This window comes from Erithacus rubecula (genome assembly GCF_903797595.1).
Source record: "Erithacus rubecula genome assembly, chromosome: Z".
NCBI classification, from domain to species: Eukaryota; Metazoa; Chordata; class Aves; order Passeriformes; family Muscicapidae; genus Erithacus; species Erithacus rubecula.
This window is the reverse complement of record NC_136661.1, coordinates 17,902,075-18,023,970: the sequence shown is the minus strand read 5'-3', so window position 1 is coordinate 18,023,970 and position 121,896 is coordinate 17,902,075. Positions and strand designations below refer to the sequence as shown.

At 37.7% G+C, this 121,896-nt stretch overlaps 1 protein-coding gene and 1 long non-coding RNA gene across 2 annotated transcripts in view; one reads left to right on the top strand and one right to left on the bottom strand.

Moving 5' to 3' along the window:
* Positions 1-6,827: 6,827 nt before the first annotated feature.
* Positions 6,828-42,728, bottom strand: LOC306814584. Its single transcript, XR_013777213.1, has 3 exons — positions 42,648-42,728; positions 8,425-8,555; positions 6,828-6,912 (listed from the first exon to the last, which is right to left on the bottom strand). It is a non-coding gene; the product is annotated as an uncharacterized lncRNA (long non-coding RNA).
* A 75,515-nt stretch (positions 42,729-118,243) lies between these two features.
* ISL1 (ISL LIM homeobox 1) overlaps positions 118,244-121,896 on the top strand; it is an 11,449-nt gene continuing 7,796 nt past the window's right edge. The window contains exons 1-3 of the mRNA XM_079330402.1: positions 118,244-118,326; positions 118,512-118,620; positions 119,508-119,697. Coding sequence (XP_079186528.1) covers positions 118,593-118,620; positions 119,508-119,697 — 218 coding nt within the window. The 5' untranslated portion in view covers positions 118,244-118,326; positions 118,512-118,592. The remainder of the gene's footprint in view (positions 118,327-118,511; positions 118,621-119,507; positions 119,698-121,896) is intronic.

Sequence of the window (121,896 nt, the reverse complement as noted above, 5' to 3'; positions counted from 1 at the left end):
TGTATGCTTCTGATCTTTAAATCTCTGCTTATCACTTCCCTATATTGCTTCTTTTCTTCTTCCTCTCTGTCCTTGAGCAATCAGGTCAATAGCTACAGCCAAACTTGGCAGCTGTTAGAGCAAGATGTCAAATGTTGAAATATATATTCTTCCTGCAATGGCATCATGGCCTGTGGCTACTCCTTTGTGTGGATTCACTGCCAGCAGTGTGGCTGTGTTCAGTGCTGCTGCTTGCGGGTGCAGAACTGCCTGTAGGGTTATATCAAAGTCATACTGCTATGTAGCTGACTCTGTGGCTTTCAGTCCTTAGATGGCATCATTTTCTGGCACTGATTTAGCTGCATGATATTTTCTTGCATCCATTTTTATACTGTGTGCCAAGCCAACTCACAACCCTCTCAACTTACCTCCACGAATTAGTCTTGCATTATTAAATTCCCTTCTACTACAGAAAATGTTATAAAACCTGAAATGATATAAACAAAGCTAGGACAACAAAGAAGCTCATTCTTTAAAGCTCATTTTAAGAAAATGGATATATGTACTACTCTCTTCAGACATATATCCATTTCTTTTATTCAAGCATTTTTGTCTTTGAAGTACAATTAAACAGCCAATATTGCTTGCTTTAGTCATGCATAAATGACTTATCCATCCCGATTTCTGAACTAAGGTGCACCAAGTCTAATATTCATTTGTTAAACTTCTAGAGCAAAACTATGTTTAACAGACCATAAATACCTCCAGAAGCTATTAATCATTATTGGCAATAATCTTCATTGAAATTTTAACTAAAATCCACCGTATTTTTTCATATAACTTAAAAAATTATCACATTAGTTTCCTTCAAAATATTTCAGCAAAGATGTAAATACTAACAGGCCAACAGTTTGTTTGAATTGTGTTCAGAAAAATTTTTCTTTGGAAATGTCTTTGTGCCTGGCATCTATTTGCTGTCTGAAAACTTCAAAGAGTTCGGTCAGAGGTTCAGAAGAAAAGCAGCCACACGGTGCAGACTGCTGTAGCTGGGGCACTTGAAGTACCCTAGAAAAAGAAGGTGACACTTCTAAAGTAGGGGAAAAAAAGGCAGGGAATCAGTTAGTGTGACCAAAGGTGTTTATTTGTTGGTGTCGTGCTTGTGAGACATGCATGAACGTAAATACAGTAATAGGCCCAAAAAATAATTTTTACAAACATATATTGTCTTTATGTTCTGACGCCAGAGTTTGTTGCTTATCAAGACAAAAGTTTTAAGGACCTTTTTGTTTTAATGAAGCAACATTTTCCTCTTTAAGGAACACTTGAAAAATCTAATTTGAGGATCTATTAACAATGGGACATACAGCTAATGCCATAGACCGTACACAGACAGAAAATGACATGTAGATAAGGTCTACATTGGGCATTATAAACAACTCTATTGGTGCCAGTGCTGAAGCTTCTTTTCAGAAAAATACATCTCCATGGAAATTAACATTAGAGAGGAATGTGTAAATGAAATAATGGTCTGAAAGTTTAAGCATGGAGAGAGGTGAACTAGTGAGCTGGTTAGCATACTTCAGTCCTCCTATAAAAATTTCTTTAAAATTAATTTCTTGGAAAAAAATGCCTGCATGCCAAGTAGTTCTCAGGCATGAAACTGTTGGTCACCTCAGGAAAATTTGTTATAACATAGGAATTGGACGCATGAATGCAGATTATAAATCCAAACACTGTTGCACAACTTTTAGATGAAATTTCTGTGGACAAACCCTTTCTTCAACATCAGTTTTGAAATTACAGTTCTGAAAACAAAATCTCTCTGAAGATATCTGTTCACTTGGGAAAGAAGTTTTCATAAACTGGACAGGGAAAGTGCAGCCAGCAGCACTCTTCCTTCCCACTGAGCAGGTGTCTGTCTTCTGGGTACACCAGGCAGACAGAGAGGGGTTTAGCTTTGCATTCTCTTGCCCCTTATTTTGTCTATATCTCTTAAAGGCCACAAACTACAAGGGAAAATTATTGTATTTGGAAAATCTTCATTTTTGTGCACAGACATTACAAGGAAATATCATAGTCAGAAAGCCAAATCAGAAAAAAGAAAGATTGTCAAGTTTGCTTCTAGTTTGGTAAAATTCATAGCTCAGTATGTAGAACATTTTTTTTATTATTCAGTCATTTTTACCCATTTCAATGAGAAGCTTTGATTCAGAAAGTTGGTTTATATTCTGCCCTACTCTAATAAATTCTGTCATGTATTCTGTGAATCCTGGTGTATGTACTCCACAATGCATCACAAAACCAGTGCATGTACTTTTTATTAATTATTTATACATGTATTGGGTTCTGCTCTGAACTATCAGCATTTTTGCTATGGGCAATTTCATTCAGTCAAAATTTGGCCCACTGTTCCTTTGTTCTTTTATAGGTCTGTGTGTATCTGTATGCTGAACTTGATTTATACACCCAATTAATAGGGGCAACAAAGAAAAACAAATGTCCGACAAATTTACTATTAATATATTCATTTAACATCTACATGAACTTTAAAACTGCTGAAACCAACTAATTTTCAAATAAAATGCAAAATATGCCAGAGAACTATTTTTTCCTCTTCTAGAAGCAAAAAATAGCATGGGCATTTTTATATGTCATCTCAGAATGGGATCTGACCTAGATTTAAACTCTTATCTCCAGAGATGAAAGATCTCTACATTAATCTACTGTTGCTTGAACATGTGGCTTTACATATATCAAGAGGGGGGCAGCTCATGAAGTTGAACTTCAGCTGCTTATCTTTTGTTCTTCACTAGAGCAGGGCAGTGAAATGATCCCTCTCCGTTCTCGTCCCCTCCCCCAAAACAGGAAAAGAAAAGAAAGAAGCTTTAATCCTCTCTGGTACAAATTTCCCTAATATTCAATAATCACTCCCTGTCTCCTTCCCTGTGGGAGACGTCTGGTAGCATCTGTGCCAGCATATGTCAGACATCTCTGAGTGGGTCACTACCTCATTTTGTCACCGACTCCTCTATCACCTAGAGAGACAGCAGCATCCCTCCACAACACAGTACTCCACAAGACACAGCACTGTCATGTCTCTCTCAATAAACTTGGTTCAGTACACTTTAGCCCATTCTCTGTACACTTTAACCCACTGACAGTGGTTAACCCACTCTTAGCTGAATGCTTTTCATAGTGGCATTAATATGAGTGAAAGGAGCATTATCATGTGTATTGCTTTAAAATGAGCCCTCTGATGCTAATTTCAGACCTGTACCTGAGAGGACAGGAAGGAAAAAAATAGGTCCTTATAGGTCACTTAATATGCTTTAAATGCTTTGAATAATACATATGTAATTTGCAAATAGGTGATATTTCAAATCTCACTTGTGATTCATTTCTATGGCAATAGATTTTATTAATGGCTGTGATAAAGTCTGCTTTTTCTTTCCTTAATTCAAGAAAATGAGACTGAAACATCTGGCTGCATTAGCTCTCAGAAGTTGTCTGTGAATCGCTTTTCTTTTTCAGTTTGTGGTGCAATGATGTATTGTAGGACTGTTTTCAGCAGAGGTGCCATTTCTGAAGTGTGTACTGAGCTTTTTCCAAGCTAAAGACTCCTACATCTGCTCCACGTTTCAGTCCAGCCTCTAATTTTTTCTATAATCATGGCTGATCCTCAGAAAGTTTCCAAGATAAATTTCTGGAGTCCAATAAAAAATAACACATAAACACATTTTTTAAGCCTCATAATTGTCAATCTCTTACTAGGATTAATTTCTCATTATTTCTGATATTTAATTGAGGCAGGATAGAAAAACCTTAAGCATGTTGTCAGATAATATGGTATAACAGAATGGCTTTTTTTCCAGCTGATTTCCTTTTCAAAGTCAAGTGCCTGTTAAACTTTTATGAAAGTCACTTTAATTTTCTGTGTGTTTAAATCTAACTCAAACAAAACTAAATAACTTTTAAAGTGTTATCCTCCAGGTTTAGATCCTGATTCAAAGTGATGTGAAACAAATAGGTGTATCTTGATCCTCAACTTTTTAATTAGCACTGAGCTAATTTAAAATTTTGCTTCTCACACTAGTCAGAAAATATATCATATAACTGAATAACGAATTCAGCAATCAGTTCAGCTTTGTCACACATAATATTGGAAAGGCTTTCTCTAGGCTGGTTTATCTAGAACTGTAATATTATCTAAAATGGGGGTTTCAAGACCTTGAAATATAATTTCCTAATTAGAAAAATGAAACTAAATACACCTTCCCTGAAACCATACCATATGTTGCTAAAGTTCCATCCGCTTCATATATCATCAATCCCTCTGCACAAGAGTCAGCCCTTCACTGTCATTTGAGCAAATTATCTGGCAGATAAAGAAATGGCAATCTAGAGAACTCAGCTCTTTTTTATATGATGATGCAGTATGAAAATGCCTATCAATTTTTTTGAATCATAAAAACTCCTCTGATTTATTCACAGACATGATAATTGTCAAGATATTTTTGAATATATGTTTCTGAATATATTTTTGAACATATATGTTTATTCCTATTCGGTATAAACATAATTGATCATTATTATAATAAGGGGGGCATTGTAACACTTTCTTCCTCTCTGAAATCTTCAGATTACTAAATCTATATTAGGGGACTAGAAATGACAATTTCATGCATTATTTTTTAACAAAATCATTCCTACAAGATGGGAAAAAGTGGAATGGAAAGATTGCCCTTGGGTACTTTCGTGTGAGTTCTGATTTATAGGAGGATAGTTGTGGACAGAATATGGCCCCAAGTGTTTTAAATATATAACCCTTGTTAAGATTCGGAAACTGAAGTAGAGCTGAGCTCATGGGTGCCAGACTACTGCTGATTTTAGAAACCTGTGACAATAGGGGTTAATGCTGGAAAACCTGATAGACCTGTACGTGTAGTAGCAGCATGAACAGTGCTGCTGTAATTGCATTTTCTTTCTTTCCTGTTAGATAGAGAATAATCAATATCCAAGGAGAAGCTGAATAAGAAATTTTCAATGATTTGTAGTGCTGTTCAACATGGATATGACTTTTTTGACTCTTAAGTCAATTGTCTTCCTCAAAATTATTTCTAAACTATTTTCTAAACTGGGCATTAAAATTTGCCTGAGAAGGTATTGTCAGGCAAATGATATTTCATAGTGTTTTCAGGAGCATGTTTGAATAATCATGCTGAATTTCTTTTTGCTACTGAGTACCTTAATAAAGAATCAATACTGCAGCAGGCCTCAGAGGAGTGAATCTCCACATGGCCTTTTTCTTGGTTCAGCTGACACTGAGAATATCATGTAAAGATGTGCACAGGCATTGTCAGCCGACTTGTCCTGCTACTGATTAGACCTAGGGACATATTTGATTACAGAATAAATGGGCAACTTGCTTTTGCCACCCTTTCTCAATATAATTTGCCATTTTGCTACACTGTAAAATGTGATTGGCAAGTTACTGGGGTTTTACATTTGGAAGATAAAGTATGAGGTGAAGTTAAATAAAAAATCAGAGAATAATGAAATGCCAGAGAATAATATCCTCTTATCTTTACAATTGTAGAGAACTGTGGTTACAGTCATGTTTGATGAGAAGAGGCTTTGAGGGAAGACATGTTCTGACTCTTGTCATAAATAGATTGGAATTGCCCTCTATGTAAACATAATAAAGATTTTCTTTATGTCTGTGACCAACCCTTGTGTAAGTCCACACAAGCTCCTCAGTTAGAGAACTTGAGGATAAATTATCCAAAACTAATTTATACAGTTTTAGCTGTACCTTGTATATTTTAATTTTGCAAGCCTTAAATTGAATATTTTTCTACACATATTGGTATTTATAGACTAAGAGAGTGGTGTGATCTAAAAGACTAATCTGATAGCAGATGGTGGAGTATCAGTATATGAAATAAAATAGAAAAAACTTTTCATTCTACTAATTAGAATATCCTCCTTCTTTTCCCATGATTTGACATACAGTAGAACATAGGTCAGAACAGGGAGAACAATTTGTGAAGAGTATCTCCCCAACATGGAGATGAAATGAATAATTTCATAGAACTTTTCTATGTTGAATTTCAGAATTGTGTAAATGCTCATGTAGGAGTATATAAGCCTGCATGCACCAAAAAATACACTCAGATACACTATTGAATTTTCCATTAGTAGCAGATCACATAGTATTACAAGTTTACAGAAGAGAGAATATTTTTCATCTGTTAGAAAATTCTGTATAGTAAGCACTTTATTTTTTGTCTCATCTTGAAGTGCTTTCTTCAAAAATCATACCAGTTTCCACATATATAGAAAAAAATATTACTGATTTCCATATTAAATTTCTGTTAGAAACAGCAATATTCTCTTAGTCACAAATATATTTTCATGATGTATCTTGGTCTTCCCAACTATTTATTCTTTACTTAAAGCGTAAATCAGCTTATAAAAATGTATTTCGTTTAGATGTTAAAGAAAGGGATGACTGTCATGACATGCCTGTGGTTGTAGATTTCTATACAGTATCTATGTAATATGCTTCATTTTCAAGATGTTACTTTAGAACTACATTGTTCACTAAGTAACTGCAAATAGCTGAAAGGTAGAAAATAAAGAACATTCTCATTCCTCACAAGTTTTTTGCTGAATAACATGCTAACTGAAGAAATACATTAAGAGTTAATTTGAGTATCTGCAAACAATAAGGTTTCTCTTTTACTCCCTGAAGAAAATTGTTTTTAAAGTTGCCACTGTCATCATATATGCCAGAAAAGTTTAGAATTTAATTTCCCATGCACTTCCCATGCACCTTCTTTTTCCCAAAGAAAAATTTTGCGTCTTTTGATTTGTAGTTGAAGTCCAAAGAGGCAGAGTAACCACTCACTCTGTTCACTTAAGAATTGAGACCTGGAAGGGAAATTTTGCAAAAGAAAGAGAGAAAGAGAAAGAGAGAGAGAAAGAGAGAAAGAAAGAGAGAGAGAAAGAGAGAAAGACAGAAAAAGAGAAAGAAAGAGAGACAGAGAGAAAGAGAGAGGAAGGAAGGAAGGAAGGATTCCAGGAAGGAAGGAAGGAAGGATTCCAGGAAGGAAGGAAGGATTCCAGGAAGGAAGGAAGGAAGTATTCCAGGAAGGAAGGAAGGATTCCAGGAAGGAAGGAAGGAAGGGAGGAAGGATTCCAGGAAGGAAGGAAGGAAGGATTCCAGGAAGGAAGGATTCCAGGAAGGAAGGATTCCAGGAAGGATTCCAGGAAGGAAGGATTCCTGGAAGGAAGGAAGGATTCCAGGAAGGAAGGATTCCAGGAAGGAAGGAAGGATTCCAGGAAGGAAGGATTCCAGGAAGGAAGGAAGGATTCCAGGGAGGATTCCAGGAAGGATTCCAGGAAGGAAGGAAGGATTCCAGGATTCCAGGATTCCAGGATTCCAGGATTCCAGGAAGGAAGGAAGGAAGGAAGGAAGGAAGGAAGGAAGGAAGGAAGGAAGGAAGGAAGGAAGGAAGGATCTGTTAATTTAGTGCATAACTTTCAAAAGGAGACCAGTACTTACACAAAAATAAAAGTTTTTATATCATCTTAGTGCTATAAAATTTGTCATAATATTGGACAACTGCATTTCTATCACGTAAGTGAAAATTTATCAAAAAATGTAATGAAAATATGGAAGTCAGAGTATATAAACACTTGGAACCAAATGTCATTTGAATGACATATAAGGGGGTATCTTCCCACTGAATCTGTAAGAAGGGGCTAAATTCACCTGAATTGAGAGCTGGATGATGCTCACACGCACTGCATGCAAGCAGGAGTCACACTGTTGGCTGGCCTGGAGGCAGTGACAGGCGGCTGTGCTGCAATGAAGGCTTCTGCCGGTGCTGGCCACCTCCAGGAATCCACTGCTGGGCCATTTCCCATCCCACAGCCCACTGCTGCTCACATCCTCAGCCTGTCTCAGCCTCAGCTCAGCTCCCACTCCAGCCAGAGGCTAGCTGCTGCTTCTCCCCCTCCCAGCAGACATTCGGGGCAGCCTCCAGTGCCACATCCCCTCTAAAGCATCGGAAAGGCAGAGCCCCGCTGCTCCCGTGGCAGGCTCAGCAGAGTCCACACCACCTGCACGCTTCCTGCTGTGCCTCAAACTCTGCCTGTGGTAACTACAGCACACGGCAACACTCTGTCCCATAAAGGGCCGTAAATCTCTGCAAGGTCTGGGGATTCAGCTAAGAGTAATTAAAAAGATATGTCCATGTGCAGAAGGTTCAGCTATAGAAGTTTGAGGTCTGGCTTGATTTTAAGACTGTTTGAAAGCTGAAATTTGAGTGGAAGATCCCCAACACTAGGATGAAGCCATTTTTGATTGCCTGTAAATTCCAACCATGAAACAATAAGGCTTTCAGCTTAGCAAATACTGAAAATTTACATGCTACTCACCAGCTTGGAAATGCATTACATTTTTCTCATTAAGGCCGTGCTGTTTTGTCAGAGGTGGTTTTCCATTTCTGTTGTCACTCTTAAAACTTCTTGGCAATGCTATACTGGACTCAAGATGATCCATCTGAGAACTGAGTAAGAGCAGACCTTGTTTCAAAATAAGTACTTCCAATAAATATTGATCTACCCTAAAACTCTCACAATAAGATAAAGATACTTTAAAGAAGCCATATAACTCAGCAAAGAAAGAGAGCTTCTTCCATGCAAAGTCAGTGAATCCAGAGATTATGGAAATTCTTTTCCAGCCAAGTTTGTGGCATTACATTCTCATGTGCCTCACAGTTCTTCTCTGTACAAGTGTATAAATACATGGGTGTTCCTATACAGTTCTGGGTGTTACATACTTTTTTCTTCCTCATTATCATGTCTTTGCTTATATATTTTCACCTAGGCCACTTTAATTTCTCCATTTGGGAAAGAAAGAGGTTTCTCAGGAAATTTCAGTTTTGTTCAAAATGCAGAAGAGTGACAAGAATGTTTTATTTGCTTGTTTTCAGCAAGTGATAGCAAGTTTATTCTCATGTTCAGTTTCTACTTGGGTGCACGCAGAACCTCCATGCAAAATGAAAGGTAATATCCAACAATAAATGCCATACTAACTCTGAGTATGCATCTTGTAATGGTACATCATAATCCAGGATCATAACCTGGCTAGCAGAAACACCCAGAAGATTGGAAAATGCTCAACAAAAGTTGTCACTAATGCTTACCTTCGGAATAATTTTTGTTTTCTCAGATATGAAACAGCACAAAACAACACAACGACTAATTCTGCAAACTTACCACACAAGATCTTTCTGGTTAAATGGCTCGATATGACACAGCTTCACTTCAGTGTTATTGACAAAACAGTGCATTCATCAATAAATATGTCATCTCCTGTGCCCTGTGATTCTACTTTGCCTGTAAACATTCAGTCTCCTGGATGAACATACCTACTGAGGGACTGCATTAATGTTCTACATTCAGAAGATAATCATTAATCATAGCCTGTAAACTTTGTTTAGAAATACACAGTCTCTTAAGGGTAATACTAAGTGAAGTTTAAAAGTGAGGTTGATGGATATCATTAAATCATACGCATTGAAATTATATTGCCATTATTTCTTTAATATCTTTATTTATAATTAATGTCAAAAATACAAGCCAGAGAAGTCACCAGTTTTTCGACCAGATCTTCCCAGTCAGAAAAACCCCCAAATGTGAAGATAGTGGAGGGGCAAAATACTTGTAATAATACACTGGGAATGTTTTTCTTGTTTTTCTTCAATTGCACACAGGCTCTGCAGTGGGACATGAGGCTCTAATATTTCATCAAATTTCTTAGTTGGGAGAAGTAGGTTTGAAGACAGAAGCTGAGAAATGAGAGGTTTGCAATCTAAAGTAGTCTTATCAAGGTTAGAGTTTTATGGGAGGTACTTAAAATACAGAGGTGGCAGAGTGACCAAGCAAAGCTTAAGCTTAAACTGGACCTTATATTTCATATGCAAATTTCAGATAATTCCTGGTTTTGGTTGGAACTCATGGATGGCAGAACAGAGGATTTCAGAACTTCATTCTTCCAATCAGTAACTCCAATTACATAATATAAGTCACTGTCAAATCCAGAACTATATCTTCTTCATTTCTATGTTAGTAAGTTATATTTATATGTGGGAAATCATGCACATAGTGAAATGTATGTGGATTAAAATTAGTTTTCAAAAACGCATGATTCTTACGTAGCTCATTTACATCAATTTAAGGCATGTACATCACTTTCTTATAAAAAAAACTGACTTTGATAAATATCTCAGATTTGCCTTAGATTTTGAAAAACACACAGACTATAATTTTGATAATTTTAGGAGGGTAGTTGTCTAATATATGGAATTTTATCCCTTAGTTATATGAATATATTTGCAAACATAAAAAGATAGAAGAAAGAGAAAGGGAGAGAGGGACAGAGAAAGGGAGAGAGGAACAGAGAAAGAGACAACATATCTTACTCTCTTAATCAACATGTAGAAACTTGCCACTACACAGTACTAAGTCAGCATAAGTCTGACCTTGTCTCTGATGTCAAAATTTGTCCCATCATTTTTCATAGCAAATGATTGGATTGACTAATGCACTTGTTTCTGGGACAACACTTTTATTTCTTTTGAAAGTATTCTTAATGGTGATGGAAGATGACATTGAAGCTTTATAGATTAATTTGAACTTCCTGGAAAAGGTGAATAAGAGCTGATCAGGAACATTTAAAAAAATTATGTTGTCCAAGTCAAAGACAATGGGTGAAAAATGTATTTTACCTTGCAAAAAAATTTTATTTTTGATATGACTGATTTGATGTCTAAATAACTAGCAATTAGTAAAATCAAAGGTTCCCTGTACAAAAAGAAGAAGATTGAGTTACAAAAAACGGGAGACCATAATTATCTGCTAATATTTCCAGACTTAAAAATCTATCTGATGATTTAAAGAAGACATATTTTGATACACGTTTTAATTGGAGACAATTTTAAGACGCCCAAACTGCTACGCCATTATGTTTTGAAAGTCTGATTTTTCTGTACTTTAAGACTCCTTTTCCTTCTTAAAAAATATTGCAGTTTCAAAATGTGCATTGTCTAAGACTCTGAAAGAGTCTTAGAACAAAAGCCAACGAGGCACTTCTCTCAGAATTTCATTGCTAATCAGATGATAGTAATGAAGGACACAAGGGACTCAGTCATGATGCTATTTACACGTTTTCACAGGTAGATTAAAGATGTAAAGAGTGTCTTTTTGACAAGTTACTAATATCTGTATATTAGTATATTGAGCATAAGTATAGCTTGCAGTAGAAAACCAGCTGCCTCAGAGTTACATCTCCTCAGATTATGCAACATGGTGGAAAGTACAGAAAGGCTGGGGAAGACAATCTTGGCATTGTTAGGCTAAATAGAGACGCAAGAAGCGAGCAATCACCATCTCATTCCCTTCAGACCTCAGAAAGCAAGCTGGTGCTATTGTTGGCATTGTGGTGGCCAAGCAGTGCTGGGAAAGCCATTCCACACCTTGGTCATTAGTGGTGCCACTGGCAGGAAGAATAGGGAATTGTGCATGAGCTGTACAAAGCATGATGAAGAAGCTGCATACATGGGCTTATACAGACACTGGGGATGTGGGCAGGTGTGTGGCAAAGCAGGAAAGCAGATGAGCTGGGAAGGGGTTTACTCTTTGTGGCATTTCCTTCAATGTTCATTTTGGGTGAGGAAAGTACTGACCACCCTCTTTTCAAAATGCGATTAGTTAGCTGTTACAGAGCAAGACAGAATTTTGAATCTGTATTTCTATTTTACCTCAAACTTCTCTTTTGTTTTCCCTTTTGTGACAAAAGGCCTTGTTTTGTTTAGTAATAATGACTCATATAGAGTAGCTTCATAACTTCTTTTTTGAGGAGGATTTGAAAATAAAAGACTGGTATGATTTTGGAAGTAAAATTGCCAGGAACTACATGGGATAAAGGAAGCAATATCAATAAAAAGAGATGAAAGAAAGCAGAAAAATTTTCATCTGGGATAGAAGCACAGGCCTGAGTCTGGGAGTGAAGAGAAAGAGTTTTCTGTGCTGACATCCTCCAGAATTGAACCGAAACTTAGCCTACAGCAAATCTTGTCAAAAAACTGACTTTGTAAGAGGCATTTGTTATTTTACCATTTCCAGCAATTGCCTTAGGGTAATTTGAGCATTTCATCTTCTGGAAAAATAGATAACATGATATAATATATATTTATTAGCAGACAAACACTGTAAATTGTTGATATTTCCACATATCAGTTGTTAAAAATGAAACAACAAGGCAGTCTTGTCTTACATTTGACAGTTTCAGTTCCTGGCACACTAAGCTCTTGTTTGATAAGCTACATTCATTCCATATTTGTGTAATACCCTGGAAGAAATTAGGTTGCAATGAAGTCCATTTTTGTCACTGCATGTAGCAATGAATATCACACCCAGCAGGGTACAGTGGCACCTGGCTGTCCAGACCCAGTGTAGCACAAAGCCATCTGGGGGTAATTACAACAAGGTATTCTTTAAAGACCAGATGGGACCAAGGAACAGAAGCCCCTACCCCTCCCAGTCATTTACAACATAATTCCTTTCAATGATATACTTAATCCTCCCACCAGCTACGCTTTTCAGCTTGCTGTTGTCACTGTTCCTTTATGTTAATTCACTTGAGAGACACAGAAAGGGAGAGAGAGCGGAGAGCAGAGAGCGAGCCACCGGTGCCTCAAGGGGCTAAAAGAAATTATTCATCCTTAAATTGTTTCCACTACACCAAGTACAGTAACAGTTGTTTTGTTGTTTTTTTTTTTTAAGAGGGCTGAAATTATCCTAAAGAAGGTCAATGCTATAGCCCTGTGCAACACCAGCTGAGTTTTATTCAGCCACCTGTTAGCTAGGAGTGTTCTGCACATGCTCATGATGCATTTAAACAGTTTAAAGGGTCTTTTTATTGACTGGCAGCCTCCCTATATTCAGAGTGCTCAAGACATGGCCCTGCTTTGTGATCATACGTGGCACACAGGACTTAATTCAATTATGTTGTAAGCCTATCCAGTTTGTATCAGTGGCCTTTCACTTTTGTGTCATTTGTCTTGTATCTTGTAAAGAGTTGGGTGGATTTTTTTTGTGGGGGAGGGGTTTGTTTTGTTTTGTTTTGGGATTTTTTTAGGAAAAGGCATGCACTAGAAGAAAATTGCCTTTATTTCATGATTCAGATTTGCACTGCAGATGTACAGGCTACACTTTAAGAAAAACACAAAAAAAGTATTTTTATTAATACAAAAGTAGCAAAACAAAAGAAGCTTTCTACAAGTTTAAAATCAAAGATATACACATACATTTAATTTTGACAGAAGGTCAGGCAGACAGCCCAGACATATTTTAAACAAGAAACAAATAGAAAGATGAGTGAAAAGAGAAAAATAAGTAAATATATTTAATAGTATTAAAAGTACAAACCATGAAGGCCTGGATATTGCTATTCTTTCTTTAGAAGTAGTTTTTTTGTTTTAAAGAAACTGTACATCAATATGAGTAAGTTTGAATGTATTTCAGCCTTGATTATATTGCTGTATAGCCCCTGAATTTGTGATCAATGCGTGAGTGAACTGCAAATTTAAAATTTAAAAAAAAAAAAGGTGTTTTTGAAATTATACTGCAAGCTGTTGCTAATATCTAGTAAATGTGTATGAATTATGAAAATGAGATAACAAGGTGTCTTTTGATCTGGAGTTACCTAGGTGAGGTGCTCTGAAGTTCAATGCAATGCTACCATCTCCTTTGCTTTCAGTCACTGTTCCACAGCTCTGACCAAACATTTAAGAAAGTATCACTCCTGGCTTTTCAACAAATCACTAACCTTAAGGTGTCCTTAAGAATATTTAAAATAGATTCAAATGCATAATAGTCTATCTCTTATGGAAGAAGCTGCAAAGGTCCAAGCTTTCTGAATACAGAGACCACAAATGCAAACTGAAATAATATTGACAATATAGTTCCAAGAAGCATGGTACAGGCAGAAGGGAGATTGAACTTTTTTAAAAATTTGATTTACAAAGACTAGATTAGTTTTTTTGCTGGAAGCTGAGATCAATAAAAATATAATGTGCTATGGTGAAATGTACCCTTTACCTTTCTATAACACCTTCAAACATTGTTGGTGTGAAATCACAGTTATAAAATCCTATCTCTGCTCAGTGTGTGTGTGTGGATTCCATCACAGTAATAGATAAACATATCTTTGTTAGACTGGGATAAATATTCATTGATATCTCTTCCCTCTCCTTTTTCCAGAGAACAAAAGTCAGAGAAAGGGCAGTAGTGCCAAGTTACTTACTAGTCTGCATGGCAAATAGGTATCAGTTGCTGATGTATCAGCCTCAGCACTGAAACACCCTGACCATGAAAGACCTTCATAATATCTTCCCTCCAGTCATTAAAAGATCTTGCCATGACTGTGAACAATTTATATCTTGAATCTGATACTTTTCTGAGTAACATTTTCCACAAATGGATTTTTGTTTTGGTCATTTTCTCTCATCAGTCTTAAAGATTTGACGAAGACTTTGAGAAGATTACTGAAAAGCTTAACTGAGCTAGGAAGAGGGATAAATAGTCTGGAGAATAACAGTTGGGATGTTTGGATAGCATGTGAATACCACAGACATAGACTGCTTAACAGCATTCTAGTTACTCATCAAATAATATAACCTTTATTATGGAAAAGAGCTCCTAAAGGAAGAGCTGGAATATTTAATTTTCAACGAAGAATGAAGAGATAATTACTAGGAAAGGACTACAAAAAGTATTTAAAATCTAGTTTTACATGTGTGAAAGTTCACATAAGTCTCAGCACTAGAATTAAGTTGGCCCTTCCTCTTCAAAGGTGACTGTCATGAAGTTTTCAGATTCTGATTTCAGCCTCCCCACAAAGAAAGCATATATATTCCCTTTATAAATTCTTAAATCATATAAGGTATGATTTGTAATCAAAAGTGGGTAATCAAACTGTACAGAAAATAATTTCACATTATTCAAACATCAATACTTGAGGCTTTAACCCAGATCTTCAAGGAAGACAGTGAAAAATAAGGACTGTGCTGATAACTTCCCATCCTGTTTCCATTCTACCATATTGCTTCTCAAATTATGGGTGACTGATTAGGGTATTACAGGCATTTATGCATATAATTCCCAGCAATAACTTTGAACCAGACAATTCATGCATATATTTTTTTCACATAAAAATCACATGTTCTTGATCACAGCGAACTCCTAAATCTCACAAATGCTTACTTTCTAACAAATTGCAAACAATTACAATACACATTATGTCAAAAGATAGATATGAAGGATGGACTAATGCAAAAAGCTTCTATCATATTCCCAATCCCTAAACACTCACAGAAATTACTTGTGCTTATTTACTTAGATGTAAAGATGTGCCAATTGATTTAATTCAAATAAGACTTATACATGAATCTTATCTAGTCTACAGCACAACTCAATCCACTTTAAAATGCAAATTATTCCAGTGTAATCACTCAATATTCCATCTACCCTGACATTCACTTCCTTCTTTTTCACATTTTGATTGTTTCAGTTTAGTTTCCTATGATCTTAGACTTGCCAGGAAGTGCCTTTGTAAAGCACAGGGTGGGTGAAAGTCTTTAAATAATATGGCATCTGGAACTTACACTGTTGTGATACTAGGAAATCATGTGCAGTCTTAGATATGCTGCCCTGGCATCATAGTGTGCTAGAAAGCCCCTTTTTTACACATCATAGAAAAACTCATAAAATAATAAAATGAAAAAACAAGAGAGTCCAGAACTATTGATAAAGAAAGTTTGGTTCCATGCAGAAACCACAGCTCTCTATCTTTTGTATTTAATGAACTTGTACCTAAATAATATCCCTGAATATGACTTTACAAAAATGTTTTACCCTCTTGGTATTGACAAAGAGCTTTCCTCTCCTTTATTTTGGGAAGATAAGCAGCTGGAAGAGGATGTTTATCCCTGTTCCTCCACCATCCCTTCCTCCTCTTGTAAGGTAGCGGTGGTTGTTTCTCAACCCTACAAAGTAATGAAATGAAAATTTGTTCATGAATTCCACCTAGTATGTAGCCCTGTCATGGAAGACCACCAAATTTGACAGGGATGGTTTGCCATCAGTAAAGCCATGTTGGTTGTCAACAATCACCTCTTTGTTTTCTATGTGCCTTAGTGTAGTTTCCAGAAGAATCTGTTCCATGATTTTTCCTGGCACAGAGGAGAGGCTGCAGTTCCTTCAGTCCTCTGCATTCCCCTTTTTAAAAATAGTGGCTATATATCCCTTTTTGTCACCAAGGACTTCACCTAACTGCCATGGTTTTAAAAAAAATGATGGAGAGTGGCTTAGCAGCTTAATTTACCAGCTCCCTCAAGATCCACACATGAACCTTATAAATTCCCACAGATTTGTGCACATTCCTTAGACCATCTTGGCCCTATTCTTCTCCTGCAGTGGGCTTAGGGTCTTCATTCTCCCAGGCTCTGCTTTTGCCTTTCTTGACTTGCCTGACATAGCTGGAGTACTCCTTGTCTGAGGCACAAAAGATGCTGAGGGCCTCAGTCTTTTCTTTGCTTGCAGGGCCACCAGGTCTCTGATTTCCTTCTGGAGAGGGTAGCATTTTCCAGATATTTATCTCTGCTTCTAACACCTATAGAAACTTTTTGTGATATCCTCTGTATCTCTGGCCAGACTCAATTTTAACTGAGAATGAGACGCATGAAAGAAAATAAGTCGATTAAAGTGCGAAGTTATTGGGAAATAATATATAAAAATAAACAAATAAATGAAATTATTTTTAAATACAAAACCAGTTATCAGTGGTCAGGAAGACAAGACTTTGGATAGGCATTCTGTGCAAATACAAAGATACATGCTTTCTGGTATTTTGTTATTGGAGCTTCTTACTGCTGCTGTTTCCTGATGCTCACTTGCTCCTCTGCTGAGGATATCAGCTACAGCTGCTGCAGAATCTATAAGCTCTCTCTTAGCAGGTAGGTACTTAGGACTAAAGAAAGAAGAGGATAAACAAGTAGAAGGGTTGTACACAAGAACAGGCAACTGCAGGAGGATACTGATCAGGGCAGCTCTGGGGGCTGCCCCCTGCTGAAATGCATCACTACACTGGGCAGTCTGAAGTCATCACAGAAGACACACATAGTCTCTGTTAATATGAAGTGACTCTGACTGCTGTCCATATGAATGTTTGCACATCTAAAAAGTCAAATATATCAAATAGATATTCTAATCACAATATTATATAGGAAGTAAAGAGAAAAGTGGCTGTAAGCTCGTTTCCACATGGTTCTTTGCAGAAATATTTTGTGTGGGTTCATCTTGCTAGACTGGGGGATATATCCCTAGTTTAATATGGAGAAAATTGTTTTTATTTTCAGTGATTAGACTTGCCAGTTTAGGAAATGTCAGAATACCTCAATATCTCTTGCTTGTTTGCTTTTTTTTTTTTTCCCAGGCTTTTTTTAGACAGTAGAAATATCTAGGTTTGAAGATGTTAAGCCCAGTATAAAGAAATTATTTTATTATGGTAACTATTCAGATATTAAGATGTCATAAATATATGTCATAAAGATATGTCATAATGTCATAAAGAGAAACTGAGTAAACAGCAGTTTTTTACATAGTTAGATTTAACCTGAAGCTAAAATCAAAACTTGTTCATCTTGGTAGAAGGAAAAACATTAAATGGGAAAACCAGGAAAAAGTAAGTCAATAGGTTTTTCATTGATTAAGACCTTTTTTTAACATTGTCTAGTGCACTGAATTCCTGGTGCCTTAGTATTCATTCTTCTTGGTTAGATAGATCCTGGTCTTGGTGAATCCATCCACATTTTTAGCTGACTTAGTAGTTAAACTCAATTAAAATTCTAGAAAAGAGAGGTGGTTTTCAAGAACAAAATAAAAAGTAATGAAATTATACCCAACTTCTGAATATTTTTATGAAGATTTAAAAAAACCTTATTTCTGTACATCTCATTGGTGCTATAAATTCTGCTGGAAGTCAAAAAACTTTAGTATTTGATTTCATAATAATGTCTTTCAGTTTCAAATTGAGGTTTTTCTATGAAAAATATATGTGTAAAAAAATTAGGGATTGCCAGGAATTGCAATAAATTAATTTCATAAATGTTTCCCCAAAAGCCTATTGCATATATATTTTAACCTTTTTTTTTAAATTCTTTTTTACAGTTCCAGAACTCAGATGTGACTTAATGCATAGTATTCATAAACTGATGTGTCAAACATGCACATCTTCACTTGGAAAAAATGAGCAAATATCAAAGTTCTTGATGAGTAACTAGTCCATTGTTTTAGATAGTTGTTAATTCAGATGAAAATCTAATATGGAGTATAAGTATGTCTAATGATGATAAGGAAAAATCTACAGTCTACTAATTATATCATTAATAAAATGGGATTTAAGGAAAGTGCAGGGTTCCCTTTGGATATTGATCAAATTTATTTAAAAAGTTAAGTAAATTTTTTCTTAAACTACTAGGTGAACATTCATATGACTGTTGTAGAACAACATTAAAGGAAATAGATTGTTTCTTAAGAAATGCTGAAGGATGCTATTCATGTAATATATAATCCATCAGAAGAAACACTACATATTAAGAAAGGGATTTGTAATGACTGGCTTTACCTTCATGAATAATGTTGCCAGTAGAATTTCAGTCTTCTCCTGTAGCCCATGACTTCTCTTGTGTGATGTCTTGTCCTGTATCAGAACTTTGCTCTTATCTCAGAAGACAAAGAGAGTAGTTCACTGCTAAGAACAGTATCAAGTACCTGGCGTAGGAAGAGGACAGCAATTTCAGTAAATTAAACAGTCCCAGAAAACGTTTTCAGATACTAGAAAATTAGTCCTTAACAGTGCTGAATCACTGGATAGTCATTGGTTTCATTTGTTCTGTGATTAATGTTTTAAATATTATTTCATTGAATGTACAACACGAGGATCCAAAAGGACTTTATTTTGTGTATTTAAGCTCTTGACTGTGTGCTGTCCCTTAAACAGAGTACTTTGTACTCCATTCAGTGAGAAGATTCTTTCAGAAGAAAAGAAAGTATCTCTTCTCTATTGAGATCTCCAGCTATCTATTACAACTAGAAATAATTTTCAGAGCCCTAGTAGCCTAGGTAGAAAAAATCTACCTCCCTTCACTGCTATCAGGGAAAATCGTGCTTACAGCAACCTGTATGCAGATTTGAATGAAAACCAACAAAATATATTGGAATTGTGCAAATGTTTCAAAGTAAGGAGGATGACACTTGAACTAAATGGATACTTAGGGAAAAGAGAACATGTGCAAGAATAATTATATAGTTAAAAGCTTGGATTAGGGCTTGGTGTTTCACTATTAAAAAAAAAAGAAAAAAACCCCCAACAGAATAGAACAGAAAAAAATGCTGACTTGTAAAAATATAAGCTACTACCTAATAATAATAAATATCATCTTGGCAAGGGCTGTATCTATGAGCCTTCTACAGCAGTAAATCTTTGGAAAAATGTGAGGACCAGAGAAGCAAAGCACTCACTCCATGGACAACAGACACAGACACTCTGGGAGTGGGAATAGAGGCAGATAGAGAAAAGACAATAGAAAATAAGGTTATAAGTGTATTGACAGCTTTCCTGATTTTTGTGAGTTAGACAGTAAGCAGAATTAATAAAAAAAAAAAATTAAAAAAGGGAAAAATTGAAAAATTGCACAAGAAAACCTGAGAAAACCCTCATTTTTTTACTACACCTGAATTTAAATTGCTTATAGTGGTTGTGTTCTGAAATGAAAACCTTGCCGTTGAGGGAACAGCTATCAAAATATCAAAAAAAGTGGTAGCCACCCCAGTTTTTGCTGTGGCCATGGTTATGGTTTTCTGGTGGGTTCTCAAGGCCTTATATTTCCCCACATTGATGATATTGATACAACAATCCGCAGTCTGCCTCCCTCTGTTCCCCTCTCAGCTGGTGCAGAATCACCACAGGTGCATGGAAATAAAATAGTCAGGCTTTTCTCTGTTTTTCAAAGTCTTTTGTGGGATATCATTGCTGCTAAGGGGCTCCAGGAGCTGCTTGTAGGAGTCACCTCATGCTCAAGCAGCCATGACCATGGCTTGGTATCTCTGCCTTCTGCACCATCCTGCTTGCCCTGGAGCTGTGGGATTTTTTCCATGAGTAACATCTGTAACTCAAATTCCACTGTTTCCACATAAGTTTAAGTCAGACTCCATAGGGCAATTTTGCCTTTGAATCAATTCAAATGAGACCAAAACTGACACCACAATATATTGTTACTCTGAAAGGACCTGCCAAGGGGAAAAAGAATTGTCACTGACAAAAATAACTCAAGGCAAAAGTTTCCCTTAAATTTTATGAGCTCTTTGTGAAATCACACTGTTTTCTTTCAGAGTGTTGAAAGCAATTAAATGCCATAACCTCTAGCAGCCAAAATTTACATTTCCTGGTCTATTTAAACTACTCAATTCATTAACTTTCCTCTAACGTGTTCCTACATACCAAACAGTAGGCCTGATTTTTCAAGCCCTTTTTATAATCAATACTCTGTTTTCATATTTATTTCCATATAAAATAATGGTAAGATCATCCCCTTTAGTTTCTGGTATCACTGATGTGCTGGAAGCAAATTAATTTTGCCTCCCTGCTAATCTGGAACAGTGTGTTACTGTGTGCAGGCATCTCTACAAACCTCCCAAGGTGATCTGTTTGCTCACATTTCTTTTAATTGCTTATTCATCAGTTTATTAGAGAAGCTGCTACGAGATAGCTCATGAGAGCCTGGCCGTGTTTCTGAGCTCTGTGACACAGAGACAGGGAGCTGGCATTTGAGGAGCTGCCCTGCACCCTGCAATGAGAGCATGGCATCCCCCCGACCAACACACACTGCTTTTTGTCTGAGGTTTGAGAGAGTCCCTGAGCTCCCTCCTGCCTCATGCAGGTCGCTTGTGTTTTGTCCTCTGATTCTCTTACAGCACCAAGCATCTTTGTGTTTTATCAATTGTGGGTTGCAATTCAGAAAAACATGTGGACCAATATGTACAAATAAATACAATACCATCAAAGGCCTTAGGAACCAGCTCTTCAAAGAGCAGAGCAGGCCCTTTTCAACTTCAATGGCAATATAAGATGTTCTGAACTTCCCAAACAATTCCAGAGATTAATCTGTTCTTTTCATTGACTTCAGCTAAAGAATGAATTTACCTCTATTTACCAAATCCTCTATTTACCAAAATTAGGCTTTCTTTAGTTGTTGGCATGGGTCTTTACTGGAAATCTACTACTAATGTTTATGTAGGTATAATAAGAATGTGGATTTGCTTTACTGTTTTTTACATGACACAAATCCTTTCTTGGGCATCCCCGACTCTCTTTATACTTCATTTGGAAATAGATGAAAATTCCTCTTTCAAGTAGTTAGAAAATGAATTAAAATAAGATTTTAAATGACACTGTTTATGGAATCCCTTAATACTTGGCAAGGAGAGAACGCAAAATGTTCCTTTAAGTGATAAATGTCTAAATCTTTTTTTGTCTTCAGAAAAAAATGTTTTTTGGTATGTATCTTACCATACAATTTTTCAATTGCTGTTGGATTGGTTTTTATTTTTGTTTCAAGTACCTGCCCCATAAATTTTTAAGTGCACATTGCCTAAAAGGAAAAAAAAAAGAAAAGTGCAATCTGGGTGCTAGGACATTAGAAAGAAGCAATAAATTATTGCTGTAATGACATGCTAATTAAAATTTTGCTTGTAACTCACATAAGTGTTTGAAGCCCAGCAAATTTCTCTTTTCATTTGTGAAGTGTGAAGGTAAATTGCCCAGTGACAGTGGGACATCACTAACAAGTACAAATTGAATAACATGCTATCTTGCTCTATTAGTCCTGACTACCATGTCTGAATTAGATATTCAGCACACTCCCCATTGTAGGCCTGATTGATAAATGCTAAGGAGAATTTGTCAAAACAACAGGGGATACACCCAGTGGGACATCAATATGCTCCATTTAGTCACCCACCCGGCACTTCCTACCCAGGATTGTCACATAAAATTAAGACTAGCCGCTAACCAGCCATCAAGCTTGCAGCAGACACTAGGCAGCCTGTGTTCTGTATGCATATTAGTCACATGCTTAACAATTTGGGCTGTCATGACTGAAGCATGCAGTGACCTCTGGAGCAGAGGTTGAATTTTGCAGCTACACTGAGACATCATGCTCAGCTGTTCAAGATTTTAGGCCATTTCCTGCCTGATCTGTGCACAGATGCACTGCCCTAAGCTATAATCTGTGGCCTAGTCCAAATGACAAATGGCACAGCATAGATTATTGCATTATATATTAAGTACTACAAGTCTGTAAATTATAAGTAAACTACTGTTCAGCCTGAATGTCTCCTCCAGCCTTTAGAATACTTTCCTTCATAAAGCCTCTCATGTGCAGTACAAATAAATATTTGGAAAACAAAGACATCACATTTTAAAGGTTGAAATAGACTGTTTTCCCTGCAATTAGTTGCTTGAATATGAAAGAGTTTTGTTCCAGCTGCAATTCAGTTAGTCAAAGCTGGACTTGCTACTCTTCTATTCCTCCTCTTTTCACTGAGAATTATTAGCTAATTAAGATTTTCTGTGGGCTCTATATGTTGAACAATTTTTGACAGATAAATGCTTGTGGCCAGCCACTTTACATAGTTCTTTCAGTATGGATTAAACATTCAATATTCAATGCTAATAAAAATTAATAAGAAAAATAAACATCATCAGTTCTGGGGGAACTAATTTGTCTTTCTATTATATTTAGTCTCTGTTTATGTACTGAAGTTCTTGTTTATAAGTGGAACAGCTGTAAAGAGTATAAAAAATAAAGCTGGAATGAGAGGCATTCACCCTGTTTCTTTTTACTGAGCTGCAATATTTCATTTTTCTAAACTGGGTTTTTGTTAGAATATGGTTGTGATTTTCCTGTGTGTATTTAAATCTCCAATACACCAGTTATGCAATGTCAACAATCAATTCTTCATGTTAGGATGGAAAGAAGAAACAAGAAAGAGAAAGAGAAAGAGAAAGAGAAAGAGAAAGAGAAAGAGAAAGAGAAAGAGAAAGAGAAAGAGAAAGAGAAAGAGAAAGAGAAAGAGAAAGAGAAAGAGAAAGAGAAAGAGAAAGAGAAAGAGAAAGAGAAAGAGAAAGAGAAAGAGAGAGAAGGAGAGAAAGAGAGAGAGAAAGGAAGAAAGGAAGAAAAGGAGAAAGGCAGTAAGGGAGGGAGGGAGGAAGGGAGGAAGGAAGGAAGGATTCCAGGAAGGAAGGATTCCAGGAAGGAAGGAAGGAAGGAAGGATTCCAGGAAGGAAGGATTCCAGGAAGGAAGGAAGGATTCCAGGAAGGAAGGAAGGATTCCAGGAAGAAAGGAAGGAAGGATTCCAGGAAGGAAGGAAGGAAGGATTCCAGGAAGGAAGGAAGGATTCCAGGATTCCAGGATTCCAGGAAGGAAGGAAGGAAGGAAGGAAGGAAGGAAAGAAGGAAGGAAAATTTTTCTCTTGTTGCCCAGCTGTTGCGACTGAACTGAATATGAGCTTCCAAGAGACTTTGACAACTTTACTTTGTATTATATATGAAAATTTAAAAGTTTTATTACCTCCCTTCCATCCTAATTACTGTTTTCACATGTGAAAAAAATGCTAATGCATCTTCTTGGTGTTTAGACTAATGCTTTATATCTACATTATGATGACATTGTAGTTTGGAAGATAAAAATGGTCCCAAGTAAAGTGAATTTTGTTGTGTCTTCTAGGTTAACCTTATTCTCCCTCTAAAACCACATTTGGTATGGATATGGAATGCACCTCCTTACCCTTAATAAGTAGGTGGAATCAAGACCCTTGAGCTTGGTGACTGGTAAGCATCTTGTTTCTTTATCTCATTGTAATAGCTTTCAAGTCAGTCAATCTCCATGACATAATGTGCATTGTTGTGAATTAACTGGCAACTTATCATCCTAATGTCTGTCTTCATGCCATTTCGAAAGTATTTGGTTTGAATGGAAATCATGTCTAAAAAAGTTTGGATTGTTTTTATTTTTAGTGCCAAATAATGTAAAACATTTTAACAGATCTTCTAGAACATTCACTGAGTTATGTGTTGTTTAACTTTGGATCATTTTGACTTTTTGATTGTCTTGTGGCAGAAGACACCAAGGTGATAAACACTCATTTAATCCATTTCTCAAGGACTACAGCATGCAAAAATAATATACGCCAAAATATATCAATTAGACAAATGCCCTTAGAACAAATTCACTTTTATATCATTATTAAAGGAAAAATAAAATTTAGAATATATATACAAAATATCCACAAAATATATAAAAATTACTCATTTTATCTAGCATGGAACTAAGAATGTGGACAGCATTTTGTATCACCTGCCTATTGGACAGCTTTCCTTTCTTTGGACACCAATTTTTCAGGATTGAAAATCAGTGGGTATTTAGCTCAGATATTGCCTTTTCCTGGTGTGATTAGACACTGAATTGGGAGGAGCTGTCAAATCCCTCAAGAGCAGAGAATCCCTGCAGAGAGACCTTAATAAGCTAGACAGACAGGCAATCACCAACCATATGAACTTTAACAAGGGCTGGTGCCAGATTCTGCAGCTGGGATGGGACAGCCCTGGATGGACAGACAGACTGGGGAATGAGAGGCTGGAGAGCTGTGCCATGGAAAGGGCCCTGGGTTCTGGTCCATGGCAAGTTGAACATGAGCCAGCAGTGCCCTGGCAGCCAGGAGGGCCAAGAGTGTCCTGGGGGCATCAGGGACAGCATCAGCAGCCAGGCAAGGGAGGGGATTGTCCTGCTGTGCTCTGAGCTGGGGCAGCCTCACCTCCTGGGGTGCAGTTTGGGTGCCACAGTATAATAAAGTTATTAAACTATCAGAGAGCATCCAAAGGAAGAACATGAGAATTGTGGAGGGCCCTGAGGAGAAGCTGAGTGAGAGCAGTTGAAGTCATTTGGTCTGTTCAGTCTGGAGGAGGCTGAGACTCATTGCAGTTGGCAGGGGAAGCAGAGGTGCAGGAACTGATCACTGCTCTGTGGTGACAACGACAGGACACATGGCAATGGCCTGAAGTTGTGTCAGGGCAGGTTTAAGTTGGATGTTATAAAAAACTTCTTCCCCCAAAGGGTAGCTGGGCACTGGAACATCCCTCCCCAGGATAGTGGTTACAGCACCAAGCCTGGCAAAGTTCAAGAAGGATTTGGGCAATATTCTCATGCATATGGTGTGACTCGAGATTTCCTGTGTTGCACAGGAATTGCATTCAATGATCTTGATGAATCCCTTCCAACTCAGCAGATTCTATGATTTCATGATAACAAAAAATTTTGCAAGATTTCGCTTTCTCTTTTGGTGAACTTAAAGTGGAAGATGAGTAAGAGAACTGATTTTAGTGCAGATGTGGCAACTAGAACTAGGAAAGAAATGCAAAAAGGTAGTGTAAATCTAAAGTATTTAATTCCAGTGGAGTTCCCTGAGATTTACAATATTGTAAGAAAGAAAATTACCTTGCCTTGTCAGAAAGTGCCTTTTCTGTTTGTTTTTTACCGAGAATATTTTATTAGAAGACATACTGATCCCAAAGCATACACCAGTCCTTTTGACAATCAGCTATATTCCAGTCAAGTTGCTTGTTTTTGCCTTTAAAGAGCAAAGTTTTGGCCTGCACCCTCTGATAAACCTACAATTCTAATGCTATCTAATCTAAGTGAATTAGCAAGTGAATTCTCCAGTGATATCAGACACTGTACAATGGAGGTAGTGGCTGATAACCTCTCAAGCTAGTATTTAGCAAATGAACTGAAAAGCCTTACACAGACTGTGAAAATGAGATTTGTAAAACTTCTGAAATCTATTTAAGAATAAATCAAGTTACAGTCACATGCCAACAGACTCTCTAGTTAAAACTCATTTACAAATTAGTGACAGACCCATGTACATATTACCAAAAATGAAGTTCTACTGTCTTCCACAAAGATTCCACGGGAAAAAAAAATGGGATCTGAAATAGTGGTCGAATTTTTTTCTTTTTTTTTTCTTTTTTTTTTTTTTTTTTTTTTTCTGGAATACATAAGAACCTGCTTATATTTGTTGGTGCAAAGGTAAAGAAAATGTGTAGGAAGCAACTGACCTCAGCTAGATGCTATAAATGGGTGAAAGAGCTTCTGAAGCAAAGGCAGAAAAACGTGAAAAGTCATCACGAAAAAAAGAATGATCAGGATTTTTTTCTGGAAAATGAGAATTGGGAATATAAAAGGAAGTGTATATGTACAGTCTTTCCTAGAAGGATCTAGTTCAGCAAACTGTCTGCATTACTTCAACTCACATGAACAGTATATTTACAATCAACGAATAAGGTCTGAATCACAGTTATAAATAAAGTTTGTAGCGTAGGCAATAATTGAAAGAGAATACTCCTGGTCTCTGGTTCTGGCTCTTGAGTATTAGGGGGAAATCATACTAAAAGGAGATTTTCTACTGAACCTGAAATTAATATTCTCCTACGGTAATGATGTAAAAATATGGGACATGAGCTCTGTACCCAGCATTACACATATGTGTGTGTGTGCAATAAGTCATGTATCTAAAAGTATCATCTGCAATGAACAAAGTGTGTTACCTTTTTTAAGAACTGTACATAGGCATTAAAATGGGAACTGGTGGCTCATGATGATATAAAGCTGAAATTTAAGACAATGAGACTATTTCCAGACTCAGAGGTAAAAGGATACCTCTAAAACATATTAAGAAAGTGATGCAACTGCTCACTAAAAAATAACCCAAATATAAAACAAAAGGTTGTGCTATGAAAGTGAAATCCTTACAGTGGGGAAACAGACAAGCTTATTTTTAATTGTTTATCATCTTTGTGCATGAAATATGATAGGAATTAAACATTTCTGTCTGTTTGTTTGTTGTAATTGACACTTTGAATGAAATGGACTTCTGTATGAAAGCAAAGCTCTAAAAACTGGCTTACTGATCTACCTGCACAAAAAATAAAACAAAAAATTTTCCAAGTCCTTCTGGGAAAAGTTACTGAAGCTGTTTCCCCCCCATGGGAAGGCCAAAGCTGGTCCATCCTAATGGCAGCTCCTCTGAAAAGAGCAGCCTGCTCACATTGCCTGGGGCAACCCACAGATGATGGATAGTGTAACAGATGAGCGTTCTCCTCATCCCTCTCCTAATCTCACTCCACTAGTTATCACCAGTACCATCAGTGCCAGTAGCCCAGGCTACTGCCCCGACCCTGAGAGCTCCTCCTGGGGTTTGTCCCTGTGCCTGTGCAGCCTGTGCTGGTTCCCCTGCCAGCACCAGCACGGAGCCTGGCTCTGAGCCCTGGCTCTGGGGTTGACCCACATCTGCCTGCAGGGTGCATTTGTTTGCAGGGTGGCAGGAAGGTCGTAGCAGATGATGTGGCATGAAACATGTTATAAATAAGTGATGAATAATATGCCAATATTACTCTGTGTTTGCCACTTCCCACTTACACTATAAACTATGGTGATTGTAGAAGTCCAGCATCAAAATTTAGGAAATGCAAAAAAACTAAAGCAGCTCTGCAATCTGCACAAAAGCTTGTATATGATACCAGTGTCCATTGAAGAAGCAGACAGTTTTCATAAAACACAATGTTAGGCCAGATCTGGTGTGGGCATGAAGCCCTGCCTATAGTGTCAGAATTATCCCCACCATCTGGCACATTGTGTCATTTAGTGTTCACCATACAGCTGGTTCAGAATGGGGCTCCCTCTTAGGTTTCTCTTTAATAATCAGGATTTGGCAGGAAGTATCCACAGACATTTATGAATAATTGTTCAAAATCATTTTAAAGTGAAATGATTAAACATCTTTTCTCAAAGGAGAGGGAAACTGAGACAGAAAAATGTTAATGTCTCATAGTATAATTTTGCTGTATCTAGTATAAAAGAATTAAGGTCTGTACTTTCAGAAAGTTTCATATTTTTTGTCACATAAGTGTTTCCATCTCAACAATGACAAGATATTAAGTAGTGAGTTTGTGTAAGATGTAGTTAATACAGTTCATCGTCACATCAGAAGTGGTAATGTAGTCACATATACCAAATATACCCCTTTAAAAATATTATTGTTAGTCTAAGTGTTTTGAAAGTAGATGTTACTTTATTTATAGATTAGAAAATGGATAAAGATTTTGGCTGGTTTGCACACATGGATCCCTTCTGAAGACCACAAGAATTGTGTCCTTTCAGAATTAAATAAATGAAGAACTCTATGTTGCAAGCAGAGGTAAAGTCACGGATCTGCTCGTGACTTTCTCAGTGCACATATAGACAAAATTTGAGACACTGATATAAGTCTGTGTATTCTTATCACATTTCCTTATGCCTTAGCCTGACATTTCTACTTTAGGGACCATCTTCTCAGTTTCTTTATTACCACAGGCTAATTGAATTCACAGCATCCTCCTCCTGCAGGCTGCCAGGGGCCAGCTCTGCTACCAGCAGAAACAGCATTTTCTCTGCTGCCTTCCTCTCATGGTCCTGTACTCCCCATGCTGTGTCTTGTATGCCAGTGTAGAGCAGAAATCACATGGACAGGTATTTACTCTGAGCTCTGCACCATGCCACTGTTAATGTTTCTTCTGGACAGGCAAAACTCATGCCTCTAGAGATCTCTTTCTACTTTGGCAAGTGAGGCAGCTACCACCTGGACCTTAAAATAATGCAAAACCAGCAAGTGCATATTCATGGCAAGATGACAAAAGGCAAATTTCAAGATTAACATATTCAGAAAGGAAGGAGCCATATCAGAGCAATTATTTTGATAGGGAATATATAAAAATTTCCGCTTTGAAAGATAATAATAAACGGTGGTTCAAAACTTTAAAAAGTAGAATAAAAAAATATGTCCTTGCTGGCAAGGTATTATCTAAACCTGGAGGAGGGTGAATAAAGTGAGCCAGAAAGGATGTGTTTAGCTTCCAGGCATGCCTGTGGAATAAACAAGCTGAGGAGTAAGAGGGGATTGAGACACTGATGGCTACTAGTGCCAGTGGGGCAACAGGCTTCTCATACATCAGGGCAATGAGGGTGGACTGGGAGTATTCCTCTGGGGACAAATGGCCCAAAAGCAAGGGACAGTGGAAATTAGGGGAGAGGAGATGGATGGGGGAGTGGGAAAGCCATCAGGTACAGCTGGGGATTGTGATGAACTCTTCAGAGTTTTGGTGTTAAAATGCTGCAGGATGTTAGTGGCCCCTAGGGAAAGAAGGGGGTATGTGGGCATGTGGGAAGCAGAATAAATTATCTGTAGATTAGTTAATTAGCAAGAAATATTTCATCTGCCATTTGTAGAATCATGGGTTGTTTTTTTCCATACAAGGGTTAAAATTTACATCACTACTGGAGATCTGTTTAAGAGTGTGTGCAGGTTAAATACACTGAATCCTCATCCCATACACAGTAAGGCAGCTACAAGTCAAACATAATGACAGTGCTGATTAATTAGGTACTCCTACCCCCAGCACTTGAGAGTGATTTATTGAGACACATCTCTAACCTGATCCATTGTGCTGACTGGATTAATGGAGTGAGCTAGAGAAATTCACTGGCAATGTTAGATACAGAGCAGGAAAGCATTAACCCTTGGAGCTTTCTTATCTAGCCTATTGACAGAATATTAATTATGACAAAACATACATGTCTCACCTAATTATCTTTTGATAACTAAGCATATATTTTTATTCATGATGATGAAGTTACTGGAGTGAAAATCATTTGTACATAAACATTTTAGAAAAATATGGAGATAATGCTGAATTTCCAGGGTCCACTATAAACAGGAGACCATAAATGTCTTCCTTTAATTCTTAACCATTTACTTTAGATTATTAGAACAATTAATGGAGCAAGCAAAAATAAGTTAATTTGGAATATAAATTGGGGCATCATTAGGTTGCATATATACAAACACTCATGATGCATTATGAATGCTGTGTTTTTCCTGGACTTGTCTCTAGCAGGCTTATCTTCTCAAACTTGGGCCCATTTCATGCAGTTAAATGACATTCCCTGAAACACACTTATGTTCCAGGTTACAGGCTCGCTCTGAGCTTCAGGCATCATTTCTTTGTGATTATAAGTCATAGTGGCTGAGCTGTTTTTATTACCTCGGGTATCTGAAACAAGGCAGGTGCATCCCATACAGTGGGAAGCACAAGCACAGTCCCCAGGTGGGAGACCTGGGGCTTCAGAGATTTCAGTCACATCTTCCTGGGGAAGCAGGATCTCACACCAGCAGTCTTTGATTTCAGCAGTGAGCAGAGCTGAGTGCAGCTTGTTCATCTAGTATTGCATATGCTACTTCATATTTGCAAAGTGGTATTCTTCAAATAAATATTAATAATTCCTGATTCAGTGGATTTATCACAAATTTGAAGAAAAGTTCTTTGCAAAAGAGCCCCCTGTAGAGGCAAGAGCAAGGAATAGAAAAAATTCATATCCATTTTGTTTCCAAAATTTTAAAATTACTAACTTCTGGTTTTAATTTTGATTTAACAAGCAGAGTGAGGGAAAACAAAGTTGAGTTTTTTTAATTTTTGTGGTTTTTTTCCTTTTTTTTGTTTTTTTTTTTTCCAAATAAATATTAAAAACCCAAAAAGTTTAAAGTTTGGGGACTCAATTAACAAAAGTAAAAAGATTAAAAACTAATTTAAATTATGTAATGCAGAAAGCTACTACTTACATGGCTCTGATCACTCTATAAAGTCTGGCTGAACTTTGCCTAGACTTGGAGGTAAATACCCTCTAATGTTACAGTTTACATTCTGAGTTCCTCAGGTTTGGTTTGTCCTTGTGGGGACCCTGGCTGGGATCTCTCCTGGAGTGCACATGTGGTTTGCAGCAGTAGAAGAAAGGAACAGAGCTTGTCAGGCATTGTCCACTAAGAAGGGGGACATGGTGAAAGCTCAGAACTGGGGACTGGGCGTGGGGGCATTTTTCCTTCTTTCTGTTTGCACAGAACAGGGATGAGTGTCTCTGTGTTGTTGCCACCCATTTTACCCACAGAAAGACAGAAACAGGAAGTATGTACCTACAAATTACCCTGTATTATATGCTCTCACTGAATTTATTATTCTAAGCCCCTTTGGAGTCAGTTTGCAGTCCTGCTTGCTATTATTTTCTGTTGTTTTTTTAACACAAGCTCTGCAGTTACACAGAAGAGTTAGTAAGTTTACCCAAGATATACCCAAGGTATATCCTCAGATACCTCCTGTAACATTAGCATCAACAAGAAAATAGGTGGTGATATGTGTGGGTAACTTATCTGTCTTTTCAGGGACAGGCTGTAGGTACATTCTTAGTCTCCCAATGAAACTAGCAGAGATCATCCTGTTACATATATTCTGCTTGCACCATGAGAAACACAGATCACCACAACAAGGCCAGGCATTTATATTTGTAACTAAGCTGCTGCTGAAGGATAGAGAGCATGTGGGTATAAAAACCAGAATCCCAGAATAGAATAACAGAAGGTTTAAAGGTCATCTAGTCCAACTCCCTTCTAATTATCAGAGACACCTTTCACCTAGTTGTTCAGAACCTTGTGCACCTAGATCTTGAATGTTCCCACAGATGAGGCAGGAGCAGCCTCTCTGGGAAACCTGTTCTGGTGTTTCACTACTACCTTCATAAAAGATTTATTCTTTATGTCTAGGTGAAATCCTCCTAAAGTTTAAAACCTTTAGTCCTGCTTTAGTTTAAAACCATCTCTCCTTTTCTTCTCTCTAGAGGCCCCACTAATAGGTCTGCCCCCATCTTTCTTATAAGCCTTCTTTAAGTATTGAAAGTTTGCAATAAGGTCTTCCCAGAGCCTTCTCTCCTCCAGACTGAACAAAAACAACTCTCAGCCTGCACCCATACAAAAGATGTTCCATCCCTCTTATGATTTTTGTAACCCTCCTTTGAATTTGCTCCAACAGATCCATGACTTTTAACATCTCTCGTCCTATTACCTGCCTTTGTTATCTCTCTTATTCCAAGCATCTACAATGCAATTACTTTGTCTCAGAGGAATAAATTATTCCATCACAAAGTCTGTGGGGTTTTTTTGCACCAAGATTTGTCTCAGGTAAATTGTTTGAATACAATTTGATCATTTTTTCTTCATTCAAAATGATTAATTTTTTTGTGAAAACAGTGTGGATTTATTCTAGTCACCAAACCAGATGATCCATCTCTGTATGTCACAGGCTGTGACATTTGACCATGAACTTTTCTCCATATAGCTTGAGGTTTTTCTCACCAGGAATTTACTACCATAATCACAATGAAGGAGAACAGAACTCCACCAAGAATACTGCAACTACTTGCTCTTTTCTGAGCTGGGAGAAAATAAGCCCATTCCTCCCCTTGTCCTCCCTGTATAAATATTTCACTTGAAGTCAGGACTACAGCATCTTAATTAATGCCTTCATTATGTATTTTTATATTTATTTAACTGGCCCTTTTGTAGGGTTTTTCTAGGCATATAGGCCAAGGACAACCTATCATCAGAATTAGAGATTTAAATTCTCTTTTAGAAATGCAAGACCTTCCCAAGACAGATGAAATTCAGTTAAAGTGGCTAAGACCTCACCATTGTTTTAGCCTTTTGCCCTCAGGAAACTGAGGAGAATGAAAAAAAGTTTTCCAGACTGGGAAATCACCCTTGTCACCCCATGACTGAACCATCTGCCAGGCAGAGGAAGGGGACCGTGAGATACAGGAGCAATCTCTGCAGAAATGGCCTTGCCCTGACATCTGGCAGGGCAGACTGGATTTCTCTTGATGCAAAACTCTTAAAACATCTAGTGACCAGGTGTGAGGCAAAAGATGGATGTTCAATAAGGAGTGCTTAATTAGAATGCAAAGGTTTAGCAACAAAGGTGATTTATTTTCCTTTTTGTCAGTCTCTGTGCTCTGGACAGCATGACAATAAGAGACATTCAAAGAAGCTGAGCATCAGGACACTTTCTCATTTAAAACAGTCCCAGGGATTCATAATTTAGGTGCCTGAGACAAATCTGTGCTGTAAGTAGTTACATGAGTCAGAGAATATGAAACAGCTACAGAAAAAATAGAACATAAGAAAACATATATCAGTTCTAAGAAGATTCAGGTTAGACATTAGGGGCTTGTACAGAGGAATGGTTAAGTCATGTCACAGGGTCCCTTTTCACAATTTAAAAAAAAATATTCCATTAATATTGTTTCTATTAGCTGGCATGCCTTTGTTGATTTTTGTTGTTGTTGCTTTGAGCAGTTTTTTTTTTTTGTTGTTGTTGTTTGTTTGTTTATTTAGGGTTTTACTCTTGTTTTTCCCACAATAATAAATGTCTATTCGGAAGAGAGGGGTGGAAAAAGATAAAAATTCCTTGTTTAAGTTATTTTCTCTGCTCAAAATCAATCTTGAATGATTCATAATAGGAATGGGAAAGGAAGAAAAGTAGAAGATCAAAAAATGTCAAGGTTCAAGCTGTGTCATTGTGTGCAAAATCCTCTCTAACAATAATGCTAAAGATAGGAATAATGTTGGTGGGAGTGCTGTGAGGAGAAGGGTTCCTTGCCCTGTGTCATATACTAATTCCCTAAGCAGTGTCTGAATTCAGGCTGAAGTGGAGTACAGGTCTGTTCCACTACAGCAATACTTACAGACCAAATGTAAAAATAATTTCAGAATACCTGTAGTCTAATATATCTATGTGTGTGTGTGTGTGTACTTCTAAATGTTATCTGTGTATGCACAAATATAGTATGGTATATAAATTACACACATAATTAAATAGGATGCAAAATTTGACTTCTAACTCAGCACCTTTCATTTGGTACCTACACTCAGTCCCCCTCACTCACAAATAATATATTTAGAATATTTTATTCGGGAAAAATTCAGTTTACAAGAAAAAAAAAATATATTTTCTGTTTCTGCAGTTCACAGACCTTTTCAATTTACTCTGCTCACAACTAGTTTTACCTTTGGACAATCTTGCTTCTACATCCCATTGGCATCTGGCCTAAAATACTCTCTAGCCAACACACTCCTGATGTGTAGAGCCATGTCAGATTTCTTCTTAAAACTCCACTTACAATTCCTATCTATTTTTGGTTGTCCCTTTGACAGCTGTGGACATCATTTGATGCTTTTAAAATAGTTTTTATTAAGCATATAATTTTGTTCCTTATCTCACAGTTGTACATTTTATTGTAGTTACATTAGCTAGTAACTGGTGTGATTTTTGGCCCAGACAGAGGTATGAGAGATTGGGATCTTCAGCCTGAGTGAGTTGTGCAGCCACATGTGACAGGGCTTAATTGGTGACCAGCTGCATAGGGCAGGGAAGAAGAAAGTCAATAGATGGAAGGGATAGAGCACATACATCTCCTCTGTGATTGCATTTAGGGTGGGAGCAAGCATCAGAAACATAGAAGCCAGGGACAGTCAATTATTTAGGGCATCAGAGATGGCCACAGGAAGTGGGATGTCTGACACAGGACATAGTGGAGACAACACCCTTATAGAATGGCACCTGGATACCAGGCAGAACATGACAAGAATTCCAAATGAGGCTACAAACCTGAGTTAAGACACCAAACTGATCATTTAAGGTCATTTACTGACACTATGCATATATATGTGTATGCACATATATATGTATGCGGTCAGTACACATAAATGTATACATTTATGTGTATACACATCAATGTGCATGAGTAGAAGCCAGCAAACACTCAAGATAGTGTTGAAGTGCTTAGCATGGGTGTTGGGGCAGGTTTCACATTGATGTAACTCGCACTGCAGGCAGGCAGATGGGAAACATACCACAAGAATGTTTTTGTATGTTTGCACTGTTCCTACCTGAAAGAGATTGCAACCATAATAAATCTGTGAGCCATGATAAGACTTCTGACACAGTGAAAATAAAGCACTTCAGATAAAATAAAAGCTAAGATGAACTCAGGGCCAATTTTCTGTAGAGAGAAGAGAACATTTCGTATCTGTCTGAAAAGGGAGAGCACGGGCACAAACCTGAGTATTTTTAGCTTGCTGCACATCAATTACTTTATGTTGACTGTACAGGTGCACACATTTTCCCCATAGAAAATGATTGGTAGGTTGCCCTTTTTCTGTAGACTGAGAAACTATTCCTCATAACTTCAGTTTACTGCATTAAAGCACTATGCACACGGGGGATATTGCAGAGTAATGAAAAAGAAGTACAATCTATGCATGACTGTAATGGTTGAGAATGGAGAATGCACAACTGAGATTGTCCTGAGACATCTTGACTGACCCAAAATCTCAGCTTTCTGGAAATCAGTGATATACAAAGCCAAACTAATAACATTTTACATGGAAGAAGCATTTCCAAGTAATGAAATTCCATTTTCTGTAATTGGTCCGATATTACTGTGCTCTGCAAATAGTGATCTCTCACTGTTTTTGCTGATTTCCTGCATTTCAGCTATTTTTATAAATAAAACTTCCATGTAATAAGTCTTTCCCTTCTCTGAAAAATTTGCTATATCCCTTAAGAAAGTTGAAGCAACCGGTATATTTTTCTAAGCAGTTTATACTTTGCTTAGGTTTAAACACATTCTACAATTTGCTATATTCATTTTAGAAAAGTACTAAAGTTTTCCTGAATTGAATGGGATTTAGGCTCTTATATTGTTTCCCTGAATTGGACTCTTTCTGAGATTTATTCAATCAAATGCAAAATCTTTATTCATGCCCCAATAAAAGGCATCAATTTTAAAGCCAAAATGAGCCACTAGAGCACACAGTCCAACCTGCTCTGTAATAAACCAAAGAAGTCACCCAGATATGCCGATGTAAGGTAAAACATATTACATAAACTGCTAGATTAAAAGAAGTAAAGCACTTAAGCAGCTGAGGAAGCAGAATCTCATTTTAACATGATACATTAGGGCAATATGATATTGATATAAAACACAAACCATATATGCAGCTCTTACTCAAGTAGCAAGGCGTTTTCAAGCAGAGGATAGTAATAATTCCTGGCTAAATGGAATCTCTTTGCACTTTTTAAGCATTAGGGAAGGAAAGAACAGAGAATGATGTAGCCTAAAAGTCTTTAGTGGAGAGATTTCTTTCCAGATGCTACTGCAACTTGCTTTGGGGATCAAAACATTCCCAAGTGGTACAACATTATTTGATGAGCACTTCTTTTTTCTTCAGATTCTTCTTGAGTACTCCATATGCATTGTTACAGGATGAGATCAGCTTCCAGTTGTGCAATTAGGAATGTGAATAACATCTGCCACATTTGGTTTGTTCACTCATGTGAACACCCAAGGGAGTGAAATACATAGAGAACCGCTTTGTTTGGAGAAGGGGCAAGGTAACATATTTTATAATTTTATCTCTTCACTAGCTGAGGTTACATCCTTATATTAAAGAAGGCAGGATGAATAAACATAATTTGAACTTGATGAGAAAATAAACCAGCTTATGAGAATCTCTGTTCTTGAAGGTTTTTATGACTCAACCTCAGATCCTTCGCCTTCATCACCATTTCATCAGAATAAATGAGAAAATTTTTGAAAGGGTAGGCAATTTGTCCTAGTGCCAGTACCACCTGTTTGGTACACGTTTTTTTGTTTGTTTTTTATTTTATTTTGTTCTGTGCTGTAAAAGTCTTGTGGTTCCATAAACAGATAAAAATGAGCAAGGTAATGAGTTGACATTACAGACCAGAAATTCAGAACTATTAGCAATATGCCCTTTCCACAGAGTCAGTAAACAGGTTAAAGAGAAGTTGCATTCCATCAGGATCCATAGCTTTTCAATTAGTGCCAGACCTTCTATTGTTTCAGGAAAGCTTCAAGAAGCAAACAGGATTACTCTACTGGAATATGGATCCTTCATACTCATTAATTAATGGAGAAGAAAAACTAAGAAGGAGAAAGTATTCCCACATGAGGCTAGCTGAACATTAGTTTCCACTTTCTTCTTATTTTTTCTAACCAGTAAGTGTTCCAGCTTCTAAAAACCTTTTCTCTGTACACACTCACATTGCCACTACAAAATATTAATCAAATAAGACCTAAATGTTTTCTTGAATTTTTTTTAAATACTTCATCTAATTTCCAATTACATGGACTCAGTTGTGAAAGAACCACTCAGATCTAAGCAAAGGCATCAACCTCTGACATCAGGTGAAACTCTCAGTAATAGCTTTCCTGCTTGACCAGTGCAGCTACAGCTCTCCAAGGTCCATCCTGCAGTAAGACTTGAAGGATAGATGAACTTCTCAAGATAGGAAATGATGTGCAAATATGATTCCATAATAAAATAAAAAGTGCTTGTGTGAGTTCTAATTGTCACCTGTTGTCATTTTCATGACAGTCCTCTCTCTGAAGGTGGGCCTTAAATGTCTTTAAATGTCTTTGTTTCAAGAGGCTTTTATATACATATATATATATACACACACACACACATACATACATATATATATTCCTAATACCTCAGTTGATGATATCATCAAAGGTTTCCCCTGCAATGATATTTTATTCCACAATGCTGAGCTCTACCTTTTAGTTTTAGGCTATTTGATTTCACTGGATGTACTCTGTAGCCTTTCAAGTTTATTTGTATTGGGCAAGAAGCCAATGGTGTTAATGCATGGAAACCAGGTAGCTGTCAGGACTATTGCAGCAGCATATCTAATTTTGTTGTATTAAAGCTGTCACAAAACATTAAGTAAGAGATTATATAAAGTATATCTAGGGCAAATAGTTTATAATGTAATAAACTAATAAAATTTTGAACGAGTTAAAACATGATCCCTTTTATGTTTTTTTTTCTCCTTGTTTTTCCTGTTTTGCTCATGTTATTCCCCATTCTTTTCTAAATCATTGCTGAAAATTCAAATGGAACTGTGAACACATGTCTGTCTATCTATCTATTTATACATATTTAAAGTTTTTTTTCCAGTAATGCCACAAAGATTTTTTATGCATTTCTGCTCCCTGGTTATCTTCTTAATGCTCCTGGGGAAGAAAATAACTCTGACAACCTCAGTGTTCTTTGCCAACGGTGAAGTTTTAATCCTGCTTAGGTCTTCCAGATGTTACAGCAATACAATAAAATCACAAATGGAGATACTTCTTTGGCCCTAGAGTGACACAAATACATTTTTAGCTCCATTTTATGAATAAAATATTCATCAGTAATAGAGTGTTATGCCATGTCCATTTCAGAAAATAGAAGCCACAGGAAACAGCACATTCTGTCTGAAGAGATGTGGAAATGGAAAGTGCTGACTTGATAGCAAAGATTGCACTACTGTACAGAGTCCCTCAGATGTCTCCAGAGGTAATAATTCTCCATGGAGAAAAAAAAAAAAATAAAATCAAGATTTTATTAGTTGCAGAACTATCTATATAAGAGAATAAAGCAAGATATCAATAAATTTACCTACACAGCTGCCTTTGCCATGGTTTTAATATGAATCCTACATCCTGGTCATTCACATCTCCCATGTATTCCTTAATCTGAAAAGCATCTGGAGTGAAGGTTAAAGAAAAAAAACGTCAAGATGCCACATATTTGTACCTCAGGGTCTGGCCCTGTGCTTCCATATTAAAAATAAAGATATTCTCAGTGCAGAAGGTGATCTCTTTCCTAAGTGCTATTCCATCCATCTTAATGAACTGATTTGTGCCTTTAGACAAAGTGAATACTTTCTTTCCTCCCACAAAAAACTAAATAAAATGAGAACTGTGATAAAGTGATTGCTCCAGACTCCATACAGTTTTGCTCTTGAATTTAACATGTCAATTTAGCCTGATAAGCCATGATGTTAGGGTCAAAGACATATGGTAGAATATGAAAGGACAGCTGTCCACATGGTTTCTGTGGGACAATGTTTGCATGAAAGACCCCAAATGTGATAACATTGCAGATCTTTCAAGGGAGAATCTGCTCATCACTGTATTCTGAAAGGCTTTCTCTACAAATTTCTGCTAACCCTTGCAGTTATTGTTAACAAAAACAGTATTATTCTTTTCCTGATTAGTGGCACCTTCTTCCCTGGTTTTCTTACACTGAATTTCAAAAAGAAGGGAAGGTTGTGCTCAGTCTCACAATAAGCAGGTGGGAATGGTTTTTTCCCTGTCATGTAAACTGCAATTAATAGATAATAATTTCTTTAAAATTTGTTAGCTACCACTTGCATTTTGTCTGAACATTGAATCTGACAATGTCTGTTGCATTGGCTGTGAAGGAGTGAAGACTAAAGCTATGTTGAAATTTAACTAAAGAGTCAGACTCTCTTCACTTAAAGGATTCTGGAACCCAGGAAATAGAGGTGGAAAAAGGGGGAAGGGAGGAAGGGGTGAGGGGTGGGGGGTGGATTTTCCCTCTTCATCCTTCCTTCAGTTCTCTGATAATAGTTCTGATTGAGAAGCAGCAGCTCACAATGGAGGAGTCGTGATCAGCTCTGGTTTGCCTTATTTCTTCCTGTCTCAAAGAAGTGAGACAGCCCAAGCTGCCAAAACGTGGCCCTAGAGTTCCCCAGGGAAAGTCAAACTGGAAACCTTGTACCATAAAGCTGGTCTTTAAAAGTATGAAGAAGATGCAGGATGAGACTCGGGTGGAGATTTCTGATGTGTAGCTAATGCACTGTAATTTCAGTCCCATTAGACTTGGCACAACCGTGGCCCCAAGCTGCTCATACAGATTGTCAGTAATGTACAAAATCAGATAATCAGGAAGGAAATGGTAAAAATAGGTTTCTGTAGAAATTTAGTCACCTGTAGCATTTTTAAATAAGATTCTTTCGGATAATTGTTACTAACCTAATGCAGTTTAATTCAATCTATGCACAAGGATCCATTAAAAGTGCAGTATTTAGAGCATTCATGGCCAGAATTAGATTCTCTTGTGCAATTTCTGGGAAAATCCAGAATCCAAAGTCACTTCAATTTACCTAATTAGTTCCAATAATAGTCTCCCAATGGTGTTATATAGGCAAACATTAATTACATGTGTATATTTATTTTAAACTGGTTTTACCCAAACACTTAATAAACAATAGATATCTGGAATTGTATCTATAAGCTTAAGAAACATTCAGCTGTACTAATTTAGTTGAATTGTTGGCTTTTGAACTGAATTCAGTAACAGAAAAGTGCTTCTGATAATGTAGATTTCAGAAATTAGAGGCATGACAGTGTCTAACAAAGCTACGACAAACATAGTATAAGGAATCATAGCATCCTGCTGCTGAAACAGTTAACAAGTAATTTGGCAAACCACTGGGAAGTAATTTCTCCTATTTGAGTGGGGCTAGAGCTAGCATTCAACCTTGAAAAAATATTTCATTCAAAATACTGCTCATAGACTTTTTTATTTAAAGGAATTCATAAACCATAACAAAGCTTTTTCAGCAGAAATATTGCAAAGGAAAAAAGGACTTTTCATCCTGCATTCCCTGCCATTGTTGAGATTCTTTACGTTTTACTGTCATGAAAACTACATAAGTACTAGCCTTGTTTAAAAGAAGAGGACTCAGTGAGTATTATACAAGACTCTTGACAGTTTGTTTCCTTCAGGTACCATGATTTTACATTTGAATTTGACCCAAGTGATGTGCTGAGAAGTGTTCAGCTGATAAAAAAGAGTCTTCTGTGAAACTGTCATATTTTTGGCTCATTTTAATAGGCAGTGGTTTCATGTCAAAGAGACACTTCACATTTGTTACAATTGGCAGCATTGTTATTTTTTTTAGGAAGCTATAAAGCCCTGATTGGAGCTGCAGCAAGCTTGTCACCAGAGGCTCAGACTCAAGCTCTTTCAGTTGTTCAAGCCCTCTGCAATTTGCTTGGCAGGAAACTGGCATGAAAATTGTGCCACTGAACTAACAAGAAAGAAAAACTCCTTGAAGCTGGTCGAATTTTGGACACCCTCATGTTAACTGCTCAGACTGAGACCACTGCCTGACCTTCATTACTGCCTATGTGGTTTTTAGTTTGAATTTGGAAATCTGGTTTATACAACTGCGTTGTTTGCCTCCTGGTTGCCCTCTTATAATACCTTTTTTATTTGTTAGCAGCTACATTCAAGCAATTTCAAAAGGCGGGAGTCGTAGAAAAATAATGTGTCTGTAAATATGGTGAAAATCGATGTAAACAGGGGCAGGATCCAAAGCAGAGCTCCTGTTGAGGGGCAGCCTGTGCCTGGCAGCAGGCTGCTTGCCAAATGTCACAGCAGTGCTGGCTGGCTCCCTGGGCTTGGGGACCAGCTGGAGCCCTGCTGGGACAGAGGGCAGGGGGAAAGGAGCTGCACAGGGCTGGAGGGGTCTGCTGGACAAACCCAGAACCAGGCTTTGTTAATTCCGGCGCTCCCCACAACTTCCTAGTCCCAAATGCGATAAAGCAGAAGGATGTTATATGCTGTAAAAAAAAGAACATGGAAACAGAAATATTCTGGATACAGCCGAAATAGGGGGGGAGGAAAAACACCCAGATCTCTCTCCATTACTGGGGTAGTGCACTCAATTAAAAGAGAAACAAAAGGTATTGAATGTTTGGGGGGGGGGGGGGGGTTGTTTTTTGGGTTTTTTTTGAACCTTATGGCCTTTATGCTGTAGTTTGTTTTGCTGGGTGAGCAATGAGTAATAAGAGATATAATTATTTTAAGAGAAAAATATTCATTTGTATTGCAAATAATTCTTATATATGAGTATTGTTTCTAAAAGTGTGTTTCAAAATCACATAGGTAAAACCCACTCTGAGTCTATCCCTACTAAGATAATAGCTCATCAACACAGTACAAGGCTTAGAAATATTTAAAATAATAGCATAAAATAATAAAAGATATAAAAAAAATAAAAATAAAAATACTACTGTGAAGCCAAAGGATTTCCTCTTTAAAAATTATGGGGGAATGAAATGCACAGAGAGGACAGAGATAAAAACCTATACAGGCAACACACTTGAACACTCTGATGCTGGCAACTATTCCTTGCAAACCCTTTTCCTGCAGAGTCATTGCCTCCCATGGAGGCTGTTTGAGCACGTCGGGCAGGCAGAATCATTGCAGGTCACTGACACTTGGCAAGACAGGAGGGACCAGCTGGATGGCAGGAATTTACCTCCACTGCAGCATTTGGAAGGGACATGCCTGCAGTCTTCTTGAATGCTTGACTGAAATACTCAGCAGCTCGTTAGGAAACAAAACAATGTCCCCAACAATATTTCCACCATTCTCTCTGGAGACTGAGGTAAAATATCACTAATCCCCGAAGTTTTAGCTATGAAAGTCAAGAATATAAATATAAACATTTGCCAAAACTCTGAAGCAGATATTTCTGTGTATAATTTCCTACCATACACTCTGTGATGGTAATTAATTAAAAAAAGTTGTCTTCTTCTTTAGAAAAAATAGCACACTTTAATGTTAATATAAGCCATAGACTTTTTTAATATTTAAATTCTATTACTTGGTTAGAATCACATACACATCTGCACGAAATCACTAGGAGTCTTTTCATTATCTTCCAGGATGAGATGATGAACTGCTGAAAGAGGAGGAAAGAGTTGTTATGGATCTCAAATTTCACACGTACAAAAAAAAGGAAAAAAGAAAAAAAATCTCACCATCAAATATGCAAAAAACCCAATGAAAAGTTAGTAGGTTGGCTGATCTTCTGATCTGATAATACTTTTGTAAGCTTTACTGTGAACATCACTGTAATTGATTTAAAGACTTGCAGAATACAAACCATAAACTGTTAGTGACCAACTGAGAATTTTTCCTTTTGTTATTTAAACACCACATGACTTAGTTTTCATTAGTGAGATAGCTGTTTCAGTTTAAAAGTCCTGAACACTGGAAATGGGCGTTCTAATCTTATTCAAAAGTTTTGAAAATCCTAATTCTCACTAATTGCTAAGCAAATGGTATGCAGTGAAATGAAGAACGGGTGTTAAAATAAAATGGTTTATAATACCTGGCACAATTCCCAGAAATCAAGCCATTTAACATCCCTGATGCGCTGACAAATATGTTTTTGTTTTTTCCCTCAGTCAGTGTAAACAAACATTGCGGTGGTGGCTGGGGGGAAGGCGGAAGGTTTTAGGGCTGGCTTTGTCCTTGTCTACAGCACATCTCCACCCCCTTGCTGCTCCCAAATGCTTCTGCAGATCCCATTTCCCACGTTACTGCAGCATAAAGGAAGTTTAAAAGGCCGGCGTGTATACTTCATAGGAAGGTAATAAGGCATTGCAAGACTAACTTCACACTTTGCTCGTCTGTCAAGGGGGTCTCCCCTTCCCAACAATACCCCAATGTTTTGGTAGGCAGGCTCCAGCCCACTTAGCCAGCGAGGAGGCACGGGTGGAATGCCAGGTATGTCTACAGAGCAAAGCAGTGCAGGCAGCCTGACGCCAGGAGAGAATAGGCAGGTACCTATTGAGTTACAGGATTTCTACAAATCTAATCCACGTGTAATGTGAGACTTATTACAGAGTCAGCCTCTGCCAGGGCTGTGGAAAGTCTGGGGATATGAACAGCCTCAGAAACAATGATCCCAGTTAACTCGTTGCAACCCAACATGGGTTAACCAAAACTGGTGTCTCTTGTTCTTCTAATTTCTTAAACAGTGATTACAAGTTGTATCTTATCAAGTATTTAGTAGCAAATGCAAGAAATTACTGATAGAACTGTGGGTGACACTGTGTCTGCTGCAACACAGCATATTACAAAGGAAGTTGATATTTATTGATGCAATAAATGTGTAACATATGCAAATTAAACAGGAGCATTTAACGTGGGAAGCATTTTAATACACCTGAAACAATCAAACCATTCCCAATGATTCCCAATAATAATACAAAATGAAGGAAAAAATCAAATGTTGTTACATAAAAAAGGCTGCTAGTTGAGTTTTTTGCCATATTGAAAATAAGCTGCAGCAATTAAAAATTACTGTATTGTACAAATCTGCAAAGTATTTCAGTCCCTATTACTTTGAATGAGAACCCTGATAACTCATTTGTCTACTCATTAAACATCTTTTTAGTCACACAACTCTGGCATTTTCAGCTAATAATATTTCCCTCACATGACATCTTACATGATTTCGACAAATAATGAAGGAGATACTCTCTCAATCAATTAATATTTAATTTGAATGCCTTTGGCCATCAAAATAAAAATATTTTGTGTTGCTAAGGATTAAGGTTAAGGAATGCTTGCATTTCTAGCAATGATCTGCAGTCGTTCAGACTTTATTTGAAATCCAGAAAGTCAGAAATTGTAATAAGCAATGTTGAATCCACACTCAGAGTTGCACCTTGCAGCAGACTAGTGATTTTGTTCCTTCCCTCAGGCTGTTTAATAGCTACATGACACCTTTAGAGAAGGTCAACTGCTATGGGGTCTGATATTATCTGTTCATCGCTGATATCCACCTGGCTATTTATTGACACATATATTTTACTCTAGCAACCAAAAACAAACAAGACCTTGGAAGAATAGTGGCCCAGTCATCACAGAAGTTTCAAACTGGCTTAGGCTACATTAAGAATCCTTATTTTGCCCAGTTACTCACAATTTTGTGATTTTATAAAATTGGAACTTTAGAGATCATTTGTAATTGTAAATAAGATCTCTCCTTGGTGCCAGAATTGCAATGTAGAAACCCTCAGCTGCTTTTTACATTGAATATGAATATGGTAAATACATTTTATATTACATATATTTGACCCAAGTGATGTGGAAAGATTGTGTCTCTTATTTTCAATGTTTTACACAATTTGAGAATATTGTGTATCTAAAATGGGAAGAAGTGGACAGAACATAAGGATTTCAAGATGTCTAATGATAAAACATGAAGAATAAAAATTGCTGGAACCACCTGGGTTCTCTTTCAAGAATACTGTCTTGGGCCAGACCAAAGAAGAGATTAAAATCTGCAGAAGTAAACATTGCAGTGTCATGTTTTGAGCACTAGACCCCAGTATGGCTGTAATTAATACTGTTCAATAATGTTTGAAGTTTGAGGAAGGCAGAATATCTCTATGTTTCATGGGAGCTGCCATGGAGGATGCCATGTAAACCATCCAAGAGGAAAATATTAAAATTGTGACTTCACTAAATACCTCTCTAGGATAAATCTTTGCTTGGCACTAGCTGAAAAACCCACTTACTCTGTACAGCATGGAACAGAAGTTTTACAGCGGTTTCCACACCTTTTTAAAAAGATGAAACCTCTCAATTCAGCTTCTTGGACCTGCCATGCAAACTAAGGATTTTAAAACCATCCCTCACAAGGAGAAGCCTCAATGATCTTTGTCTGTGAGTAGTGACAACCAAAATCTGAACAGAATATGACCTTTTGGAATATCATATCCCCTTGTTGCATACAATTCCAGTATTTCACCTATCTCACCCAACAAAAATAAAGACACTTATTTCCTACTGATAGTTATGAAAGTTCAAAAAATCACTTCTTGATTTTACATAGTAGGTGCAATTGTTTATATATTTGCTTTATTAAAATTTACTACACCATATGTCAGCAGAAAGTTTTAACCTCATTTTCTGAAGATTTGGACAAAAGTTTGATGCTTAAAATTTAGGTTGTTATATGACAACCTCAGCTTTTTCTAGTGTTCTTTACTCCTTCCAAGTAGTCTTATCCATGCTTAGCCTCTGTGGTAGGTAAAAAGACATTGTTAATCAATGCCTATATTGTGTAGTTCCCTCAGAAATAGCATTCAAAATCTGGAAAAGTAAAAATTTGCAGGGTAATTTACATAATCTTCTCAGTACTATGGACACTTTTGGTAGGAATGATATGCATCTGAAAAGGAAGCAACTTTTAAGTCTTCCTGAAGCTACAAGAACATTTAATCAATGAGACTGTATGTTGCCTTTAAAAACAATTAGCAGTAAACAGGACACTTTAACTGACCTCACCTACCAGGTTCCACCAAATATTACAAAATGCTATTCCATGTTTCAGATATATAGCAACTTTCCCTTTCTCTTATTTGGTGGGTGGTATTTTGGGATTTGTTTCGGGGTTGGGGTGTGTTTGTGTGGTTCTTCTGTTGGAGACTCACCCTATAACATTTTCACATTGACTTACCATCAGGATTTTAGATTTAGGTAGAGTTGCACTAACATTATCATCTGAGTAAATGTATTTAGATAGCCAGCTTCCTTCCTTCCTTCCCATTAGTCCCATGTAGAACTGTTCATAAATTGTCCATGCTAATCATGCAAACTTATTATCCTGAAAGATTTGCAAAACAGAATTTAAAAATCAGAAAAATTTGTTCTTTTTAGGTCACTCCCAAAAATACTAAAACATTGTGTCCATATCTCCATTTTAATTAATATAATTCTGTTCTGAATTTAATTTGTGTGTCAGATTATTTTTTTTCTTTGATAGTCCTAGAGGAGATTTAAAATCTTGGTTTTATATTTCTAAGCCTCTTGCAAAAAGCATAAATGATAATTCTCTTGCCTGTTAACTCCCAACTCACACCACTCTCTTTCCTGAAAGTCTCTGGAACCTTTCAGATATGTACAAGATAATCTGAAGTAACTAATTTAAATATTATTTAAAACACACATGGGGGAAATTGTCTTGGTGACTATATTATATACTATTGATGTTGAATGTAGATGCATTCCTTGGAAGAGATGCATGATTGCCAGGTCACTGAAGCCCTGCTGAAGATAAGAGAAGCCCAAGCATTGTTGGTGAGCTGAAGTAGCTAACTACAAAGTAGAACTGCTGAAAATGAAAGCTGTATTAGACCCCAGAGCTGTTTGATAGCTGAACATTTTTTTTAATGCTTCCTAAAAAAGGCAATTAATATATCCATGTAAAAATATTCAAAGTGAACATTTACTGCACTGGTAAGAAGCTAGAAATTTTGCTGCAGATTTTCTAACCATCAATCTTTAGAAGTCTTTGAAAGTCAGCAGAGCCATTTTTGTGGTCGTTGATAACTTTTTGCAGAAACATGCCTGCACTTCACTAGAAGATGCTTATGTGTCTGAAATATAGAAGAGGGAAAAGTTTTTAAAAGTAAAATACATGTTTCTTTTTTGCACAGTCACACTGTGTTTAGAAATGTAAAGGATGAGTTAATTATTTTGCATAGCTGACAGCTACCTGTAACATGTTTTCCAACAGTTTCCTCCAACATTACTCGAGGCCAAATCTCAGGCCCTACTTTGGGCTCTATCAGAAAGCCATCTGACACAAAGCAGCTGGCTTGCAGTTATCTCTGCCATCAGGGCTTTATGCTGGGCTCAGGCTTGGAAGAGTGGAGCTCTGGTCACTCGTGGCAAGCTGATGCTCAGCTGGTGTCGGAGGCAGAGACCTTTGGAAACTCTTCCAGGTGAGTTGGCAGCATGTGCTGCCTCCAGCTCTGGTGTTCATGGACAGCTGGCCTCTTCATGGTAGCCTGATGGAATATGTGGGTGGAGAGCTAGTTCATTTTTGTGAGCACTCTCCAGCCTACCTGGCTTAAACCATGCAAGCATACACAGTAGCTAATCTTTAATGTCCTGATTTACAAGCCTGTTGTTGTTAATGATTTTTTCCACATTACTCTTGGCACAAGTTTAGGCTCTCTGGGAGTTTCTCTCCCAGCAGTGAAACCAAAAAGTGAGGACCTGTGCCAATGTTCACAAAAGTAACTGTTTTGTGTGATTCTAGGAAGTTGCTTTTGAAATGTGTGGGAAGTGTGTATTTTCTACAATATGCTGCTCATGGCTTTAATTAAAAGCTAAAACCCAATCTCCTGAAAAGCTATTTTCAGTTGCAAGTGCTAAAACAGTGGCAGAATGTGGCAGAACCAGCTATTACTTTCTTTAAAATGGATTGTTTATAGTTTCAGTAAAGCTGTGTTGCTTGGAGTGTGTGCTCGTCTTTGGTCATGTTAGCCTGCGAACAGGTTCTGTGACCAAGAAGGAAAAGGAAAGAAGTAGAAATAGTAAAGGAGAGTCACAAGGCACTGCCTCTTTCTTTGGAAAGCCTGTCAGAGCCTTTCTTTACTCTGGACGTATGTGCTGGTTTGTCTGGGGTAAAGTTAATTCTCTTCACAGCAGCTGGCTGTGATTTGGATTTATGCTGGAAATGGTGTTGCTCACACAGGGATGTTTGAGCTCCTGCTGAGCAGTGCTCACACAGAGTCAAGGCTTTTTCCTCTCCCCACCCCACACCAGGAGCGAGAAGCCTGGGACTTCTGGGAAGCTGGGACAAGACACAGCCAGGACAACTGGCTCCCACAGATGCCAGAGATATTTTGTCTCGTGGCATTGCAGCCAATATAAAAACCTGGGGCAAGAAGCAGGAAGGGGAGGAGGATGTTTGCAGTGATGACTTTTATTGCCTCTATGCAAACTCTATGAGCCCTGAGTTCCTGGAGATGGCTGAACACCTGCTGATGATAAGTGTTGAACCAATTCCTTGCTTTGCTTTGCTTCCATGTGTGATTTCTGCTTTCCCTATTTAACCACCTGTATGTCAACCCAAGCATTTTCTGTTTTTGCTCTCTCTTCCACCCTACTGGTGAGCAAGTCAGAAAGTGGCTGTGTGGTTCTTGGTTACCAGCTGGTAACATGATACATTCTTAGAACTCAAAAATGGTCTCCAATAGGTCTGAGCAACTCTCTGATAGGTCTGTTTTCTTCAGCTCATCCCACGGAGCAGCAGCCCAGTCTTCCACCCCAGACAAAAGCTGGGCCTTGTGCAGCTGTGGGCTCTCTCCAGGGGTGCAGAAGGACCTACACTGCATGTCCATCACATGCCTTGCTTGCAGGATGGTGCTGGCATCCCATTTCAGCTCTCCTGAGGACCAGCAGGCACCAGGTGTACTCTTCTACAGAAGCAAGTGCCTAATCCATTCTTTTGCATGTGCAAAATCCATTCTTTTGCCTGCACACTCTGACACTGGCTGCTGTGGCTTCCCTTCGTCTGACTGCTCCTCACCAGGTTGGCTTTACAACTGCTGTTGCTCAGCTTTCTTGCAGGAAGAGATTATGGCAGGATCAAAAGATTCAAGGAACTGGGGAGCTCAGCAGAATGCCTTTTCCTTAGTCTAGTTGTGCCATCTCATAACCCTGGCCATTTTGCACAGATCCCAAGTCAGCTAATGCTCAGCTGTTGTGTCAGGAGCACTGCCACCTGCCCCAGCCTGGCATCCTGAGATGATGAGTGTCACCAATTGCCTCTGGCATAAGTGAATGGGCCATCTCTCAAATTATTAGCCTGGAAAACAGCTTATGTGTCTTAACAGAATCCTTAACAGATCGGCATTTTAAATGAGATCCCAAGCTCAGACTGGTAGGGAATAATATTTGCAAATATTTAAGTGAAGATGCAGCATTATCCAGTCCTGACTATAAGAAAAGGCAAAATAATCATTAGCATTATTGGCCAGCATTTAGAAGGGAAGCATTTCCACTGCTCAGGCAACAGGAAAGCTTATTCCAGGGAAGTTGTGATCACCACTCAGCAGACCTGCTCTGGAAATGCATGAAGGCATTGGCAGCCTCCCAGAATACTTCCAGCAAGTGCTAAGAGCAGCTACTCACAGTAGAGAGGCAGCTGGAAAAGGCTAACAAAAAACAATATCAGAGCATGAGCTGTGAGAAGGAAGTCTCTTGTTTATAAAGGTTAGTTGCAGCTATCTTTCCAGGAGTGTAAATATTGCAGAAAGTGTAACAGCTCAAAACCTGAAATGTTTTATGCATTTATTTACTTGTTCAAACATACAGCTGAATTTGGCTAGAGCTTGATTTGCAGCTAAAGTGAAAGGCCATTTGTGAAATAGATGTCCTTTTTTATTGAAAATAATCAAAACTCTTAGGAAATTGTGGAAATAATTCTATAGCACTGAGATCTGCTTTTAGACTTAAATAAATAATTATTTTTACTCATACAGATTCTTCATTTCCAGACACAACTTAAAACTGTACAGCAGTATGCCTTACAAGCATTTGCAAATTAGTGCTCCCATTTTAAATTTACATGTACAGTGTGAAAAAAATATACCAGATGTGTCTTTGCCTTGCTTCTTCTGTTCACCCTTTCACTAACCTAACCAGAACAGTTCCTCCTCATGTGAGAAAATAAATTTTAAGTCAGTTTTGATGTCACGTCTGTTCTTAAGCATATGACATCCTTTGTTTGAGTGAGAGAATCATTTTTGAAAGACAAAGCTACATTTTTTAGTGAAAACTAAATTAGCACTCTTTGTTTCTCTGGGAAATACACTAATAAATGTATTATTTCCTGTGTGTATTGATTATATTAATTTTGTTATCAGGTTTTTAAAGTTTTGGTGAAAAGTAGAACATTCATTTGTAATATAGAAATATGTGAATTAATTTGCACAATTACATTCATACTGGAAGAAACCCTGACATTCTTAGAACTTCTCTAACCATTAAATTTTCCCCTGATAAAACTTACTCTGAATAAAATACATACCTTGGGAGATCTATGCTATTTCCAAAAAGCCGACCTTTGTCTTGGGTTACATTTTTATTCTTTCAAATGGAGGAAAAGCAAACAGATAAGTACAGAAAAAAATGGGTTTTAATGATGAATTTACATTAAGGGAAACAGTTTATTCTATTACGCATACAGCTGATCAATCACATCATCTAAAAATCTCTTTGTGATATGGAATTTTTTCTTTGAAATGTCTATTGCAAGTGACGCTTTTGAAGAATTTAGTATTTTATCTGAATTGTTGCAATGGGAACTGAAACAATCAGAATTTGATATCTGAATTTTATTTTTAAAACGATTAGAAATAGTATAATGATAGGAATGGCAGATAAAGGTTGTATGAAGGATCTTTAAACTGATTTATAGAATTTTTAAAATGTAATCTATATGGGGATGTGGCCCAGCATTTTCGTGCTGTGAACATTTAGGCTTGTTTAGGCTCTGTGGAAGTGGAAAAGCCATGCCTGGGACTCTCATTTTCCTGTGTTGTGGAACAGGCTTATATCTAGGGAGAGTCAGGGCAGGAGGGACAGGATAGCCCCAGCTCATCCTCCCTGCTTCAAGCAAAAGGCCTATTGCCTCAGGAGCTCTCTGACACACCTCCACCTTTGTCTGCAGCACTGGCTCAACCTCAGCTGAAAAGTTGAAACACCAGGTTTACCAGCTGGGGAGATGAATTTTGTTTTTTCTTATAACTCTTACACGCACGCCTGGAAATGCTATTGACAGTAGCAAGAGCTTGGACCATTATTTGTTTGGATTTTCTGCTAAGTACCTGAAGTTAAACATTTTTATCTCCTAAACTGCAGACTTTAAGACAAATACTTGAAACAAATGTTTGAGTGTTAGCTTCATCTTTCTGTTTCTTTCCAGTGGAAAGAAACAGTTTTTCTGTGTAGCTGAGGTTACACTATCATATTTAAAAATAGTTATGCTACAAACTGAGTGAGGCACTTTTACTCTGAAATGTCAGGGGAGTATAAAAAAGCAAAACTAGTCTTATGGTTTAGACACATTTATAATTGTACATGCACTTAATTGCTCTTGCAAGTGCTCCATTTTTCCCACTTGCACATACTGATGGGCCCATAGCTCTGGCTCTGGCTTCTCAGTGGAGAAAAGAAGGACTAAAAAGCATCTGCCCTATATTTTTAGAATTTATTCAAAGATGTTTCTTATCAGTGATGTCAGAAAAAGTTGGAACTTAAGAAGGAAGCAGCTTTTGTCTGTCTGCACATCTTGCCCATGGGGATGCTGAAGAACTCATGACATACTCTAAATGAATGAGAGGTAGAGTAGTCCCAAAATACTGACTGATTTCCCTGACCTAATAAAGTAAGCTCTCCTACACACTCTAGCACAATGACTGCTGCACAGACCATAATGAGTCTTTGTATTATTGCTTGATCTTTCTGTTTTCAGTAGTTTGTTAAAATGTCAAAGATTACTTTAAAAAATATTTTAAAATATTCTTTTAAGGACTAATGTCTTTTGCCATTAAGATAGAGTTATATCATACTGCATCTCATTGAATATCATATGACAAATTTCATTTTACCCAATTCAGAGAAAAGAAAATCTACTAGTGTAGATGTAATGCATTTAGTTCAAGTGACAGCATACCATCCTGATGGTTCTATTCTGAAGGTTCTAGTTCAAACTTACTTTATTGGCCAAGGTGGTCACTGGTCCAGACTGGAGGGACACCTCTTCCCTCCCAGGACTGTGATCAATCTCTAGACCATTTGTGATTTGGATGTGGTCAGGAAAACACAAATACATTTTCACCATCAGCATTTATTTATAGACATGGTGTAACCACCTCCAGAAGGGAAATGCAGTTGCAGCACATTCATTGGCACTCAGCAGCCAGCCAGCCTTTTGAAAGATGCTTTACATAGTGAATTTGACAGGCTTATGTCATTATAGAATCACAGAATGGTTTGGGTTGGAAGGGACCTTACATATCAAAATTAACATTTTCAAATCCCTGATGGAAGCACATGTACATGCATGTTCTTTTCTTGACTTGTGTGGTAGAAAAGGCAGTTTGAACTGTTTCAGATGAAGTTTTATTACTTTTTTTTCCTGTGTTTCAATAGAACAGTCAATTATGCTTAACTAATTCCTATTTTGTTATTAATAAAACCGTGCTACTCAACTGGGGAATTCAATTTTTGTTAAAAATTAACATACAAATTAGCATAGATGTTTTCCCAACAGGAGTACTCTTAGACCATATTGAAGAGGTTTTTGAAGAAAAGCTTCTTAGGGGCTGTGCAAAATGGAACTTGCTTACATGCTGTACCTTCATAGTTAAACTGGTGAGAGTTGACAGTCCTCTGAATTTAAATTTGTATATTTTGATCAATACATATCTTTTTGTCAATGGACTATTTTAATATGAAGATATATGGCTTTTTCTCTTTAGCCAGTATCACTTTCAAAAATATTTAACCTTACCAAAGAAATACAAAAATGTTCAATCCAATTTGGACTAAATTTGTCCAATTGAAAAGCCATACATACACCAATATTACTGACTAAATGCTTGGGAAATACCCAGATGTGCTTCATGACTTAGAGACATAGATTGAAATAGTAATGGGTGATATTCACAAAGTGTGTGTTCTCATGCTCTACAAATCCATTTGAAATCTTTTTAGTTTGTACTTCTATCAGAAATCCACAAACAATTTGACATAATTTTCCTTAGAAAGCATAGCACAAATATTTCAAGATGCACTCAAGAGCAAGAACACATCTCAGTGGTGTGTTCTCTACATACCTTACAAGGTAGTTTTATTGTCTTGCTGGCATCATTGAATAATAGAACAAGCAACAATTGAGACACAAAATATGAAACTAAATCTGAGCTTGTGACAGCCAATGAATTGTTTTGCATTAGTGGCCACCCCTGAGTGATCCTGGAAACTCACAAACCTGAAACTTTTCATTCTTTCTTGAAAAAAAAGTTTTGGATTGTTAGAAGGAACCTCTATTGGAGCGTCTTGCTACCTACAATCTTCACTAATAAGTTGCCAAACTTTTGGTCTTTTAGTTGAATATCATCTTAAATAGGTCCCCTATAAAATATGGTGTTAATTTTGTATTCCAAATACTGCTGTCAGACTAGACAGAATCAAAGAATTCCATCACTTTCAAGTGACAGAAAATAGGTCTCAGTAGCACTGGAGAACTTTATGACTGATTATTTTTATTGAAAATTCTGCCACAAAAGAACAAGTTAGAAAGAAAATTACAAAACTAATGAAGTGTGTATATGCAAGTATTTTCTTTCTGATTTTCTTTCTTGTTTTTCTTGTTTCACAATATCAGTCTAAACCAAATTGTATTAATTTATCCATAGGCTGCCCTTCCTCTTTCCTCTTGTAACCGATGGAATAAAAATGTGCAGCTCTAGAATTAATGATACTTAAAACTAATTAAAATACTGTACAACTTCAGGTTTTTATAATCATTGGAAAGATCTCTAAATTTAAAAAGATAGGTAGACAGGACTCAATTTTCCTATTTGTGGAAATAGGAAAAGTTACTGAGTTTTCAGTCACTTCTGTGTTAATGAACAATTCCTTTTTCACACTGTGACAATCTTCTCTCGCTTTGCTGGGTGAATGTGGGGGAAAAACAAAGGAGGCAGGATATAACAGACTGAAATGTTTCAAGGAGTGAGGATTTTATAAGTCATCATGGTGAAGATGAATTGGTAGGCAAAGGGCACATGAGATGGTCAAAGGTGGGTATAAATAAATGGGATGGTTCCACAGTTTATCATGCAGCTATCATCCACACATGCACGATATCTGTCCATCCATCTTGTCCCAGGATCTGGCTACACTGCTTGTATATCCACAAAGATAGGATGAATCACAGGAAAAGACACAGGCTTGTAAATACGTGTCCACTCTTTCTTTCACTAATCTTCTCTCGGGTCTCAAGTGCCTATCTACTCTGAGTAACAGGATAAATGCATAATAACTTCATGTTACTATCATGTTTAGAAATCACTAAAGCTGGCCAGGTCATTAGTCTGAAATCTTTGAAGACAACAGTTCATTTAGAAAAAATAAAGCTGAAAAGTATATTATTTAATGAGCAGTTATATAGGAGGAGCTAGTGCTGAGATGATTAGGAAATACAGTCTTTTCCAAGGGGACTTACAACATTGCTGCAGAAAAATTTTACATTTTTGTGATGTCTGTCACATAGTTTGAATTTGAAATGTTATTTATTAACTACCTATGGACAGTGGAACTATCTTTAATAATCAAGCTCTACCAGGTTATCAAAATCACAAAAAAATTACCCAAGTATCTGGAAAATATTTTGTTCTACTCAATAAAATCACTTATTAAAATTAGTTTTAAGAGTTAATTACTGGAAACAGTGCAATTTCAAATTTAAATTTCAAATTTAATTACCTAAAATGAAAATAATTTATTTTTGCATTTTCAAAGTAACAGAATATTTCACTACCACAATTTTTCTTTCATTTCAAAATCAAGGAAACAGCCCACCTTCAGAGAATTTTATGTGCCACCTTATGCAAAAATAATAAAAAAAAAAAGGTAGATAAAGTCATCCAAACTCATATAGTTGTGGTCTACAATGAAAATATACTTATTGACTTGCATGAATTTTCAGTAAACTACAGTATAATCCTAAATCTAAGCACTTAATTCCAGCTATTTTTTTCTTATTGTGGAGCATGTAGAGCTGTCATGGGTAAATGGAAACAGAATGCAGTAGATGGACATTTAAAGGAGTTAGAAATCTGACCACTAAAGGGTATGGCACAGAGAAATAGGAAAGATGATGAAACTATGCTGTCAGGAGACTGCACTTCATTCAGTTACTCTAATAACTCCCAGCTAAGAATTCTTTTATCAGTAACCTTTACAGGGATTGTGCTACCTTGTGATTTGGAGAAAAGTTAAAATATTTTTCTTTGAGAATTATAGGTTCATATTCCTCTGGCTATCTGGTACCAGGAAATAAAGCTGTTCATAACAGGCTTTTGGTTAGTACTAAGATGTTACAACACTATTTCTAAGGAAAGGCTCCTTGTAAAATGTGTTCTGCTTTTACAATATTGGGCTAGAATTTTCAAAGACAGGAGGTCACTCAGAGCTGAGCACTAAATCTCACATGTTATAATTGCACAGTTCTCCAAAATCTGACCTAGGAATACCAACCTGTCTACATAACCCATCTGATCCCAGATCATGTAGGGAAGTCATTGAAAATCTTTAAGAAGTGCCCAGGCACGTATTCTGAGCACATTACTGTCATCCTCCCAGCACAGTGATGGTAGGCAAAACCGCTTCTCTGGAGAATGTCTAATGCCACATGTAAATCTGTTCAATTATTTAGGCAGGCATGGTGCTGAGAACACTGGAATGAAGCACAGTCACACCTTGTAGGTCTAGGTGTACACCTTCCTCAGAAAAATCTGTGTGCAGTTGTAGATAAATTTTTAGACAATAATCTACTTGGAAAACTGGTGTGCTCCCACTTACTGGGGTTTTAGAGAGGACCCCTTTTCATTATATTTGGGGAATGATTCCAGTTCAGAAATTCATAAGAGAACACAAAAATATAGCAGATTACATATGATCTTACATTACAGGAATGTTTTCTTCATATTAAGTAATACTATTTCATTACAGAAGACAGAAACCTAAGGACCAATTCATTTATAAGGACCAGCTTCAAACTTAATGGTTGACATGCCCTGACACCAACTGCTAGTTACTCTAAGTTTAACTATGCCCTTAAAGTGGATTCACTTTAGATTGCTTAGCTAATCCCTTTTGTCATTGTCAGGGTATCATGAGAGGAGGGAGGAGAAGGAAAGAGGGAGATGGTAATTTACAAAGTGATTTGAGCTTGCAAAAGTCTTTCTAGTCCAAAACATCCTAAGGTTTGCTTAATATGACTTTGTGCACATTTAAATACTTAAATTGTCATTTTAAGGTTTTGTGGTTTTCAAACATAGCTGTTTAGTTTCTTATCCTTTTCTTTGGTATGGCTTTAATGAATGGATTATGATGGTCAGTTTGTAATGCCATGAATGAAAGATTTAGGACCACTAATCTTAAGAACACTGCTTGGCGCCAGTAGACAAACAATGCACTCCCCAACTTGTTATCTCAGCCATACTAAGCTTTCACTTCTTACCTGCTTTCAAAGACTGCCAGTTCACTCATGTAGTCCAGAAAGTATTAGGCACAATCTCCTCAAGAAGGTGTTTAGTGTTTCCTGATTTTTTGGGAGGGATTTTATCACTTTATAGTATCTTATATATAATAGCTGGTTTGTAAAATAAACACTCAAGGTTTTAAAGCAAAATAGAGTTTTGCTCTGGTATGAATTTTAAGAATTTCTATTAAACAATTGTATTATGCCTTTGTATTGAAATATTAATTCTTCAGAACCTTCACTGTTTATTGGGAATAAACTCTACCAATAAGAACTACTGTAATGCACAGAAATGATAAAAGGAGGGATATAAAGGTGAATGTGTGTGCTCAGTTACACATTCTTGAATCTCTTATATACATGGAACAGAACATACATCTTGAAACAAATGTATGCCACAATGAACTGTATGCTTTTATCTCATAAGCTACCAGACTCCTACATGAAACCAAGAGATTGAAGGTACAGGAATGTTTCCCAGACCCTTAAAACTTTGAAACACCATGAAATAATGTCTTGAATTGTTTTGTGATAATTCATTGAATAGTCATAAGTTTTAAAGAGTTTTCTTGCAGAAATGTATATAGATGGGGGTACAATAATATTGTGCTTCTACATATTTTACCTTGTTCCACTGTAGTTGCCTGCATACAGAAGGAAGAGGACAGGGTATTTAATATTGGGAAAAAATAAGGTGAAAAATAGACTTCTTTGATGGGAACAAACTGCAATAGTATTTTATTAAATATAAAACACTGTAAGTCTTTTTCGGTTATATTTATGTGAAATGTGTAAGCTGGATAAATAATTTCTTACAAATCAATTCAATACTTTGATTTACAAAAGTTAAAGACTTCCTTGATCAGGTTCTTGCAATGGTTTTTCTGTTGATAATTGTAAATTACAGCATGTTCAAAAATTAGTTGATAAAACCACCATATTATATTTTTGAAAATTCAGAGGGGGAAAAAAGGAGCAGTTTTACTTTTTTATTTCTATGAAAAATGGCTACAATTAAAGTTCTTAAAATGCTTTACAACTCTATTTCAAAAATGGCACAAACATTACTATCTAGAAGAGGTTCAGAAATAATTTGGAACATTTATTGTATTTTATTCTAAAATTATTTGTAAATTACATGATTCTGAAAATCACAGGAAAACTGCAAACAAGCCGTTCAAATGAGTTTATTTAAATACCTAGATCATAATTTTGTATGGTCAGTCAGACCAAATTTAAGTCCCAGAATTGGCAGAAAGGAGGAGATAAGTTTATGGTACATGGAGATATGTGTTAATCAAACTGGTATGCTGCTGTGCCCTTCCCATTCTCTGCCATTGCAGAACACATGATCATGTTCTGTATCCTCTTTGCTTCTCACAGGAAGAAGCTGTTATGATTCAAGGCCATCCTGTGGAGTGCTACCGAGATATTTTCAGTTTTTAAAGTAAAAGCTGAGGTATTTATTTCACAGTGATATCTCTGCAACTATAATACTTCTGTATGTACAGAAACAGTTTCAAAGTAAACAACATTGCCATAGATATTTACTAAATTGAAGTAGAAAACAGAAAGTCTTTCTAGACAAATTTAAAAAAAAAAACAAATCCCAATATAGAAACAAAATTTGATACACAGTTTTAAGATAATAAATAATAACTTATATTTGATGTCTCAAAATTATATTTGGGTTACTGCAAAATTTAATTATGCCTTTTTTTTGTTCAAACCATGTAATAAATACATAGGTACTGAATTCTGAAATGTGCATAAACAGAGGGTAAATTTTAAAATGTTTTCTAATTTTAATTTTTTAATAATTGGTTCAAGACAACCCTCCCTGAAGAGGGGGAGATCAGACTAGATGACCTTCAGAAGTCCCTTCTGACCTCAGCTGTTCTGTGAATATTTGAGTCTTGAAATCCTTTGAGAGGTTTTTTCTAATAAAAATTGATTTTACAGGCCTGAGCTGGTACAATTTCTATTAAGAACAAATATGATCTGTTTTTTGCCTACCAGGCAAAACTGGATCACTTTTGCTTAGATCCCTGCTTAAACTTAACAGTTTATATTTGCAAATTTTCCTATGAAAGTAAATTAGAGAAAGATAAACAGAATATTTCTTATTCAGCTATTCACCTTGGCAGGTATTCCTCTAGCATGCTTAGCTTGTCAAAGCTTAGAGGGTCCTTGGAGAAGCTTTTAGATTCAGCACTGCTTCAGTGAGTATGTACATTCAAGTCCAAATCTGGAAACAGAAGATGACTTTTCAATGAAAAGAAAGAACAATTATTAAAAAAATTAAATTACCTCCACCAAATAAACTTTAATAAGTATCTAAAAATGTATTTCAGGACAAGCCAATGAAAATTGCCATTTACTATTAAATTCATTGCTATGACTGTCTTTTTCTTTGTATTCCCATTTTAATGTTTCTTCCTCTCTGTTTTTTATTTTTATACCTTTAAATGCTGTAAGTATATTGTCCTATTTTGACCTGAGATCTGGTTTTCTGTGATAAACTTTCTATAGTTTGTTCTTAATAATTATGTCATGTCTCCAAGTCCCTTAAATAAAAACTTGATCTCTGATATTCACCATGAGCCAAAGAGAAAAGTTTCATAGTAGCAACTGGAACACAAAGGTAAAAATTAAACAATGAATAAATAAAAAGCCAAGAAAAAAAAAAAAAAAAAAAAAAAAAAAAAGAAAAAACAAACAGATAAAACAAGACAAGAAAAATCAAACAAAAACCTAACCAAACAGAAAACCCAAGCAAACAAACAAACAAACAAAAACCAAACAAAAACCCCAAAAACCAAACCATAACTTTTTTTTTCTTAACCAAATGAATAATCCTTTGGAGTAATAAAACTTCTCTGTTTTTTACACCCTTTGTGTAATTTCTTTTATGCTTATTGATAGTTTCTGAGCCAAATAATGAAAGTGGAGAGACATACCATTAACTAGGATTCATAAGTGGAAGGGTGGCAATTTTAGAAGTAGAGGACTTTTCAGTCCACCTATTGAAAGGAAGTTTTTCAAATGGAAGCAAGGGTAAAGCCCTATGGAGAGCCTGAATCAGGAATTGCTATGACAGATAATTTAGAATGAGAGGCAGGGAAGGTGACAGAAACAGATGTCAAGTGTTTATATTAAGCCTTATTAAAGGCTGCATGCCCAAATCACCTTCCCTAGAATTTTACCATTAAAAGTTAATGAACCAATATTGGTGTTATTATGAATCTTCTGCAGAAATTGTCTGGCTATAATAATAGCATATTAATATTGCAACTCTTGCTGAGTCGTATTTAGACATACAAATCCTTAAAAGATTTCATGAGGAATTAATATAATTTTATTCTGTCTGAACAGCTGCCAAAAATCCCCCTCCAGCAGTTATATCAGTATCTATAATGGTGATGCCACCTCAGTAAACCCTGTGCTGTGGACTCTGCCAGACAGAAATCTTGTGTCTGTGTGGGCTGACAGAGGAGTGCACTGATGGAGGAAAAGGAAACAGTTTGGGGACAGAGGGCTGGCTGTCCCAAGGCCATGCTGTCGTGCACACCAGCACTGCTGTAAGACAGACAGTTTCTCAGGGCCAGGGCAGATTTCTTGAAATGTGTGCATCACATTTTTTACTCTTGTAGACTGCAGGTAGTAGGTTCTTCTCTCATACAAGTAATGAGAAACTCCTTCTATTAAAACTTCCCTGTATGGCACAAAAAGAGAATCAGTATCTGGGAATATGTGATAAGTTGGCTATAGTTTTATTAATTATCAGGGAGCTATTTGACAGTGATATTTCCTGAATATAAAGTCACATCTATCCTGCTTTCCTGAATAATAGCAAGAAAATTGATTGAGGGAGAACAACATTTCTGCAACTGACTGTCTCATTTTAAGCTTTTTTGCATTGTAAAATGTTCAGTTCTTAAGTATGTGAAGCTTACTGCCCAGCTATGGAAGGGTTCCATGGCATAGGAATTTCCATACAGGTTTGGACCAAAAGCAGATCCATTTTCAAAGCTGTCTTCAGCTGTCAACTTCTTCATAGTCAGCATTGTTACAAAAGTGTGAGAATATGTTCTGATTTCATCATTCCAGTCTTGGGAGCCAGAAATTTCATCCTTGCATCTAATGTCTTTACCAGACATTTTAAGACACTATGTGTATTTTTTTTTTTTTTTTTACTTAGGTCCTACTAGTACCCTATACTGTTCTTGGGTAGGAAACTATCAGCCAAGATTCCAGTTCCTTCAATCAGTCAGAGGAATAAGAGGTGTGGAGACCATGAAAATCTTCTCACAGTTTCACTGGCACTTCGACTCAACACTGCAGCTCCTTAGTGACAGCCCACATCTCAACATCCAGCTCCAGTTCTGGTCTCTCCAGAGGTAACATTCTCATAGCAGAAGAACCCTTTTTACACTTCCAGCCTTGAATTTGACATGGGCTGATTAGAGAATGGACAATCCACTTTGTATTGTAAGAAGAGATGCTGAAAGTTCCTTTGTTTAATCTAGGAAAACAAGGGTATAGCAGAGAACGTGTCCAAATGCTACAAATATATCAGAAATATAAGTGTCAGGGTGGGACAGACAACTGCCTCAGCTACACAATGGCGTGACTGAAGGATTAAAATAACATACAGATTAAGCATTATTTCTCTCTAATATGATCACTGAAGAGAAAAATCTCACCATTCAGAAAGGAAATAGTTTTTAAGAACCCTTTGAAATATCTACAACGTTTTCTAGCAATACTTCAATTCCATAGCCAGTTAGATCACAACTAGTTCTTAAACTGGTTTGTAAAATCTTTGCAGTAAATTCTCAGCTCCCTGCATCCTCATCTGGAATTCAAACATTTCACTTCATCAAGTAGCTCTGCCTTTGCTTTCCTTCACATGTGGCTTGGCCAGAGTCCTACTGTTGTGTTTGTGGCATGTGTAACCCTGTGCTATTCAACTGAGAAAACATGCCTGTGTATGTAGAAATTATTAAGTGTTTTTATGTAAAACTTGATGTCAGTCAATCACAAAAACACTTATTCTTTCTTGGAGTTCAGAAAGGTTTGAAATCCTAAATGTACTAAGGGAATTCCTCCTCCAAAAAGCAACTCTACCTCTGATGGTGAGCTGGAATGAAAAAACCTATGACATAGGTGTAGAAATGCAAATAAACAGATTTTCACACAGAGCTTGGCAAACACTATCAATATTTTATTGCATGATTCCAGTTTATGGGTTTTCCATTTACACTAAAGAATTACAGCCAAGTCCATCTTAATAAGCGATAGATGGCTCCATTCCTGAAGAAAATTCACATGTAATTTTTTAAAAGAACATTGTCCAATTTAAAATTCATTATCACACTTTTAAACTCATGGTCAAACTTCTGCTCAGATTTGCACTCCAAAAAACATGTTAAATTTGTGGAAATCTTGGCCCTATCTCAGAAAGGCATTTCAGAAGACCTCAATGACAATCAAAACAATATCTTCTAACATATGCAATGATTCTCTCATAAAAATGATTTCTTTTACTAGCATTTACTGATGTTATATGAATACAATCACTGGTTAAAAAAAGCAGGATTTGAAGAACGAAAATAAGACCCCCACAAATTGCAGTCACATAGTTCTGCTCTGTTCATAATCTTGTTCATAATCTGCCTTTTCACTAAAAGTGTACAGGCTTCTAGCAACTAGAACAAAAGCAAATTTTACTTGTACTGCTGAAAGGCATTTAATACTACCTAAATTCTTACATAATTATATTCTTCTACCATAAAATAGGGAGTTATAATCCAGAAGTCACAGGATGCAGCATCTAAAATCTAGCTCCACTCCTAACTGCAATTGTCATATACCTGTCAAGATGAGAGAGACCCCATTTAAAACTTGCACTGACTGTTGTGTCCCACTTTTGCTGAGAAGGAAGTAAAAGGATTCAGTCAGTGCAGGAAAATTAAACTATGGTGTGAAAAAAATTTATTCGTATATACCCCAAAATTTCTCTCTTCAGATTGAGTTCATAGTTCTGCCAACTGTATATAGTAGAGTGTATAAACTGTATAGCTAAGGGTGGGGAGGGAGGAGAGAGAATTGTTTTTTTGGTCTTGATGTAATGCAGATGGATATCTAGGGACTATATACACTATATTCTAAAATACAAAACAGTGGAGAAGAAGAGACAAGGGGAGGGAGGAAAAGACACTCCTTACAGAGTGATAGTTACAGTTTGTTCTAGATTAAATACCCTTTAAAATTAAATTGCAGTTGTGTCTAGTGACTGTATCCTATTCAAGGGCATTTTAAATTTCATATCATAAGTATTTTTAACACTATCATTTGCATTTATATTAGTTTTTATATTTATATAATTTATATGTATTTATTGCATATATTTATATTATATTATATTATATAATTATATATTTCTATAATTATATTTATATAATTTATATTAGTTTTTATGCAGTACAGTTCTGATTCATCACCGATTGAATGATAATAACATTGACTTTTCAAGACACAATTTATCAAATATCATATAAGTACATTTTTTTCTATATAACAAAGGGGTTTCTATTTCAACACAAGTAAGTACAATTTTGGCAATATAATGGATAATAAGTAATTATAATAGTTGGTATGACCTTTTTGAGTATGTGCCGCTTAATAAAACCAACAAACCGCTAAATAGTTTTTTAAAAACTTTACCTGCTTGGAAATATTTTTAATATAAGAGCACTATGGCCATATCTACTTATAGGAGGAATACAGTTTTTGTCACTAGAGCAATGAAATTGTTAATAGCATATTTGCTGTTCTTGACATGAAACTTTCAGCAAGAACAGCTTTACCTTCAAGATACCTACCACGTGTCTCCTTTATCTTGCTTCTCTTCCTTTTTGCTAAGATATTTCTAATGCAGAAGACTTGCCAAAAAGTATCCAAAACCTGGCATAGCTGTCCAACTGTTTTCCACAAGTGCAGTAAACAGCTATTGTTTTTGTGTGTGTAATTCACATAGAGTTTGCAACAATTTTCCTTTTCCCTTTCTTTTTCTCACCATTAAAAAGATATATTTAATCAGCTGATCAGGGACAGAAAATGCTTATTTTTCCAACATAATGTTTCTTTCTGGTTTTTTTTTTTGTTTTCATAGGAAATTGTTAGCTAATATATGATTTACATTCTCTTACACACATCCTTTTTCCTACCTATTTTCTTGAACCATATCCATGGCTCAGGATGTAAACTTTCATGTAAACTTTCTTCCATTTTCTTTATCTTCAGGGACATTGCATAATTTAAATGATAGGTTTCAGAGCACACTTCTGCCCGAAAGCTCCTCTGACTGTCTTTGTAATACTACCACAACAGCTTGGTAAAATGGATTTTATGCCATGAAATTATTTCCTTGACTGCTCTTGGAGAGTTCACTTTCTGAGTCACAATAAAATCCTATAAAATCCTATACAACAAAGTCCCTTATATTTCCTTTTTTAATGAGCATTTATGGTAATGAAGAAATTTTACCTGTCATGCCTATGACAGGTAAACTATGTCTATATTCTGACATTATGTCTGAGATTACTGCTTTGCAACCTGGCTCAGAGCATGATTTGCTCTGTGGCTAAAAGGACAATAGTTTTTTCTGTCACATTAAACTCCATCTGAAGTAACCCAAATATCTTCTGAGTATTTACTATATAACTCAGGAACTGTTATTGTTACAATCACTTAATATTTTTTGGCTCAATTGACTTATATTTTTGATGGTAAGGCAGTTTTTCAGGGGCTTCATTCTAGAATTGCCTCTGCTTACTCAGCAAATACAGATGACCTAGTATCTGAAATTTTTAAGCATGTTGGGATATTGCCATCCTTCCCTGTTTTCATTCCTGTTTTTTTCTTATCCAGCAGGGAAGAAAATAGAAACACTTTTTCTCCCTGCAGTTTAAGCTTCTTGTATGTTTTATTTTTTCAGTTCACACAGCAAATGTTTAAATAAAATTTAAAAGAGCTCCCTTATAAGGTCTTCTGAAGCTGATTACATTGTTTTAGAAGCTCTGCTCATTCTGAGGGCCAAATTGGCTTGCAAAAATTTCAGATAGCTTGGTAGGTAAACAGTATGGAGTTTTAATGCAACTGTTCAGAACGTGTTTTGTTGCTCATGCCTTTTAAAGCTTACTAAAGCTGCAGAGCTCTCCTGAACTGTTCACTGCAGCTCCAGTTACAGTTCTAGAGTTATAAAACTCCAGTTATTATGGTATTTTCACTTTCTAAACCATCCTTGAAGTTTTATTAACATAGTGTAAATACTTTTACAGTCTTTAAAGCTACCTCTGCTTTATTTTCTATGTGTTTATTTCTCCTAGATGTAAGGCTAGTTAAAAATGGAATTGTGACTTGGAAAGATAACTCAGTTTTATTTCTAAATCCCAGTTTTAGATGACTATATTCTTGAATAGCAGCATTTTAAAGGCAGAAGAAGAAAAACCAAAGTCTGCATGTGGTACTGATGTTGAAAATATTTTTGCAAAAAAAGGAGGGGGAAGGGAGAAAGGGAGGGAAACAGGACTTTAGACCAGGTGTTTTACTTGAGACTGACAACTGTTTTTAAAACACTGCTGACCCTTTAAGCCCGTATCCTAGCATAATATATGTTTATGTGATACATTGCAAATAGAAAAAGAGAAGATTCTCTAAATATTAGACTAAAATGGGAACTAACTTAGACAGAAATATTATAGCAAGATTTACCAAACAACGTCTGAAAAAATTACCGTAACTACTACAATGTCATGACAGAAGTGGAATAGTTTTATTTAGAGAGACATTTTTTCCATATGGTCTTGAACTGAAGCTTACTGAACTCAATGGAAAGACTCAAATTTTAAATAAAGGCCCACATGAGGTGGCTCTAGCAACTTAAAGCATTCTAAATTAAATAGCTTTTGGGTTTTTATTTTCACTCTGAGCCACAGCTTGCCTTAACTTTCTGTATTTGCTAATCTAATTATCAAAGTAGCACGATATGCAGGGATTTCAGAAATTTTTAGATGTTATCTCTGTACTCAGTAAGGAAAAATAACATCTAATTGCTTATAAATTGAAAAAGAAGTTTTGAGGAAAAATTAAATGTCCATGGAGTGAAAATAATGGTTCTCATTCTGCATGAAACAGATTGATTTACAAGAATTTGTTCTTGTAGAAATGCAACCTAAGGATTAATTCTGACTTCAGTGAACTTAAATTTCAGTGCAGTTATGAAGAAAAACGACCACTATTTGAGGAAGGCATTTGCAGGAAAGTCTACTTCAGAGTGGAGATTCTGTGTCATGGAAATGGTTTCACTAACCCTCATGGGTTCAGTCCTGGAATGAAGGATGTTTGTTGTGGTTGTGAGGATGACTTGGAAAGAAGCAGAATTTCATGCCCCCTGTGAAAGAGAGGACTGCTAATAGAAACAAGCTTAAGAAGAGTACTATCCATTTCAAATACTTAATTAATGCAACTTAATAGAAGCATAAGAAATTGTTATGATTTTCTTCCTTCAAAACGCCATATATTGTCAGTAAAAATGTTACAATACTCAGCAAAATTGATTCCGATGTTTTTTTCTCCAGAAATTTTCTCCTAAAATATGCCATAAACGTGCTGAGTCTCTGCCGATGAAACAAATATTCCAAGCATATGATCAAGCCCAATAAATAGTCGTGCAAGTGAAAGAAGCAGAATGAACAAAGCACAGGCCTGTGTTTGCTGCATGTTCCACAGAACAAGAGTTTTCCCACTGTACTGTGCACAACCAACCGACAAAATTATTGATGATTAATAATAATTAGTGCTTCAGTAATCCATTGCATAAGACAAAAGAAAATTCTATTAATTTTCCCATGTTTCTAACTTTGTGATATTGCACATGTACAGATACACACACATGTAATGTATTTCAAATATGCCATGTACGCTTTTTATAGGTCAATAAAGAATTATTTTGTGTACATGCACAAATAGAAAAGCTAGCATGAATCTTGTGGCCAGACTTCTACTGCTGTCGAAATTTTAACTGCTAAAGTTCTTAATTTTTAAATTTTTCAGATCTGTAAGTTTTATGGTGTATAAACACCAAGTTTTTGCTTTTGTGTTCCTATGTATATTTTTTAAGACTATGGATTAAAATAGGGGCAGGAGAGGGGTTACATTATTCCATTCACACTTAGTGGAGTTTGTTTAGGTGGTCCAAAGGATGAAATGCTGTTCCTTCTGAGCTGATATATCAGGCCAGCATGCACCTGGTATGATCATTTTTTGTCACCAGCAGTGTAGAAGAGAGAGATCTTGCCAGTGCTTATATCCCAAATCTTGGAAAACAGAGGACTGTTTGCATCTGGATTAACAGTTGGTACTCCATAACAAGCACCATAACTACTCAGTTGCACATTTTGTAGCCACTTTATGCATGGAAAGCCAAAGTCAAATGTAAAGGTACACTTGGATATAGCATAGATGCTAAAATCTATTTTTGAACCACAGTATTTATGCATTAGTATATTTAAGACACCAGCCCCCGGGATGCGAAAGTCAGTTGTTCATTAGCTTCAGAAGCACTCTCACAGGTGTTGAATACACCACATTGTCTCTACAATGCAGCCCCCTAAATGCAAAAACATGCCAAAGTTTGCCTTGCAGGGCAAACTGCCAGAGAAAGGAAGCAGGTGGTCACTTATTCTGTAACACACCGTTTTGCACAGGTACTGCAATTCACACAACACCTTCAGATCATGCAACAGAAAGCTTGCAGGTGCCCAAACCTGCTGTGCAGACCCAGTGATTGGATTGTGTGTTATAGGTCTGTCTGCCTGAGCCGAGTTCTGCCTACTGCCTTGAAATACAAGTTAAAGCAGCCCTCAGTGAGTAAGAAAAATGAGGACTGGCCTGGTTTTGCACAAGTCAGCATTAAATCAGAGGAAGTAAGTGAGTAAAAGATGCTTCCCAGAAATTAAGCAAGAGTCAAAAAGAAAAACAGCTGCGCACACAAAAAATTCTCAGGCATCACAATTGGCTTCCTCTTTGATTTCTCATTCCATCCCTTTTGGTAGTACTTCTGGTGAAGCCTAAGGGCTTTTTTTCAACATATTCTATAGTTCATTCACTCTGATGAAGCACTACACGTTTTCTACGGTCCATTCTGTTTTTATAAAAGAAATAAATAAAAATATGCAACTGGAAAGCAGCCTGAAACCTCAGAGGGGAAATCCAGTCTGAATACAAGAGCTTACTCTAGAGGATGTAGAAAACTCCCCGCCCCCAGAAATTCATGTTGTGACCATGGGATCATCTCTGCGAGAGTGATCTTCATTTTCCAGCAGTGGGACCCCATGTTTGCCCTGAAGGATGCACAATTGTACAGATTCAGGCTGTAGGTGAAGCAGAAAGGGGCAAGTATTTCTCTCACTGGCTTGTTCAGTAGAGGGATAATGGTGAGGGAAAAAGAGACATTAGCCCAGTTCCTCGCCTGCTATTGCTGCTACGTTTTCCCCTCTGGAGCTCCTCTATCTCAGTGTTTTATATATTTAAATTACTCAATATTTATGTGGGATTTAATTCTGGATTTAATTTAATATTGGATTTAATTCTAATTCTTTGAAAAACTACTGAGGCACCTGACAGCAAAATTTATTTTAATATAACTATGGCTTATATGACTGGGTATTCATGGATTTTAGATAATTTATTATTTTAGAGGAGGGTAAGATATCGAAAATGTTAAACAAGTCTTTGAATTTTGGGGTACAATCACACAAAGAATAAAAATCTGTTGTTCTCCTCTTCACACAACTAACTCCTTTAAAATCAATAGTCAACTAGAGGTCTATCATTTTTCCTTTAAAGACCTTTTCAATGTAATTTGCTTTTTAAATATAGATGTTTGTAAATTCCTAAATTGTATATTGTATTTAACAATTACTGTTAAAATGTAAGAAAATGCAATAAAAAAAAAGTAAAATTTTGTTTACAAAAGTTTTCACAGTATTTTCAGATGTACTGTACTGGGTCACTCCAAAATTACTAGAAATTCTCACTTCTGTTTTGCTTTGTAAAAAACAGAAGTATCAGGTGCCAGTGTCTTATCAGACATGTTCACTTACAGATTTTCATTACACTTACTTACCTAAATATGAAAGTAAGCTCTTTCCCTTTCCTCTCTTAGATATCTAGTTACCACACCTCTGTCATCATCGTGGAGACCTTACCAAAAACGACCTTGAGAAATTTAATAGAATTTTCCTGCTTGTGAAGTAATCTTCCCATTTGTATAGCCAGCTGTGACACTCTGTCAGACACAAAAAGCAATTCTCATAGAAAAATGACAGTTCAAGATGTTCCCTTTTACCACCACATTTTTGCAATTTAAAAACAGAGTTAAGCTTCTATTCAAGGAAGTTTATTCCACCTGACAAGTCATCAAGGAGTCCCTCTTGGTATTTGAGAGATGAGAACTCCGGAAAATATCAAGAAAAAAATTCGGTTTCTCTTCAGATCATCTGACCCACTCCATTGCAGTTCAAATTTTGGTTTTGGGGAATTTTAATAAGAAATCAATAATTTCATAGGAAAATTAATTAATTCCATGCAAAATAATGCTGACTCTGATCTTCTGAAAGTCTGAGTTCAGTTGTTCTATAAATTTCATTATAATTTCCATGTTTTGTTAATGAAATTACCCTGCTCCTCTATAATTTTTTCCGGGGTGGACTTTAAAAGTAGACTCATGTTCCCATGCTATGTTGATTCAGTGTGCACAAGTACTGTAGGTACTTTATTTCTGCAGCAAAGGCTTTTATCAAGGGAGATGTTATCTCTCTCATAGGGAATGGGAAGGTTGTCACTGAATTTAGTGGATATCCTGATATGTTTTATGGGAGCTGCAAGGTGCTGAATGCCATTTTCTCAAGGAAGCTGAAGAGAGCAGAGAAATCAGAGCACCTCAAGGGATCAGAACTCAACAGAAAATGTGTGCAAAAGAGGAAATTTAGTGGTATAAGGATTCAGTCCTGAATGTCTTGTCTGCATCATTCTTCCTGCTCCTTTAGTGATTCATGGCAATAAACATGCAGAAATAAGTCAGCTGGACTAAGAAACAAAATAACTTTATATGAGGCATGTATTTCTGCAAGAATGGATTTTAAAATATTGCAATATATACTGTAAAACTTTTATATGCACTACTGAAGAATGAATGTTTTCTCTCTATTGCATAATTTGTCAAACTTTCTTATTTGTAGTCTGTACCACGTATTCTTTGCTACTTTGGGGTGGAGAATACTAAAAACTGAAAGGGGATGTAAACAAGCATATTTTTGTTACTTTCAAAATCTAGCATACAGCACATTTGTAGGGCCCAGTTTTCATCATAGCAAGAAAGTCATTCTAACTTTAATTGATCAGCTAACCTTAAAGTGGGCTTCATTAATAAAACTTCTCTGCACTTATCCAAGTACGTATCCAAATCTATTTTAGTCTCTCAGTCCCTCTAGATTTTATGATAATGGGCAAAGTAGAAAGCATTAGTCATATCTTGCCCAAATAATCAATAATCTACTGCATGCATATGGATTAACAAAAAAGAAGTACATGCAGGCATCATACATATAATATGATACTGGGGATCAGAAAAAAAAAAAACCAAAAAAAGGCTCTTTTAGTTTTGATCACAAAACAAGTAACACACTGTAAAATACCCACTGTTTTTTATTTCTTATTAATACACTATTTGCTTCAAATATACATTATTCTTGACTATATGAATGATAAGGAAAGGCTAATATTTTTTAGATTTCTACTGTGGCTGTTCTAGTTTATATTTGGTCTGAGCTGCTACTAGCAAAAAAAAAAAAAAAAAAAGAAAAAGCTTTCTTAGGCTGACAATGATACAAAAGATAAATCCAGAAAAGCAACAGATTTGAAATAAAAATGTAACACCTGCCAGGCAGCTTACTCACAGTATAAACAAGGATTAACACCAGCAGTGGTGCAGCAATACTGGTCTTAGCACACATACGTTAAAATATCACAAACTGAATACAAGAAAAATTACTTCACACACTGACTAGTTCAAATTGCTTTAGGATTCAATGACTACTCCTAGAAAAACAATAGTGCTCAATACAGAGGTAGCAAACACATTCAGTCCAGAAGGCAAATAAGCTAGAGAAGTTTTTCAAGCTTCTCCTTGGTTTTGCTGTAGACTATAGTTCTAAACAAAGAGAAAAGCAAAGCCTAAGCAGTTATTTTATATAAACTGTATAACCATTTGTCGCCACACAAGCAGGTCCCACAGATTTTCCTGAAACAATTACTGTCTTTCTCAAGGGTCTTTATTCTTCCTTAGAAGGACTAGGTTACAAATAAACATTTTAAAAATCAACCGAAGCTCAGTACCTTGTGATCAAGGATCAGACTTGAGGAGTAGATGGTTTCATTGCTGAGTTAGAGCTCAGCCTTCAGGCATATGGCAACAGATGATCACCATTAGGGGCGTTAATATAAGGTTAATTGTTTGGGTCAGGCCTCTGCTGGCAGGCACTGGCTACATACAGCTGTGTATACGATTATCAGCCCAACAGGAGCCGGCTGAAACAATCTGTATTCTCTGCTCTGACTACCTGTCCTCCCTAGCACAGAAGGAAAACAAACTGATGAATGATTATTGAATTTGAAAGCACTAAAGCAGAAACCTTGTGGTATTTTTATCCTCAACTGGCAAGGCAAAGGAACATTTTTTTTTTTTGCCTTTTGACAACGTAGTTTTTAATCCATGAAAGGGGCTCTCAAGGCATCACTGCCATAACTTCTGTCTCTTTCTGGACTGAGAGCAATAAGTAGTATAACTTGGGTTATCTTTTCCTCATTCTCCCACTGGTGAGCAACTGGGATGGAAAAGCATCTTCGGAACAGATAGATCTGCTGATGAGCAAATAATCCCTTTGCACTGAGGAGTGACAATACAGCTTTAGCCCTCCCTTATGCAGAGAAAACTGGCATGTGGAAGAGGATTTAAGGAGTAGTATTCAAGTACAAAGTGAATTAATATTCTTATTCAAGCTCTCACACAGATAGAGGTAGTCATGCAGCTGATAGTAATATTTAAGAAAGAATTCAGATAAGTACCATCCACATCAGGGTTTATACTGTTATTATTATTATTATTATTATTATTATTATTATTATTAGTCATTATAATTATTCACAGCTTTCAGGTGTGTTAACAGAGTTGTTAACACATTTACAAATTGCTTTTCTTCCCATATCTCTGGAACACTCATGAGAACATAAATGAACAAAGGAGCAGAATAACCACCTTAAATATCATGAGATTCCCAGCATGACTGGCCCAAAAAAATTCCTATCCTGAGCATGGTTTCCAAAGGCAGCATGGAGAGACAAGACTGCAGTACTCTGGACAAAATTCATTTGACATCATTGGTGAATGTAAGAAAGATAAGTTAAAAGCACAGAAACCACAGTAACATTTTTCAAAATGGTGGGAAAGCAGGAATGTTCTTTGCTACATAGGTAAAAAGTACTCAGCCTCAAGGGTAAGTAGAATATTTTACTACAGCTCAAACAGGATGCAAGTTGAAAAACAGTCACATTAGAACAAAAAGAGTAAGCAAAGACAATAATTAACAATGCTTCATTAAAAAAAAAAAAAAAAAAAAAAAAGTCTTAGGGTTACGTTAATTTTGCAATAAATTTATCAAAGTCAGTAGAGTTTTGTCAAAATGTACTCTGGCTTGTTTGAACCCAGAGTGAACACTACTGTTCTGGCAGAAATAAGGGTGCTTTGAAGGCTGCTTGCACAGCTTTTGCATTCAAAGTCTATCTTTGTAACATGACGGGAGTTCTCTGGTTCAGGTTATATGTTATTGCTTTAAGATTTTACAATTTCAGCTAAATTGTATTATATTTGCTAGGTATGGCATGGCAGCTACACTTCAGTTGTGGACTCAATTTTATGTGTATCTAGTCAGTCCATTCCAGCAAAGAGATTAAGTTTAAGGACAAAAAATATTTGATACTTTATTTTGATTTCATTTTCAAATATTTTTGACCCAAACATCTTCCTCCTTTTGTCCACTTCTTTATAAAATCTTTGATCTCTCTATGGCATAGACACAGTATTGACTTTTTGTTCCATGCAAATCTGAGTAGTGTTGCTAAACATTTTAGTCATGCTTACATAAAATCTCCCAGAAAGCCTAACCTGAGCCCCTTGAGTTCAGGTGATGCCTCTTCTCCCTGACCTCTTCTGGCAAACAAAGAAGGGGGAGGGATTCCTTAAAGGACTCACAGCCACTTTCTTATAACCTAACAAGGAAACATACCTGTGTTTCCAAAAGTGTGTTTTAGGCAGTGAAATATGCACTAAGGGTGGGGAAGAGTGGGGAGTGCTTTTTTTAAAGACCTTGCAGATGCACACACAAACACTGCACTGAGGGAAATTGAACAACATCAGTGAGGACACATTTATTAGGCTCTGGATGTAAATGAAACACAAAAATGGAAATAAAACAAACAGAGATAGAAGAAGGAGAGAGGACAGTAATAACAAGATGCATGTCCAATTGCACATCTTGGGCAAGAGCTCATTTGTTGTTAGGTGAAAGATTTAAGCGATTTCAGTAAACCCTTGAAGACACCATTACCAACTGGCAATTTGCTACAGATACCACAGAAGTCCAAGCAGATAAAGAGCTCCAAAGCTAACAAAATCCATCAAATTCTCCAAGGAGCATAATATTGTTCTTCTGTATAAACAGTCCTCTTATTCCTTAGGTTATGGGCCAGGTTATAACTTTCATTAAGTCAATCATCATCAGCTGGGCTTGACCAGCAAGTAAAAAGGAGAAGGCAATCTGCCATTATGTAGGCATTAGTCTAGAGTGAACTATTATCTTCAACACCCTGTAGCTCAAAACATAACTACTTAGATTGCTCAGGTAATAACTGGCCATCCAGCCATTTGCAGTTACTATAGCTGCTGGCTTCAGAAGGCAGATAAATATATTAAATCTCTATTAGAGCATTCCATCATAAAGTGCACTCAGCTGCAATACCCTGTCTTTTCTCTTAACACCTCTAAAGAGATACATGAATGCCAGACAGTGCTGTGGCATGGATGGTATTGTCATTTCATTATTTGTAGTTGGACCATAATGGTATGTAATTTATATCTACTACAGAAAAAAAGAATAATACAAATAATCAGTAAATGCATAGGAATCACACAGCTTGTAGAACTGCTGTTGAGGGTAATTGTATATTTCATTGCTTTCTAACACCCTGGGATGCTTAATACTGTCTTCTGCAAGGTGACCTCACTTTATTTAGTACAACTAATTTCAACTGGACAGAAGCATAAGGCTATGTTCACCAGCAATGGATCATATGACATTCACATCTTTAGTACTTCAGGGCAGTTCTGTCTTGTGTTATCAGAAACTGATGTGTTTTCCTTATGCAAGTGTCTACAAAGGAGTTAATAACTGTTTTTTTTAAAGCAAACTGTTTTTCTTAAGGCAAGCAGAAGCGAACAGCTATTTACATAAAATTGCAGATTTATACTTTCAAAAATCAGTTTTGTTTCTGATACCAATGCACAGAAAACCTCCCCTTCTTTGTTCACTCAGATACTCTTTTGTTAGATAAAATACATATATAATCTCATTTAATTCCCCAAAACTCAACTCAGATACAAATATTTATTTGGCTTCATCCTCATGAAGATAACCCATTCTAAGTGAAAATTGTACTTGAAAACATATTTTACAGAGGATTTCTCCTTGCTTAAGGAAATATTTATATTGCAAAATGTGGTGTGAACTGCTTTTGTTCGTCTTTTTTTTTTCTCTTACATGATTTTTGATCTCCCACTAGGAAATAAAATAACCAGGTAGATTGCTTTTCCTAACTTCCTTCCCAGATGAAGGGAGATAATAGGAAATATGGAAACAGCAAAACCCCAACTCATTCTGTCTGAAGGGATTGTTTTCTCAAGGTAAAATTTCTTCTGCTTATTATTCTGTTATGCACATGATCTTATTTTCCTGAAAGAAATGAAACCAGAGAGGGAAGAATTAATCTGGTTTGAAAGAATAGATATCAAGGCTCAGATTATTGGGTGGCTCTGCAATCTGCAGCACCATGACATTAAAGCAACGGGTACTCAAGATGTGTAGGTAGACAACCAGAGAGACAGGATTAGAGAGATGCAGTTCAAACCATTCCTGCTAGATTTATTTCTTCTGGTAAAACCATGCTCCTGGAGCTGAGTCCTTATAAGCAGGCAGCAGGTGGGCACAGCTTGACCTTCCAGATCAGTCAGATTAAGAACATAGTATTTTCTACACAGTTAATGCTGAGATGATGTTAATTACTTAGCAGATCCTAAATCCCACAACTGATTTTTTATCATTCTGACAGAACAAGGGAATGATATGTCCAGTATAGAAGAGCTGGCAGGAAGCTATCTGGCAAATATGGAATTAGGGGGAAAAAAGGGGAAAAAAAAAAAAAAAAAAGGTAAAACATAAAATCAGAACATTCTTTGGGCTTGTTTCGTTCCAGACAACTTCTGAAGTGTCAACCAAGAGAGAAACAGAGTATTAATATAATTAGGTGTGTATTGCCCATTTGTACACATAAATGTTGATGAAGGCTTGAAAAACCCTGCAGTCCTCCTAAAAGATTCAGTGAAAGCAAGGAAATTTGGATCCAGATTTTCAGGCCTAGATTTCAAGAGTAAGGCCCCTCAGTGGTCTGACATCCAAAAATACTGAGTTGCTCTCCTAGCTGCGCATCTGTTGGTATGGATGTGCATTGTTTTTAGAAACCAGAGTACTAATATTGGAGCTCAGAAGAAAGCAGAGTTTTGAAATATTTAACATTAATAATGGAATAGCCATCTCCTATGTGTATAAATGGTCTACAAAATGTGGAGTTCAGTTAGTTAAATGATGCTGGTAAAAACTAAATTGGAACCTTTCCTTGCACTACTTCCTGCTGTCTTCCGGGCTTAATGTTACCTTAATGTATGTTCCTGCATCTAATTTTTCCTGAACATCCAGCACTCAAAGGCTGATAGTAATATACAGTCACTCCTTCACCATGTACCAAGGTATTACCTTATCACTAGGGTAAAAAACTGCTGCTTTGATTTTATTGCAGTCAAGTACCAAACTCTCAAAAAAATTATATCCCAGGTAAAGAAGGGGTGAGAAAAAAATGGGAGAAAAAAATATTTCATAGATTACTAAAAAAGAGGCTTGTGTGCTGTCAGGCTATATGTGAAAGGGCTAACTGCAATGCTTGATACAAGTAAATATTGCAGGATTTTCTGAATCATATTCTCACATTAAAATGTAAGTGGCCCATTGTTTGTAATAAATGACATGCCTGTTCAAAAGCTGCTACCCAGCCCAGCAGCTTTTCAGGTAGGCTAATGGACATGAGAAAAAAAAAATTCAGGTTGAGACTTTTAGCTCTTTTGGAAGTAGTGCTAAGCTGTCATTTATTCTATGCTAAGAACCTGTCTAGTCTCTGAGTGTTTCAGGAATTGAAGCAAACGAGAAAAATGTGCCCCAAAAATGTTAGTGTGGATATATTTAGGGAATAAGTGGGCTTACACCTGAGAATACCACAGTACTGCATGAGCATTACTTGCAAAACACTGAATGGAGGGCAATGTAGTGCCAATTCATGATCCAAAACAAAATAGCTTCAAATCTTCAACGAAACTGCTTTACAGCAGAAATATACTGAGCCTTGGTAGCAGAGGGTTAACCTGCAGAAATTATTTATTGTAAGACTTGCAAATTTTAGTGAGATTTCTGTCTTCTTTTCCAGGATTACATGAATATATTAGTCTCTTAGTGTTTATTGTTTTTAATAAGCATGGATTCCTACACTTGTAGGGAGGTTATAGAAAAACTTGAAAATGTAACCTGAGTGCATTTTGTTAATTTATAAAGTTTAAAGAATTAACTGACCTAACAAAAAGATACTTTTGAACATCTCATGGATTTGAGAGCTTTATTGAGTTTTAGATCCTTGAGGATAACAACATTAGCATAATAATTTTTTGCAATTTCAAATACTTCCAGACAAGGAAAGTGATTTAAAAACATTTAATATTAATTATTATTATCATACCCATAAAATTTACTAATCAGATGGAGTAGGAACTCAAACAGTACTTTATGGTAAAATATCTCTTGACCACCCTATAAGTTCTTCCATTTCACCTATTAAAAACATGATGGCTAAGAGAAAATACAATACAGATACCTTAATGAACACCTGTAACAGGCAGCCAAGCTGTTAATCCTCAAACTCTGATGATTAGAAGTGGGGGAAATTGTTTTCCCACCTCAGAAAATATTGCTTAAAAATATTTATATTTTATATACTCATAAACTTGAGATTGGAACGTAAGGAAGATAAAAATATCTGTGGGAACAAAACTGTAGAGAGGTAATCCCACAGCATCCAAGAGCAGTTAAATAAGAACAGATCTGAATGGAGCAAAAGGTCTTCAATCCAAGTTTCACTCATTGCAGCTAGATGCTCTGATCACCAGCTGTGTTTACCTGTGGCAGAAAAGGTCATGGATTTTTTAAATAATTGAACAGAGACATTGGGCCAGAAAATTAGAGGTGATTCATTGGTCCAAAGATTAGGACATTCAGCTTGGGTACAGACGACCTGGTTTGTATTATGACTCAGGCAGTCAATGAAAGCCACTGAAGCTCCGGCTTCAAAAGAAGCACGAGGCAGAGGATAGCAAAGGCTTGTGGATGCCTCAGGAGGGGAGCAGCATCCAGCACAGCAGCCTGGAGAAGCCAAGACTGGAGAGAGCAGTGGAATGACTCAGGCTTTGTGCTTGGACATGTGAGACCAAGGTTTATATTGAGATATCCTGTTTGAATCCAAAGTTACAAGGGAGTGTTATCCATTTTCTTAGAAGGTGCCATTTTCCACCAGGTTATTATTGGATGTTATTGTATTAATTTTGTCATAAAGTATGCCTCAATCTGTACCACAAAAAGTTAGATTTTAATGATTTCATATTTTCATGCTTTAAGAGAACATTCTTTTCAGGGTTTAGTGCAAGGAGCTCCATTAAAATCAGAAGTTCTGGAAGTTATAGGGAAGATATCACACTTATATGCAGCATTAAATTCTTTTTTTCTCATTATTGAACTGATAATGATTTTTTAAAATCCCGAATTTTTATAAAAGAGGTAAAAATCCCTGTTCATTGTCTGAATGGAGGGGGCTTTGGCATGTAAGTTTAAGGCTAAATAGAAGCTTCCTAGAAAGAAATAAGGAAAAATAAATGTCATACCACTTAATCAAGAAAAGTGCCTATGCAAGCACATCCAGACTATAATGATAGTCTGCACTTTGAGGTTAGTCATGGAAATGTCCAGATCACATTACTGTCAAAGTCAATAGTACAGCTGTGGATAGATCTAAACATAATATAACACAACAATCCAATAGACTTTTAAAAATGAATAAAGGTATAGATATAAGATGCTCATATCTTGTTACTCCAGATCTCTTAAAACTACATTATGGCATAAAAATTGGATAAACTAAGAAATGCTCCGATAGTTAGTCCATTTTCCCAGTTATAAGCCTCTTCTTAAGTGCTAAATGTAAAATTTCAAAAGGATGAGTGGCATCCTGCAGTGAATAAATAAGGGAAAAGATCAAGAAAGAGAACCTTCTGCAGAAAGCAGCACCTTTTTGTTGGTTTCAGTAGAAAAAAAAATGGAAATAAAGCACATATTTATATACAAATATAAAGTGTAATATATGGGTATTCATATGTTTGTATAAATACATACCTATGTTGAATTTTCTAGTGACAGAGACCAGACCCAGACACTGAGCAGCTCGAAAGAGCATTGGAGAGTTTGGAGCTCAGAGCAGCTGCATTCATCTGGAGAGGCCAGAGCAACTCAGCAGAGTAAGAGCAAGTGGACATAGAAATAAAAACCTAGCCCACACCAATACTCAGCATAAGCAAACGTCACTGACCTCTTCCTTCTTGTCTGGTCAGGGTCTTTATTAATATTGACTTGGAAGAGAACATTAATCTGTTTATTTAGGCTTGGGAACCAGGGAGTAGAACAATGAATTGGGTCAGACAGCTTGAATCTGTTTGTCTAATTGCAAACATGTCATGGAGGGTATGCACAGTGTTATTGATGAAACAAAGTGAAGGTTTTTACATTCAAATATTATGATGACAAACACAGTGGCAACTCCTGTGCTATCTCCTGCTGATTGAAAAAATACTTAACAGAGATTTGTCTTGGGATCTTTATCCAACTGTGTGGTTCTCTCACCTCACAGTACGTTTTCTGCTTCTAGTTATGATGCTTCTCTCAAATTTTTTCATGCAAATGGAAAAGAAAGATAATTGCAGTGCTAATAGCAGCTTAAAGATTAATGGCAAAATAACAAAGCATGGAGCAATAGCAATACAATATGGGTAAGAGAATTGAAAACAAGTCAAAATGCTTTAAAAGGGAATGCTTCATTTCTCATGGTCTAGAGGTTATTTCAGTCTCCTTAGAAAAAAAGGAACCCAAAATCAATTCTAAGGACAACTTCTGTATTTCATGCAGTGATTCTTTGATGAAAAATATGTAAGTGGCTGCTGAAGTACAGGCTAAGGCCAAGTTTTCCTTAGCTATTGCAGAGGAATTTTATTCACATACAGGTTTTCACAGCTCAGATAAATGTTTTCCTCACATATTTGGGGTTTTTAGTTTGTCTAAAATTAGAGAAGAAGATTTTAAATGGAAGAGTCAGAGAATTCTTTTATTCTTTATCATTATAACCTTCAGTTATAGAGGTGATTTTTTCTGGAGATTGAAGATATAAGTTTGAATTTCTTGAGACAGAGGAAATAACTGAACACAGGTTTCCCCAGCCAATGCTTTATCCATCGAACTATTGCAACAATGAGTAGGAATGAATTTCACTTCCAGTGCAACTTAGAGGGAACATGATAGACAACTTGTATTTTGTACAGCCCCAGGTAATGGAGAGGGTAGCAGCACAGACTGAGACTCTCTAAGACTCCAGAGTTCTCAAGGAAAGCACTAAGTTGTTCATCAGTTCTGATGAAATATAGCACAAAATAAGAAGTAAACTTCTCAGTGTTATTACTTCAACTGGTGTATCTGATTCAGTATGATACAGAAACCATCAAGAGCTATCTCCCTTGTTGGGTGTAACTGTAGGCAGATTCAGTGCAGCAATTTTATACTTAAGTTGTGAGTTAGATTTAAATATGCCAGAAAACTACTATAAATAATACCAAATCAGGATAAACACTCTCATGCTTCTACAAAGCAATGTTTGAAGAGAGGGATGCCAAAAGGCAGAAGTTGGAAAATGGGTAGTGTGGTGAACACCTTTCTGAGCAGCTCTTCAGTGGCTATTTTGATCATACATACAAAGCTTGCTTGGTGTTGGAAACCCAGAAAGGAACTGTATTTTGTCTCTGATATCCTCTGTTGGAAATGAAACTCAGTGTAGGTCTTCCAATCAATGGTAAACAGTTTTGATTTATATTGGTCCTTTGTTGAAGAGGTTAATCTTGTTCCTACTTGAAAACTTTAAGCAGTTATAAAGAAGCTATTTTAACTGCATACTGTAATTAATACTTTATAAGGGCTTAGAGATTCACATTGTGACATTGTGAAGACAGAGCTAGAATTGAGGTTTTGTTTTTTTGGTTTTTTTTTTTTTTTTGAGATCAAGATGTTCAGGACTCTTGTTGCAGGTTGTCTGCAGATGTAAATAGGTAACAGGTCATTCTGCTTGGAAAATCAAAGATGTACCAAAATGAATATCAGTCACACAATTTGTTTGTGTGTCAGTGGTTACATAACTTCTCATGCTGCAACCAAGCTGGTTAAATAAGCCTTCCATTTTAAGGCTGAGTGGACCTGAATTTTCTACCTCAGTAATGGACAGGTACCCCAGTGATGCACTTAGAGCCAATTATACAAGTTTATAGCAAAAAGATGGTTCATGCACCAGAGAATTAATAACCCAGTACAAACTATGAGGCATCAGTCAGATACAGGTTTATTAGAATAAAAATATAAAAGAGGAAAAGTTTGGGAGAATCATAAAGTGCTTTACACACACTTTTTACCTATCTCTTGGAAGAGCTAAAGAGAAATTGCAAGGAAAATTGCATCCCAGTTACATAACAAAAGCAAAATCTACTTCATGTTTCCCCAGGCAAGTAAACTACCAAGTAGTGAATTTTTGAAAGAATTATCTTTATTTCAGGATAACAGAAGAGAATAAAATTATCCTGAGATTACTTCTGAACTGTCAGAAATTGTCTTGTTAAAAGAATTTATTGTTTAAGGATGCACACAGATTTATCAAAGTGCTTTTCAGAAGGTATTAATATCAATTATCTTGTTCTTGCAAAAACTGAGCAAACAGTAATGTAATGAAGCAACAAATAGTACTTTGGTGGTTATTTTTTAATTTGTTTTACATTATTGTCAATCTTTTCAAAAATTGTTTATTATTACTTATCAGTGAAGCCTTGAGAGTCTGAGTAGCTCTGAAGACCAAGAAAATGCATGGTATCTCCATTAAAAAGCAAATTATAGAGTAATTTCTTTTAATACCATTAATAGGCATTACTCTCAAAAGAATAGTATAGCTATATAAATGTTGTTGATGGTGTTGATGAATGTTTCATCTGCTTATCAAAATCCTGTGGCTTTAGATTAAAAAAATGTATTCAGTGAATATATTTTATGCTGACTAAAAGAATATAATTTCTCAGAACAAAAATTGAACAGACAAATATATAATTTCATGGCCAGAAAAAGAAAGCAACATATTATTAGGCAAGAGAGGTACTGCATGGGCATTCTTGCAGCCTAGAGGATCAGGATTGTCTCTGAACAGATGCACTGAGCATGTCTGTGCATATGTGGCATTTAAAAGTACTCTAAGTACTCTATTGGATACAAAAGACAGGTGCAGGGGAGACAGCCTTTCTGTTTCTCTAACACCTCTCTTTTTAAAACATCAGATCCTATGAATTCATTAAGGATTTGAAAATTCTCAGTAGACTAGAAAGGAAATATTATCTAGTTGTATAATATTTTTATTTGAACTCAGTTACTCAACTGTCACTGAGGTCATAACCTGTTCTAAAAAAGCTAGATTCCAAGTGTTCATGTTTCTTCTACTGACTTCCAGAAACATCTCTAGAGAAAAAAGCATTCTAATGCTCATGTGATTTCTACTAAACTTTCAATTTCCTGAAATTTTATCTCTAGCAGTAGAAACCTTTAAATTCCTGGATTGTGAAAATATATTCCTGTTGTTGCTTTGCCTCACTTTTTTTTTTAATTAAACTGTGAAGCAAGAAAAGATGTCAAGGTAAATTCAATTAAAATGATATTGCATAGACATATGTTTTCAAGTAGATGTTTAAAGGTGTTTTATGAAGGTTACAGAGTTTGTAACAAATGGCATGCTGAGTGGTCCCCTGTTGCTTATGAAGTTAGAAAGGCATTCCCTATAGCTGCATAATTTCTTTCAAACCTCTTACAGAATAGTACACATCTCCAGTTTAATATAAACACAACCCTTCAACAGCAACATATAAAATACCTAGCTCTCTGTTTGTTGAAATAGTGGATAAGGTGAATCCAAATGTTTTGGCAAGATTTCTAGGTTCAAAGACAGAAATGTATTTCCCCATAAAATAAGTCATCTGCAACTATTAACCCCACCAAAACATAAAAGAAACAGAATAGCTCTTCAAAAGACAGAATTTATTGATGAGATTTAAGATATAGTAACAGTATTTAAGAATTTTGAATTTCATTTATTTATCTGAATTTGGTTTTGGATGCTTCTAAACAAATATACTGACTTCAGCTTTACCACCCTGATTTCTAGGTGTCTTGATGACTGGTATATTTAAAAGAGATGAGAAATTGAAAACCCTAGTCAAGTGACAGGTAATTTTTTCTATCCCAGCCCTGGATTTGGCCCTGATAATCTTTGAAGTTCATTCTGCACCCCACCTCCTGCCCACTCCCTCCCCATGAAAAAAAGATTTAAAAGCTCAGCCATAACAAAACCCAAGAACAGCCCTGAGATCCTCAGACATTCATGTCTTAGTGCATAGGCATTAAAATTAAACATTGCTAATGCATTTCAGAATAGAAGATGTTCCCTGACTAAGCAAAAATAATTCTGAATTCTATACTAAATTGTATCATGGGGATGTAATAGACTCACCAATTTAAAAATAACTATTTATAAATTTAACTTTCTGATGAGGTTTTTCATAGTTAAAAAATGCAAATGACCAACCCAAGTCATGTCAAAAAGGCAATATCCAAGCCTTGACAATTTCTATTTAAATTGCTTGCCTCTCTTTATATGAGAAAACCCCCTGGGATTAAAGCTTGGATATGCAGGACTGATACAAAGACTTATGCAAACTTTGATAAGAAGAACTCTTAGGTTTGAGTATTTTAGAAATATTTTGTTCATTAGCAATTATTTCTCAGAATTTTTTTTCCAAAAGTCTCAGTAGGATATAAAGTATTATATTTCTGTTTCTGAGAAATGGTTATGACAATTCTAAAGCAATACTTTTAAGGGATGTCTCAATGAAGTTTCATATAGTAGCATAGATGTGGCAGTTTTCTTAATCAGGAAAAGAGAGCACTCCCACAAGTGATTAATTCTACAGGCAGCTAAAAAAGTATTCTGAGAATATTTAGAATATTATAAAGAAATATTCACAGAGTGCAGAGACCAGAAATAATGAAGAATTGATGCAAGAAGTGCCCTTGTCAATGCTATACAAAAGGGCCTTTACAGTACATACAGTACTGTACATACAGTGCATACAATAAATGCAAGGGAAAAGTTATTTAGAATTAGTTATTTAGAATTAAGTAAAGCTCTTCAGAGGAAACTTTTGAGGTCATCTAGATTTCATTTTCAATGGAGGCTCTTCCCTCCAAAATCTTTCTTTATGCAAGCCCTCAGGGGTCAGTTCTGGGGCTGAGACTGTTCTAGACCTTTGTCAGTGGCATGGACAGTGGCATCGAGGCACCCCCAGCAAGCCTGAGCTCAGACACTGAGCTGGGTGGGACAGTCAGCACAGGGGAGGAAGGGATGGCATCCACAGGGATCTGGACAGGCTTGAGAGGTGGCACCATGCAAACCCCAGGGAGTTCAGCAAGGCCAAGTGCCAGCTCCTGCCCCTGTGCTGGGGCCAGCCCAGACACACAGGCTGGCACAGGAGTGATTGAGAGCAGCCCTGTGGGGAAGGACTTGGGGGTGGTGGCTGATGGAAAACTCACCATGAGCCAGCAGTGAGTGCCCCCAGCTCAGAAAGCCAAGGGAATCCTGGCTGCATCCAAAGGAGCATGGCAGCAGATTGAGGGAGGGGACTGTGCTGCTCTGCTATGCTGAGATCCCACCTGGAGCACTGCATCCAGCTCTGGGGTCCTCAACATAAGAAATGGAACTGCTGGAGTAAGTCCAGAGGAAGATCACAAAGTCCATTAGAACTGGAGCATGTCCCCTAAAAAGACAGCAAGTTTGGTCTGTTTTGGAGATAAAAAGGTTGTGTAGGAACCTCATAGCAACCTGCCTGTATCTGAAGGAGTCTATAGGGAAGATGGAGAGGGACTTTTTGTCAGGAACTGGGGTGATAGGGCGAGAAATAAAGGATTCAAAGTGAAGGATAAAACATTTAGGTAAGATTGATGGGAGGAATTCTTTACTGTAAGGGTGGTGAGGCACTGGAAGAGGTTGCCCAGAAAAACTGTGAACCAACCTGGAAGTGTTCAAGGCCAGGTTGGATAGGGAATTGATCAACCTGGTCTACTGGAGTTGTCCTTGCATCTGTCAGGGGGTTTGGGATGAGATGACCTTTAAGGTCACTTCCAACTCAACCCATCTTATGATTCTATGATTTTATAAAGCAACCACAATCCTCAGCCTCTGAGGTCTTTGAGCCTGTGGTTGACGTCAAGTATCTCTCTCTGTTTTTCTGCTTTGAAAAAGTCTCTGCACCTTTTACTGATCAAGAATACTAAATGCAGGGCTATTTACTGCAAAGCTTAAGTGAAAACTTATATAATACTGAAAATGTGAAAACCAAACTCCAACTGATGAAGCATTGCTAATCTTATCTAGCAGTAATTACTCCTTTCTCCTTTTATTCCTCATTACAGTGTATAAAAAAATTGTTTCACAGAAAGCTAAGTGTCTATGACATGGTAACACTTGAAAGTGGTTGTAGATTAATCTATCTTCATTAAACTTCATTCATTAGTTGACATCTTACTGTAAAACTGAGATTAAATACTTCATTTCACTTCTTGTGTCAACACAGTGATAGCTCAATATCACAATTTCTGGACACAAATACATTGTTTTATAGAGGTAAGCAGCTTCCTTACTCCTCACAGACCAAGAGGGATAATCCTGTTTTTAGACCCAGCTCAGTGGGGTCCAGTGACATTCCCTTCAGTGTGAAAAACAACATGGCATTCAGACTGCAGCAATGACAACAGGAGCTGCTGTGGCAGCTGTGCCAGCCATAGAAAGAAGGTGTGATAGTTAGACCAGTGTCCTGTTTCCATCCCTGCCAAACAGCAGGCATTGGTGAAGGTTCTAAGGGAACCACACTCATGTAGTGACTCTTCTCCAAAATTCCTTTTCCATCCTTGGCAAATACTGGCTTAGAAAACTTCTGTCAAAAGGACAGTGATGTCCTAACACCTGGAAGGTAATCTGGCTTTTTGCAACAGGTAGCATTGAGTTGTAAACCAACTTTGTTGACCTTCAATCATCTATTGTTGACCTTCACCTCATAAAAAGACAGGGGTGTTGAGATCAAATTCACAATGATTATCTTCGCGGGTTCAATGACATTAATCAGAGAATATGAAAAGGTCTCATGCCACAAGCATCCTACCAGTTTCTGGACACTTTTTTTTCTTTGGGTTCCCACAGAATGAAATGCAAAAATGAATTTATTCTGAGGAATTAATTTCCCTAAAGATTTTTACTATGCCTTAGAAGGCTATGAGTAAACAGTCAACATTTCATTTCTGTCATCAGCTGCTTTGGTGAAAAACCTTCTTTTTATACAGGTGAAACAGAGAAAAAAAAATAGAAAAACCCCTCAACAAACTCCAAACCATAGCAAGAACAAGGGCAACAAATGAATATAAAATGTACAAGTGATGGATGGTTGTTGCACCTTTGCATATTGGAGTAAAAGGGATGGAAATTGGATTTCTATACTCTGCAGCAATATTCTACAGATGTAATTGCTCTTCTTATGATTCTTTTTACATCAGTAGGCACTAGCATCCTGTCTATGATGTCTGCTTTGGAGATGCTTGTGCACATGTATATGCTAAATGATCACTGAAAGGATTTATATGCACTCTTTTGCTGGAAATATTCACATTCATGTACAAGGTGTATCTCAATGCCAGGCTACAGTTTTGTGAAACCTAGTCCAAAGGCATACAAATGTCCCTGCACTTGCTTTTAAATCCATTAGGTGATACAAGTGCATTTGCATTATGATCACAGATGACTAAGAGATTAGGAGATAACCTGACCTTGGTAGCCAGCAAAGAGAGTGAACTGCTGGTGCAGTATTTGTGTAGTGTGGTGTACTACAGCTGTTTCAGGATTCAGCATCCTCAGCAATTGCATTAGAATGAACACAGATCATGTGAGGATACTTTCAAAGAAGGATTAATAACCTATCATAAAATGACATGTCATTTAAACCGGAGGGAAAGTAAAGAACAGATTCAAGGCAGTTTGACACAATGTAATTCCAGTTAATCCGCAGCAAATGTTGCGTACAAGGAACGCTGACTTTCCTCAATATGAGATTTCAGATTCCTTGACCATTATTATAATTGAAACTAAATAAACTCAAATTATACAGAATAAAATATTCAAACGCAGCCTGAATGATCCACAGTTGATTAAATTGATCTACATTTCAAACGCTTAAATTTATTTCTATACTAGACTTAATTGAGTTTTGGAATTGTGTACTGGATTTGTCTTTGTTCTGCAGAAGGAGCAAAGAGTACATCACAGCTCTCAAGGAAGGAGAGATGAGTACTGCTTGAGAGAGGCCAACTAAATTTCTCCTTAAACCATAAAGACTGCACCTTTTCAGAAGTGTCCCCTTTCCCAGATGTGCCTTTTCCCACTCTCTTTTTGTTTGCTGAGTATTTCTGCAAAAGGAAAAGACACAGAGGTTATTTAAGGCAGCCCAAAGGGGCAGATTGCACCTGAGCCCCTGCCTGCACTTGTGACACAGTGGTACAGCCTCCTATTTTTCTCTGTGCACAGGCAGGCATTCTCAGGCTCCCCACAGCAAAATAACCATCTTGTGTCACAAGAAAGAAAATAGTCCTCACTTTATAGTTGAAGGATTGATTTCCAGATGAGCTCATTTTAAGCCTGGGATTCACATATTACTTAAGGGTTCTACTAAATTTTTGCTGTTAATGAGTTACTGAAAACTGTATTTTCTGCTGGGAATTAGCTAGAACAGTTCCTTTCTGTGCAAATAAACCTAAATTTTATTCCCAGTTCTTTCTTTCTCTAATTCCTTCCTATTCATGGATTCTGACTAAAATTCATAATAATCAAGAACATTTTTAATTCTGCTCCTAGCTGTCTTTTTTCATCTCCTTCAACTGAGAGATTTTCTAGGGCCTCAAAAATGTAAGAATAGGGGGAAAAAATGTTAGACAAAATAAAAAGAAAGGTGACAAAAATTATCAACCAAATAGAGTTCAGTCTCTGAAATCAAAAGGACTTGATTTATACTTTTGTCTCAAAAGGTGTTTTCATTATTCTCCATTGTTTCAGCAGAATGAAATAGGAATAAAGCCTTAAGAATACAATGCACTGAGTTCAAACATAGGTGATAAGTTCTGGCCTCACCTGTCACATTTAGTCCATTTTTATACAGCCTCCTCAGAAAATTCTCAAAAAGGTTATCACTGACTCAGCCAACAACTTTGTAGGCCAGCTGAAGGCTCTAGAACTACTTACAGAAGAAAGTGTTGCTCATTTAAAATAAAAGTTTAAGGAAACTGAATTATACTTCTAATTTCTTTTGCAAATATTGAATGCACAGCCACACTTTGTTTCCAAACATACTTTATTTTAGGTCCATAGCTTGCAAACGAGCATCGAACTTCCAAACCAGATCTTTGTTGTCTGCTCATCACTTCTGCTATACAGCACTTCGCAGTTTCTGTCTGTGCAATTTCCTTTTATTAATGTACAAACAAAACATGATGAATTAAACATGCTGTTGCATGTATTTTTTGGCAAGCATGAAAGATGAGGTAATTGAAGATGGTTATTATTTCCAGCTGTACAATGCTAGTGCATAGTGACATTTAAATAATAAGAGAGAAAGTAAAATAGGTGTTGTGGTTTTAACAATACTGCCCTCTAAACACACCAACTCACTAATTTCTACTCATTATTTTGGATATACCATTGTCACACAGAAACTGTGTGTCAGGCTATTTAAGTAATTTCTGACACGTAAAAAAAAATAAAAGACAAAACCCAAACCTGAAAAAATAGAAAATGCTACAGTAACTAGGTATTTTATTATAACTTAATATTAGAACCTAGACAAGTCATGTAGAGATCTCTGAGACATAAAGAGTTGCTTCTAGGAAAATTCTTTTACTTTGTTAAAGAATAGATTATTGTAAGAAAATTACTCATCTTTATTTTTCAGAAATCTGCAATAAACACATAGGATTTTTTTTGTGGAATGCTATTTAGTAGAAGAGAGTTGTCAAGGTTTTCCACACATTCTTCTGATTAACCTTTAGCTCAAGATCATTTTCAGTAAGAAACTATTGTTTCTGTCTTGATGTCCTGTCTGGCAATCTGCTACAAGCTGTATTTTACCTGGTACATTTTTTTCTCAGAAATTATAATTTTTGTTACTCAACAATGCAGATAGTATCTGAACATAAAGCAGGGAAAGGTGCTGTTTGAACTAAGCAGTCCAGTGCTTGAATCACGAGCTGACAGGCTCTGTGGAGGCTGGTTTAATTTTCATGTTCTAGCTGTAATTCTATGGAATTAGCCACCAAATAGAACACTTTAAAGACCTATGGTCAATTGTAATGTGTACACTAATTTTCCATTTGAAAAATGAAATCAGCAAATACTTGGCTTGTTCAAAGTATGGACAACAATGGAGAGTATTGGATTGGGACTGTCAGCCCCATGTCTCCGTAAATTTGGGGAAAACTGCAGCATGTACATGAAATTTTTATCAGTGGCTTTTTTAGCAGAGGCTTTTATTAGTGCTTTGTTTCTGTTCCTAACATGTGGCCCATGGAAATCACAGTAACTTGTGGATTTTTGTGTTGGGCACAGTTGGCTCTCCCATTTTTGCATTCTGTTCTGCCTCCTTGGGAGGATAACACACAGCCCTCTTCAGAGATTTACAGTCATAATGGTGTCCTCAGCAGCACTACAATCTATCCCTCCAGCTCCACACTTCCCACAGAATTGCTGGAACAAAGGACCAAATTTCAGCTACTAGCTTTAAAGTCTTTCTCAAGACCTAATTTCAGTGATTCTTAAAGAACGTGGACATTTCACAGGTAACAGAGATGCATACCAATGTAAATGTAAAGTGATATCAGTATGAATTAAATCCTCCTTAAGACACTAAATGGCATGACTATTGTTTATGATGTGGAAAAATCTGACATTAAAACAGTCTTGCAGTGTATTTTCCTTGAATTATGTAGTAAGGAAAAAAAAGGTAAAAAATGCAGCAGAATGAAGCAAAAAATCAGCTATTGAAGTACATTAATGATAGAAACCTATTCTATTATTTAATAATTCAACATTCCAAATGGCTATTAATATAAAGGAAAATCAAATTGCTCATCTTGTGCTCCAAAAAGCAAAATATAACAAAAAAATGCTGAAGACTGGCATATACTTTCAGTGTTTCTTACTTCTGTAAGCAATTTGGTCATGTAAACATAGTTCAAGAGTTCAGGACCAGCAACTTATATGGTCATCAAACATATCACTAGATCATACATTTCATTCTTTACCATGGTGCTGAGCCTCAGAAACTTGGTTTTAATCAAAGAACATCTTCTAAATATATGCCTGAGGTCACCCTAAAATCTGTGAAATAGCCATGTCCATCTAAAAAAGATTGCAATTCACTACTCAAAATATGCTGTATTTCCTATTTAAATTTGTTTGGCCTCAGATTCTTCATGTTAAACCTTAAAATTCCTTCCTCAAAAGACTAACTTTATGACTGTATTTCCTCCATATAAAAGCACTTGGACATTGTAAGCAACTCAATAAGAGTTTTCTTTTGGGTGTCCTTAACACAAAGAGCTCTTTCAAGCCTTAAAAAAGCTCCTTAAAGCTTTCCATACATTCAATCATACAAAGGCTAATCTCTTTTTCCGAATATTTTTCAACATCTTTTTTTAAATGCAAACACTAAAACTATAAACAATATTTCAACATCAACAATTTCTGTAGAATTCTGATATGCATGACTTAGAATATATACCCAGTTCTTCCTGAGTAAAAGCAACTTTTAAATATTTTTTGGAACTCATAAAGTAAGATTGGCACCTTAAAAATCAAAGGCTACCACTTTGGATTATTGTGACTTCATAAACTCATTTTTCAGTTTTATAAAATAATCTGCATAAAAATAATATATGGTGATGCCAATTAACTCATTTAAATCATGAGAACTCAGGTACATAGGTAAGTTAACTTTGAAGAATTGTGAGAGATCACATTCAAATTTAAGTTTTTATAAGAAGCATTAGTGGAAAGTTTGCACATCTTGTAGCAATCATGCCTAATTTATGGATTCTATGCCAAAGCTGTAGCAGGTATCTTTGACATAAGTGTATGTTTCACAGTTCTGTTATTTGTGTAGGTGACAGTGGAGGCAAGTCTTGGTCCCTCAAGGCTGATTTATTTTCAAAACATATTATCTTATGTGCTATTTTTGTCCTTTTTGACAAATCTACTTTCAAACATCCTTGATCTAAAGTAGCTAGCAAGGACTGTAAGTACTACACTGTAGTTGAAACAAACCAACCAAACAAACAGGCAAAAAAGGACTTTGTTTATTATCTACATATATGTGGTACAAACATGTGAACCTAACAAGATTCTTTTGTGATTTCCCAAAATAAGAAAGTCCTTAAAACCTGAGATGAAAAGCAGCCATTCACTAGAGTATTTGCCACTGCAAATGCTCAACGACTGACTTAGAAGCTGAAATCTTAACTATTTTAAGGATCTTCTTTTTCATTTGGCCTAATTCTGCTTTCTTTCTTAAGTCAGTGCTATAGATGTGAACCATCATTTCACTATCACTCATCAGTGTGACATTAGTAAAAACTGGTGGATTCATTTCTTCTACTGGTTTTTAGGCAAAAAAATTGCTGTACATGAGTGAATATTAAAGTTTGTGCTTTGAATTTCATGTGACTAATTTAAAGGTCATACTTGTTAACTGTTGCAAATTTTTGCCTATGGAACCTTTGACATTATAAAATGAAATTTAATATTATAACACTCTAAAATTCCTTCAGCCAATGGATTTTGTTTCATATTATATGGCATTTCACATCTTGAAAGCATGGCATTCCAAGCTTTATTCTTAAGGAAAAAAACAGAATTATATTTTGATTATGCAGACACCTGTAAAGACTAATTGTAGATGAGCACGTTGTAATTAGACCTGGAAAGGACATGATACTTTTCATTTTATCATTGTCACTTGGAAGAATGGTAAGAAATTAGCTTACATTGCAGAGGGAATAGACATCACTTCTTAGCTGGGAACAGATGTACAGCTTGATCATGAAAGGTGAACACCCTACTCTGGTATTCCTAGTTCACAGTTATTAGGTAGCCTTTCCATTTTGATTTCTTTCTCTGAAATGTCTTGTCTCTATACTCTTTTCTAGAATTACAGGGATCAAACCTTTTACAAACCTAAGGTTTGAGTAGACAAATCGTATCTTCCCACTGGTGAAACCCGCATGTTTGCAAAAAATTTTTACTATGTAAAAGAACAAAGTCTGTTAAGACTATGCCTAAATTTGCTACAATTTCTTATTTTCATTCAAAAGATTTAAAGGAAATTTAAAATGCAGGCATTTGAAATTAATATGAATAAATAAATTAATAAATAATGGATGTTTTATCATTACAAAATGTCTGTTTCTCTGAAACTATATTTGGGATTCAGCTTTTTAGTACATGAAAACTAGGCTAGAGGAGATTACGTAGTGGAACATGCAGGATAGAGTGTGACTAGATGGTTGCACTGTCACCACTGTGTCAGGAGATTGCAGCCAGTCATGTCTGAAAATCTGAGACGTATTCCTTCTACTCCCACCCCTGTATTCTACATCCTGGCTAGTGTGCTAGCACTAATACAGTAATATCTTTTAGATGACATGTTAAATCAAAGTTTTCCAGAGATTAGTGATTACATGGTACATTTTGAAAAAGAGAAGTACAATAAATCTAGTGTCCTGACAAATTTCTTCAGTAGTCTTCATAACCTTTCCCCCAAGGCAAGGGCATGGTCTCTTTGGAAATAAGCATTCATGCTCAAAGAGATGTCCTGCTCAGAAAGCTGCTAAAAGATTAACGGATATCTAATGCTCTAGGACACATTGCAATATGCCATTTTTGGAATGCCACAGTTTCACGGTTGCATTAAAGTGTAATTTTATTTCTGTGCTCAGCATACAGATTGCAGATGGCTCTATTTTTCACTGGTTTATTGAAACACCCCAATTTGAAATATAGTCCTAGGGCCACCCGTTGCATATAAAATGTATAAACAGCATATTTACAGGAAATTAAAATTAAGGTTTTCATGGATTGAGGTCTGTGAGACTGATATGGGAATTTTAGCTAAGGAAAATTGTTTCCTTACACAGTCACTATCTTTAGAAATGTTACAAAAAAAAAAAAAAGGAAAAATACAGCCAACTGAAAAAAATCACATAACCCACAAACAGACAAACAGCAACAACAAAGCAGTTCTGGAGTTCTCAAGTTCAGAAAATTTATTGATAAGGTCATTTTTATTTTTATATAGTATCCAGTTGTGGCAATCGTATAGTATATGTTCCAGCTGAATGCACACCTTCAAGGATTAAAGAAAAGTTCTGTGAGAATATTGACAGTTTTCAGACACAAAGGGATTTTTTTTTCATTTCAAAAGTTATCTGCCTTTATCACATTGGCTTTATCATCAAAATACAGCTTCTTCCTAAACAGAGGAAGAAAATTGAGATGTTAATTTTCCTGAGTGTTACCAGCCAGCATTTGGAAACTTTTTTGGTTTTTGTTCTGTTTTGTTTTTTGTTTTGTTTTGTTTTTATATGCTCACATGCTTATGGCACTTAAGAAGATCTTCTATTAAATTTTTCTATCAATTTTTAAAGGTGAAATATTTTTGAATATGGGGGATGTATTAGGTAATTAACTTTCAGGTGCAGTTTCCTGAGGGTACAGTGGTGAGTTTCTTAAACTGCTTCAATTCAAACTATAGTAGTTTGACTTATGATTTACCCATAAAAACTGATAGGGTTATATGTACTTATGACCTCCCTGATGTAGCCATGGGGCCTAAGTGTCACGAACTGTAGCCCTGGAGTGACAGTTTGTGTATTTTCACTGCTGAATTTCACAGAACACGTTTTAACCTGGAACACAAACAAAAATGCATTATGTTAAATTAAGGATTATGGTTACGTATTGGAACAGGGAAAATGTATGGTCTGATCTGTGTAATATGCAAGGTATGTATTCCTGAAGCCTGAAACCCTCTGCTGGCACCTGGTGCATTAAGGGTCAAGCAGCAGTGCCACATCTGCACTAGGCAACTGCAGGAGCACCACAGCTCCTTCTCAGTCATGATTTACTGCTTGTTTTCCGAATCAATGAACTTTTTTCTGAGATTTCTGAAGAGCGTGAAGAACAGAGCTTAAGCTCCTCAGAAGGGTGTGGATTAATGTCACTTTTAGGTCTGCAAAGGATTTGTGTGATGGGTGGCTATGCATTTGGAAGAGAAGCTGCAGATCCAAAGAATGTATTCAGATAAATCACTGAACAGCCTAACACTATGATACTGTGAACCTTTAGGCATACATTACCGCTTCAAAATAGATTTTGAACCCAAGGACAATGTTGCCATTGTTTGTGGACATCTGTGAAAATACAGATGGAGTTGAAGCAGAACCAGAGTCTCCAGGTCCTTTTATATAGAGACACTAGATTCTAGGAGTCACTTCTCACTGATAGCATCTGAAGAAAGTCTTCTGGGAAATGGTTTTAAAATAAGGTTGTTTAAAAATTATCACCAGTTCTGAACTGTATGAAGCATAGTAAACAAAATAATTATATTATTCCATTTAGTATTCTATCTTCCATTTTCTATGCATGCAGATAATCCCTTATTATTTTTAATGACAGGTAGGGTCCACACTATACCTGGTGTCAAAGGGAACATGATAATATTTGGTAAGAGCTTAGGTCCTTTGATAATGGGCACAATGAAGCTACATATATATAAACAGAATGACCACAGTGAGCAAATTCCAATCTGTGTTCTACTAGAATAAAACTCAAGTAAACTTCCTAAATGAAATAGTTAAACAAAGTTAAGAATTAATCAAGATCAAGCAGTGAATTAATCAGTTAGTTTTAAATGTCTGCCTATGAGAAATTTGGCCACATCAGAAGTTTTTAAAAACTCTTAATTTTGGCTAAGATACAAACAAATGCCAGGATTTGGAGATCCAAACCAGTAAACTACGAACAGGCAGCCAGGAGTAAAGAATGTGCTGGGAATGTGACCAGCAAGTTCCTGAATTCCACTTAGCCAAAATACTCCACCGTTACTTCTGCATGGTGAAATTGAGTGCAGTGACCATTGCACAGGCTTGCTTTAAAGCAACCCAGAATAAGAAAGCAAAATTGAGAGGAAGAAATGTGACAATGGCCCGTGCTCTGTGCCAATCGGAAATCATATTCTTTGTGAAGGAGTAAGAACTCAGCAAATGTATGTCCTCTTATATCACTACACCTCTAGGACTTCCTGACACAGATGTGTTCTCTACAGAGACCATTGTTTCATCTTTGAATGCACAGTTTGTGATAAAATCCTTGTTTTAGATATTTGGCTGTTGACTCCCTCCAAGTCGTGGAGGGCCTACAGAGAGACCTCAATGATCACCAACAATATGGTTGGTTGCATGTGCAATCACCAACTGTATGAAGATCAACAAGGGCTGGTGCTAGAATCTGCAGCTGGGATGGGACAGCTCTGGATGTACAGACAGACTGGGGAATGAGAGGCTGGAGAGCTGTGCTATGGAAAGGGCCCTGGGTTCTGGTCCAGGGCAAGCTGAACATGAGCCAGCAGTGCCCTGGCAGCCAGGAGGGCCAAGAGTGTCCTGGGGGCATCAGGGACAGCATCACCAGCCAGGCAAGGGAGGGGATTGTCCTGCTGTGCTCTGAGCTGGGGTAGCCTCATCTCCAGTGCTGGGGGCAGTTTGGGTGCCTCAGTATAATAAAATTATTAAACTATCAGAGAGCATCCAAAGGAGGGCAAGAGAGACAAAGGGCCTTGAGGGGAAGCCATGTGAGAGCAGCAGATGTCACTTGGTCTGTTCTGGAGAGGAGGAGACTGAGGGGAGACCTCACTGCAGTTACACCTTCCTTGGTAAGGGAAGAGGAGGAGCAGGCACTGATCTCTGTGTGACCAGTGAAGGACACGAGGGGAGGGCCTGAAGTTGTGTCAGGGAAGGTTTAGGTTGGATATCAGGAAAAGGTTCTTCCCCCAGAGGGTGTTTGGGCACTGGAACATGCTCCCCAGGGCAGAGATCACAGCACCAAGCCTGACAGAGCTCAAGTATTTAGGCAATTCTTTCAGGCACACAGTGTGACTCTTGGGGATGGCTCTTTGAAAGGCCAGGAATTGGACTCCATGATCCTTGTGAGTCCCTTCCAACTCAGATTATTCTTCGATTCTGTGATTATGTGACTATATGAGGTCACATCATGCCATACAATCTCATAAAATGAAAGGAGCTATGCTTATGGGGCAGCTTTTATAACAGCAGACAAACAAACACTAAACAAATTGCATGTCAGACCTCTGGAAATCAAATTACTCCATTTTCATTTCCAGGAGCTTCCTGATGACTAAGTGTGACCAGTACACCCTTCTCCCAACCCCTGATAAAGGGGTTAGCATAAGTAATGATGGTTTATGGGGCAAGTAGCTGTTTTCTGTGACTGAGCAAGTCATGTATTGCTTCCCTTTCATTCCTTATCAATCCTGAAAGTCCTAGGAACAAAGAAGACAAACCAAAAAGATTTCTTCTCTTCCCTACTGGCTTCAAGCTTCCTAGAGGCCAGGATGTCTTGAAGCTCCTGGGACCTCAGCCTGGTGGTGGCAATGGCCCTGCCAGAGAGCAGGGAAATGTTCTCTGTTTCTGCAGCAGTCAGAGCCTACTCCATAAAATCAAGAAGTTTTAAGTCCTAAGGGGGGAACCTGGATTACAACAGCTGCTGGACAGTGAGATTTGTGACCTCATAATGGCCAGAGCACCTCTGCTCTCCTCTACTTCCTCCAAACTCTAAGTAGCCATAAGTCTTAAGCCAAGATTATGATTTTTTATACAGATGGTAAGCTAGGTATTAAGATCTGACACAATTTGCAGAAAGTCCAATTGATTGGAAATGGCAAATTGTGTTGTAAATTCTATATTATACTACTTCTAGATTGTATTATATTGATTCTGTTAGCAGAGATCATGTGCCATTCTAATCACAAATTCAGTCTTATACTGATCATGAAATCATGTTAAGAAATTAAAGCTTCAATTATAACTGTGGATTAATGTCGTCATCCTTCTGCTAAGGATCCCTAAAGGAACCCATCTGTCCCCTCAGTGTCAGATGACACTAAAGCTGTGGAATTTCCAGCTGGTAATGTAAGAGCAAAACCAAAGAGCTATTTCCTCATCAAAAGAAAAATTCTGCAGGAGTCATGTTTCACGGGAAGAATCCAGAAAACATCACAAAATAGTCATTTCCCTGCAGCAACACGACTAGGTTCCCTGAAGATTCCCATTATACTTGGTTTTGGACGTGGCATGGGATATAGGAGCTCATCCCACGCTCTGACTACAAGCTTGGTGAAAAAGCTCAGACAGTAGCTTTCTGTATAACAAATTGTGTTTCCACACAAAGCAGAACTGTTACACAAGACAATATGACACTGTGGCATGTTTTAACAGCCTCCTTGGTTTACCAACCAGGCTTTCAAAAGAGGTCCTTTTCCTACAACAAACATGACTCGCAAAGCCCACTGTCCCTTTCCTGCTCAGGTGAGGCATTTCCCTCAAAATATTTCTCCATATCTGGAGAAAGAAACAGTGTGACATATACAGATTAATGCCAGTTTTCAAGAAATTTCAAAGCAGGAGTAAACATGATTTGGCCCTTTCTAAATTTCAAAGGGAGAAACAGGAGATTTGTCAGCTGAACTAAAATTGTTAAACTAAAATGATTCCCCACTGGGAAGGATGGAGGAGCAAAGTGATAAACAGATGACTAGAAACTTTGATACTGACTGTAAGACTCTCTTTAACCTTTAGAGTCCTATGGAATGTGGATATAGTCCCTAGAATAATACACAGTGCTACAGATCTACTTTTGATCTGGTATATATTACAGGCACACTGTTAATAGTGTCATCCTTTTAGGATGCTGTCTTTGAGATGCAAACCCATAACCATTTGGGCCAGTAGTACAGTCATCTGATAAGGAATAGCTGCTTATCTCATCCATGATGCCAAGTTAAAAGAAATAAGAGTACAGTGAGATCAGAATTCTCTGCTGAAGCCATGAGTAATTTGAAATAGCCACATGAAAGTGGAAAGAGGTTTTTTCTGTAGAGCATTCTCTGCCACTCTTGTGTACCACAAAAGGGTGGGTTGATGGCACTGCTCCATGAAGCTGCTGGAAGCATGCTGCATTTATGTAATATTGAAGTAGCTTTCTTTTATATGTGAGCTATATCATAATAAACTAAATCTGCATACAAATTTTCCTTGTCCAGTCTTTTTTCTTTTTTTTTTTAATTTTCAGCACCATGTAAGTGTGAATTTTTATATGAGAAGGTCATAGCATTTATTTATTCTTTACAAAGTTTGCGGCCCTAAATTTAGAAGAGCTTTTTTTAAGAGAAGAAAGGTGGAATTGAGTTGAAGTATAATTTTGCCAAAGTCTCAAAGCCAAAACCCAGAAAAAAATAGCAACACACATCATGTAAATTATGTTGGCTTGATCAGAAAGGCTGGCAATATAACAATGAATTTTAAAAGGCAATAAAATATCTAATCTCCTGTTAAAAATCTAAGGAATTTTAATTTAAAAGTAATTAAATTTTCAAGTCACCAGGGAATTTGCAAAATAGATCTTTTATGGAGGGAGTTCGTTTGGTTTAGTTTTGCAAATCTGCCAAATGTCAAACTTAAGTAAACATTTTTTTAAGGAACTTGCATACATAAATAAAAATATACAGCAGCAGTAACAAATATGAGGATGAAGCTGGAATGGTACAGGACAAGTCATCTCAAATCCAACTGTTGTACCTGAAAGACTGATAGGTTTTGCCCCTGTTGCAATTAAAAAAAAAAATATAAATTTTTAAAAACCCACCAAAACAAAAAAACCTTGATTTTGCTTTTTAAATGTATCTCCATGTCTACTGGAATTGTGAGGCACTTTGCCAAATCAATTCTAACACACTCACTCACGGTATTTGTGTCTATCTTCTCCTTTCTAGTACATTTATTAGGGTCTCCCTTGAGCTCAGAGGCAGGCACAGGGTCCTTCCTACCCCAAGTTTGGTGGGGTGATTCACACAGGAGGAGTCTGAAGTCTCCTTCTGTCTCTCTGAAAGAAAGAACAGATGTTCACACAGGATTCATCCTGTGTAAATCAGTGATCATGGCTCAGACTTCTGCCTGTTTGGTGTGTACTCTGCCATCTGTCTGACCCCTCAGGTTTTTATAACACGTAGAATTTAGGTGTTTGATGGTGGAAAGCCACTATTGCAAACTATTGCTAATGGCATTCAGTGAAAATAAATTCAATTAGGCTATGGTGATTTTGGCTGCAGGACAGAATTTCTCTGTTTTTCATTGCCATGACTCAGGATTTTACTGACACACTTGCGATATTGCGCTTAGCCACTAAATTCTAGAATCAGTTTTGGATAAAGAACTTGGCTTTCATATACAAAGTAATTCTTAATTTTCTTGGTTGTAGACCAAGCTCTTAAAATCTGAAATACCAAATATGAACTGAAGGAATAAAAGTGTATATGTTAAAATCTAATTGGTGCTTAATTTAACAATTCTGACTCCTTTGTAATGGACAGAAAGTGATAAAAACTAAATGTAAACATAAGCAATCTGGGTTTTTTGCTATGAATTTGTAATGGGCTGGCCCTGGCTGGATGCCAGGCACCCACCAAAGCTGCTCTATCAGTCTCTTTCACAAGTAGACAGAGGAGAGGGAATATAATATTAGGTTCATGAGTTAAGGACAGAGAGAGAGATCACTTGCTAAATACTGCCATGGGAAAAAAAAGACTCAGCTTAGGGATATTAAAATAATTTATTACTAACAAAATACAAGCAGGATAATGAAAAGTAAAACAAAACTTAAAAACACCTTCCCCCTCATCTCCTTTCCCCAGTTCTACCTCCTCCCTACCAGTGGCACCGGGAGATGGGAATGGAGGTTGTGAACAGATCATCATACATTGGTTCTGCTGCTGCTCACACAGAACAGTCTCTCCCCTTCCCCAGGAAACAGTCTTCTGTGAATTTCTCCAACACGAGTGCAGCAGTCTCCGTGAACTGCTCCACCACGGGTCCTTCTTCCATGGGGTGCAGTCTTCCAAGCACAGGCTGCTTTGGGCATGGGTTTTCACAGATCACAAGTCCTGTCAGGAAACCTCCTCCAGCATGAGCTCCTCTCTCCACAGCAGCAGATCTCTGCCAGGACCCTGCTCTAGTGCAAGCTTCCCGTGGTTTCACAGCCTTCTCTCAGGCATCCTCTTGCTCCAGCATGGGCCTCCTCCAGGAGCTACAGGTGGGTCTCTGCTCCTCCATGGGCTGCAGAGGCACAGTTCCTTCACCATGGTGAAGCAGCCCCCCTCTGGCCACAATTACATCTGTGCAATAAGATTATTTCTTAAATATGTTGTCACAGAGGCATTTCTCTCATTCCTGGCTGACTCAGACTTGGCTGGCAGTGGATTCATCCTCAAGCCAGCTGGCATTGGCTCTGTCAGACACTGCAAAAGTTTCTGGCATCATCTCACAGAAGCCATGGAGCCAACCCTGTACACCCCCAACAACTGGGGCCAGCCATGAAAACCCAATACAGCTATATACAATGTATGGTCCACAACAACAACAAAAAAGGATTAATTTTTTACAGACAGATACTGTGATATATGGTTAGCAGTACTTTGATTCAGACATCATTGACAAGTACAAACTGTGAGAACTCTGCTGGACCATCTCAGGCACCCAAGAGACAGCACCAGCCTGAGCTGGGACTAGGCAAAACTAAAACTAAAACTAAAACTGCTGCTCTGCACTACCTCTGCACACACTGAAAAGGGGATTGGTCACAAGCCAATTCTTGACCTCTAAGTATCTGCACCCTCGAGCCCATTGAGTCCTTCTGAACAGCAGCAGGTTGCACAGTGGTGATCTCCCTTTGAGCAGGAGTCCTACTTAGGGTTACTTTTCAAGGTCTCTGACAAGGTAAACAGCATTTTACATTAGGTCTGAAATTATATCTTGTGCTAGCAACATACCATATCCAGCTGTAACTTTTTAGAAATGTAGGAAATAGTAGTGACTGATTGCCATCTAATCAGCATCTACATTTTTGTTTAAATCTTTATCAAATCATCATTAAATCATTGTCAAATAATTGTAAAATTATCATTTTAATTGCTGTTTTAATTACTGTTTAATTACCTTCCAGTTATTGCTTAATCACTATTTGATTTTCATACAGTCATCAATTAGTTACAAGTGGACCACCATTTAATCATCAATAAACCCCTTTTCCTTAACGTTCTTATGACTTCTTTTAATAATTCACCTGCAATAAGTACCAAAAGAAAATTAATTTCTTCCTGTCCTTCCTGAATTACCAAACTATCAAGGAACCTCATGGGAAAATGGCAGAATATTGGGTAAAAATCATAAACCCAGGTTCCAGGTGCTGCAAAAAACTTGAATACTACTAAAGCTGCATGACACAAGTATTAGATACATACTACTTGGCTGGAGAAAATGTCAAGCTAGACATTCAAGCTAAATAAAAACAGGAGGAAAATTTGAACAGAGTCCTTATGTTTCTCAGCTTATTCCTTCTACAGAAGGTGTTCTCCTATTAATTAATTGATTCCTAGGTTGCCTTCTTGCTTACTTTTTACTTCAACTGTCCCATTTTTCTTCTTCATATTATAGGCTTGAAAATTTGTTTTAGACTCTACATTATTATTGATTAAGCAACAAGTTATAAAGACTACTAAATCCTCTGAACATACAAATATTAGTTATTTATTGTTCTTTTCACATTACTGTTACTATATTACTACAGTAATATACAATGCCATACACAATAGTACTTTTCATTGCTCTTTACTTTCACTGTTTTAAATTTTTTTTTAAGTAACCTGTCTCTGAAGTGTAATGTGGTATTACCATCTACTTCATGTTGCTGCCTTGGGATTCCTCCAATCATATCCTATTGCTATTAATCTGTTCACATACTATTCAGAACAGTATCACTTCCTGGTCCAGTTTTAGATTTCAGTTTCATCACCTTTTTTCCTGAAACATCCAGGATAAATAGAGTCATCTGTGATATTTAGGCTTATTCTGGGAAATAATTATGCTCCAAATAGCTTATCATCTGTCCTCTTACCCATATTAATTTCTGAAACAAATTTAAAATCTAGTAAAACTTTCCTGATTAGATTTAATTTTTAGTTTCATATATTCCAGATGGTTTCTACTTTACATAACAAGAATCTAAGAATTTGTGTCTCCATAAGTAACACTAGTAGTGGAAGATGCTGCAGCTGACCATCTCTTATGGATTTGGTGATAAACTAGGGCAGCATGATGGGCAAAATGTGGCACAGCCACAACTTCAAGAAGAAACATCCCCAGGACTGTAGCCCAAACACTCACATTGAAAAACAGATTATATAAAATGTTAGGTTGCTTCTAAGTTTCACCAGATACAGAAATTTTGAGAATAAGGTCAGTGACAAGCAGTCTGGACACATAACAGGAAATACCCAGAAGCAGACAGAAGAAAGCTAATTAATGTGACAATGCTGATCTGGCTTGGACTGTGCAGAAGTATTTCTAGGATTAGAGAATAACTCTGACCCAATAAATTTAGCATTAATTGTACAGATCTGGACTTGCCCCAAGACTTGCAACCAAACATGAGGCACCAAATATGGGCAGAACAGTCCCCATTTACACACATTGATTTTTGTACCCTTGAGAATCAGATACTAAATGTGATTGTGGAGAAAGAGTTTTTTGAAGCAAAGTCTAATCCACAAACACACACACAGACAGATACATCCACAGGAGGGTAAGGAGGGGAATTACACATATAACCCATGGCAAGGGAAGGAACTCTTTGAACCCAGACAAGCATATTCTGAAGCAGTATGAAAGAGATCTCAAAGCCATAGTGGCTTTGCTGTGTAGACCTGCTTTGAGGAGAGCCTGTACCATGGACCAGGGTGATGAGCAGTCCCACCACATGGCAGGAGACAGCCACGCCAAGAGAGATAACAAGGTCAGAGCTGTTGAACGTGCATGGAGGCAGCAGCAAGGTGTGATTGTCTCTAACCATGTAGCCATTCATAAGTTAGAGCTGGCTTTACAAACTGAGCTGCAAGTGAACTAGAAGCTTGTGGGGAAAGAGATAACATACACTTTAGACGCAGCAATGCTAATTAAGAAGCTGTTCTCTGAGCTACTGGAGTACCGTTTGTGGACTTTGTATCTCAGAAAGCAAGTTCTGAAATAATCCAGCAGCACTTATAATGGGGAGAATAACTGCACAAGGTCCATATCAGACCATTAAGAATGAAGACTACAGCCTCTTAAACCAATGGAAGTGACTGGAAATCTCTATCTTCAATCCAGGAACAGCTGTGCTTTTCTAATTCTGACATTCAGGTGATCAAGTGCTTTCAAAAGAAAGAAAAAATATACAAGTTCTAGATGTGTATCTTGATATTTATCTAATATTAGGTATAAATCTTCTTCTGTTCAATGCTTATAACATGTTCACTTCTATAAACTGTTAATTACTAATAAAAGCATTTACAGATTCAGGCCCCAGACAGCTCTAATGGTCAACAAAGTCAACACTGATTGTGAAATATTCTAAACACCTAAGTTAATCTTAGCACCTATGTCAAGTAGGAGGTCCTTTTCCTTTACAGAGACATTCTTGAAAATATGAGCCAATATAAATCCATGTAGATTGACAATCCAAATAAAAGTTGTCACTTTTTTTTCCTGAAGCTTGTGAATCATGAGACTGGTCTTTGTGAGGCTGTGAAATTCCTAACAGTACCTATATTATCTGAGGGGGAAAAAGGAATGTTAGGACAGACAAAAATTAGAGCTGAAGAGCAGAACATGATACAGATTGGTGTTTGCAATGGAGCTGAGATGTCTGTGAAGCCATTAATGATGCTAAGGCCAGTGTGCCCCCTCTCATTGAACAGCCCTGCAGCTGAGCAGCACCTTTACTTTCCTCTGATACAAAGGGGGAAGTTTCATTCTGAGAGAAGTGCAAACTGAGAACACAGGTGGCCACTCTTCAGTCCTTCTCCCAGTCCTTTCTAGCAATTCACTATCTCTCCTTCATGACCAGAAGGACTGGAATCATTGAGAGATTGCAGCAGGCAGAGAAAAAAATGGAAAGAAAACAGAATTGATAGTTCACACAGAATGATGGAATATGTGAGCAGACTAGGAGTGCTTGAATGGCAGAGAAAGACCAGCAGGGAGGGAAAGGACAAATTTTAGAAATAAGAATAAGGACAGGAAATAATTACCTGTCTTAGAAAAATGTCCATTAGCTGGATCACTCCATCAGTACAAGGGAGCTCTGATGTACCCTGTACACTGGTGACAATTCTGCTACATTCAATGGCTTGGTGGAAAATGGGAATAGATGCAGTTATGGAATTTCTCCAGTCTATTTACTGCTTGCTGCAGTTCCCAAACATTCAGTAAACAGATACTCATGAAAAAAACTTCATATGCTCATAGCACAGACATTTATTTGCTCCCAAATCACACTGAAGTTATTTTGTTCACTGCATTGGGGTTCTCTTGGGTTACAAACTATGACAAGCAATGTTATGTGTCAGAAAAATAATTATTTCTTGGAAATATTTCAGAATAAATAAGAAAACAAATAATAGAGACAGTTTTAAAGTATTCTTTTCATTTTCTGTTTTGCTCTTCCTGATGCATTCCTGGGAGCCAGTATATGTCACTCTTACAAATATTTAACTAAGCACACAATGTTGAGACCTTGGAGTATATCCATGCCAGCTCCGCGTGGTGTCACCTGAGCTCCCTATGAGTGGGCACAGAGCTATGCTCTGTGTTTCTGATGTTTTAACTTTCTTATTCAGAGACCAGAAAATAATTTAATATTTACAGGGCTAAAATATGAGAACTAGAGGAATGCAATTATTTAGATAAAAAATATTTAATCTGCTGGTTGAAGAGCAGAAAGGATCAAATTTCTAGCTTCTTGTCCAATCACTGTATGCAACATCAAGGAAGAAAATATGTTTATAAGCCTTGAGACAGAGATAATAGGCTGGTTTTTTCTTCTTCCAGGCCAGTAACCAATTACTGAGCTGCATGGTTCTTCCTGTCCTTGCTTTCCAGTTCTGCACATCTTTTCTCCACAACTATACACTTTCAACAGAGTAGGTGGATGGTGTTCAGCCTTTTCCCTGTCCTGTGTCCCCACCAGGTAATGGTGAGGTGATAGGAGCTCTCTGAAGGGACTTGAAAAGTGTCATCTAGAGCCTTCTCAGGTACATCTGGGCAAAGTCTTGTAGTCTCTTTGTTATTGTATAGCAAGTGCCTGACTGCAACATTGTGCTTTGTTATGTTTTCTGTTGGTTTCATTTGTTTTAAATATGGGTCACTGAGCTATTGCTCCCAGACAGACTGAAGTTCTTTTTTTGCAAAGAAGTCAAAGCTATGAACAGGGAAAAGACTGAAGACCTAATATTTTGCAGGTACTTCCCACTCAGGATCACTACACATGTCTTTGATTAGCACTCTGACTGCAGGTAAGCACTCTTATGGTGGATACATATTTGGGACCACATACCTTTCCCCACTCCTGCAAAATGAGACACCTAACACAAGGTTACAGGTTTACCTCACTGGTAAAAGAAAAAGAAAAAAAAAAAAAAAAAAAAAAAAAGGAAAACAAAATTTAGATCTTCTACAATGACAGCATTTTCTTGGATCTACCTTTTGCTGCATTTAAAATCAGGCATAATAAGCACACAGCATATGGAGGTGTTCAATGACATAGACCTCAGGATCTCTGCATTTCATTCCATCTTCTTTTTGTGTGTGCTATTTAATCTTCTAAAACTGTTTATGTGCCATATTTTGTTCTTCTCCTTCTCTTTGCTGGCATTACAGATTCTAAAATATTTGAGGCAGATTTTCTTTATTATTATTATGTTTTATGGTGGTGAATGCTAAGCCTTGACTCCCACTGGGGACTGTAATGCTAATAATATCTCTGGTGATGTTCAAGGCAACCAGAACCATGGCTTTTAAAGAAGGGACAATGAATATTGCCTTAGTAGCTTTCTGTATCCATCGTGAATGTACTGAGGCATACCCTGAGGGCCACTCTGGCCCTCTTCATGTCAGTGGTGCACAGATTCTGTTAAGCTTTTTATCCAGCCAGATGCACAGAAAACTGAGTAGCAGCTGGCTCTGAGACATGTGGAAGAGATGCTCTGTGGCCAGAGCATTGCTGTAGTCTGGTGGAGCACACACCATGAGACAGTCCTGCAGAAAGGGCTGAGCATTCTCACATCAGCTCTTAGGACACCAAGATACAGGAACTTCAAGGATGGTCTCAGACTCATAATCTACTCCCACAGGGTGTACTGAACTGAGATTCTTTACAAGCATCTGCTTACAGCAATATGTGACATTTCCTCAGCTGTTGGGACTTTTTATATCTACTTTTAAATTTATTTAATATTTTGTACTTTGGTAAGTTAGAGGTCATATGGGAATTACTTTGCCAGTAAAATATCCTCCAATATATTCACATTGGGGTTCAGTTCACCCTGGCATTATGTCTTTGCAACATAATCAATAATTATAAGTTAATAGTAAATATTAATTTTGATTATTCATTAATTTTAATCATTTAATGGTTAATTTTAAGCTGTTGTAGGACTAACCCTGGTATTCAGTGATGAAAAAATTAGGTCTGAACTACATAACACCATCCACCATACCTTTTTGGCCATAAGTAATTGAGCAGATAACAAGGAATTAATAGTCATAACAATTAGTTTGCCTATATCTGTTTCAGAGTTTGTCTACATATCTCTGCACTGCCTAAGCAAAACAAAGTGCATGCTTATATTAATCATTTATATATCTTATATTAATCATTTCATAGCCAACAAAAGATTGTCATGGTTTTCAATTAGTTCTGTAAGGCTCATGTTGTGTCACCATGCACTTTTTTCTGTTAATGCAATAGCTTTATTATTGACAAATTAGTGGGGGAAAAAAGAAAATTTCATTGTGAAAGCCTGCAATTAATCAGTTAAAGATCTACTCCAAAATCAAAATGCATTGATGGTCACACAGAGGATACTGAAATGATGGTATTACTTATTTGGGAGATTTACACCATTTATATATGTTCTATTGACAAGCTGTAGACTTGGTCTACCATTTCTGAATGTAATTGCATTAAGACATTTAGTTAGCCATCCAAAATTTTCTAAGAATAATGTGGACAGGGATATTATAAAAATAGGAAATATTTGCAATAAATGAAAAAAATGTTCATTCTCTGTTGTAAAATTTCCAAAGATTTTATTGATATTGGTAGATTACTTGCATATTTGTTTTAATTTTTTTTAAATAACACAACACAAATAAAGAGGAAGTACAATACAATTTAACAATCTTCTCTGTTAACAATTTTGATAGTAATATACACCTGCCAATCTACTGATTTGAATCCTAGTTATTCATAATTCTACTAGCACTGTCTAGTCACAAGACATCTTTGAAAAAGACTACAGTTCGTATTTAGCATCTCTTAATTCCTCTTCAGTCTCACACTCTCTTTGTTTGTTTCCATTTTGTTTGTGTAATTGGAACATGAGCTAGAAAAAAAGGGATACATAAAAGTATTCTTCTTTTCTAATATATATTTTAGCATAAGAATTAAATTTTCAACAGTATTTTGACAAACTGTAAATAATTTCCTGTGCTCATTATCTTTTCTATAAAATTACTTTTTTCCAATTAATTTGTAAAAAGTTGGTTTGTCTTTGTTAAAATTTTGAGAATCATATGTAAATTTTGCTTCTGTAACTAGACATGGGTGAGCAAGGTATTTCCAGCTTCTGACAAACATATTCCAGTGATTATGGTATACTCAATTTTGTTGTTTTCTGAAAACAAACAAGCAAAAAAAAGTTCCACACTTCCAAAAAAAGAAAGGACATGAAGTCAAATAACAATTCAATTTGGTGATTTCCAGAAAGTCTTTTTCTCCTGTTCTGTAGAAATGGAGCAAGATTTCACCCTAAACAACTGTAATCAGACTTTTGTGGTGATGACAATAAATGAGAATTATTGTGAATGAATGAAAGGTGTCAGGGACTCAGGAAGCCACATACAATCTGCTTTCAGAAAGGCCTCAAATAACTGTGGACTTACTTGAGTCCTTAGAAATAGGCAAATACCCTTTATAAGCAGAGCTCTTAAAGGAGTCCACTTGCATAATAAATAATCTCAGAGTCAAAGGAAGAAAGTGCTATCCTAATTTTTGTGGGCTTTTTTCATTTTATAACTGGTTGTTGGTGGGCAGGAGCACCTGCTAGATTTGCAGAACTAGCTTTCACAGATGAAAATTTACGTAAAAATATTTGGGCTTATATCTGCTTACATATTAAAACTTATGCACCAACATAATATTGCACACAGAGGTACACTAGTAACACATATTTATTTGCTGAAACATAAAGATCCAGCAATTGTGTACTTTGATCTTTAAAGCCAAGAAATATCTCAAGCTGTTGCACTATAACTCAAATTGTTGCACATGAAGCCTCCTCTTCAATATGCTGACTATATTGACAGCAGAATTTCCCCTGTTTTTACTCAAATGAGAGTTCAGTGCGTCTGTAAAATGGGCATAATTAATCATTAATCATTAATTGCCTGCCTCAATTTGTGTTGCTCAGATAAAAACTTTTGAATGACTCCTGCAGATCACTCCTGAGGCAATGACTTTGTGGAGTCTTTGAGACACTGCAAAATCAACAGTTGAGCATAGTATTATTATTTTTCTTTTAAAGCAATTCCATCTTCTCATAAAGCAAATTCAAAACCCATTTTCAGTGGTGCTGCTGAGCAGGTTCATTCTTCTGCAACAGCTAATCTTTGTCTTAAACTATTAGCCATTTGCTAAATTTTTGAATCATGGGTTCTGTAAACCATTCAGATTGGTGAAGCTCCACCAGGAAATTCTGCCAGCTCTCTAACAGAGGTTTGAAAGGGAGGAAGGACTATTCTGCTCACCTGTTCTGACCTCCTGTCATAATTCCTGAAATAAACTGTTTTTTTCTTTTTCACCACATAAGCAAATGTTACCAAACTCATCATTATCAGAATAATATTTATAGTACAGCCTAGATAAAGGGGAAGCAGGTCTGAAATAGATAAATAAGGCTGACCCCTATCATTTCTGAAAATCCAAGTATGGTAAAATATACACACACAGTAAAAACAACCTTATCTTGTCACACAGAGGTAGGAGATGGCTCATTGCAACATGTGGTGCCAGTAGAAGGGTTTCTAATGTCACACAGCAAATCAATTTCTAAATTAAAGAAAAAAAAAGCAATTTTATGTTTTAAAAATCTGATAAGATTTCTCCATCTGCCATGTGCCACAGTTGACAGCTGCTTCCTTTTGCATAGCTAAGTTCAACATGACCTTAGCCAGACAGAGCGTGTAAGGTATAAGGCCATTGTTGAACATATTACTGGGAAAGTATTAAAGCTTGGCAGAATTTTCTTGCTTTTGCTGTCTGTCTTTTACTCTGATTAATACCTATCCCTTTCTATACTGTTGCTGTCTGTCTCATATTTCTTCTCTCTGGTAGATGCCTTTTAAGAGTAGCTTGATTCAGCTGTAGTTGACCTTTAATGGAACAGTGCTGATTCACATCAAGTTTTTATAGGCCTGCAAGTTTCTGCACATATGTGGAACAGGGGTCCTCTTTGACCTACAGGAGTTACAGAAAGAGAGAGACATTTTTGGGAAGGTGGGTTTAGTGGGTATTTTCTTTTAAAAGAACATTGCTTTATTAAAAACAAAACAAAACAAACAAACAAATAAAAAACATTTATTTTATTATAAGAAACAAACCCTACACAAATTCATGAGTGGCAAAATATAAACAATTACTATGTTGAAATTAATATAAGCATAACCATTTTTTGTCACATACACTAAGGCTGATAGTACTCTAATAGAAAAATACTTTTATGAAGGAGATTTGAAAACTTCTGCAGTTGAGTGTCAAATCATCATCATTAGTGGTAACATCTGATTTGTCACAGCCTCAGTGTCAATTGCAAACACACTCTGGAAAGAGGCTTTCATCTTTCTGTTTTCTTGTCCTGCCTCCAACTTCTCTCTCTCCATTCTTCATTCTCTCTCTTTCTTTTATATTCTTTTCACCACTGGTTTCTTCCCTTCTTCCTTATTTTCTCAGTTTCCAATGACACTGCATTCAATATCTTAAACATTTCTCTCACCTCTGCCCTCTGTCATTCTCTTTTTTCCTCTGCATATTTTTGCACCAAACATTTTTCTTCCACTCCTAAAGCAACATTCATCTTTTATGTTTTCCCTAGATCACATACACTTCCCTTTAACCACTCCTTACACACACATTTTATCCTACAACATGGGTCAAATGCATATGGTCTCCAGATCAGATCACACCTAGCCTTTCTCCTAGGCCTTCTATTCATTTTGGTGCCATTGACAACAGTGGGAAAGACACTGCCTCTTTACTGATTGCACTTGCAGTGTTGCCCAGAGGACGTGTGAGAGTATGATCCTGGGGTTAGAACATATTTACTGGCCTGCCTTCTCCAATGAGGTTTGCTGTCTTTTCCAGCCTGTCATGACACTGAGTGGACTAGGCCACACCAGAAAACCTATACACAAGCTGAAAAACTGTCCTGCAGACATAAAATTTCCCCTGACTTGCAGTTCAAATATGTTACATGCATAGATAGGAAGCTGATACCATTTAAAAATTCCTTATCTGCCAAACGTGTTTCTGGCAGTGAAACTGGTAAAGCACACACTGCACTGCAGATCTCCAGATGCTGAGTTCATCCTGTACATGTTTGTTTACCCAGGGAAACTGAATACAGCTGGAAAAGTCACAATATGTGGATACAACCACACAGCCAGAAATACACACCTTATAGAGGGAGAGGACTAACTCTGACAAGCATCTCAAGTTCTTGCTACACTTGGTCATGGTACATTTCTTGTCTTGAACTGGGATGGAATGTGGGACTCTGAGAAATACAAAGGAAACCACAAGTATCTTTAATAAGGATTATATTCTCCAGATGAACGTCACAAACATGCAACACATGTATTTGTGGTACCTATTGCATTAATACTCTGACTTTCTATCTATGTACACGTAACACCAAATACCACCACATTGTATGGTATGCCTTTCATCTTTGTACATAATGGATGGCACATGTCCCATTAGCAGGAAAAAAATGCTAAGCCATAAGTATATTGTACATGCTTGTACTTAATGTAAGAGTTATTATTTATTGATGGCTTTTATTTGCCCCTGTTCAAAAGAGAGACCACTGAACAGTGGACAACACATAAAAACTCCCCTCCACAGACCCTGCTTTTGCCTTCATGCATGAAAAATATTGTACAAAGGGTCACGGTCCATTTTTAATTCATCCACTAACATTCTGGTTGCACTACCTTTCACTTAGGATTCTCGTATGTTGTATGTAGCCACTTTAACAAGATGTGTCTGCAGTTTTGAAAATTGCAGTGTTGGCATTATGCAAATCCTTTTCAGTGGTTTTTGGTTTGATTTATTTTTTATTTTTTCCTGTTGCAGTGAGGCAGTCTCTCCTCAGAAATAAGATAAACTGTATTGTGGCCGAGATAGCCAAAATGTTCTTGTGTTCTAAACTTTCTGTCTTTGGACTTGGTCTCCTTTTTGGATCTCCTTACTGCTTCTCTGGCTGTCAATTTTACAAGATTTATTTGAAGGATCTAAGCAATAATACCCAATTTTTACCAGGCATAATTTTTTGTTTACATATATTGACCCTCCTCAGCTGATTAACCTGACATCTCTAACTTCAATGCAGATAACTTTGTGTTTGCCTTTAAAACGTATATAATGTTTCCCAGTTTTGGCTGCAGTTGTCGATTTTAGTATGCTCATTTGAGAAGCAATAAATAAACCTTCTAATGACCAAAGACGGGGGTATATCCTCTGTTGGGTCTAAAGTAGATCACTGCATGTCAGACAAGTCTGCTCGTCCGACTTAGTGCCTTCCAGTTGTTATATTCTTTAATTTGTTTGGTGTTCATTGCCGACGTTTGAGTCCAGTTGGAGTATTTTTTGGTTGGGAGTGGGGGAGTTGTTTGTTTGTTTGTTTGTTTGTTTGTTTTGGTGTAGTTCTTTTGCATGGCCTGAAACCCAGTTGCGAAGTTGCGAGGCTCTGGGGAGGAAAGCGAGGCTCTGGGAAGGACAGCTGGGCAGCGCCTTCCTCCGCACGGCGGAATGCGGAGCGGGTGCGGCCGCTGCCGGAGCGGGGCAGGGGCCAGGGCGGCCCTGGCGAGCGCCCCGCCGTGCCCGAGGGAAGGCGGCTCCGCTCCGCTCAGAGCAGCGCTGGTTCCGCAGGCACCGGGCGGGCTCAAGGCTCTCCCGCCGCCCTCGCCTGCTCGCCCCGGCCCCGGGCGAGCGGCCCGCACAGCCCGGTGCCCTGCGGAGCTGCTCTGCCGGGGAGCGGAGCGGAGCGGAGCTGAGCTGAGCGGAGCGGACACGGCCGCTCTCCGCCGCCCCTCCGGGTGCGGTGTGCCGGTACCCAGAGCCCTGCGGCCGCCTCCCGCATCCTCCCGCCGCCCCCGCAGCCTCCGCGGGCCCCGCGCCCGCCCCGCTGCTGCTCTGCTGCTGTCTTATGGTTACTGCCGCTGACAAGGACGACGTTATTAATTTTTTAGGTGGGGGGGTGAGTGAGGTTTTGGGTTTTTTTCCTTTCCAAAGCCTTACTCCAGAGACGGGGTTGTGGGCTGTTTTCCTGGGATGTGAAGAAGCGACCATTGTACCAGCAGTATGACGGGACGCTGGTTCAGGGTATTTCGGAGAGGAAAATTTCCCGAGAGAATCATTCTGTTTAGGAGGGGTGGGATTAGGGTGTTCCCTATACACATTTATGGCAGGACAAACTCGTGAGGGACAGGGTTATTCCGGTGCTCTGCATCCCCTCTCTCCCGCGAGTTTGGTCCCTGATATGGGACGGGAGCCCTTTGGGACCAGCGCAGGGCTGGGCTCGGGTCGTTGCCTCCCCGCCAGGGCCCCAATAGCCCCCATGGCCAGCGAAGGGAACGAAAGGGCCCCATCACCCGGCGGGACCCCCATGAGAGCCGGGACTTGAAAGCGGGCCTAAAACTCCCTCGCTGCTTTGAGATTTCTGTTCACCCCGGAGACTAAATCGCCGCTGTATTTCCTGTCTTCGAACACTTCCTGACACTGGGAAGATAACAAAGGGGAAAGTTTAAAGCAATAAACATCCCCGAACTGCCTCGCTTCTCATGTGCGTCTGGGATGTCGGCGCTAACGCCAGGCAGAACGCGACTGAGGAGTAAACTGGGCTTTTCCATGCCTCGGCCCGACCCGTGCTCGGACACCTCCTTAACATCTCTGGGGAATTTTCTTCTCCCCAAAATTTCGCAGGGATTCATTTTCTCCGCCTGCCAAAGACCTTACTTCCCCATCTAGGCTACCCGTGACAGCGTGTCCACTGGCTGGTTAAAAAACAGGATGCGGTAATGCTGGTCAGTCCTTGTGGAGAAGCTCCGAGTCTTACTGAACTCCGAGAAAGGCTCCAGAAGAGAAAGGATGGCTGCGTTCTGCTTTTCTTTTCTTTTCTTTTTTCTTCTTTTTTTTTTTTTTTTTTTTTTTTTTTTTTTTTTTTTTTTTTCAGTAGCGGGATTTAATAAGCTTGATTGTATTATTAAAAGCCAGGAAGGTTTTCTGGGCGTGCAGAAGCCCACTGACAGGTTTTCTTCTGTTTTGATAGATTTAGTGCTGTTATGGTACACTTCTCCCTCACATGCAGTAGCTAAGACTTGAAGATTAAAGATCGCACACCTCTAGATGAGTCAAAGCCTACACCCCGGAGCAGCTAATTCATTTAGTGATTGATTTCCCCGCCGAGTTGTTTCCAGTTTCAGCCGTGTCCGAAACCTCTTCCCCTCTCGGCACATCCATCGCAAGGGATCCTCGCCACGTCCCGCAAGACTGCGAGGGGAAATCTGAACCTCTGGGAACCTCAAATCCAGACCCTTTTTGCAAAAACATGTTTTTGGTCCAAAGCTCCTCAAGTATTAAACCGGAGGAGGCTGAAGGAGACTTTTTGCGTGCTCTACTGGTGAGGCTACGCTGAGCTAACACTATGCCTTGGGACAAAAATAGCTCTCCTGACCGGAGTGGAGACTCGCTGCCTCCTGCGGCCAGGTGCCCTGGTCTGAACCCTGGGAGGGTGACCGCGACAAGCGCCGCAGTGGCGGACAAGGAGCCCTTGCTATCCCTGGGCGCCCAGCGCACGGCCGCCCCAGCCCGGTACTGCCTGAGCCCTCAGCAAGGGCATCTCACCCAGCTCCTAGCGAACACCCACCTCTTCCGAAACTAGCAACACCTCCTTAATCATTTCCCGAAGCTGAATTTTTTTTTTTTTTTCTCCCCTGGGAAGCCGTCCTAGTTTTCGCCACTAAGAAAACTCAGTACAGAATTTATAGCGGTTCTTTGTGGGACGGAAAGGGTTAATCATCGTCGGCTTGGGGGTTGTGTTGGGGTTTTTTGTGCTTTTTTTTTTTTTTTTTTTTTTTGCCCCCGTTCCCTTCCCTTGAATGCATATAATCTCATTTGAGCCCCTCAACGTGATGAAAGCTATTGATTACTGTGTAGAGTCACCGACTTTTAGCAGGCTTTCCCAGCCCCCATCCCAAAAGTAAATAAATACGATGGCGTGGGCGGGGGGGGAAGAAACATGTATTTTCGGAAGTGTCTCATATATGTACAAATCTCTGTTTACGTCCTCCCATTCACGTGTATACCGATATCATAAAAGAGAAATCCTTCACTAGGGTTTTCCTCTAAATATCTTATTCATTGAAACTGGCGGTTCATTATTCCACTCCCTTAAACCCGATTCTGATGCCGGATAAATATAGAGCTTCGACTTACTGGGAACGCGAATCGAATACACAGTAAGCAAATCAGTAGCACAGGAGGGGAAAAAATCTCCTTGATCAAAGCCCTCCTTTTCTTCCCAATCCTGGTTTGTGGGGCGGAGACAGGTTTCTCGCTTATTGCACATCATTTGCAAAGATCAATCTTAAAATGCAGTCACCTCTCTCAGAAGTAGTAGTTAAACCAAAAGTTCGGCGGTGGGGGTTAATAGAATTACAACCAGATTGAATTATTTTCAGTCAATGGTGCAACGGTGAAAAATAAGATGTGTTATTTCAAATCTGGGAGGAGCTGTACTTAAAGCAGGTCAATTTTTAAAAATATGTACAAATATACAAGGTGGGGGAAAGCGCATAGAATGCGGTGTAGAAAAACCACCTTCTCTCTTCGAGTCTCATAAAATCCTGGCATTTTCTTTTGCTCAGTCACTGGATGATTTTTTATTTTTTTTTTAATTACTCGGACGTTTTTCCAGCTCGCAGCGCGCGAGGTCACCCCGGGGGGAGGCGATGGCGTGGGGGAAGGAAGGAGGCCCGGGCATGCCCCTTGGGGAGGGGTAGAGGGTGACATTTGCGGCGTACGGGCAGGAGCGACACAAAAGGTCCGGCACGCGCCCACCGCGCGGGGCTGCGGCCGCTCGCCCCGCGGCCAGCAGAGGTCGCCGCGCTGCCTGCGCGCCCGGGCGCGGGGAGAGGCCGGGCGGGCCCGCGGGGACCGCGCACCGCGGGGAGACCGCGCACCCCGGGGAGACCGCGCATCGCGGGGAGACTGCTCATCAGGGTGGGACCACGCACCGCGGAGGGACCGCGCATCAGCCGGGGACTGAGCACCGGCGGGGGGACCGCGCACCCCGGGCAGACCGCGCATCAGCGGGGGACTGCGCACCGCAGGGGGACCGCATCCCGCCTAGCCCCGCAGCGCTCCCCGCGGCCCCGGCGGCAGCGGCAGGGCACGGGCAGAAAGCGGGCGCGACCGTGCTCCCCCGGCCCGGGCAGGCGGTGCGGGGACCGCGCTGCAGTGGTGGTTTTCAGTGAAACTGGCCATTACTAACGGTTCGCCCCAAACACGTGCCAGGCTGTCCGAAGCTGCTCGGCTCAGAAGTCTTTCAAACTGATTTTTGGTTTACGCGGCTAACAGAGAATTACAGCTACTATTCCGATACCTAATTGCCTAAGTGTTCATAGTTATGCGTATACCTAATCCTTTATATATATATATATGCATATACATAAGCACCCCCACATATATCGCCAGTGGCTTGGGTGTAGAAGTTATCGCCTAGAAAAGCTGCATTTCACACTATTTATTTAAACATCGAATATGTAAATTAACTGTGTGCGCGTGTTTACAATCATATCTTTACCTCCTGACACTATCTTGAGATCATTTCAGGGTAGTTTATCTCCACAAGAGGCAACACTGGGTCCCGCGTCTTGTTTGGAATAAACCTGGAGGGTATGTTTGCTCCCTCAGCTTCGGAAAGGAAAACATCTTGCAAAGTAAGTTAGAAATCCAAGATGGTCCGTTGTTTAGTAGCTCTCCCAACAGCAAATGCGAGATTCAGAACTATTTCTTGGTTGTTTCATTCAATCAGACTTCCTTGTGGAAAATTATTCTGCATGAATACGGCTTTTCTTCTCTTACACCCAAACTCGGTTGCCTTTTAAAAACATGGGACATTGAAAACAAGTATATTTTCCTGATGAATAGTGATTGGAGGGCACTTCTACCCTACGTTGATGAGGGCGGTATAATAGTCCATATGGAACAGAAGACAAAAATGGGATCTAAACAATCTCAAAGGGAACGTTTAAATCTGGGTGTGGAGAGGGGGATGTCGGAAGACCATGGGGCGGTCGCGGTCGAGAACGGGTACAATTCCACATAGGCTAAAGGACACTCGCTGAGTAGCTGAAGTAGATGGAATCTTCCCTGTGAAAAGCACACACAAAGAAATCAGTGCCCACGTCTAAGATGCGTTTTGCCCTGTTTGGGAAACTTTCAGAAAACTGCCCTCTGGAATCCGAGCGGCGCCGTGCGCCGCTAAGCCGACGAGGGCGCGGGCACCGCACCGCACCTCTCCTGGCCGCGGCTCTCGGATGAGGACTCCCCACATCGCCTCCAGGGAGCAGCGCCGCAGGTCCGCTCCGACTGCAAGTCCGCGTCTTCTCCCCACCCCCACACTGTATTTTTTTTTTTTTTAATCAGAATTTTAAGGGACTCTCCTTGGGGAAAGGCAGAAGTACTTGAGACACAATTTAAGGTAAATATTTTATATTTGTACCTTCTTCGATCTTGGGTTTAGAAAAATATTGAAGATTTTTATGGACGAATTTGAGAAAAAGAGGCTGGAGGAGAAATGCAAACAGTCCCATCTCGTGGCTGGGGTCGTGCTTAGCCAGCCGGCCTTACCCTCCCTCTTCAGGGCATCCCCACCTGGGCAAACCTGAGCATGGCACCCGCCACGGAAAGGTAAACGCTTAGGAAGAAAACAGTGGGATTTCCACCACCACCAAAAAAAAAAAAAAAAAAAAAAAAAAAATTATATATATATATATATATGTACAGAGAGAGAGGGAGATGTGTGTACATATATATATATGTATGGATATGTGTGTGTGTGTATGTTTATATCCATATGGAAATGGCGCTTGTGGCGCAGCAAGCCCGGACAGGGCAATGGGGTACAGGAGGCCTGGACGGAAAATGAAAGGTGTGACGGGAGATAAGCGATGGAGAAGAGCGACAAGACGAAAGTATAAAGGGAAATACAAATAAGGAGCGAGGAAAAGTTGGCCGCGCGAGCCCGAGCCGGGCGGCCGCGCCGCCAGACGCTGGGATATGCTAATGAGGGCAGCTGCGCCGCGCCGCCCGCAGCCAATGGGCGTGCGCGGGCGTGACGTGCCCGCGCGTGACGTCGCGCCAATGGCGAGCGGGCTGAGTTGGAGCAGAGAAGTTTGAGTAAGAGATAAGGGCGAGGCGAGTGCCCGCGCCGCCAGCGCCCAGTCCGGCACCGCCGCGCCTCCGCACCGCGCCGCACCGCGCCGCACCGCGCCTCCGCGCCGCTCCTGCGCCGCACCGCCACCGCTCCGCACCGCTCCCGCGCCGCGCCGCGCCGCTACGCGTGGACGGACCCCGCCGCGCCCCCGGCGCCGCGCCCCGCACTGCGCCTCACCGCGCGTCCCCTTCTCTCTCCGCAGCCCTGACAGTGTCTCCCACGCCGGTGGTGTTTTGTGCCATTTTCTTTTTTTTCCTCCACTATTTTTTTCAGATTTCGATTTTTCTTTTTTTTTTTTTTTTTTCTTTTTTTCTTTTTTTTTTTTTTTTTTTTTTTTTTTTTGCCTCTGTTAATACTTCTACTTTTTTTTTTTTTTTTTTTTTTTTTATTATTATTATTCCTTTTTTTAGCGACAGCTCTCAAACCTACTTTGGGGTCTTAAAACGAAACCGTACACCATTTCACTGTGGACATTACACCCTCTTACAGATATGGGAGACATGGGAGACCCACCAAAAAGTAAGGCGGAATCTTTACCGTTGTTGGAATAAATGTGCTGTCTATTGTAATCGTCTCAGGCAGACGAACTGCTGAAGTGCTGAACTTCATTTGAATGGTAGAGAAGGTGCCTTTGTTACCATGCCTGCATGCTTGCTCTGTCGTAGCCTTGTATGTTAACAGCCTGGGGTCCTACTCTCTTTTAAAGTTTGGGATTTTGATGGGGTCTCCAACCACGGAGCCTTAAATTCTTCTCTTGATAGACTGTGTTGAGGCTGACTATCCAGCACCTAGTCGGTCTAGGGGTATTAGCATTAGACTTGCAAAAGAGAGCAAGTGACAACTGTAATGATGCTTGTTCTTGCTAGAAGCCTCGAGTCCCTTCTTCTGAGGGAAAGGGCTGAGTGGGAAGTGCACCCAACCATGCTGCATCGTTTCCAGTCAGAGCCTCTTAAAATACGAAACGAAACACATAGGTGCTCTCCTCGTCAGGCAGGGCATTCAAACAAGCAAACAATAAAATAAAAATCAAACCACTTGGGAGTTTGGAGTTTTGATTCCGTGTAGGGTTTGTGAAATGAGGACCTTCACCCCGAAGATTCGTCACATTTGCATTTTAACATGTGTTCCCCTTCCTTTCTAAGCGAGGCAAGGTTTTGATTACATACTGCAATTACCACTCCAAAGTGTCATATTCTTAAAAAAAAAAAAAAAAAAGAAAAAAAAAAAGAACAAAACTAAAATCCCCAAAAATCACCCCCCTCCCCCCGAATATACAAACAAACAAAAAAAGGCAGACACCAAACAACTCTCCCACAATACGCTTTATAAGGGAATGACATTAAAAGTGTGTTTATCTCTGTAGGAGAGTAAACGGTTAGTCAATCATGTATTTATTTTCATTTCAGAAAAACGTCTGATTTCCCTATGTGTTGGTTGCGGCAATCAAATTCACGATCAGTATATTCTGAGGGTTTCTCCGGATTTGGAATGGCATGCGGCGTGTTTGAAGTGTGCAGAGTGTAATCAGTATTTGGACGAGACCTGTACATGCTTTGTTAGGGATGGCAAAACCTACTGTAAAAGAGATTATATCAGGTACGCCATTTATGTTGTTTGATTGTTCGGTGAGATTTTTTTTTTTTTTAACTTTATAAATTTGACGGAGGAATTAAGTGGGGAAACAGTGAGGAAACGGGTAAAAGTTAATTGGTATGTTTTTACGTGTTTTCCCATGAATAGACCTGCGAGGAAAAAAGTTAGTAGCGAAGTTTTTTATTTCTTCTTTTCAAATGCAAATATCTGTATTGCTAGACTTAGGCTCGAGACTGTGTAGGACCTTTCCGAGGACATTGGCAATGCATCCTGTGATTCTAACCAGGGGGGAAATGCAGATAACGAAGAATATCTTCAATAGTGAAGATATTATGAGCAACAGGGAATAGGTCTCTTTCTAAGACAACCTGAGAAACGCATCTTTGTGTTTCTGCAAAGACATAGTGGCATTCAAAAGAAAGGCACTTCAAGCATGTATGCCGTAAAAATAAATACACGAGTAGGGAAAAAAAACAAAATAAAAGGAAAAAAAAAAAAAAAAGGAAGAAAATAAAAGAGTACCGTACTTAACCTAGGCCTATCAAAAACAAAAACAAAACAAAACAAAAAACAGCAAACAAACAAAAGAGAAAAAAAAAACAAAACAGAAGGACAAAAAAAAGGAACCCCAAATTTCCTTCGGACTGGAAGATGAGCGAAATGTTTCTTAGCTAAAATAACTGACATTTAATCTTTTTTAAATATTAACCCCTTTGGTGATATCTGACTGCCTTTTCTTTCTTATCTTATCTGTACTGATGAATTAGACAGAGCAGATCAAATTGCCCATCATCTGTTCGCGAACAATTGGGTATATTTAGATAATGGAACCGCTTCCTTCCTCACATTAAAATCTGGTAACTGATAAAATGTGAGAGTTGCCAATGCTGACACTATAGAGAAACCAAAGCAGGAATTTCGAGTGTGTTTATTATTTGTGCTCCTGGGTCATGTTGATCCGTTTCAGTGTCGCCTACTGGGTTTGCCAAATCATAAGTTTGTATGACACTGAGGTATGAACAGGTTTTTGTGGGTTTATTTTTTTGTTGTTGTTGTTTGTTTTGGGGTTTTTGGTTTTTTTTTGAGGAAGTTTTGGAAGCAAATCACCTAGCCACCTAAGATACTTTCTGATTTCTGTATAATACTGAATTAAAATAAAACCCTCGAGTCTTTCCTTCTCTAGCCCACAGTTTATAAGCAAACCATTCCTTCAAGCCATTGTGAGATTATTCTCCAAGTTCTAAAATGGCGAAAACCAGAGCGCTTTTTTTTTTTTTTCCAATTCTTTACTTTTAAAAGAACGCTGGAACCCTTCTCTTAAAGGTGTTATCCTTCCTCTAAATTCAAATGAAAGGAAAATATTTACACCAAAATATGTTCATTTACCTTCTTATAGAATTGAGCGGGAGAAATTTAAGCAGGAAAAAAAAATCAGCTCTTTTAGATTAATATAGAGTACATTTAATTTACTACGATTTAAAAAGTAAAAAGTACATTACCTGCAATTTGGCTTTGAATTAGATCATGAGCTAATATCTAAGTGTCAAACCTGTGGGCAACAACCGCAACTTTTGTACCTATGAATGCACCTACTTTACGATCACTCCGTCATTTTGCTGTCTAGCCGTTCGGATTTTTTTTTTTCCTCAAAACTGTGCAATTCGTGTTTATGTAGCCCTGAATACAGGATTAGTACACTTCTATAGCCATAAAAGCTGAAGAAGTGTGTACTCACAAGCATACATTACAGACTGTATCTCTAAGGAAGTATGCTGGTGAAGAAATTGGTGGGGATAAATATTAGCTCAGTTTTAGGAGCAGTTTTCACAGTTCTGTGGGTTGTGAGCGTGCATAAGTGCATGTACTCGTACATTTGTGGAAAGATGTTAATTTTAATCATACCAAGGACTTCTGCATAAAAGGACCCTGTAGGAGACAAGAGAATGTGCAGTTCGACACTCGTGTTGGAGCATTTTGTTGTGTTTTTCTACTGGTGGGTGAACTGTCGTCTCCTCCTCCACGTGAGATGAGGAGCCCACCACCCTCTAGAAACTCATAATTTGCTTTGTGGGGCTGTCAGCGAGAGTTTGCCCTTTCATTCCTGCTGGAGCGATTGAGCCCCGGCTCAAGGTGGGAGCGTCAGGAGGAGGAGAGGGGGCAGAGACCCTGAGGTAGAGACAAACTGCAGAGCTAGAGCACCGA